We start from the raw sequence: 121,099 nt of genomic DNA, 5'->3' as shown, positions 1-121,099 counted from the left end.
GATAGATAGATGATAGATAGATAGATAGATAGATAGATAGATAGATAGATAGATAGATAGATAGACAGATTTCTTAACTGCTGGAAAAGCCTATGCAACCTTCTCTATTTTTTTAACAAATCAAACTTAATAATATAACTGGTTAACTACAGGAACTGAAGAATTAGAGTATAGCAGAGTTGCCAATAGATGCTCTCTGTCTAGACTTCTTTTAAGATACATGAGAACTTACATAAATAGCCTTAGTTCTTACTTTTCAGCTCTAAACCAATGCAGTCTGATCACACTTTTGGTTTCTCTCCTTGGATACCTATAAGATGGTCTATCGCATTCTTACAGCAAAACCCCTTACTAGCTTGAGGGTGTTTCTGGTTGGGGTAACCAGTCCCTGAGTGAAAAAGAAGAGCACATTTTTACTGCAAGGATGTACCTGCTATTATTACCATTCAAAGAGCAAGAATGATTGTTTGGAATCATGGAATGAAAAGGTTGAATAAGACCTCAGAAGTCATAACCTCGCTTGTTGGAGAAAGGTTGTATAAGTTTGTCTGATTTCTTGCACATAGCTAGAGGCAGATCTGGGCCCTCAAATTTCCTGAATTTTGATTTACCAGTCCAAAGTCCACTGACTTCTTGGTAACATAAATCTGGGCTGCTAGAGGGACTATTTATTTATCACCATAGAAAGAGCAACAGGATAACAAATTTCTGCTTCTTGTTATAGTCTGATTTATGCTAATGCTGACCATATTTCCTATTGGAAAATACTTTTGAAAAGCAGTTTACACTGAAAGATGTATTACATCATAGTGAGAGGCATACCACCCAACAGTATATCAGTAATTAACTGATATTATTAGCCATAATATCAATTAATTGTCAACTCTGTGATTTAACTGATAAGGAAGCATGCCATGTTCTCCAGATGAATGAAGTACCCAAGATAGAGCATCTACTTTAATTTAAAGTACCCCAAAGAAGACGCTGAACCCTTGGATAGCAATGGAATATCCCCCCTTATTATTCAAAGAACAGAAATAAGCAAAAACATGAAATAAAACAAAAAGACCCAAAATATCAAAGTAGCTACTCAAAATGTCAAAACTAGCATTTTGGTGTGAATCCTTCTGGGTTTTCCTCCTGTTTTGGTGTATGAACTTAATAAGGCAGCATGAAAATTGCTCCACTAAAGAATGCAACAGTAGGTTTATATTGGACAGTTGCATAGCTTGGATGTATCAGAGTTTATTTTACCAATAATTTGTGAAAATGGACTTTTGAATGTGGTTCCCAAGTCATGTCAGTGTAGGATAGGTGTTTGTGACACAAATAACTTTCCTTCATTATTGAATACTAAAGACCATAAAAAATGTTGCCATAAGAGAGTGCAAAGCATAGGCTGGGCGCAGTGGCTCACACCTGTAATCCCAGCACTTTGGGAGGCTGAGGCGGGTGGATCACAAGGTCAGATCGAGACCATCCTGGCTAACATGGTGAAACCCCGTCTCTACCAAAAATACAAAAGATTAGGCGTGGTGGCGGGCGCCTGTAGTCCCACCTACTTGGGAGGCTGAGGCAGGAGAATCTCTTGAGCCAGGGAGGTGGAGATTGCAGTGAGCCAAGATCACGCTATTGTACTCCAGCCTAGGTGACAGAGCGAGACTCAGTCTCAAAAAAAAAAAAAAAAGAGTGTAAGCCATAAAGGTTTTCTATATTTTGTCTAATGAACATGTGTTACTTTTATAACTATCAGATACTACAAAAATATTATCAGACAGGTATATATATAGAATGTAGTTTGATTTAAAGACATTTAGACATGCTAATTTGAAAACTATTCCCTTGATCATATGTGTTTTCATCTGGGTCCTCAGAGAAGCAAATGCCAAAACAGAATTAAATGTGCAAAACGCCTGTGAGAGAGAATGGGGAGGGATCTGGGTAGGGCTGGGAGAGCTGTCAGAGCACAATGGATGTCCACCCTGAGTGAAGGAGAGAGGGAAGAGAGAAGAAAGGTTGGGTAGAAGCATTCCAGACTGCTGTAAAGTCTAAGGAAAGTTTGGCAAGGTTACTTGGGAGTCTTGAGCCAGTCATCTGTCAAAGGAGTCCCTCTTCTCCCAGGGATAGCTCTAAGTATCCTGTTGTGCTCAGTCACTGACTGGGAGCAACCCATAGGTAGTGTGGTCTTGCTGCAAAGGTGACAGTGAATTTCAGGGTGCAGAGCTAGAACCCTTGTCAATATGGCCCCTGCAATTGGAGGTTGTGATTCACATTCTCATACTCATCACACTATGACAATCATAAAAATATTAAAGTTTGACCACCATACTTTTCCAGCACAAACTATAAAGTAGTGTCAAGCAACAGAATGTCTCTGTCAATTTCTGTAACTGGCAGCCATACACTATTTAATCCCTAAGCCTTCGACTTTTGTCTTCATGCTTTTTCATGTCTTTTTCTTTTCGAATTTATTAAAGAAAGAATATGTTGATCACCACTACAGAACTTACAGTATTTATTTGCTTTGCTACCTGAGAGAAATTTCTGTCTACTGGAATGTAAGAAAATATTTGTAAAGAGGTAATTAATGTCAAGAACAAAGCCATGGTGTGTAATTTTGCCTTTACAGCCTAAGTCTAATATATTTAGTTGTGATATTTGTATGAGAAAAATTTTATAACTAAAACATGCAGCTGCAGTATCTCAATGAGAACAACTTTCTAATGGCCAGTATGGCTCACTTAAATGACATATTATGAAAAGGGAAAACAATTAAATTGTTTATTAACAATTATATTCAGCTAACAGGGAGGGCATATAATCAGAGGACTATTCCTAAATCTCATAACATTATAAGAACTTGAATAATATAACAAGGTGCAAAGAACTGAAGTTAAGCAAAAAAAATGGTATTATGAATAAAATTTCGCCATGGTACCAAAATAAATCTAAAATAATGTTGTTGATTCAAACTGATGGACTTTTAAAATTCACTAACATTTTAAGAATAATTATAATCATTTAAAATATTCATTATGTCATTGAAATAGTTCAGCAGCTGAAAATTAGGCAGACAATTGCTGAGTCAACTTTCTCCCTTTTTGGAATGCATAAAATGTTTGGCTTTGGAGGTCATCCAAAGTAGCTTCCAATGGTTGAGCAGGTTCAGACACAGTTCAGATAGGCATCAGTGTCAGGAATCCCTTTCAGTGTCCAGAAGGGGCACTAAGACAGTCCAGCTAGAGGGCCACAAATAGAGGACAGCATATTTTACGAAATCTGTCCATCTTCCACAGGGCATCCAAAGAAGGTACTGGAGAGCATTAGGCTCAAATCAAGAATGCTTTGGGTGTCCTGTCATGGAACTGGGCTGGATGGACTGGGTGTAGCCATCAGAGAGACTCTGGCTTTAGGGTCAAGGTGCATGACTGAGCCAGTACTAGAGAATGGGGACTGTTCTGTCTGGGGGAATTCATGTAGACACTGACCTCATCCCAGCGAAGTCATCCTCATGTATTTGGCTGATGGGATAGAGGCAGTTTCTGCACAGGTGTCCCATTGCCTACTTACTGAGCCTGTCCCTGAATTCAGACCCACATCCCCACCCTCCTGGGTATCTCATCAGCTGACAGTTCTCAGCCTCAAGCTCCAACTTTTCCTGCTGATTTTTCAGGCCTTACTTGTCTCAGCCACAGTGGTCCAGGCCATGCTTTTACTACCTAAAGTCCAGCCGAAATTCAAGACCAGCCCATTTAGCAGAAGCCCTGGTGACTTTCTAGCCTTTTAAAATCTTTCTCCCCCAGAGGCAAGAAGATATTTCCAAGTACTGCTAACCCCAGTCCTTACATGCCTACCTCTTGCTGCTGTGTTCCACCCACTAAATACAATCCCCTCGAGACCAAGACGAACTCAACTTAAAGCTTAATTGGATAGATCTCTTTAGACATTGATTATTAGATTTCTAGCTACTTCAATTAGAAAGAAATGGCCTTTCTCTATGTCTTGTGTATGAAATCTTTGCACAACTTTAGTCACATATACACACAACTGAGTGTAGCTTGCCATCTGCTGGTGAAATACGATATCACTTTTAAGAGAGTTTTTTTTTTTTTTTCTTGTTCCCCCCTCCCCAATGCATTCGAAGGTCTGGATCATTCTTGAGGCAATAGCAGTGTGCCACTCAGCACAATCATATTATGAATATCCAGATACTATCAGGCCATGGAAAGCATCAGATAATACTATTCAACCTGCGGGAGCAGGGAAGGTGAAAGAAGCGAGGAAAGTGAAGGTATTGACTGTACTTATTTCTCTGCACAATCTAAAGGAAGCCGATAATCGATTTACCTTATTTTTTACTGCATTCTGGAGAAAGATTGAGAAATATCCTTACTGATAACTCCTATGTACATAATTAGATTTTGTATAATTTAACACTGTTCACAGGCATGCTTCTCAAACATTATGTTGGAATATGAAAGTATTGCAGTGAGTAATCTGTTACTAATGTGGAAGGATCAAAGCTTGTGAGCGTCTTACTTTTATTAATATTAGAGTTAAGAAATTAAATTGAAAAGTTAATCATTCAGCAACCTTATTCTCAATCATGTGCAATCTAATATTTCTCCTGAGTGAAAAAGAGGGTGTCACGGCTAACATGCTGGGAACCACACATTACTCTGGCTATGGGCTTAAGGGCATACCACTGCAGAAAATGTCATTCAGGGTACATCATGAGAGAGGAAAAGAAACAAAAACAAAATCGGCTTATTACCTTCTTGCATTATCTTACCATGAGGGAGTTAGGTACACTGCGTGGACTGTTGGACAGTACTATAGTTTGCAAACTATATAAATCTACATGTCATCCTTTTCCTCATTTTCTGCAAGAAAATTTAGAGTCAAAACTTTGACCAATTTTCAATATACATTAGGCAGTATGCATTTGTATTTAACTCCACTCCTGGCTTTATTTGATCTCTCCTACTCTCTTCTTCCCCACATTCCGTGTTCCTCCCTCAATTATCTTGTTGTAGATTGTGTGCATTTATATACCTTAAATCTTTTCCGGAAGATCAGTTAAAAATAAACATTAAGATTTGTTTGGGGAATACATTTTTATTGTTATTATGCATAGCCATTCATTTTTGTATCTTGAGTTTTCCTCCAAAGCATGTTTTTCTTATTATTCCTCCCAGGAAGCTGTGCCAAATGGTTGTATATTGACGTGAACATATGTATTATCTTCTCAAAGTTCTAGGAAAAGAAAGAATGCACTTAATAAAATAAATGACAGTGCTATACACTAATCTTTCAGCATTTATCAGTTTCCATATTGAAGTTTTGCACACAAATCACAGAGCTGGGAGATGGGCCTTAACCTTTACCTATAGACAGCCTGACTGAGCAAGTAAGCAGTCATCAAACATTTACAGAGCAATGAGTTAATGAACAAACATTTGTGACAGGGTTAAAAATATTAACTTGTGAGTAAGATTTCTACCCAACCCGTTCAAGGATTCAGAATTGCTGGTTAAACCAAAGGTTAGGAAGACAATAGGAAGAGGGTGAGAAAAATACCAGGACAGATTGTGCAGCTCCTTCTGAACACGATGGACAGGCTGGAGTGTAAAGGCGAGGGTTGTGGGGTGGCCTGGGGGAGCAGCTGGGGGTTCAGCAGGACTCTCAGGTCAGAGATGCCCAAGAAAGAGTTTAGGGAGTTTGTTGGTATTGTTACATTTTGTTTGAAACAAAATTTCCTTTATTTACTAACTGTTTAAGAACTTTATTAAAGGCCTACTTTTTTCTTCAACTTTATTTTAAGTTCAGGAGTATGTGTACAGGATGTGCAGGTTTGTTTCATAGGTAAATGTGTGCCATGGTAGTTTGCTGCACAGATCATCCCATCACCTAGGTATTAAGACCAGCATCCATTAGCTATTCTTCCTGATGCTCTCCCTCCCCCAGCCCCCACCGACAGGCTCTAGTGTGTGTTGTTCCCCCCATGTGTCCATGTGTTCTCATCATTCAGCTCCCACTTATAAGTGAGAACATGCGGTGTTTGGTTTTCTGTTCCTTCATTAGTTTGCTGAGGATAGTGGCTTCCAACTCTATGTCCCTGCAAAGGACACGATCTCATTCCCTTTTATGGCTGCATAGTATTCCATGCCATATATGTACCACATTTTCTTTATCCAGTCTATCATTGATGGGCATTTAGACTGATTCCATATCTTTGCTATTGTAAATAGTTCTGCCATGAATATATCCGTGCATGTATCTTTATAGAAGGATTTATATTCCTTTGGGTATATATCCAGTAATGGGATTTCTGGGTCAAATGGTATTTCTGGTTCCAGGTCTTCGAGGAATCAGCACACTGTCCTCCACAATGGTTGAACTAATTTACACTCCCAACATAAAGGCTTACTTTTAATTAAGGGTTTCTGTGTTAGGATTACATGAATTTTCTTTTAAAAATGTAACACTAACTTAATTTTGTATCATTTTGGAATGGGTTTTGAAGAGTTCTCTTGCAAGAGCTTTTTGTGCTTGTCTGAGAAATCATTCTTCCTTATTTCACTATTTTTGTTACTATTTTTTTTATCCTGGCAATATGTCAGGGGTTGTGTGTATTAAATTTGCCATTGCAACCATTTGAGTATACAAATCAATGTTATTAATGACATTTGCATGGTTTGCAATTATCACCACAAACAATTTCCAAAATATTTTGTCAACTTAAAGGAAAACTCTGCACCCATTAAGGAATAACTTACAATTTCACCCTTCCTTCAGCCCCAAGCTATAATTTACTTTTTCTCTCTATAATTGCTTGTTCTAGGTAACTCATATAAGTGGTAACATACAATATGTGTTCTTCTGTGTCTAACATTTCATTTAGCAAAATTTTTTTGAGATTCATCCATGTTGCAGTATGCATCAATACTTTATTCCTTTGAATGGCTAAATAATATTCCGTTGTATCTTTATACCACACTTTATTCATTGTTTTGTTAATGGACACTTGGGTAGTTTCTTCCTTTTGGCTATTGTGAATCATTTTTCTATAAACATTACTGTACAAGTATATGTTTGAGTCCCTGTTTTCAGTTCTTTTGGGAATACACCTAGGAATAGAACTGATGGGTTAAATAATGATTCTATGTTTAACCTTTTAAGAAACTGCCAAATGATTATCCAGAAGATGCACCATTTTATATTCCCACCAGCCCAAGGTGACTGTGGGTTTTTCAATCACTGTACACTGTACAATCATTGTACACTGTACACTGAAACTTTGGCCATTCAGGCAATTACTAAAATGTCAGGAATAATAGATGCTGGTGAGGCTGTGGAGAAATAGTAACACTTTTACACTGTTGGTAGGAATGTAAATTAGTTCAATCATTGTGGAAGACAGTATGGTGATTCCTCAAGGATCTAGAACCAGAGATACCATTTGATCCAGTAATTTCATTACTAGGTTTATACCCAAAGGAATATAAATCATTCTACTATAAAGACACATGCACACATATGTTTATTGCAGCAATATTTACAATAGCAAAGACATGGCACCAACCCAAATGCCCATCAGCGATAGACTGGATAAAGAAAATGTGGTACATGGAATACTACGCAGCCATCAAAAGGATCATGTCCTTTGCAGGGACATAGATGAAACTGGAAGTCACCATCTTCAGCAAACTAACACCAGAACAGAAAACCAAACATTACATGTTCTCACTCATAAGTGGGAGTCGAACATTGAGAACACATGGACACAGAGAAGGGAACAACATACATCAGGGCCTGTTGGGGGGTGGGGGGTGAGGGGAAGGATCCTAAAGGACAGGTCAATAGGTGCAGTAAACCACCATGGCACACATATACCTATGCAACAAACCTGCACGTTCTGCGCATGCATCCTATTTTTTGTTTTGGTTTGGTTTGTTTTGTTTTGTTTTTGTTTAGAACAAATAAAGATAAAAAGAAAGAAACTTTGGCCATTCAAAGCAGAGAAGTGGAAAGGAGCTGAGTAGAGGGACTGCATGAGGCTTTTTATATCATGGTAGAAGACACCACAGCTCAAGACCAAGCTGTGTGAACCAATGGGTGCGTTGCTTGCCCTGTTGTCTCCATCCCTCCAGCCTGGATGCAGCATCCCCAGCCTGGTTACAAGCAACCAGAATCCCCACGGTCATCAGCATCTACAAGGTTCAGCTTTGAGGCTGTGTGGCTACTATGCAATAGAACAGTGTGTCTCACAGGAAATAAAGCTTGATTCAGGAATTTAGGAAAAGTTCTTCTCTTTTTAGGACAGGTTTGTCCTAGCCTCAGTCACTGCAACAAGCAAATAAAATAAAATAATAATTAAACAGGTACGTACTTCACAGTATATACTTTAGTTTTCCTCAGGATCCTCAAAGAGTCTATTAACAACCTCTTTTGCTTCATAGGCGTTAGATGCTCCATGGACAATGTTTTTCAATTTACTTATTCCAAACTGGGCTCGGATGGAGTCAGGGGAAAGTAATTTTGCTTCTTCTGGGTCTGTTGGGCCCATCAATCGTCTCCATTCTGCAACAGCATTCCACTTGGTCAGAATCATGACCATAGATGGACCCCTGCAAAGAACGGTGCTTTCAGAAGACCCAGCCTACTGAAAACTGTTGACACTGCAAACAAGGCTAAAGACAGAACACTGCAGCCTGAGCCAGGGAGCTCCTTTTTATTCTTTGTCCTTATCAGTGCAATCATGTACTTTCTTTTTTTCATTTCTCCCTCTTCTAATAGGTTTATATGCTAGGTGGGTGCTATAATTTAATTCTAGAGAATATTTGTCAATGAAGTCTTATTATTTTGCTACTTTGAGGTCTGTAAATAGAGACATTGTCATGGATTCAAGACTTGTTGCTTTATGGTTGTCCAGCAGCCTCTAACCGCTTCAGGGATTGCCTCAAGTTAAGATAGCCTTGCTCAGGCCATCCTCATTGCCAGGATGGCCTACTTCAAGTAACTGAGTGATGTGAGCATACAACAGCCTGGTCATCTCAGCCAATACTGGACAACTCTGATAGACCAATCTAGCTGTGGTTAGCAGAGGCTGTTGTCTGGTCTGCACTACATCTTGACTTGCCGTCATCCCCATCCTGCTTCTTTGCCCTGTCTTCCTCATGGCATCATTACTCAATAGCCTGAACAAGAAACTTCCAGCTTCCCAGAAAATGCAACCTGCAATAAGTATGAAAGTTAGTTTTCTAAGCTGTCATGGTACAGTCCTAGGCTTCTGCTTATTATTTATATCTCAATAGCACATATATTCCATTAAATTTTGTTAACTTTATAAATTCTGCCTTCCTAAACTCATTGACAAATTGTCAGGAACTGAAAAAAGAGAAGACATGCAATTAAAGAGGTTTCTTATACGTATTTTATACACACGTGTGTGTGTGTGCATGTGTGTGTGTATGTACAGTCATGTACCTCTTAATAATGCAGATACTTTCTGAGAAATGTGACATTAGGTTATTTCATTGTAGTGCAAACATCCTAGAATATACTTACAGAAACCTAGATAGAATAGCCTCTTACACACCTAGGCTATCTGGTTCAGCCTATGGCTCCTGGGCTATAAACCTGTATAGCATGTTACTATACTGAATACTGTAGACAACTGTAATACAGTGTTATTTGTGTATCTAAACATATATGAACACAAATGGTAATGCATTGCATTACAATGATCACGATGTCACTAAGGCAATAGGAATTTTTCAGCTCCATGATAATCTTATGGGACTACTGCTGTACATGTGATTCATTATTGACTGAAATATTGTACTGCAAAGCATGACTGTATAGAAAATTTTTGATGTGTAATATATATAAAATAGAAAAGACATGTAACTCATAGTAAATCGATAATGATGTTCACATAATTATGAACTCTGTGTAAAAGAGAGTTTTGGAAAGCAGCAGTTAAAAGCAGAGACTCCCTGGGTTCAGGACCCAGCGAAACACTAGTTTTGTGACTGCGGACAACTTCTAGCCCTGGTCCTATGTTCTCTCAAAATCAAAGTGGAAATTCTAGTAAAACTACTTCACAGAGTTATTATTATAAGAGTCAAATGAAATAAAGTGTGTACAGCTCATCACAAGGCCTGGAATTAAGGAAACAATAAATGTTAGCCTGTAATTTCTATGTGGTGGTTATAAAAGTATGTGTTGTCAGGAACAGATGCATCATGTAGAAAGAAGTTTTAAAAGAGTGTATTTCTTATCGTAATATTTATGTTATTATGTATACATAGTTTGACAAGGTATCAACACATGTAAAAAAAGATGTGAATAATCATAGCTAACATTTATCAAGTGTTTAATATCTGTCATGCACTGTTCTAGGTACTTTCAACACATCAATTATGTAGCCCTGCCAACAAGCCTATTAGATAGATACTATTATTATTCCCATTCAACAGATAAGGAAACTCAGGCAACAATTAAGTATGTTGGCGAAGCAGCGGTTTGAACTGAGGCAGCCTCTATATCTAATGTGAAGACCTAGAGAAACAGGAAGGAAGGAAGGAAAGGAAAGGAAAAGAAAGGAAAGGAAAGGGAAGGGAAGGGAAGGAAAGGGAGAAAGGAAAGTAGGAAGGAAGAAAGAATGAAAGAAAGGGAGCGAGGAGAGACAGAATGAGAGAGAGAAAAGAAGATAGGGAGGGAGGTAAGGAAATAGAAAAAAGATGAACCATGAATGTTAGCAGAATGTCTTTTCATGAATGAGATTAGATGAAATGTTTTAATTAATTTTTGCATTTTTCAAAGTTTCTATAATGAACATTTACCACTTTTATAATGCAAACAATTATGTATCAGAAACTTACACAGATAACATTTCCAATAAATCTTTATAAAAGTCTTTTCCTGTTACTTTTGGATAAATTTTCTCTATTTGCTCAGGAGTTAGGAACATTTTCTTCACCTGTGTCAGATCAAATCCAGCCTCCTTAACTATCTTCAGGATCTGCTCTAAGAAAAACAAATATTTGATAATATTGCAGATTGCTTCACTTTTCCTCCATACTCAAGTAGACTGAAATAACTAAGGAAAATGATAGTTTAATTTGCATATTGTGGTTTAACATGGCAAAACTCTGCCAAACGAAATTAAAATTCCAAAGCACCAAATTGACATTCAGAACTTCAGTATGTTAATGTAGATTTTCAGTCTCTGAGGCTCACCTTTCCAGAAACCACCTGAAACACCTAGTAGGCCACAAGAGTAGAAGGGGAAGGGACCTGCTCTCATGCTAAGAATAAAGATCTATTTTCACCTTCATACTACAAATGCCAAGGAATTTCTTGCTAGATATGGATTGAAGGATAAAGCCAATCTGAACTCTTCTCCCTGAAGAATCAGAGTACCATCGAGGGAATTAAACAAAGCAAATGTTGTCAAAATCTCACCAACAGCCTAAGTTTTGAGGGCTACATTCTAGAGACAAAGGTGAACCAACTGAGAAACTGGGAGCTTTCTGGTAAAACGGCCTCTTCTTTGCTCCAGATCAAAAGCACATAGAGTGGTCTGGGAGCTAAAGGCAATATGATTATAACCAACAGACAGCCTGGAGAAGGCTGGACCTCTCCTGCTGGAAGGGAGGTGGCCAGGATCTGCCCTAAGACAGGCACTGCAGAAATGAAAGGGAAGAAAACATAAACCTTTCCTCAGAGACTGTCTCAACAGAGAGCAAGGCCTATAAAGATATCATGAGAAAGTGATCATTATTATAGAGTAATATATAAGGTCCCCAGAACCACAGGTGAGAAAACAATTAACTTTCTCTGGAGAGGTCAGGGATGACTTCACAGAGACACTGACCTTTGTGTTAAGCATGGTAAAAATAAGGTGTGATCACCAAGTGGACAAGTAGGGAAAGGACATTGCAGGCAGAGTGAGTAATGTATGCCAAGTGCAGAGGGCAGGAAGAAGTGACTGGGTGAAAATATACTGGAGATGAAGTTGGCCAAGTAAGTAGAAGAAGGATTATCAAGAGCTATGCCCTGTGAAGAAATCTGGACTTTCCTCTAAAAACAACAAGGAACATTTAAAGCATTCTAAGCAAGAACATATTCAGATCTGTGCTCTAAAACGATAATTTCCTTTGCACCATGAAGAATGAATTAGGGTAGGAGTGGGTGATTGTGGCACTGCAAGCAAGGTATTTGAAGACTAATGCAGTTTTTGGAAAATCAATACTTCCTGGTAAAACGAGCCACCTTGGAAAAGAAAAGTCTCTTACAGTTCTTAGATAAAGACAGCAAGTGGCTCAGGTTAACGTTCAAGACAAACAGAGAGTACTGTAGGTAGTGAGACAGATTCACCCCCTGCAAAGGCCCTACCTATTAAGAAACTACCTAATTATATTAATACAAAACCAAGAGAAAATCTGAGCTGAGAAATGAAATGAGCTAACCCAAACCCTTATTAATCTTTACTGAGCCATTATAAAAATAAAATTAAAATTACTATGCTAATTAAAAAATTTATTCCCCTGTTAAAGAAATAAATAAAAGAAAGAGAAAGAGGAAGGGAGGTAGGAAGAAAGCAAGCCAGCAGAAGGATGACAAATACCCCCCCAAACTGTAACACGACACCCTAATGTGAATTAAGCAGTTTGAACATTAAAAAAATCATAAATCATAAATCAGAACTTCAAACTCAAAACCAGAAATGGCCAAGCAATAAGTAGATGTGAAATAAAAGCTGCACTCACGAAAGACAAAGATAAAATAACAGAAATAAACTAGGTGTCTAATGTAACTTAAAATACAGAGAAGGACATAGAGAACAGAAGTAAAAATAGCCAAGTAAAGGAAAGCAAAATAAAGAAAGAGAAGTCAATAGGGAAAGTGATAGATACAGAAGTTAGGCAAAGATAAGCATGTCTACACGTGTGTGTATGTAGGTGTGTGTGTGTACATATCTGTGTATATAATTAAATAATATATATTACTATATGTATTTAAGAAATTTGACTTCATCATACCAAAAGAGAATATTTTTAACTAAAAATTGAGTAAGTCAATCTAAATACTCAGAAACTTCAAAAGAATCCCCTGTTAGTTCCAGCTGGTGAAATCCCTAAGAAAAAAAAAAGAACAATGGAACAGAACTAATATTTAAAACTATAAGGCAGGAAAACCATCTTGAAATAAGAGAAGATAAGAATCTAGACAGTGAAAAAGAATAACATGTATCTAGAAAAAGAAATCAAGAGTGGTCAAATCTCAGACATATGTTAGTAAAACTACTAGACTTGAGAAACAAACAAAAATTAACACTTTCTTCTGGCAAAACACCATATTACTTACAATGAAACAAAAGTAAATATGGCACCAGGTTTCTTGAAAGAAATGCAGGAAACAAGAATAGAGATACTCTGTCAAGAAACTCCAAGAAAAAAAATGTGAGCCTAGGATTATTTCTATCCAGCATATATGTAAATAATATATTTTCTGACAAAGTACATTTAACATTTAACACAAGTTCAAAAAATAGGAGAATAGCTCAAGAAATAAGAAAGTAGATTAAGTACCTAACTGTCACAAAGGTAATAGGATATCATTTAAAGCAGAGAAAACAAATAATAGGCACTCAGTCAAGAAGAGTGAACTTTCAAGCCTATCCATCCCAACTTTTTTTGTTGTTGTGTTTTGTTTTAGGCTTTTAGCAGCCCAAAACCATGGTTTTTAGTTTCTGTCTCTAGTGATAAGCAGAAAAGAAGGATGAGGAAGGGGCTTTACTGGCCCAATCAGAAACAGAAACTAAGAACCCATGACTATATTCTTTCCCTTGGACAACTCTGATAGATATTGCAATAAAAATGGCTTACAGAACAAATAAATTTCTCAAACACAAAAGAAAATGTAAAAGACCACACAGAGAAGAACAACAGTAAATGAAAAATAACATGTAAAGTAAATATAACTTAAAATAATAAGATGTTTTAAACTAAACATATTATTAACATAAAATAAACATATTATGTGAGTTTATCTCATCTACTAAATTTTTTTCCTGTAAGACCTGAAACAACAAAACTACTAGAAGAAAATATAGGTGAAATGCTTCATAGCATTGGTCTCGGCAGTGATTTTTTTTGGTAAGACCTCAAAAGCACAGGCAACAAAAGCAAAACCAGACAAATGGGATTATATCAAACTAAATTCTGCATAGTGAAGAAAAAAATCAAGAGTGAAGAGACAACCTACAGAATTCAAGAAAATATTTTCAAGCTATGCATCTGACAAAAGGTTAATATACAGCATATATAAGGAACTAAACTCAATAGCAAACAAACAAAAACCCCAAAAAAGGATTCTGGTTTAAAAATGGGTAAAAACCTGAATGGACATTTCTCAGAAGATATCTATTGAACATACAATGACCAACAGATACATGAAAAAAGGCTCAACAGCTCTTAAAAAATTAAAAATAGAACTACCATATATGATCCAGCAATCCCACTATGGGTATATATCCAAAGGAAATAAAATCAGTACATTGAAGAAATATCTGTACTCACATGTTTATTGCAGCATTATCCACAACAGCCAAGATTTGGAATCAACCTAAATAAAATCAACCTATTTATTATCAACAAAAATTGATGGATGAATGGATAATGAAAGTGTGATGCATATACATAATGGAATATTATTCAGCTATAAAAAGTAATGAAATCCTGTCATTTGTGGCAACATAGAAGAACCTAGAGGACATTATCTTAAGTGAAATAAGTCAGGCACAGAAAAGACAAAATACTGCATGATCTCACTCATATGTGGAACCTAAAGAAGTTGATCTCCTAGAAGTAGAGAGCAGAATGGTGCTCACTAGAGGTGGGGAGGCTATGGGGCAGGGAGAAATAGGGAGAGATAAGTCTATGGGTATAACCTCTGGTGTTCTAATGCATAGTAGGGTAACTATAGTTAATAATATCGCATTGTATATTTCAAAATAGGTAGAAGAGGAGACTTTGAATGTTCTCACCACAAAGAAATGATAAAGTTATGAAGTAATGGGTATGCTATATACCCTGATTTGATTATTACATAATGTGTACATGTATCAAAACATCATAATGTACCCCATGAATATGGACAATTATGTTTCAATTTAAAAAATTAAAAATACGTGAGTTGTGTACTGTTTTATTACAGTGAATTTGGCTGTTTAACATATATTTTGAGAGAAAGCCATGAATACAAATCTGCCTTTATGGATTTTATGTGTGAGACAAGCCTAAAAAAAGTGATTCAAAAAGGCTAAAAATAAATAAATGGGCAAAAATGTACAAGGCAAATGCAAATAATAAGAAAGCAGGGTGTGTGGTCCTGATAGCAAACAATACAGAATTCAGGCCCCAAGGCATTAAATGAGACAAATAAGAACTTTGTGTAATGCTAAAAACTAAATTTACCATGAATAGTTTTAAATATCTATGTACCAAATAACATGGCCACCAACATTATAAATCAGAAAATACAGGAAATATAGCCAACAATATACTGAAAACAGGTGACTCATACCTCTAGTTTCTGACAGATCCCCCAAATTCAAGACAGATCAAGTTGGGGAAAAATAAATCAAGATGAATCAAACTGTAAGGCTGGTTTTATCTTATATTCAAACTTTTCACCATGACACTAGTGATAATATTTTTTCTCCTCATACATGTAGAATCTTCACAAAAGTTTGCCATATGGTAGTTCGGCAACACCACGATAATTTCAAAAAAATGCAAGCTTTTTCTTCTACCAGAATTTTAAAAAATCTCTTTAAAAATAATTTATTTGTTGAATAACTCAAAGGCCCAAGGGAAAATACAAACCAAAATTACAAAATTTCAATAATTAATTATCAATAATCAATAATGATAATGAAAACACGATGCATTAGAACCTGTGGGCTATAATTAAAGCAGTAATCAAAGGAAAATGTATAACCTTAAAAATTCTTATCAATAAAAATTAAAAGTTGAAAATAAATAAACTTAATATTCAACTCAAAAAGCTAGAAGAACATAAGAAAAAACTACTAGAAAATAGAAGAAAGAAAATCATGAAGATAAAACCAAAAATAGTAGTTAGAAAAGAGAAAAAAATAGAACTCATGAATAAATTAAATTTTTATTGTTTGAAAGAGAATGAAATAAGAAATGGTAAAGTAGAAATAATCACTGAAATGGAGGAAATATAATAATGATAAGAAATTACTTTACAAATTACATAGCTGGAATAGATAACTTCCTAGGAAAATATAATTTAACTATATTTACTCAAAGGGTGATAGAAAACTTTAATAGAGCAATTTCCATAAAAGAAACAGAGAAAGCAATCAAATAATTATCCCACAAAAAAACAACAGGCCCAGATATTTTCACAGGAAAATTTTACCAAACCTCCAAATACCAATCTCAGTGCTGCTTACACTCTTTTGGAGCACTGAAAAATATATTCACATTCCTTATGAAGTATTCCATTGATTTCTAAACCTGATAGATATCAAACCAAAAAAATGGAAAGCAGAGATCAATCTCACTTTTAAGTCTCAATACGAAAAAAAAAACCAAGTAAAATATAAGCAAATAGTATCCAATAGCGTATCTAAAAATGCATCATAACTAAGCAACATGTAAATAGGAATGGAAGGATATAATTCAATATTTGAAATATCATTAACATGATATTCCGTACTAATATATCCATGGAAAAAACAACTCATCATTTTCATAAATTCTGAAAAAGACTTCAGCAAAATTCAATATCATTTCTGATTAAGAGAAAGACAGAGAAGGATGAGGGAGGGAGAGGTGAGAGAGATAGCAAGACAAAGTATGACAAAGTTAATTGTTGAATCTAAATGAAGGATAGGAGTACTCATCGCAACTTTTCTTTTTTGGAATTTTCTGTTTCCTGTTTTGCTTTTCTGATTGTAAATTTTTTAAATGTTCACAAAATTTGGAGAAAATGTATACATTCACTTTTATTCTTAAATATTTACCTCTTTGTTCACTTGTTGCATGAGGTTTAATCAAGCCTAAAGTGCTTTGAAGAGGAAAGAAATGCTGTATTTCCCTTTCAGCGGTTTCTAATGAATCGCTGCCATACAACTGGTTGACCGGCAAACTGTCCATCGCAAACTGTGCACATAAACTTTGAAAAAGAAGTCAGGTTTAAAAGCTATTAGAACAGAACAGAATAATATAACACAATTTCTATAAGTTGTTCAAAAGTTATCAAATAACAGCAAATAATTCCAGATCTTGACACTGTGCAAAAGGAAGTAAGTACATGGCGGCTTAGGGCATGCTACTTCTTTTCAAGGATAACGGTCATTAGGAAGAAAGGATGTGATCATTTAAATCATCAAGGCGATGAATATTAACAGATAACTATGAAAGAGGAATGAATGCTGATATGGTTTGGCTTTGTTCCCACCCAATTCTCATGTTGAATTGTAATCCCCAAAATCCCCACAAATCATGGGCAGGACCTAGTGGGAGCTAACTGAATCATGGGGGCAGTTTCTCCCATGCTGTTCTTGTGCTAGTGAGTGAGTTCTCAGAAGATCTGATGGTTTTACAAGCACCTGGTATTACAAGCCCTGCTGGCACTCATTCTCTCTCCTGCCACCCTGTGAAGAGGTACCTTCTGCCATGATTATAAGTTTCCTGAGGCTTCCCCAGCCATGCGGAACTGTGAGCCAATTAAACCTCTTTTCTTTATAAATTACCCAGTCTCGGATATTTCTTCATAGCAGCATGAGAACAGACTGATATAGATGCCCTGTGCAGTGAAAAAGCTCAGAGGGTAGAATCCTTGTTGCACTACTTGCTAGCTGTGTGATATTAGGGAGCTGCTTAACTTCTTTGTGCTTTAGTTGTCTCAAATATAAATACAACAATAAAACCTGTTTCAGAAGGTGATTTTGCAGATGCAATCAGATGATGCCTTTGAAATATATGGTGTGTGTATTGAACTCTAAATAAATTTTCTTCTGTGGCTTTCACCATGTGATAATGCTTCACATTATCAAGCATTACATGGCATTTGACTCTAGACCAAAGATATAAAATTATAAACATTAAATCCAGAAGATACTGAAGGGAAACCTCCAGGTGAGCAACAACAGCAATAAAAGAGAAGTAGACAGGACAGCTTTGTGGGAAGAGGCAGGAGTGATGCTGATAATACCAGACCATCCACATTAGACAGTTTATTGTTATGCTTTCTTTCCTATAAATAAGCATGCATCTCTTGAATCAGTTGTTGCTCTTTGGTATTTTTTCAGTTGTCCTTTTTATCTGTTTTTCTATCTATCTATGCATATTTCAGTAGCAAATAATGCTCACTGCTCATTTCACTTTTTTCCCTTTAAACAGTCCAGGGCAATCAACCCAACAAATTCCAGCTGTGGTGAATAATGTTCCTTCCTGCTAACACTGATGTGGATTCTCCACATCACTGGAAACTTGGTTTTCTGTCCCCAGCTTCCAGATCCTCTTCTTTTCTCTCTAGTCTCAATGACTCATTCAGGGTTTTGTTTGTTTGTTTTTGTTTTTTTTTTGCCTTATCACCTTGACCTTTCCATTCTGCCCTTGGCTGTTCCCACACCTCTAATTTGGAGATACCTTCAGCCCTAGTCCCTTGGACTCTGTGATTGCCAGGGGTTAGGGATTTGGACAATGATTGAATGAAACAGCCTGAGTCATCCTGAGCACTTACTCTACTCAATGCAGAGCATTCTCCCAACCCCTGTTATGCTGTTAAACATGATTATTGGAAAATGTCCGGGGAGGAATTGTGGGATAGAGGGAGTAACAGGTAACAACGAGGGGTTGCTGTGCTTCTCTTCTATGCAAATTATCATATTTTGGGTAAAACAATGCCAGCATAGAATCTGATATTCAGGCACAGGAAAGGGGTGAAGTTCCATTTGAAGAGTTATTCCTAAAGCAACCGTAAGTGGTGGGTGGAGCCAAGGAAAGTGGAAAAGTGGGGATCAATTAGAAATAAAGATTAAGATTAATTGTGAACATGGGGCAATTTTCAGTATGATAGTGGGGTGGAGATGGGGCAGTAACTGAGAGCCTCCACACTTGGTGCCACAGTGTCTAGACCAGTGTGCCTACTGGCACAGGCCTTGTGTTGATAGCAATCCCTCTCTCTGGTAGCATGCATTGCACTCTATGCCACATTTTATTAAATGATTCCATGGCACTCTGCTCACACCACTTGCAGAGGTTCTATGCTTATTATCCTTCACAGTCATTGGCACATAAGCAAAGACATAATTGAGTAGGGCTAACTAAGGGGCAATACATGTTAATGCAACACAAGTCAGATTTAAGTGTATCCCACCCAAAAGAAAGCACTTCAGCTTTCATGTAAGTGAGGCTTCATAACTATTGTTATTTATTGTGTCAACATGTATGTCATGTTTGCAGTACCTTAAAGAGCATCTATATTCTTGCACACCTGAAGGGAGTATGAGGGGTGTCCTTTCTTCCTTTGAATTGAATCCTACCCTAAAATCAGCAAGAAGAATTCAAGGGAATTGAAATTCAATTTGTTTCCATCAGCTTCATGCCAAATATGGAGATGCGTGAGATACTATTTCTATCCTGCAGATGATACTAAGCCTAGCAGGTAAGCTCAGAAAATATTGAAAGAGTTCCCCCTATGTGCCAGGTAATATGCCAGGGGTCAAGTTGATTACAAAGTTTAGCTGACTTCTAAGATTAATCAGTAAGCTAAGTCAATAAATGTTCCCCCTGAATTGTAGAGTACATATTCAATTAGTCATCATTGTCTTAAAACTCATGATCAGTTAAAGAAGCTACAGCTGCCACCATAACCTTCTCAAAGGAATTTCTCCTAAATAGCGGGTAGGGTGGATATTTCTCCCAAGAGATGACCTGTTGACTGAAATATACACCTCTTAGCTCCCAGCCCCAAGCCTAGCACCTCACAGTGGTTTCTTGAAAATCTTTGGCCATCCTCAGGCTGTCACTGGGTTGGACCTCCAGTCATAAGCAGTCCACTCCGTCCCCAGGAAAGGTAGCTTTCCTGAGAAGCTCCCTTGGACTAGAGCTGTGGTTCCAATACTCTACATCTAAAAAGGTGTTTAAAATGGAGCCCACGAAAACAGATAGTGACCCATGGTATGAATCCTACCTCTCTGGAAAATATTCAATGGCTTCTTCAACAGTTCTTGGTCCCAGTAATTGTTTCCAGTATTGCAAGCCATTGTCTCTCAATAAAACAAGGGCTAGAGATGGACCACTATTAGAAAAGAAAACAAAGAAGAGGTAATAAGAAGTGTAGCTCAGTAGCTAATTATGTATAGGCAATACAAATGCATATTGTTAAATAGATCAAAAACATGTAACATGTAAAATAATCTTTTAACAGAGGTCTGTGATTTTTTTCCGTTGATATGTTTTCAAGAGCATATCTATAAAAGAATAGAAGCAGGGAAAGGAAGGGAAGGGGAGTGCCATGATTCTTGTAGATGTTTCTTTCATTGTTCCCATGGTCCTGCTGGTTTATATGCCCTTGCAGGATTTCAGCCTCAATTGCTATTTCAGTCATTCTTCTAGAAAGAAACCCAGCACATTTCTAGCAACTCATTCTTTCCTAGAACTAGTTAACTATAAGATTACAAAAGCTCTTGAGAGTCAGTCAGTTCTCTGCTTAAACTTCATAGTATTGTACACCCTGGACTTCTGGTGTTCAACTCAATGGGACTCCAGTAACTTCCTCTGAGACCTTCCTACTATTCCAGTAACATTCCAGGAAGACTAGAGAAGACAGGCAGGTGAGCAGAGGATTGGGATGGGAGCAGGACTGGTAGAGAAGTAAACTCAGAACATGTTTACAGACTTGAGGAGTTTGGCAGCTTAAATAGAAACCAGACTTAAGAGAAAGTTTACATGATTCAAAAATAAATCAGACTGAATTTTCTCAACCTGGATTCTACCTGGTCATGTTTTCTATAAGTTTATTAAAATAGTCTTCATTTTCATATTCCTTGCACAGTGCTTGTGCTTCTTTTTCCGATAATACTACTTGTCTTTGCTCCAGTATTTTGAAGTCTTCATCTTTAATAATACGCAAAACATCATCTAAATAAAAACAGTTACATAATAAGTTTTAAACTGGTAGATTACTGGTTATGTACACAATACATAATATACTATCATGAGGGCATACAATGCACTTTATTCTCATACGAAATTTTGAAAGTTTGCAGAAATACCTTCTTAGGTTTTAATTTAAGGTGAATAGTATCTCTTAACATCTCATTATGATGCTATTTCCAATTTTTCATCGTATAGGAATCATGCATGCACACACATACACATATACAACACACACACACAGGTATCTCATTAAATCTTTTTCTTGGGTGTATGCATGTGAATGTGAGTGATTGTGTGGGTGTGTGTGTGTGTGTGTGTGTGTAGACAGTAACCTAAATAATCAACCAACACAATTATGGAAGTCATTGCAAATAATTTTTATGTTCAATAACCATGATTTGATTTGTCCCATTTGGGGATAAACAAGGTGATTGAATACCTGAAGGTATTTCTCAACCTTCTTCTCTCTTGCCTACTTCCCACTACAGAAGCCTAGAAAATCCAATACTCACACCTCCATCCTTCCTTACAGAAAGTGTGGCAGTGTGATCCAGCTATGGTCAATGATATTTATAGGAAATACACTGGGGACTCTTCTGAGAGAGGCACTCGGGGAGAACCTCTGTCCTACACCATCTTCTGCTTCCTGCTTTTGAATGTTTGAGGGACATGATCTTTGGAGCTGTGCAGGTCATCTTGTGACAAAGAAGGATAAGTCAAAAGCACAAATATTGACTAAGATCTTGAACAGCCTTAAGCTCCTTATCGAGGCCAAAAAACAGGAAATAGAGTGAATAAAGTAGAACTAAGCAAACAATTGTAAGGAAAGAATAAAACAAAGTATCATGCATGTTAATACAGTTTAAGAAATAATTTGCTTCAGAACTACCTCACAGAAAAGAAAGGAAAACACAGGATATATAGCTCTTGAAAGTTGAAAAAGTGGAATCATATAAATTCTTAGAAGACACTGAAGTTTTTTTTAAATTACTAATTTTGTAAAAAGATTTCTCAAATGAGGGTACCTGATGACCACAGTTTAAAAAGTGACAACCAATCCCCAAGCAATTGCCATATAATGTTAACAGCTTCTTGAAATGACTCACGATAAAAGCTCAGGAAAAATATTCAGGGAAGGTAAATCTGCATAAAGCTAAAGAAAGTAGATTTAATGGGAGAGTAGGTCGATTGTCAATCCTTGAGAATCCTGGAGATTGCCTTCCCTAATTTGCACTCTCTCATTAGGTGATCACAAAGGAATTATAAACCAGGTGTAGAGAGGGTCCTCACCGTCCAACGGATAAATTGAAAAAATATTGGTGAGTATGCCTTATTTGCAAGACGGCATTGAGTTTCTTTGCTTCACTCTAAATTCCATGATGAATATAATAATAAATATTTTATTTTGCTTGCACTATGTCCATGAGAATTTTCAAACATCCTTTCAAGCATTCCAGTGACACTATCTGATGCCATATTTGGTGACAGGTATGAAGACACACAGAATTCCTGGTTCTAGATAAAGGTGTCTAGCAATTGCATAGAAGTTTCATGGAATAACCTGATGCATAAAAAAATCATACTTCAAAGCCCCGAACACCTTGTTGACCTTTCTTTCTTTCTTTCTCTTTCTTTCTTTCTCTTTCTTTCTTTCTTTCTTTCTTTCTTTCTCTCTCTCTCTCTCTCTTTCTTTCTTTCTTTCTTTCTTTCTTTCTTTCTTTCTTTCTTTCTTTCTTTCCCTTCCTCCCTCTCTCCCTCCTTCCTTCCTTCCTTTATTTCTTTTCTTTTTTTCTTTTTTTTGACAGGGTCTCACTCTGTCGCCCAGGCTGGGGTGCAGTAGCACCATCTCAGCTCACTGCAACCTCCACCTTCCAGGTTCAAGTGATTCTCCTGCCTCAGCCTCCCCAGCAGCTGGGACCACAGGCATGGGCCACCACGCCCGGCTACGTTTTCTATTTTTAGTAGAGATGAGGTTTCACCACGTTGTGCAAGCTGGTCTTGATCTCCTGGGCTCAAGCAATGCGGCTGCCTGGCCTCCCAAGGTGCTGGTACTACAGGCATGAACCACAGCACCTGGCCCACACCTTGATACCTTACTTCTCATCAATCACAGGCAAATTTCTAAGTAAGGTGCTTAATAGTTAAATAAATGTGTAAAGATCAGTTCATTCTTAGATATCTATACAATCTTGAAAAACAATTGAGCAAAAATAAAGGGAAAATATTTTGCAAGTATCTAAATAAATCAAGCCACAACCACCAACAACAAAAACTGAATTATCTACAAAGGAACAAAAACCAAGCTGACAGCAGACTTTTTCTCTGCAATACAACTTTGTGCTCACAAATTTGATAATTCAGATAAATTGACCCATTCCTTGAAATACACTGAATATTAAATACCAAAACTCACACAATGAGAGCTAGGTAATATGATTAGCCCTATATCTATTAGATAAATTGAATTAATTCTTAATAACATTCTGAAAAATACAGCACCAGGACTAGATTATTTTGCTAGTGAATTCTACAAAACGTTTAAGGAATAAATGACACCAATTCTCTGGAAACAATTTATTTTTTTCAGCAAATAGAAGCAGAGGGAACACTTTCTAACTCATTCCATGAGGCCAGACTTACCATAATATTCAAAAAGATATTACAAGGAAAGAAAACTAAAGACCAATAGCTCTCATGAACATAGGAGCAGAAATTCTTAACAAAATATTAACCATTCAAATTTAACAATGTATAAAAAAATTACAAACCATGACCAAGCTGGATTTATTCCAAGTATGCCAGGGTGGATCAACATTTGAAAGTCAATTAACATAATCGCCACTAATAGGATAAAGAAGAAAAGTCATATGATTATGTTAGTAGATGCAGAAAAATCATATGACAAATTTAATACCAATTCATGATAAAAATTATTACCAGAGGAGGAATAAAGGGAAACTTTCTCAACTTACTAGAGAACATCTTCAAAAATCCTACAGTTAACACTGTCCTTAATGGAAAGAAACTAGATGCTTTGCCTCTAAGATCGGAAAAAAAAGCAAAGCTACTCCCTCTCACTACTCCTCTTCAAATTCATACTGGAAATCTTAGCTAAAGAAATAACACAAGAAAAGGAAATAAAAGGTATACTGATTCAGAATGAGGAAATGAAACTATTGTTGTTCTTCACAGAGGGCATGACTGTCTATGTAGAAAATCCCAAAGAATCATCATCATCATTGTCAATAACAACAACACAAAACTTCGGGCACTGATAAGAGACTATTATAGCAAAGGTTCAGGTTATAATTAATATACAAAAGTCAATTTTTTTCTATATACCAGAAATGAGCAATTGGAATTTGAAATTTAAAGCAAAACAATTTATACTAGCACTAAAAAAGAAAATACATGGGCAAAAATCTATCAAAATATGTAAAGAATCTAAATGAAGAAAACTACAAAACTCTGGCGAAAAAAAATCAAAGATCTAAATAAATGGAGAGATATTCCATATTCATAGATAACAAGACTTAATATGAAGATGTCAGTTTTTCCCAACTTGGTCTGTAGATTAAACACAATCCCAACCAAAAGCCCAGCAAGTTATTTTGTGGATATGGAAATTGACAAACTGATCTCAAGTTTATATGAAAAGGCCAAAGATGTAACACAGTATTGAAGGAGAAGAACAAAGTTAGAGAAGTGATACTACCAGACCTAGCCACATTGATTAATGGAACAGAGCAGAGAGCCCAGAAAAAGACCCACACAAACATAGTCAATTGGTTTGTGATAAAGTTGCAAAGGCAATACAATGGAGGAAGGACAGTCTTGTCAACAAATGGTGCTGAAATAATTAGAAATACCCTCTCAAAACAGTAAGTCTAGACACAGACCTTATACTATTCATAAAAATAACTCAAAATGGATGATAGACCTATATGTAAAACACAAAACTATAAACTTTCTAGAGAATAACACAGAAGAAAATCTAGGTGACCTTGTGGTTAGCAATGAGTTTTTAGATACAACACTAAAACCGCAATCCAAAAAGAAATAACTAATAAGCTGGACTAAATTAAAAATAAAGACTTTTCTGTGAAAGCCACTTTTAAGAAACCAAGAACCAAAAACTTGGAGAAAATATTTGCAAACCACATACATGATAAAAGACTTGTATTCAAAATAAACAAACAAAAAAAACCTTTCTACTCAACAATGAGGAAAATGAACAACTCAATTAAGAAATGGGCAAAAAGTATAAAGAGACAACACATCATCAAAGAAGATACAGAGATGATTAGTAAGCATATGAAAAGAAGCTCTGCATAATATGTCATTAGGGAATTGTAAACAAGGACAACACTAAGGTAATATTATTTACCTATTAATGTAACTAAACTCCCAAAAACTGACAATACCAAATCCTGGCAAGGTTGTAGAGCAACAGGAACTCTGATTCATTTCTAACAAAAATGGAAAGTGGTACAGGTGCTTTGGAAGACATTTTGGCACTTTCTTACAAACTATACATACTTTTACAGCATGATCCTGTACTCATGCTCCTAGATATTTACCCAATTAAAATGAAAACTGACATCCACACAAAAACCTGCATATGAACACCTACAGCAATTTTCTTCATAATGGCTGAAAACTGGAAGCAACCAAGATGCCCTTCTATAGGTAACTACACAAATAAACTTAGTTGCATACATACAATGGAATATTATTCAGTGATAAAAAGAAATGAACAATCAAGTCACCAGAAGACATGGAGGAACACAAAATGCACATTGCTAAATGAAAGAAGTCAATCTGAAAAGGCTATCTACTGGCCGGGTGTGGTGGCTCACACCTGTAAATCCAGCACTTTGGGAGGCGAGGCAGGTGGATCACTTGAGGTCAGGAGTTTTAGACTACCCTGGCCAACATGGGGAAACCCCCTCTCTACTAAAAATACAAAAATTAGCCGGGCATGGTGGCACACCTGTAATCACAGCTACTTGGGAGACTGAGGCAGGAGAATCTCTTGAACCTGGGAGGCGGAGGTTGCAGGGATCTGAGGTCACCCCATTGCACTCCAGCCTGGGTGACAGAGCAAGACTCCATCTCAAAAAATAAAAATAAATAAAAACAAATATATATATATATAATGAAAAGGCTATATACTGTATGATATCAACTCTAAGACATCCCATAACATATCAAATAACAAAAGGATCAGTGGTTGCCAGGGGTTAGGAGAGAGAAAGAGATTAGTAGGTAAAACACAGGGGATTGTTAGGGTGGCAATTCTATTCTGTATGATACTGTAATGGGAATACCTGACATTATGCATTTGTCACAATCCATAGGATGAACAAAATAAAGAGTGAAACTTAATGTAAACTATGGACTTTAGTTAATGATATTTTAACAATATTGGTTAATTAACTGTAAAAGTGTATCACAGTAATACATGATGTTGATAGGAGAAGGTGGGAGGGAGCAGGTATATGGGAACTCTGTAGTATTTTTCTTAATTTTTCTCGAAGTCTACAATGGTTTAATATTTTGGCTTGATTTTTCTGTAAATCTAAAACTGTTCTGTAAAGTCTATTTATTTAAAAATAACATGTATTTGAAAATATTGTCTTTTTTAAATATTAAAAGACATTGAAAATGGCAAAAAGACAAAAATAAAACAAAATCTTCCAAAAAAGAGAACCCCATGTCTAAATCATTTTACTCACAAATTCCAGTAAACATTTAAGATATAACTCAAATTCTACACTATCTCGTCCATAAAATAGGAGTGACTGCTTCTCATCTCACTTTATGAACCTGCATTACTCTGACACCAAAACCAGATAAAAACATTACAAGAAAAGAAATCAACACATATCCCTCCTGAATATAGACACAAAAATTCTCAACAAAATATTAGCAAATCAAAACCTGCAGTGTGTAAAAAGGATAATACATGACAGCCAAGTGGGATTTTTCTGGAGAATGCAAGGCTGTTTCAACATCAATAATCAAAATAATCCACCATGTTATCAAAATGAAGGAAAAAACATAATCACATCAATAGATACAAAAAAATTGAGAAAAACACAACATCCTTTCCTGATAAAAATTCTCTCCAAACTAGGAAGAGGTGGTAATTTTCTTAATCTGATAAAGGACATACACAGCTAACATACTTAGTGGTAAAAGACCAAATGCTTTTGCTATAAGATCAGGTACAAGGCAAAGATGTCTCCTCTCATCACTCCAATTCAGCGTCATACAGGATGTGCTAGCTAGCTCAATGAGGAAAGAAAAAGAAATAAAAGGCATACAGATGGAAATGAAGAGGAACAAGTATCTCACTTTGCAAACCCTATTACTGTGTATATCAATGATTCTCAGCCGGAGAGATTTTGCCCTACAAAGGGCATTTGGCAACCTCCAGAGACATTTTTGACGTTGTCACAATTTGAGAGGTGGGGCAGAGGGGAAGGGGGGTATGATACTGACTTTTAGTGAGTAGAGGCCAAGGATGCTGCTACACATTTTACAATGCACATAACACAGTCAATCCTCCACCCTGGACAAAGAATGATCTGGCCCAAAATGTAAGCCGGTCTGAGGTTGAGAAATCCTGGTCTACATAGAAATGCCAAGGAAACTACGTCAAAGCTCCTAGAAAGCTCCTAGGTAGTTGGACAAGTCAGAGAATAAAAGGCCAATATATAAATATTAATGGTAATTATGTTTCCATATATTAGATATAAAAAAAGAATGAATAGTGTTAATTTATGACTTGTGTTCTTGTTCTGCCATATTCACTCTGCTATAAGAATATGGGATGAGATTAAAAAGAACTAACTCTTTATGTGCCAGGTACTTTATTTGTGTTTTCTCATTTTAATGTTCTGAATTTTACACGTGAAGAAATAAACTTGGTAAAATATCTTGTTCAAGTCACACTATCAGTTATGGTAGATCCAAGCTTTGAATTGGGGCATTTCAGACATAGAAGCTTTAAATCTTTATTATGTAATAATTCCTGCAATGTTAAAATCTACTCTAACAAATTCACAGATTAGAAAATACCTTGTAAACTCTTCAGCTACAAATATGTTTTATTCACTATTAAGATATTAGTAAGTTAATACATTAATTTCTTAAGGTGCGTTTTCTTCAATGTTAAATTTTAAAACAATGTCTTTAAATGCAATTATACTAGGGTTTATTCAAATCTCATCTATATAAAATACTTAAACAATTTATGCTTGATTCCCTACCTTTCCTTTCATGAAAGAGATTTGGTCGAAGTAATGCCAATGTCTTTTCTAATTTCATGCTTTTCATTTTTTTAAAATCGGGGAAGAAAGCATCCATGAACTTAGCAACATTAGCTGCATCCTCTTCAATGTCACAGAGCTGAGCTAAATGTTGTCTTTCCAGATATTCTTGTAAACTGTCAAAATCCAAAATATAATTTAAGATTATTATAAACTGAGGTTTATAACCATGCCAACAAATTAAATCTGATATGTTCAGAAATTACTAGAAGTTTAATAAAACAAAAATTAAATGTCATGTAAAGATAAATTGCATCTCCCTATTATATCCAAGAATATGATACTTAATTCAACTTTTTATTGAGCCCACTACAAAAATTACTTACATGATATTATCTATGTTTGACTTTATGAGAGAATAAACAAAGATCAAAATAAAATTTTGTGTTTTTAAGGAAAAATTTTTCTTTTCCCTATGTAGAACTTTCCAGATAGTTTTTAATTTTCTTTTTAATCTTGTCTTTGAACTAAGGGTTATCTAAAAGTGCATTTCATATTTTCAAATGAACATTTCCAATTACCTTTTTATTGTTTATTTCCAATTTTATTGGATTATAATCAGAAAAATATATGTGGTAAAATTTTGATTAAAAATTTGTTGAGGTATTCTTTGTGTAAAAGAAAAAATTATTTGTAATGTGTAAGGTTGTATATATGTTTATGTTTCATATATTATAGATAATTTATTATCTATCTATCTATCTATCTATCTATCTATATATATATATATAGTGTTTTTTTGAGATGGAGTCTCGCTCTGTCACCAGACTGGAGTGCAGTGGTGCAATCTTGGCTCACTGCTACCTCTGCCTCCCAAGTTCAAGCTATTCCCCTGCCTCGCCTCCCGAGTAGCTGGGACTACAGGCGCACACCCCCAGCCCAGCTAATATTTTTTTTGTATTTTCGTAGAGATGGAGTTTCACCATGTTGCCCAGGATGGTCTCGATCTCCTGACCTTGTGATCAGCCCGTCTCGGCCTCCCAAAGTGCTGGGATTATAGGCGTGAGCCACCGCGCCCAGTCAATTTATTATATATTATTTATGGAATATGTATTTTTAATTCCTCTCATCCTTACTTATTCTTGTCTGCTAGCAGGTATTTTTTCCAGTTCTCCTTACTTTTCCAGTAATTCCCTCCTTAGGTACTTAGCCGTTATGTTGGTGGGGCCACAATTTTTTCTTTTTTTGGGTGCCGTATTGTCATAAATGTTGCCTTCTACATCGTGTCTTTATCAAATTTAGCAATTTTAATGATCAGTGTTAATACTTTATTTTTCCTGGCTATTTTTTGGCCATCCCTTTATTTTCATCTTTTTTTTTTCTAAACAGAATATAGATGAGAAAAGTTGTTTAAATTTTTTATTTTGAAAAAAATTAAATTAATAGAAAAGTTGCAAGACTAGGACAAAGAACTCCCATTTACACCCTTCATCTAGGTTCACCAACTGTTAACACTGTCCCATATTTGTTCTCTCTGTCTCCTGCTTTCATCCCCCAATGTGTGTGGGGGCTATGGGGGGCTGTGTGGGTGTGTGTGTGTGTGTGTCTTGGCAGATCCATTTGAGAGTAAGCTGCAGATATTTTAACCAATCACCTCTAAATACTTCAGGAAATATTACATTAATACAAAATTATTACCTCATAAACAGTCCGTATTCAATTTTCACCAATTTTCTAATACCATCTTATCTGTAGTAATTTTTATATTAATCCAGGATTATATATTGCATGTAGTTGTCCCATCTCCTTAATTTGCTTTTATCTCCAACAGCGACTCAACCTCTTTTGTCTTTCATGATATTGATATGTTGAATAGTCCAGGACAGTTGTTTGTAGACTTCCCTTCATTTTGGATGGTTTCAAACTATTGGATGGCCCAGTACTTTCCTATTACATTCTGGTTATGAACCTTTGGCAGGAAAACTATCTTCATGAGCCTGCGTCCTTCTTGGTCCGTTACTTGCTCCATCACATAGGAGGTGTATGATGTCAGTTTTTCCCATTATTGGTGATATTAATGTAGTTGATATCCCCCCATTTTATCTACTGAAAAGCTACAATTTTCCCCTTATAATTAATAAGTAATCTCTAAGGACATTATATGAAACTGTGTATATATTTTTCACACAATATTTTTAAACCCAATGATGATTCTTGTGCACATCATTAATATGATGGTTTTTAAATTAGGTTTTTTTAACCTTTACCTAGTAATGTCTATATGTGACGGGAAAATTAACCTTTTCATAGTTAGCCTAATAGCCATATTCTTGACTTTATTTTTTTCATCTTACTTTATCTAGACTATTTATTTTAAATTGAGGTTTCTTCTTTTTTCCCCTTATTTTGCTGGTCTGAGCAAACTGCTCTTCATTCCATGTTTTTCCCTTGTTAATGTGGAAGTTTTACTATACTTATCCACTGCATTAATGTTTACTGTCTTTTTCCTGCCCCTGTTGTCAGATGCGTATGTCCCAAATATTTCTTGCATTCTGACACACTATCTCCCAACTTTAATACTCCATTTATGCCCTTTCTGCAAATAAGAACCTCAAAATACAACTGTCAAAATACTGCCTTCTTGATCTTTGAACCATTTTGCCACATACACCCACAAACCTCTAGGTTTTGTTGAGATAATTTAGAATCTAGAAGAATTTTCTTCTATTTCTAGAGTCCTTCATCAGCTGTTATATTATAAAACCCAGAATTATGGACTGTATGTGTCTGTGTGTGTGTTCAGAGATTCCAAGGTTCACTGTTAAGAACTGTTTTTCTTTTTTTTCCTCCCATATTTTTGATTTGGTTGAGTATATCCTCACTTATTTTCCACAGAAGGAGTATATAGGTGATATATTGCTAAGTATGTCCTTGAAGATCTTCATTTGCTCTACCAGGTAAATATCTTAGCTTTGTAAGAATGCAGGGGTTGCAGCCTTTTTCTTCCAGTAGTCCTAAAATGAGCCCTATGGCAGTCAAGTATTTTTCCCTTGTAAGTAACTTATTCTCAATTGCTGCCAAGTATGCAGTTGGTGGAAGGGATCCACCTAAAGTGCAAGTGCAATTTTAAATCAGTAATAAAACCAATTAAAAGTCTGGTTGCTTTTTATCAGCGCCATGTACCAGCACTCCTAATCAACATTAGTGATAATGCGCCTATGTACTCTTGGAGTTCACACATATTCATTACTTATCCTTTCATAAGTAGTGTGCTGTACATGGTGCTCTACATAGAATCAATCCAAAAACAACAAAGCTATTGGCATTATTGCAATTTCTGCAATGTACTGTAAAATGGGAATTTCACCTATCTTTTTCTATTAAACATAGAGTGGAGATCAATTTTGAGAACATCATGGACAAATCTTCAAAAATTAAAGCTTTCAAAAAGCAAAAACTACTTCATTTTCTGTGACAGATTAATATATACAGACATACATGTGTTTTATTGTTAAAAATATTAATTAAACAATTCATCTATCACTTGTTTCCTTTGGGACACTGTAACATTTATTTTTATTTTATACTCATATGTTTATATATTCAAAGGTACATAAAGACTATTTTCTTTTCTTTTTTTTTTTTTTTGAGACAGAGTCTCACTCAGTCGCCCAGGCTGGAGTGCAGTGGCGCAATTTTGGCTCACTGCAATCTCCGCCTCCTGGGTTCAAGCAATTCTCCTGCCTCAGCCTCCCAAGTAGCTGGGACTATAGGCATGGGCCACCACGCCTGGCCAATTTTTGCATGTTTAGTAGAGACGGGGTTTCACCATGTTGGCCAGGCTGGTCTTGAGCTCCTGACTTCAAATGCTGGGATTACAGGCACAAGCCACGGCATCTGGCCCATAAAAGACTATTTTCATTGTCTGTATTTTTATTCTAGCATAATTGTTTGCCTCATTCAGTAACTAGTACTTAAAAATAATTTCATCATACAGAGGAAGAGGCTGTTAAGATGATCTGCTCTGGGTTTCAAACATATGAAGTATACAAGTGCTTACTCTGTCTGTCTGGACACAGTGTGCAGTGTTTCTTCCCAGGATGTTCCTGTATTTGTGTGTGGGGTGGGGGTGTGGTGGCATCAGTTGAGGGTGGACTATTGTAAGCCCTTGCAATTGGCAGACAAATGCATTTATTCTGGGAAAAAAATTCCCCCATTATTTGTTGAGTTAGTTTGTCCATCTGTTCTTTCTCTGTGCAGAGTTTCTCATTAGCAATTGATCCCCTCAGCATATTATCCAGATTGCAGACTTCTGCTCTCATCCTGTCTAATTTTTTGTGTGTACTTTCAGATATTTCTTGCATCTGACTTTCCATGTCATTAATTTGAGTCTCAAATGATGATCATACCAATTCTCCACTGAACTTATAATTCAAATCACAATTTGTATAATTCAAGTTTGAAAGGCTTTTTAAATGTATACCTAGCAATTGAATCTCAAGTCCTTTTTTTATTGTTATTTTATTTAAGGGTTTTTCTGTCTCTAAGCAGTTCTTTTTCACTAGACTTGTGTTGTGATTTTTGTACAGGCCTTCCTTTCTCTGGCTGCCAGTCTCCCTTAGGCAGGTACTCATTTTTCCTTGATGGCTCACTGGGGCTTAGGTCTGATTTTTGATATGTGTTGGAAACCCTGTAGTTGGAAGGCAAGATGACCTCTACAAGCTTGTGCTTTAGAAGACAGTGGGTCATTATTCTTCTGCAGGGGCAATCAGGAAAAGCCCCCAGAGACCTAGCTAGGGCAAGGAATTCAATAATTCTACTCAGTTCTATCCTGGCCCTTTAGGAGTCAGGAAGTCTCAGTGAAGTCCACAAGTCTGTTATTCTCAGGGTCTGTGGTTGTCTGCAGGTCCTTGTTTTCTGGGGAGTTCAGGAGCTCCCCAAACTCTCGGTGGAGAAAACACCACACCACCCTCATCTTCTCCTGCCCTAGGGACCTGAACAGAGCTCCAGACCTCACTGACAGCCAGCTGCTTATCAGTTAAGCTTCCCTTTGACTATGGAGAGGAAAGAAAGCTTTGCAGATGGGAGTAGAGTCAGGGTATAGCATTCAGACTTCCCTGATCCCGGAAATACTTTTAAGGATTATTTTAGGAATTGTATCTATTATGTTTAATTTAAATGAGAATATCATAAAGGAAAAAATTAAGCTCCCTATAGCTATGACATGTATAGGGACAAATAGAGAGGCTACTGAGAAGAGAATAGATATTTTCTATGGACAGAGGAATACAATATAGTAGAGGTGGTTGGAAATGTCACCTTCACTCTGTCATAAAGACTTAAACTGAAAGTGAGCTCAGAGGTCATCATCTAATTCTTCCCCATCTTTGTATCTCTAGGATTTGGCATATAGTAGGTCTTTAATAAATACTAGATGAATGAATCAACACATAACAGAATAAGTGAATGAATGAGAAGACTCTGCCAGTTACTACCTGTGTGACTCTGAGCAATGTAGCTAATGGAACCACACCTTCCTGATCTGTAGAAAGACTGGAAAGCAAAGATAAATTACACTATCCTTTGATTTCTTAAAACAGGCTGATTAAAGAGACAGACATGTAAATAATGTAATAAAAAGCCATCATGAAAGAAGCTGGAATGTGAATGACAAACATGGGTACCTCTGCCCTGTTTCCCTGGCTCTTCCCCCACCCTTCTGCAGCCACTGGAGCAGGCAGACCATCGATGGCATGGAGAGAGTTTCCCCACAGCATGTGAATTCATAAGCTGTGAGTGTTTGTCTCCACAGGAATAACCAGCCAATAAAGCTCTGGGACTCCGCTGCTCTGTACGCAGAGGGGTCACCAATCACTCCCAGTTCAATTGCTCTGCTTTTAACTTCTCTCCTGTCTCACCCTCTCCATCCCCACCACCCAGAGAGGAGAGTGAGCAGGCTGGGAGATAGGGGAGAGGGGGCAATAAAGAGTGAAAGTGAACAACTGAATAAATTACGCATGAGAGTTTTTTGTCCTTATTCCTTTAGATTCTGGACCTACTTGAAAGATGTCACATGGAAGTGACAGTGCCTATCAGGCCCTCCCTCCAGAGCAAGAGCTGTGAAAATAAGAACAAGCATTATAGAAGTCAGGGGAAAGCTTCCCCTCTGTCCTCTCAAGTTTTACTGAAAAACCAACGGGCATCAACAGACAAAAAGTATATTAGTTGGAGAAAAAGCAGACAAATTTGATTAACATGTACACAGAGAGAACCACAGAGTGAGTACCCACCCTGCAATGAGGTTCAGAAGCCTATAGACCAAGCTTGTCCAACCTGCAGCCCACTGGCTGCATGAGGCCCAGGAAGGCTTTGAATGTGGCCCAACACAAATTGGTAAACTTTTTTTTTTTTTTTTTTTTGAGATGGAGTCTCACTCTGTCACCCAGGCTGGAGTGCAGTGGCTCGATCTTGACTCACTGCAATCTCTACCTCCCAGGTTCAAGCGATTCTCCTGTCTCAGTCTCCCAAGTAGCTGGAACTACAGGCATGCACCACCACACCCAGCTAATTTTTGTGTTTTTAGTCGAGACTGGGTTTCACCATGTTGATCAGGCTGGTCTCGATCTCCTGACCTCATGATCTGCCTGTCTCGGCCCTCCAAAGTGCTGGGATTACAAGCATGAGCCACCGCACCCGGCTCAAATTGGTAAACTTTTAAAAACATTATGATATATATTTTTTGCGAGTTCTTTTTTTTTTTTTAAGTTCATCAGCTATCATTAGTGTTAGTGTATTTTATGTGTGGCCCAAGACAATTCTTCTTCTTCCAGTGTGCCCCAGGGAAGCCAAAAGATTGGACACCCCTGTTATAGACCATCTGGCAAAACAGGTAATGGGAGCAGGGAGAAGAATTCTGTTGAAGGACAGTAAAGGATGACGAGGGAGAATGAATGGACCAACGCACAGAAATTAACTTGTACACTATCTCCGTTCAGATGTGGTTACATTCTTGGTCTTATAGGGAGAGGAAGAAAAATAATTGTTCCTGTCGGATCTGAGGATCTTAGGCAGATAAAAGAAATTCAGCTTCATCCTGTGCTTTGAGAGAGACTGCTGGCCGGGAGTGCTGGGGCAAGTCAGAGAGATTGTGAGGCTTTTTCAGTTCAGCATGTCAAAGCGCCATATTTTGAGTATCAGTTTCTGAGCCCGAGCACACCAAACAAGCATGCTCCACACTGTCCCATGCTGTCTGCTGTGGCCAGCTTGGGATAAACATGGGCCAAAGGCACATGGGGACTCTAAGTTTAGAAAGGAAATACTGTAGACTGTGCCAGAGCAAGGTGTACACATTTCATTTCACTCTGATCTGGCCCCTATAGTGCTTGCCCTTGTTCTGGAGGGAGAGCTGCTGGCATTTCCTTCTGACATGCCAATTAACATGCCTAAATTGTCCATGGTGTCATGCGAGTATTGGACAATTGGAGCTTCTCAAAGTTGGTTGTAATGGAGGTTTACTACCTAAACAATAGCCCCATGGAATGATGACTTCACTCGTCACATTAATGAGTGCTTCATAGAACGCTTTTTGTTTTTTGAATGGCTCAAAATTTCTAGGATAAAATCTGGTATCTTTTTAAACTTAACACACCCTACCCAACAAACCTTCCCTCAGCCCACTCATTATTATTTTCCCTTAAAACCCTGAAAGTAACTGCTACTGTTTAAAAAGCTCCTTGCCAGCAGGATTTACCTTATGAGTTCCTTTATCCTGCGTACAACTTGGAATTAATGATATTAGGATCTCCCACTTCCTAAAAATATGGCATCACTAGGAGCCAACAGAGGTAGGCACCCAAGAAAAGCCACTATGATTCATTAATAAGTCAAGAAGGACCAACAAGGGACATTCTGGATAGTCTCAGCCAGAAAATGCAATGGAGATGGGCTGCCAAGCACGGGGAGACACATCCCAGGAAGCCTCAAGGCTCAGATACTCTAAGTATGTTCTTGCTCACCTGACTTTCTTTCCGGTGCAGCCTGACAACTGCTTTGTTACACTCTCCATTCTCTGAGTCTTCAGAGGAATAACAGGCGCAAACAGCAGCGCATAAAACCAACATTCTACAAATTATTTATATCCATTTTCTAATATTTTAAAATCCATCAACAAAAAATATACAACCGTTTTGTTCTCAGTAATTTGTAACCACAAACCATCTAAAGTAAAAGTGCATGTTTCATGTTTTTAGGGCACCGGGAAGGTGGAAGGGGAAGGTGGGGAGATGGGAGAGGAGACTGAGTTGGCAGGGATTATACATGGTTCCAATACACCCTTCAAGCCCCAGCCCTTGTGGCCAGACTGGTATGCCCAGCTCTAGGAAGACAAACAGGGAAAAGGCCTCCCTTTCTAGTGTTCTTGACATAAACTTTCAGGGCAGTCACAGTGAGGGGAGCAAAGATCACCTGAGGGCCACCAAGCTGACTATCCAGAGGCAAAACTCCTTATCTGAGGAATTTAGAAGTAACTAGACTTCCCTATTATTTAAAGCTGGCATCTGGTACCAGGCTTAAAAAAAAAGTTATAAGTAACTAGAATTTCTATACATCTCCGGAATGCATGCATGTTCAAACTCATTGTGCAACCCTTGCTGACATCAAGGCACCAACATGTCTACAAGTGCAATTATTTATCATGACCTGTGTGGCTAATAAGGTCCAAATTACCCTTAAGCTCCAGCTTTAAGGTCCATAAATATCCCTAAACAAAAATCCACCATGGCGAGCTCAGTCCTCTCTCACTGAGGAGCCCCGCTGCACTCTTCTGCAGTGCTCTTTCTATCTAACAAAACTTTTCTTTCAAACCTACACTGTCATCTGTAAATTCTTACTACCCTACAACCCACAAGCCAACTACTTTTTCCAATGCCAGGTATCTGACACTTCACCTGGCACACAGCTCTTCTGAATATACAGTATGTTAGGTTGACTGGAAGAAATACTTATGCCTTTAACATAAAAACATTTGCCCTTAGGTACTGAGGTGCCTACACTACGCTTCATTACCCAATAACACATTGCAAGTAACACAATTCCTGGTCTTGAGCTATACCTGTCTTGTTTGTTCTTCATCATTCCAGGTGTAACCTGGGCTTCGACCTCAGGTTGATCCTCAGATCGTTCGTTAGGTTCGGTGTCAGTCTGTGGTTCGGTTTCTTCAGAGGGAGGATTGTGTTTACTTCCTTGAGATACAACTAGAATATAGCTTAAGCCACTTGTCATAAAAGAGACAAACTCTTCGAAGTCACACTACAAAATAAAATGATAAACTGTTTCCTTCAGGCTCCTGAAATGGATGGACTAAAATGGTGGTCACTACCCAAGTCAAATGAAATCTTCCCTCTCCATGGTCCCTGGGCAAAGGAATGTTACTCTTATAAATCTCCTGTTAACAATACATTTTTATTGTTTGGGGGTTTTTATTTTTGCTTTTTATTGAAAAATAATTGCATATATTCATGGGGGACATAGTGATGTTTCAATAAAGAAAATGTATAATAACCAGAGCAGGGTAAATTTGTATCCTTAGAAAAATAAATCTCTTGGACCCCAAAATCACTAAGCCAAAGGGAAAAGTCAAGCTGGGAACTCCATCAGGCAAACGTGCCTCTCATTTTATTCCTAAATAAGATTGCTACAAAGATTAAAAAAAAAAAAGCTACATACCTCCCTCATAATTTGTCCACAAGGAAATTCCTTGTGGGCCTCAAGATCTTTACCCTAAAACAGTTCTGTTGGATTTCACCCTGGCAATGTAAATTGATAATTGATAGCTTATCTTCACTGGTAGGGGACAGAGGACAGACAGAGCCAAAAGTCATCCCGCTGCTCACCAGACACAAATGCACATCTGATGGCTTCCTCTGCTCAGTTGTTTATGTAAAAACGCAGATTCACTAAGCAAGACTAAGGCATAAGTGACTATTCCTCTATGTCATCTCACATGTAAATCGTGTATTCAGTAAAAGCCTCATCAGAGACTCAGAAGAATGCTATTGATTGTCTCTTATCTACCTAAGACCTGGAAGCAACCCTGCTTCAAGTTGTCCCACCTCTCCAGGAAGAACCAATGTACGTATTACACATATTGATTGATGTCTCATGTCTCCCTAAAATGTATAAAATCAAGCTGTGCCCCGACCACCTTGGAAACATGTCATCAGGGCCTCCTGAGGCTGTGTCATGGGCGTGTCCTTAACCTTGGCAAAATAAACTTTCTAAATTGATTGCAACCTGTCTCAGATACTTTTGGTTCACATCTTTAACAAATCTCTCCCTATCCCTTCCCAGTCACTAGTCTCCTACATTTTTAAGTGGCAGAAGTTCAAAGCTAGTAGGAATTTATCTTAAAGGTAACCTAACAATATTCCCAAATTTAGGATGTTTCCAAGTCATCTACGGGGCTTGTTAAAACACATATTTCTGGAGCCCAATCCTACAGTTTCTGATTTAGTAAGTCTGAGGTGGGGCCCAGGAATTGGATTTTCTCAGAAGTTTACAGTTAATGCGAATACAGTTGGCATAACCCTTTCTTTCTACACACATGGAAGCCGGGACCAACAGAGATGGCATGAGTGGTGCAGTCAGTTCCACAAAGTGATGTCCAGTAGAATGGTATGTGATGACGTACATGCTCTTCTGCCCTTTCCAACACAGTAGCCACATGTGGATTTGAACACTTAAAATGTGGCTAGTGCAACTGAGACTTCACATTTTTAATGTAATTTAATCTTAATGAATTTAAATTCAAATGATCACATGTATCTAGTAGCTACCATATTGGACAGTTCATTTCTAGAAGTGAGGTCTCCTGACTCCCAAGCCAGTACACTTTCTAATACACAGCACTGCCTTTATTATATTATATCCCCAGACAAAAAAGAGTTGGTGGGGTAGGGAGGTGGCAGGAGTGGGGCAGTTGGGGTCGGGGCAGCCTGAGAGAAAGGCCCTTAGGTAAAGAAAAGATTAAAGCATTCTTGTGAAGCTGGTGACAGAGCCTTCAACCCAGAATAAAAATCAATAGAAAATGACTGGATATTCACTTCCAGAGGACTGATGCAGGGGCTCTTGGAGGGCCTGACATAAAGAGGTCTTCATGTCAACAAAACACAATCAGACCATCCAGTTTTGCTCGGTAGCCACTATTTCTACCGAAGATTTTTTTCAGAGCCACTATCATTGGCATCTCCATGATATGGACACCAACAGGGACACCAGGAGCTTATTTTAGTTGTTCAGACTTACTAATTTGCTTTTCTGTAATAAAGATTTAAAGCTTATGGAGGCCACTGTATTTAAACACATAGAGGATTTTTTCTTTTTAACTTTCATACCTGGTCTGCTATTCGACTATAGAAGTTGACAACTTGTTCTTCAGTGAGCACTGTCTTATGCTCTGCTTCTATAATAAATCCAGCTTTGGTAATCTTCAATTAGAGAGTAAGGTCAAATCCAGGTGTCGTGGGATCACATGTAAAACAAGTTAAGTTTGTTTTTTGGGCTTAACAAACCACCAGCTTTCAATACATTTTCTATAAGAACCTCAGCAAAATCTATAGGACACTTGGTTTGAAGTGGCTCAAAAATATACAAACTTTAAGATTTGACTGCTCTGCTGGATTTCAGACTTGCTTGGGGCCTGTAGCCCCTTCATTTTGGCCAATTTCTCCCACTTGGAATGGCTGTATTTACCCAATACCTGCACCCCTATTGTATCTAGGAAGTAACTAACTTGCTTTTGATCTAACTGGCTCATAGGCAGAAGGGACTTGCCTTGTCTCAGATGAGATGCTGAACTGTGAACTTTTGAGTTAATGCTGAAATGAGTTAAGACTTTGGGGGACTATTGAGAAACCATGATTCGTTTTTGAAATGTGAGAACATGACATTTGGTAGGGGCCAGGAGCAGAATGATATGGTTTGGCTCTGTCCCTATCGAAATCTCACCTTGAATTTTAAACTCCCACAATTCCCATGTGTTGTGGGAGGAATCCAGTGGGAGGTGATTGAATTATGGGGGCTAGTCTTTCCTGCACTGTTCTCATGATAGTGAATGAGTCTCATGAGATCTGATGGCTTTAAAAATGGAAGATTTCTTGCACAAGTTCTCTTTGCCTGCTGCCATCCACGTAAGATGTGACTTGCTCCTCCTTGCCTTCTGCCATGATTGTGATGCCTCCCCAGCCATGTGGAACTGTAAGTCCAATAAACCTCTCTCTTTTGTAAATTGCCCAGTCTCAGATACATCTTTATCAGCAGCATGAAGACAGACTAATATACAATCTAGTATAAGAACTATAATTTTTTAAAATTTACATAGGATGCTGGTAGAGTAGGATCATTTACAGAAGGATGCATGAATAGATCGAGCCTTGTAAAGACATAAAGTACTCAAAGCCTCTAGAGGTACCTAGCACCAGTAGTGCATTTTGTTCTATTTCACTCTAAATGGTACGCTTGTCTTTGAACTGACGATTAAGAGGTTGTTATTTTGCAATTAATTTAATCATAGTTGGAAAATATTACTTACTTTTCTTTTAATTTCTAGAACTTTTTTACTAATCACAGCATCCGGTTTGATAATAGCAATACTGTATAATTCCTCTGGAAAAAAATTTAGAAAAAGACAGAATTTCATTTTCTTGGCACGAAGTCTGGATAATGAAGGATCTGGCAATTAGCAATGTAAATTTCTAATGATCAGTTAATTGTTGCCCATTGATAGCTGTGTATCTTACTACGGCATTTCAACTACCAGAGGGTTCCTACTTAGAATCAAATGGCAGTTCCTATATTTGCATGCAGGGGAAACATTTACAAGAGTTTTTAATCCAGAGGAAACAAAAATTGAGTAGGTAGGCCCTGGTGGTTTGAATGCAATTCCCATGCGTAAGAATCACACACAGGATCCATCCAGCACAGTACTACCAGTAAGTGAAGTTTTAACTGTGAATCATGCAAGTAAACATCACCGACAGATTCATCTGTGAATGTATCGACATTCTTATAATGAGCTTTTAGTGCAAGATAACTCATTTGGTTATGGCTGTTTGCCTCTGCTCCCTCCAGAGTATGAACACATACACCCCACTACCCCAATGCAGATAATCTAGTGAAGGCGTGAAATTGTTAACTGCAAAGTAAACCAAGAGTATGGGTCATCAAGGAAGAAATTATCATCACAAATATTTGGAAGATGATGAAGGATGAAATAGGAAGCTGCTGTCCAGATAAGTCACAGGAGACAGGAATCCATTGTACAGGGTAACCTCTGAAAGGCTCCAGGCCCAGAACCAAAGGTAAGGCGAGTGAGGAAAAGAAGGTGCTTTTTAATAGCTGAGTCTTGCAAGGCCCAAATCATCATTTATCTGAATAATTCCTCCTTAATAAACATGGATTTGTTACCAGTGTTTTGCTGAAACAAGTGATGCTGTGATGACCGCCCACGTACAGAAAACCCTTGGATTACTTTGAAGTAAATTTACTTACGAACACTTTCACATGGTGATTCTTCACTAACTTCTGAATCTGAGTCTACTAATGGAATTTCAGGATACTATGAAAAAGAAATGCAATGCAAAGATAACACAGTTATGTTTTAATATGATAGTGAGTGGGTTTTTAGAAATTTTGTATCTAGTAAATATTTATAGTCTAAGAAATAGAAAGTAAAGTGGAAGAGTTCCTGAACTTATCTAACATTACTGTCTCCAGCTTTCCACTTAAATAAAATAAGGGATGTTTTAAAATGGAAGGGGCAGGAATAATGCATATGTGCAGTATGAAAAGGGTAGCAAACCTTAATTTTTTAAATTTTTTTTAAATTTTTTTTGAGTAGGAGTCTTGCTCTGTCACCCAGGCTGGAGTGCAGTGGTGCTATTTTGGCTCACTGCAATCTCTGCCTCCTGGGTTCAAGCGATTCTCCTGCCTCAGTCTCCCGAATAGCTGGGATTACAGGCACCTGCCACCATGCCCGGCTAATTTTTGTATTTTTAGTAGAGACGGTGTTTCACCATGTTGGCCAGGCTGGTCTCCATCTCCTGACCTCAAGTGATCTGCCCTCCTTGGCCTCCCGAAGTGCTGGGATTACAGGCGTGAGCTACCGCACCCAGCCAAACCTTAAAATTTAATAAGAGCATGGGAGATAAAATAAGAACAAAGCAGAAATTAATAAATAAGAAAACTGCAAACACATGATAATCATGTTAAATATCAAAAGGGCATTTGATAAGTGTGAAGATCTGTTCTTAACCATTACTCTCAGCAAATTTGGAACAAAACGATATTTCCTTAACTAAAAAAAAAATATTTCTCAAACCAATAATCAATATCCTATTAAAGAGCAAAGTACCAGATTTTTTAATTCATCCAAATAGCTTTTATGTTCTTACAAATTTCAAATAAATAATTGCTATATACTTACACTTATAAAGTCAATTTAAAAACAAAAAAAAAGAGCAAAGTACCAGAAGGACAAAGGTTCCTAACTTTCAGGGAAGCCATGAATATGCTTCTGTGATTCTGTGAACTATCCGAAAGGTTTCATTTTTATGTATATAAATATATATACACATGCATTGCCAAAATGCTTCCCAGAAAAGTTGCACCATTTACACACCTGGATAGTTACAAAATTAGGTTAAACAACTTAGGATAACATCAAATAAAAGGTAATGTACTTTTTTAAAATTAAAAGACATAAAGTACTCAAAGCCTTTAGAGGTACCTAGCACCAGTAGTGCATTTTGTTCTATTTCACTCTAAATGATAAGCTTGTCTTCAAACTGTTGTTAATCCAAAGTATTACCTGAGGTCGAGCCATTTCACCTGCTGCAATTTTTCTCTCCTCATCGATCAAATTAATAACTTTTTTATTAACAAGCGGTGCATTTGCACCCTGAATCTTTTCGATAATTTTGCCATTCTATAAGGGAAATGAAAACAGGAGGGGAACTTTCATTTGGAGAACACACCAAGAACTAACACTTAAACTGGACTAAGTCATCCCTCCCTTCTACCCTACTCTCATCCTCATGAATCCTCTTTTAGCTATGGTAATTAACGTTTTACAGTAAGGTCTTAATACTGTGAATGTTCTTGACTTGATAAACTCAGCTCTTTGAGTTCTACCTCCAATTTGCATGTCCTCCAGCACCTTGCAGCAAGTCATCCCCCTGCAGGAGCTCTCACCTGATGCAATCTCTCCTGAGGCATCCTTGCTTTAAAGTTGAACAATTCTGGATAGGCCTCCCAATGACATCCTCCCTAGTTATTTTTGACACCATGCCCCTTTCACTCACTCATCTTTTAACACCTGTTTACTAAGCATCTGTTTACTGGTGCCGTACCAGGCACAATGGTATAAAATAATGGATCTGGTACCTGACCTAATTAGGTTTTTTTTAAAAAGCCCTACATAAAAACACAAACATGTGAAACAGCAACCTTAGTAGGTGCTACCAAGAGTGGTGCAAAGCCCTTGGAGCTCCTATAAGAATGGGTTTTGGTCAAAGAGATCACGAAAGGTACTTCTCAATGTCAGGAAGTGATTCTTGGTTTAAAATATGAAAGACGGGTAAGAGCTAATTGGGCAAAAAGGAGAAGAAAGAGCAAAAGGAATAACAGACATAAGGGTTCTAAAGCTGGAAGGGAAGATGGCAAGTGACAAGGCCAGGTGACAAAGTGAGGGGGAGCCTGGTGTGAGTTGAAGCCCAGCAACCAGGAGAAGCCAAACTGTGCGCAGCCTGGTGGGCCAGGGATTCAGTCTTCATCCTAAGTGCAGTCAGAATGTTTAAGCAGAGGCCATGACCATGATTAAAATTGTTTGTAAAAATTATTTCACCTACTGTGTGGAAAAAATGCTGGGGGGAGCAAAAGAAAATATTCGCAGACAAGTTAGGAGCTATGCTAGAGGTGGAGGTGGAGAGATGACGGTGGTGGAGATGGAAAGGATGGAAAGAGGTAGATGAGTGTGACAGAGACCTGGGCAGTAAAATTTACAGGTCCAAGGTATGACTTGGATAGAATGTGATGTAAAGAGATGTCACAAGGTGACTCTTCTGTTTCTCACTTGAAAACTGGATAAATTATAAGTTATCATATTATATGCCAAATTCAGAGACAATAGAAGGGGACTGTGTTTTGTGGGGAGGAAGATCTGGTATTGAATGAGTTTGCTGTGAGATGCATTTTGAGAAAGCCAATAGGAGATGCCTAGACCCCAACTGGAAATGCTGCGAGTGGAAAGCATAGCATTCAGCTGAAGATGTAAACGTGATTTATTGATATACAGATGGTGGTGATTGAAACTGTGTGTAGAGGAAATTTTCTAAGGAGAGCGTACAGCCTGATAAAGTCAATATTTAATCGTGGAATAAAGAAGGGTGAATTTGCCAAAGGAACAGAGGGAAGTGGCATCCAGGAAGGTGAAAGGAAAACCAAGTCACATAAGCCAAAAGAAGCAAATATTTTAAAAAGGAGGGCATGGTCACCATATTCAAACCATTTAAGAGGTACAAATGATGAATACCTAACAATATCCATTATACTTAGTACAGGCTGGTACTTGGATACATTAGCAACAGCAATTTTGGTGGAATAATCAGAGCTCAGGTAGAATGGATTGAGGAGTTAATGGGATGAAAAGAAAAGAAGTAAAATTAAATATAAAAAGTCTTCTGACCAACTTAGCTGTGAGGTGAAGACAAGAAATGGATGGTGGCTAGAGAGGGATATGCTATCAGAAAGAAGTATTATATATTTTTTAAATTGAAAAGACTTAATCATATTCAAAAGCCAATGAGAAAGATACAGTTGAGTAAGGTTTAAATGAAACCTGAAACTCTAGTTACCATTTCCAACTAAAAAGTATCTTTCAACAATTCTGTGAATTATCTAATATCTCTTGAGGAAGGCTTCTGCTGAGACTAGCTGGAATGAATCTGTTGTCAGCTAAAAATGCTGACCCGTACAAAGGGACATTGAGGGAATATCTGAATAAAATGAGCATTGGACTTGATGGTGTTTTTGTGATCACAGAATTCTATTCTTAAATTAATGATTATGGATGTGGAGCAATGGGCAGTCTGAGACATGATTGCAGGAGTGATTCGATGAAGTTTATTGGAAGAAAAGTTTATTAGCAGCCAGGAGGTCAAGAATTGAAAGGCCAGGATATTGGGCGGGTTGTCAGTGTGGATACTAAAGTCCTCAAGGTGATGGCAGGACTCAGGATTGAGAGTAAGACTTTAAACCACACGCCAAAGACTTCAGTCATCAATAGACCTGATCTGAAGGTCGGTAAATGACAGGAGTGAGATGGGGGAATTGGAGATTTAGCCACGTGAAACAGACCTCTAGTAATAGCAAAGAAAAGAAAGTTATTGAAGAACTAAGAAGTAAAGCAAACACCAACTATACTTCACATTCTGAAATAAACAGTTATCACTTCTGGGCTGTGGAGAGAGTGTCCAAAGGAAGAAGGTAGAACTAAGGTAAGCCAAGGAAGCGAGACAAAAGCTCAGAGCCATGGTCAAAAATCTTAGGAAGTCATTTTAATTCCAGATGTCATAGAGTGGAAAGGTTTGGGAGATAGGGGAAGAGTTGGAGAACTGGGTGTGACAAAGAATAAGCATTAGAAGGATGGATGAAACATGGCTATGAGGAAGGGTGGACTTAAACTCTGGGCACTGATTGCAGGCATTAGAGAACATGGATTGGATGGTACACTTAAGGAGAGTGGGGCTGGGTCTACTGGTCAGACTGGACTAGCGGTCGGGGTGATGGCCCGATTAGTCTGTTTTGTGTTGTTATCAAGGAGTACACGAAGCTGGGAACTTCGTAAAGAAAAATTTATTTGGCTCAAACTTTTGCAGACTGTACAAACATGGCACCAGCATCTGCTTCTGGTGAGGCCTCAGGAAGCTTGTTCTCATGGAGGAAGGGAAAGGGAGACAGCATGTCATGTGGAGAGAGAAGGAGTGAGAGAAAGGTGAGACAGTGCCAAGCTCTTTAAGTAACTAGCTCCTGCATGAACTAATAGAGGGAGAACTCACTCATTACTGTAGGGAGGGCACCAAGCCATTTATGAGGCATCCGCCCCAATGACCCAAACACCTCCCACTAGGCCCCACCTCCAACACTGGAGGTCACATTTCTGCATGAGATTTGGAGGAAACAAATATCCAAACTATATTATCGACTATCCCAGAGCTCCAGCCTCTACAATGTGACCCACCTGCCCAATCTTTTCTCTCATTCCCATGCACCTACCCACTACGTGCAGCTAAAGCCTCCTCATTGTTCCATGAGCCCCCCAAGCCCATTCTGCCTCTGTGTTGTTATTCATTCTGGTCCCCTCATGAGTGTAATGACATCTAGTTTAGGAGTCAGCAAACCTCAACCCAGTCCAGAGACTGTATTTTAATCATGCTGAAATTATTCACTCCCTGGCCCTTTACAAAAAACAAAACAAAACAACAACAACAACAAAAACAACGTTAGCTGACCCCTCACCTAAATCGTTGAATTCTAAACATCCAACTTAGAGGAGATCTACAATGCATTTTTTACCATTCAATGCATTTTTTAATCATTAACCCAGCGATTCAACTCTTTGAAAGGGTTGCAAGAATATTGTTTAATAGCAGAAAAAAGTTATATCCAAGATGTGTTTTTAATGAGTATTTCTAATATCAAAAATAAATATCCACAGTGGAGGAACAGTCCAAGTCCTGTCTATCTCCTCCGTGAAGGCTTTCTTTCTTCTGTCTCAGTTCTCGAACTCTGTAGCAGCTATACCCTGTGTCACACAATTTAGCACTAACTGTACACTCTGCTTTTAGAAAATAGCACTATTTATGTCTTTCTAATTATTCATTTATATTTTATATTTATTTTATTATTACTTATTTTTGAAAATGGAGATGTGGTCTCCCTATGTTGGCCAGGTTGATCTTGAATTCCTGGCCTCAAGCAATCCTCCCACCTCAGCCTCCCAAAGTGCTGAGATTACAGGCGTTAGCCACTATGCCTGGCCTCTGTCTGATTATTAAAGTTGTGTGTTCCTCACAGAATATGTGGAAAATATAGAATAGTATGAATAATAAAACTTAAATTAGTCACCTGTTCCTCACACATAGAAAACTGCTATAACATTTTGGTGGATCCACTTGCTTTCTTCTTTATAAATATAGAGATAAGAGTAATGTGTATTACAAAAGACTGATCATACAGATGCTTTCTTGTATGGATATGCATGAATGTTTATAACCAGTTCTCTCTTGCTAGGTATCTATGAAATTTCCAAGGTTTTACTCCTGTAAAAAATTTATTGTGCAAATCTCCGATCATTTCCTTAGTAAAGATAAACGCCATCTTACTTTTCCTTTCCCTGATGAATCCAGTGTGTCATCATCTAATCCCTTCAATCCATAATAAGCTCCTAGCAGCCAAATTATAAAATTTATAAATAGTCAAGAAAAGATAAGGCAAACATTGTGTAATTACTGTCATTGGCAAACAATTTCATGGTAATTTTACAATGTTACTTGTTCTTAACTGCAAACTGGAATCTGATAATGCAATTGAGAAAGTAAATATACTTACAACACTAAAGAGAAAAACAGGTTCACATTTATCTCTAAATGGCTGCAAAGTCACAATGTTGTCAGCTTCTGCCTGGAAAAAGTAAACATTTCATATAATAATAAATAAAACTATATTCAAGTAATTTGATACACTATGTTGAAACAATGCAGAGATATATATAATTTTTAGGTTTACTGCAACATTCGGTATGCCTTAGTGGTTTTAGGGATCAAACTGCACATACTGGCGATTCAAGCCCTACGTCATTTGGCCTTAACCTTTCCGCACCGTTTCCCTTTACATTAACCAACCTTTAGCCAAACTTATTTACTCATCTTTTCCTCCCTGGTCCTGCCCTTCTTTTACTGTCCCTGTTCAACTATCCTTCCTCCAATTCTGTCTCACTTCCTTTTGCTGTAAATCATCTCTCGTTCTGCACAGCACGTTACTGCCCCTCTCCCAAGGCACCTATGTCCCTTTCAATATTCTACTACAGGCACGTGTGGGCCTGTTACACCTGCTCTGTTAGAAGGAGAGTTGTGTGCACAGAGATAGTATGTTTCCTATCCACGTTTGTATCTCATCTCCCTCTGTCAGTCATAGGGCCATACATTAAAAGAGGTTTACTAAACATTCCTTGAATAAATTAGTAGTCAACTTTTAAAGATTTTGAATTTTATGTCTGTAATTTTCTTAATATTTTCTCATAAATTTCAAGTTGTTCCAAATTAATTATGAACAACTATACATTCAATAATAGTGTCTTCTTCCATATTAACATAGTATCCATTGGTCCAGCTGCCAGAATGAGATCGTTTGGTAGGGTCTTCTGTAAGAGTTGGTGTCTTAGTCAGTTTGGGCTGCAATAGCAAATTGCTATTGACTGGGTGGCTGAACAACAATCATTTATTTCTCATAGTTCTGGAGGCTGGAAGTCTCAGATTAGGGTGCCAGCACAGTCTGGGTGCCAGAAGTGAAGGCCCTCTTCTCCACTAATGTCCTCACCTGGAAGAAATCATATGTCTCTTCCTTTATTTAAATAAAAGCTTTGATTTTACTCTAATTACCTTCTAAAGTCTCCATCTCCAAATATCACCACATTGGAGATTAGGATTTTAACGTATGAAATTTGATGGCAAACATTCAGTTTATAACAGTTGGTTTTTGTAATCTAAGGCAATGCTTTTCAAAGTGGAATTTTCATTGTGTTCAGTGCAATACCATAAACCTTGACTAACACCTTGAGATCCAGATAAAGTGCTACTAGGGATGTTGCAAGTGCTGCTAAAAAGCTGAGAAAAATCATGACATTACAAGAAAGAGCTGACTTGCCTGATAGGTACCCTAGATTGAGGTCTGCAGCTGAAGTTGCCCACCATTTCAAGATAAAAGAATCCAGTCTAAGAGTAATTGGGTTTTTTTTTTTAAAGGAAGTTCATTGAGCCATTGCTGCAGCTGTGCCAGCAGGCATATAGATCTTGCACTTTTTCTGAAATACCTTTTTATCTCACACTGAAAATGCAGCTTTTATGCAGGTGCAGGATTACTATAAGAAAGGCATGCCTATAGACTCTAATATGATTCCCAAAAAAGCAAAGTTATCATATGACAACTTAAAGCAAAAGTAAGCGAGGGATCTAAAGCTGGAGAATTTAATGCCTGCAAAGGATGGTTTGATAATTTTTGAAAAGGTTAAAAAATATTAACATATCAGGAGAAGCAGCTGCTGCTGACCAAGAGACAGCAGAAAAGTTTCCAGATGCCTTTAAGAAAATAATTAAGGAGAAAAGATGTCTACCTGAACAGGTTTTTAATGCAGATGAAAGTGCCCTAACTTGGGATTTGGTGGGGGGAGGGGAATGCCGCAAAGTTCGTTATTTAGTAAAGAAGAGAAGTGAGCACCAAGACTTAAGGAAGAAGAGATAGGCTAACTCAACCATTTTATGCATTGCAGTTGGGTTTATGATCAGGGCTATCTTTCTCAATAAAACTGCTAACCCCCAATCCTTGAAAGGAAAAGATAACACCAGCTGCCAGTCTTTCAGTTGTACAAGAAATCCTGGACAATGAGAACCTTTTATTCTGGATTGGTTCCATCAGTGCTTTGTCCCTGGTGTCAGGAAGTACCTTGCCAGTGAGAGACTGTTTTTAAAGTTCTTTGATATTGGAAAATGCCCCTGGTCACTGAGAATCCCATGAGGTCGACATCAAAGGTCTCAAAATGATCTACTTGTCTCCAAACACAACATCTATAATTCAGCCTCTAGATCAGGGGCTCATAAGGACCTGGAAGGCTCATTACACGTGGTACTCTATGGAAAAAATGTCAGTGCTATGGAAGAGAACCCTGATAGAACATCATTAAAGTCTGGGAGAATTGCACCATTGAAGATGCCATCATTGTTATAGAAAAAGCTGCAAAAGCTATCAAGCACAAATTAATAAATTCCTGCTGGAGAAAATTGTGTCCAGATGTTGTGCATGACTTCATGGGATTTATGACAGAGCCAATTAAGGAAGTCATAAAAGAGATTGTGTATGTGGCAAAAAGGTGGGGGGTGAAAGGTTTCAAGATATGGATGTTGGAGAAATCCAAGAGCTGAGAGACACCACACCAGAGGAATTAACAGAAGACAAATTGGTAGAGATGAGTGCCTCTAAAGCAGTGCCAGACGATGAGGGAGAAGATGTAGAAGAGCCAGTGCCAGAAAACAAACTGACATTAGAACATCTGGCAGAAGAATTCCAGTTATTCAAGACTGCTTTTGACTTCATTTATGACATGGACCCTTCTATGATATGGGCACTGAAACCAAAGCAAATGGTGGAAGAAGGATTGGTACCACATAGAAACATTTTTAGAGCAATGAAAAAGCAAAAACGTCAGACAGAAATTACCACGTATTTCCATAAAATTACATCCACTATGCCTGCTTCTCCTGCCTCCCCTTCCACTTCCTCCACCTCTTCTGCTTCTGCCACCCCTGAGACGTCAATACCAACTCCTCTTCCTTCGTCTCCTCCTCAACCTACTCAATGTTAAGATGATGAGGATGAAGAATTTTATGGTAATCCACTTCCACTTAATGCATAGTAAATATATTTTGTTTTCCTTATAATTTTCTTAATACTATTTTCTTTCCTCTAGCTTACTTTATTGCAAGAATATAGTATATAATACACATAACATACAGAATATGTATCAATCGACTGTTTATGTTACCCATAAGGTTTCCAGTCAACAGTAGGTTATTAGTAGTTAAGCTTTTGGTGGAGTCAAAAGTCATATATGAATTTTTTACTACGTGGGGGGTTAGCACCCCTAACTCCAGCATTGGTAAGGGTCAACTCTATTTAGAAGTAATTCAGGTATTATAATTATAATGTTTATATTATAATACATAAATTATTAAGGATTAAATAATTTAATAATAATATAACAGTAACTATAATAAACACTATTAACTAAATTTTTATATGCCTCTCTCTATATATATAAAATATTTAATGTTCCTCTTTTAAAAAGGCACACAGCAGAAAAAAATTGTATACTGACCATTCAGCTCAGGGCAATTTTAATAGGAAATAACCTCATACATTTTAATTTTGGACCTACATGTTCAAGTTCTTCCTTGATTAACAGCAGAAAACAATATGTCCGGCAGAGGGCATCCCTCCATTGCTGCTCACAATGGAGGTTTGGAGATATAATTTTCTTTCACCTTTATGGGCAGGTCACCAGAATCTGGAACCCCTAGTCTATGTGAACGTCTACTGCCACTTTCCTAATGCCAACTGCCAGGATTCACAAGAATTTCCTGATCCTCAATTCCCTGTGATCCATCTGTCAGCTGTTAGACACTTGTGATACTGTATTTTAACTTCTATCAACCCCTTTCCAACTGCATGTGGCAATCTCCTTTAGGCTCTATTCTCTGGTCTTCTAACTTGATTTTTCTTCTCTGTGAAGAATCAAGTCTAGAATAATTTCCTAGCTCCTTTCTGGTGGTTGTGATTCTCCAGAGTGAAACAGGTTGTTACAGAATCTCGTCTTTAAAAAAACTACAATGACAAGAGAATGAAAAAACCAGCCACAGACTGGGATAAACTATTTGCAAAAGTAATACCTGATAAAAGACTGTTATTCAAAATACACAGAATACTTGAAACTCAACAATAAGAGAACAAACAACCCAATTAAAAAAATAAGCCAAAATCCTTAGCAGACACCTCCTCAAAGAAGATATACAGATGGCAAATAAGTATATATAAAGATGCTCCACCTCACATAATCTTGGGAAACGCAAACTAAAACTACAAAGTGATTCCACTACACACTTATTAGGATGACCAAAATCCAGAGAACAGATGCTGGTGAGAATGTGGACCAACAGAAACTCTCATTCATTGTTGGTAAGAATGCAAAATGGTACAGCTGCTTAGGAAGATTTGGTGGTTTCTTACAAAATAAAACATATCATTACCACATGATCCAGCAATCTTACTCCTTGGTATTTACCCAAATGAGTTGAAAGTGTAGTATGTTCATACAAAAACCTAAGCATGGATGCTTATAGCAGCCTTTTCCTAACTGCTAAAAGTTGGAAGCAACCAAGATGTTCTTCAGCAGGTGAATGGATAAATAAACCCTGGTATATCCAGATAATGAAGTATTATTTGACACTAAAAAGAAATGAGCTATCAAATCATTAAAAGACATGGCGCATATCACTAAGTAAAAGAAGCCAATCTGAAAAGGCTCCACACTATGTGATTCTAACTATATGACATTCTGGAAAAGGGAAAACTATGGAGGTAGTCAAAAGATTGGTGGTTGCCAGAGGTTATGAGGTAGGGAGAGATGAACAGATTACAGAGGATTTTGCTGGGAATGAAACTATACTATATGATGCCATAATATAGTAAGTACATGTCATTACACATTTGTTAAACTCCCTAAAATGTACAACACCGAGAATGAACTTTAATGTAAACTACGGCTTTTGGTAAATAATGATGTGCCAGTGTAGGCTAATCCGTTGTAACAATGTACCACTCTGATGTGGGATTTTGATGGTGGAAAAGGCTATGAGAGTGTGGGGATAGGGGATATATGAGAACTCTTTACTTCCTGGTAAATTTTGCTATGAGCCTAAAACTGCTCTAAAAATAACATCTATATAAAGACATTTTTTAAAAAATTAAAGGAATGAAAACCTTACAAAGTCCTTATTTCAGAAGACAAAAAAAAAAAGTCAATTCCTTCACCAGGACAACAGGATTTAACTACTGTAGACAGCCACTTACTCTCTTGAATAGAAAAATAATAAGAGGTGAGTGTCTAGGCTTTAAACTGCTTATTCATCATCTTGAACTAAGGAAAATAAGTCCTATGGAAAATGCATTTAAAGAAGGGGATGGATAGTGAAATACAAGGTCAGTAGGCAAACCCATTCCAATGTTTGGGTTGAAAGGGGCCATGAAAGACCTGTAACTGGGAGAACATGAGTGGGTTGTGGTTGCATGTCTGCATTAGGAACTATGTATTTCAGAGATAAGGAGTAAAGATCTGTTATCATCTGTTATCTGCTCCTGTATCTTAAGTCTAGTTGGTTTGGGAGCTTTTCTATATAATATAAATATATTATATAAGCCACACATATAAATTCTCCAGTAGGGACATTTAAAAACAAAAAAAGGTGAAAATAATGTGATAATAAATTTTACTTAACCCGATACATCCAAAATATTATCATTTCAACATGTAATCAATGTATAAAATTATTGATGGCATATTTCACTTTCTTTTTCCATATTAAATTTTTAAAATCTAATGTGTCTCTTACACTTGAGTATGTCTTAATTCATATGCTAAATGTTAATCAGAAATAATTAATCCTTAATTAGCTTTAATAACATTTACAGTTAAGTAGTAGATTCACATACTCAAGTTATCCCAGATTTTAAAAGTTTTACAATAACTCAATGGAGTATCAGTTTGAAAATCCAGATTTAAATTCATTAAAATTAAAAATTGAGCTCCTCAGTTGGACCAGCTACATTGCAAGAGCTCCATAGTCACTTATGCCTAGTAGCTACCATGTTGGACAACGAAATTCTAATTAGTTGATCATTTTATGTGAATAGATTGAAAAAACAGTACAATTCAGTAAAATGTGTTTGGCTATAATATTTTAATCCCTTATTGCAAGTAGGTAGCAAATAAATGAGGAAAAATCATTGCCACTGGAAAATATGGTAACTGGGTTAATGCCAGGGCACTACTCAATGATACCCAGTAAACAGCTTTTGTAGCCCTTATTCTAAAGGACACACACTGAACATGTGGTCAGGTGAAAGGAAACAGAACAATAGATGTGTCCATTATTACACTTTTCTGACTTTCACAGTCATGGTAAATAGCCTCGACGTTATAAGAATGGGATAAAAATCATATTCATTCTCAGATCTAGTAGAATTAAATATATAGTAAAACTGCCAAGTAAAGACTATCTATTTTGAAGAACTGACAGGTTGTTTAAATTAAGACAATACTTAAAGTATTAGAGGATACTTAAAAACTTAATATAATGTGAAAACAGTGGTTTAATGAAAACAAAATTCTTACGACAGCAAAATGCAGAATTTCGTCTTCGTTCAGTTCATTTTTCAATTTTCTGAATAAAGGTTGCATTGCTCTGCAAGGTCCACACCAGGCTTGGTAAACATCAATCACTAGAAGATGATGATATTTATGAAATAACAAAGTCTACCAATCTAGGATAGCAGTTATCCCAATCTGGAGCCATGGCCAGGGCAAAGGCACTGCAGGATTTCTTGGTCAAAGTGGGGACTCTAGAGGGACAGGGTGCCAGGAGGAGCTCCGGGTCAAACCCCAGGTGGCCAGACAGCCGGGGAGTCCTTATACCTGTTAAGCCTTTGTTCTGCAACATCTCATCCCACAGGCTTTGATTATTGATGACTGTCTGCAAAGTGGAAGGCACTGTAAAAGGTATTCAAGCACTAGTGCACCAGATAAAGAATTGTTGATATGTCAGACCCACCTGTAACTGGACTTCTCGTTTTTTGCTTGCCATTTATCTACTATCATAGGAAAAAGAAAGAAAAATTTTTAAGTAGGAAATTTAAATAACATTTTCTTTATGCATGCAAATAACATCTTTTAAAACAATTTTTAATTTTTGTGGGTACATAGTAGGTGTATATATTTATGTATCTCTGTATTTATGTACTTAAATATTTGTGTATTTAAATCTGAGATATTTTGATACAGGCATGCCATGCATAATAATCACATCAGGGTAAATGGGGTATCCATCACCTCAAGCATTTATCCTTTGTGTTACAAACAATCCAATTATACTCTTTTAGTTATTTTAAAATGTACAATTTAGATTTTTTGACTGCAGTCACCTGTTTGTGCTAGCAAATACTAGGTCTTATTCATTGTTCTTTTTTTTTTTTTTTTTTTTTGAGACATAGTCTCACTCTGTTGCCAGACTGGAGTGCAGTGGCACAATCTGGGCTCACTGCAACCTCCGTCTCCTGGGTTCAAGCGATTCTCCTGCCTCAGCCTCCAGAGTACCTGTGACTACAGGCACCCGCCACCACGGCGGGCTAATTTTTTTTGTATTTTTAGTAGATACAGAATTTCACCGTGTTAACCAGGATGGTCTCAACCTCCTGACCCGTGATCCTCCCACCTCAGCCTCCCAGAGTGCTGGGATTACAGTATTCATTCTTTCTAACTGCAAATAACATCTTAATGTACTAGTGAAAAATTTCCCCACTGTACATTGGATTATGCAGTGTCATCTTTGCTGGGGAGAGAGAAGCTAATGTCATGGAAGGACTATTGTATGCTAGGCTCTATGCTAAATGCTTATAGCTGCCACACTATCTTATCCTCCCAACAGTCCTGAAGCAAGGTAAGAATGTTAGGAGTTACACGTCGTCTGGTTTTTTTAAAGGTTTTGTTTTCCTGAAATATTAGAAAGTGTTTCCTATATTATCAATTGCAAACAAATGAACATGCCCGTGGATCTTTCTGGGGTCCCTCTTCAGATCTGGCTGCTCTAAGGATATTTAATCTTGAGAACAAGGCCACTAGTGTTTTCTGGGGCACGACATAAACTTCTCAAACTCCCTATTCAGTGGTATCAGGGGCGGTGTAGAACAGGGGTCAGTCAGCGTGCGGGCGATAGTGCACGCTAGCGTACAACAAAGGAAAAGCCACAAACAAGACTGTATTCCAGGAAAGGTGCTGGTTGCTCCGGCAAGCCTTACACAAAACAGGTCCTCCTCTAAGCTAGACTGGGACGTTTAAAGAAAAGGAAGGAACAGGCCCAGAGGATCTAAATCGGCTCCCTCGTTGTGGCCGTTTGAGCGGTGACCTCGGCGAAGTTCCATTCCAGTACCTAGGACCCTGGTAGGGCCCGAGGCTGAGGCTAGCAGGCCTCCTGCTGGGCTTTCTTCTCCAGCTGATTCAGCAAAAGGAAGAAGAGGGATTCCCTGCCTGTCTGGGAAGAAGAAGGGGGGCAATGTTTTGTCCAACCCATCTGCCCGTGAGACTTGAGCGGCGTCTCGAGGCCCCTGCTCCAGACAGCAGCTATACCTGGGCAGTGGGGACAAGACCAGGTGGCGCCTAAAATCCTCCACCTCTTCTGCCCACACAATGAAGGAACAACGAAGTCCTGGTTCCACCATCACAAGACTCTGTTCTTCAGCTGCCTCATCCCCAAACTCCCATCCCCCATCCTCCCATCCCTACGTTCCTCTATCCCCAGATGCGCACCAAGGTGCGCTTTCCCAAGTGCAGATTTGATCATATCTCTCCTCGCCTTTGAATCCTCCTGTGACTGGCCACGCTTTACAGCATAAAATGCATACACCTCAAATCGGAGCAGAAGGCTCTCTGCCAGCACCAGCCTTTTCTTTCTTTTTAACTTTGTCTTCATCTACCCTGGTTTGGTTCTTCTTGTTCTTCTTGTTCTTCTTCTTCTTCTTCTTCTTCTTCTTCTTCTTCTTCTTCTTCTTCTTCTTCTTCTTCTTCTTCTTGTTCTTCTTCTTCTTCTTCTTCTTCTTCTTCTTCTTCTTCCTTCTTCTTCTTCTTCTTCTTCTTCTTCTTCTTCTTCTTCTTCTTCTCTTCTTCTTCTTCTTCTTCTTCTTTCTTCTCTCTTCCTCTTCCTCTTCTTCTTCGTCTTCCTTCTTCTTTTCTTCTTCTTTTCTTCTTCTTCTTCTTTTCTTCTTCTTTTCTTCTTCTTCTTTCTTCTTCTTCCTTCTTCTTTTTCTTCTTCTTCTTTCTCTTCTTCTTCCTCTTCCTCTTCCTCTTCTTCCTCTCCCTCTTCCTCCTCCTCCTCCTCTTCCTCCTCTTCCTCCTCCTCCTCCTCCTCTTCTTCCTCCTCTTCCTCTTCTTCTTCTTCCTCTTCTTCTTCCTCTTCCTCTTCTTCCTCTTCCTCTTCCTCTTCTTTCTTCTTCTTCCTCTTCTTTCTTCTTCTTCTTCCTCTTCTTCTTCTTCTCCTTCTTTCTTCTTCTTCTTCCTCTTCCTCTTCTTCTCCTCCTCCTTCTCCTTCTCCTTCCTCTTCTCCTTCCTCTTCTCCTTCCACTTCTCCTTCCTCTTCTCCTTCCCCTTCCCCTCCTTCTCCTCCTCCTCCTCCGTCTCCTCCGTCTCCTCCATCTCCTTCATCTCCTTCTTCTTCTTCTTCTTCTCCTTCTCCTTCTCCTTCCTCTTCTCCTTCCTCTTCCCCTCCTTCTCCTCCTCCTCCGTCTCCTCCATCTCCTTCTCCTTCTCCTTCTTCTTTCTCCTTCTTCTTCTTCTTTCTTCTTCTTCTTTCTTCTTCTTCCTCTTCCTCTTCCTCTTCTTCTCCTCCTCCTCCTTCTCCTTCCTCTTCTCCTTCCACTTCTCCTTCCTCTTCTCCTTCCTCTTCTCCTTCCTCTTCCCCTCCTTCTCCTCCTCCTCCTCTGTCTCCTCTGTCTCCTCCGTCTCCTCCGTGTCCTTCGTCTCCTTCGTCTTCTTCTTCTTCTCCTTCTCCTTCCTCTTCTCCTTCCTCTTCTCCTTCCTCTTCCCCTCCTTCTCCTCCTCCTCCTCCGTCTCCTCCGTCTCCTCCGTCTCCTCCGTCTCCTTCTTCTTCTTCTTCTTCTTCTTCTTCTTCTTCTTCCTCTTCTTCTTCCTCTTCTTCTTCTTCCTCTTCTTTTTCTTTCTTTCTCTTTCGTTCTTTTTCTCTTTACTTTCCTTCCTCCCTCCCACTTGCAGCATCTGGAAATAATTTTTCACAATAGTTTCTGATTAATCCACAGGCTGAGATACAGAAAGCAACTGTAGAGTAGAGAGGGACACAATGAACCTTTTTGTAGGGATCCTCATCCCTGGAGTGGACCTAATAGATGAGCACGGCTACCTACAGAAGGATTTTTGACCAGGATCATATCCTATCAAGACAGGACATGTAGTACTCCTTCACTTCACCATCTGCAATTTTCTTTCCTTTTTTTTTTTTTATTATACTTTAAGTTCTGTGATACATGTGCAGAAAGTGCAGGTTTGTTACATAGATATACACATACCATGGTGGTTTGCTGCACCCATCAACCTGTCATCTACATTAGGTATTTCCCCTAATGCTATCCCTCCCCTAGCCCCCCACCCCCTGACAGGCCCCAGTGTGTGATGTTTCCCTCCCTATGCCCACGTGTTCTCATTGTTTAACTTCCACTTATGAGTGAGAACATGCGGTGTTTGGTTTTCTGTTCTTGTGTTAGTTTGCTGAGAATGATGGTTTCCAGCTTCATCCATGTCCCTGCAAAAAACATGAACTCGTCGTTTTTTATGGCTACATAGTATTCCATGGTATATATGTGCCACATTTTCTTTATCCAATCTATCGTTGATGGGCATTTGGGTTGGTTCCAAGTCTTTGCTATTGTGAATAGTGCTCCAATAAACATACATGTGCATGTGTCTTTATAATAGAATGATTTATAATCCTTTGGATATATACCCAGTACTGGGATTGCTGGGTCAAATGGTAACAAAAGCCAAAATTGACAAATGGGATCTAATTAAAGAGCCTCTGCACAGCCAAAGAAACTATCATCAGAGTAAACAGGCAACCTAGAGAATGGGGGAAAATTCTTGCAATCCATCTATCTGACAAAGGGCTAATATCCAGAATCTACAAGGAACTTAAACAAATTTACAAGAAAAAAACAAACAGCCCCATCCAAAAGTGGGCAAAGGATATGAACAGACACTTCTCAAAAGAAGATATTTGTGAGGCCAACAAACACATGAACAAAAGTTTTTCATCACTGGTCATTAGAGAAATGCAAATCGAAACCACAATGAGATACCATCTCACACTAGTTAGAATGGCGATCATTAAAAATAGTCAGGAAACAACAGATGCTGGAGAGGATGTGGAGAAATAGGAACGCTTTTACACGGTTGGTGGGAGTGTAATTATTTCAACCATTGTGGAAGACAGTGTGGCGATTCCTCAAGGGTCTAAAACCATCTGCTATTTTCAAAGAAGTTTTATGTATTTCCTATAATTGCTATTTCACCAGAGTCAGACTGTTAGTAAACTGACTTTTGATTCTTCTTTGATTCAACACAATAGTTCACATGGTGAAATGCTCATGCAAATATTTCAGGCAAATTCTTCATATAACACTTTGATGCAAGAAGTTTCAATGTATTCTCAAATTAGAACAAACATTTACCAGTGGCCAATACATGGAAGGAAGGTGTAATTAGTTTTTTTTGTTTTTTTGTTTTTTTACATCATTACTACTAATTGCAAAAACTTTGAATGTTGAGGCTTTAAAACATAAACCTGAAGAGCCTTTGACTTGGGTCTGCCCAGAATTGACTTTAAGGGCAAATTCTCTGAAAATGTTGGTTACAAGACAATGTATATTTTATTATAGGAGAGTGTAAGCTATAACTGCCAAAAAGCCTATGAGAGATGTTACTTTTGAAGGGACCTAATAGTTTGTTTTGCTCCTTAAATATATTTGACTTTATCTTTCAACATTCATTAAAGGTACTCTCTTATATTGACCTGCCTTTTCTTACCCTCACACAGCACTATGTATAGTGCTCAATTTGCTTTCCTTGGGGCACAAGTTTATTAGTGCCTAATTGTTTCATTTGTGTGTTCTCATGACTTCTAAATATATATGAAGACCCAGAAAATAAGAACTGGATTGTAGAATTGTTTTCGCTTTGCTCTCTTCCTCTTGAAATCCTCTCTGGCACCTAGCATCACCATTTTTGCATAAACACTTTAAAATTAGATAGCAAGCTAGTGCATTTGGAAATAGCAGATATTCTTGACACATTTATGTACTCTTTAATGAAGATAAACAAAATTCTTAATTTTTGAATCCAAGAAATCTGTCTGGTGATTTCTCAAAGAATTTAAAATGGAGAGAGCTACAATTTGACCCAGCAATCTTATTGGATATACACCCAAAGGAAAGTAAATTACTCTACCAAAAAGACAATGCATTCATATGTTCATCACTGAGCTATTCACAATAGCAAAGACATGGAATCAATCCAGGTGCTCATCAATGGTACACTGGATAAAGAAAATGTGTATATAAACATATACACCATGGAATACTACGCAGCCATTAAAAAGAATGAAATCATATCCTTTGCAGCAACATGGATGCAATTAGAGGTTATAGTCTTAAATGAATTAATGTGGGAACAGAAAACCAAATACTGCATGTTGTTCCTTGTAAGTGGAAGCTAAACACTGAGCACACATGGACATAAATATTGGAACAATAGACCTGCAGATTACTATAAGTGGGAGACAACGAGGGAGACGTGGGTTGAAAAACTACTTACCAAGTACTATGCTCATTACCTGAGTGATGGGATTTGTACCCAAAACCTCAGCATCATGCAATATTCTCATGCAATAAATCTGCACGTGTACCCCTCATTTCTAAAATAAAAGTTGAAAAATATTTTTAAAGTTTAATAAAATAAAGACACAATGCTTAAAAAAAGAAGAAATCTGGTCCAGGTAATTAAGTAGACTATAAAGAAAATAAATGGTATAGGGACTTACTTTAATTTTATCACTTCAGCTAGAGATAGAAGTAAGCTAGTCATCTATCCAGGAGAACTTTATATAACTTTTAAAAAATTTCTCCTATCTCCACTAGATCAAAATCACGGATTCTGAATTCCAATTTTAAAAGTCACCTGCATAATAATACTAAATTACATATTCTCTTTTCCCATTGTATATGAAATTAAGGCACTGAGAATAATAAAAACTCATAATAATAAAACAGAATGGGTGAACCTATTACAACTGCAACCTGTTGGGAACTGCAAGATTGATGGGTTTGGATTGAGATAAACATTTTGTGCAGTTTCTATATCCGAGCAAATCTGCCAGCCTGAAACTAATCAGAAAGAGGCTTTGGACCTCCCTGTCTGCTTTCTGGCTCAGAGACTCAGCGAGTTGCAATAAACCAAAACAGTAGCCATCCCTCTGCAGTCCAGGCACTGATTCATAATGCAATTTATGTACTATTTTCTACCTTTTACTACCTTTTTTGCTGTATTTATGGAAGATCACAGTTCTTTCTAAATAAGAAAAGCAAGGGTGAGAAAATGGAAAAATTAACTTGTGACATCCTGAGAGTCATAATCGGTGGTATGCTGGTAAATGTTAATAACCAGTTCTCTTGGAAAAAAATGTATACAACAAAGTATTACGAATTTAACTGTTAAAATGATGTTTCACATTTTTAATATATATTATAAAATATACAGTACTCTTTACTGCAAATCCCATATAGTCAATTGATTTTTACAAAAGTGTTTTTGTTTAATTTTTGCCAAACTCATGTTTCCATAGCTAATTCACAGTTGCAATTTGTTCAGAAGATGAATAAATGCTTGTTTACTATATGATTCAGCAAAGAAATTATTCATGTCATCAATGAATGTGTGTAGGTCCAGTAAGAATGTTGGTCAACATTTCAATATACATTAATGAGTTGGACAAAGTGAAACAATGAAGATATAAGTTAGAATTTCACCGATTCATCAATGACATAAACGACTTCTTGCTGAATATGGTAATAGTTTGCAAATACTGGAAGATTATTTCTCAAATATTGGGTGCTTTTTAGAATGTAACAACTACAGATGCAACACACTTTAACTTTTAATCTGCATTAATGATCAACAAATCAATAAAGTGCTAATTTGTAGCATTTGCAGATTTCCATGGTGTAAATATCCCCACCATGTTCACTTTCAAGTTACCAGCATGATGCCATGGGACACAAAAGATATGCACTAACACTTCATTATATGGTTGGTGTTTTTACCTAAAGATACAATATATATAAGTAATTTTAAGAGCACAGAAAATAGTAAAATGTGATAAAGTGATAAGGAAGTAATAAGTTTGAGAAATTTATTACTTATATTTTAAATATAAATAATTTGTTACTTTATATATTTTTTGTAATGGTTGTGATTAATGATCATCTCACATAATTCCTGAAACCTAACAATTTGTTCTCATTAACTAGCATAAGGTGGTTCCACGACTCTGCTGGATAATAATTTTAAATGATGGCTTACACGGGGACAGCGATAGGAAAAGAAGGAATGGAAATGTAGGATGAGTATGGTATATGCGTTCAGAATATTAGAGAAGAGGAGACGATCTGACTTCTGACAAGAAGAGCAGCACCAGATGTCTGCCATTTCACTAGATCTAGTTTTCAAAGTGCATTCAATCACCAACTATGTGTAGGTGAGTAAAACCAAGAAAACCTGGCACCTTGTTATTAGGCATATGACAGATATTTATATGAGTGAAGATATATATTTCAATGAAAACGCTAATAACAGCAACAACAACAAAAGCAACATGAGGCTTATGAACAAAGTAATAAAAATTAGTTAACATAATCTTCAAAATTAAAGGGTTCTTCACTAACATAAAATGTTTAAGGTATAAAGTTTGAAGAACTGACTTATTAATTGCATCCTATAAATTTCGACATGTTGTGTTTTTAAAATCACCATTCATTTATAAATATTTTCTAATTTACTTTTTTTTTTCTTTTACTTATGGGTTGGTTATTTACATATTAGTTGTCTGATTTCCAGATAGGACTTTTCTAGGTGTTTTATCATTGCTGATTTCCTTAATTCTGTTGTGGTCAGAGAACATATTCTGTAAGATTCCAGGCTTTTGAAATCTGCTAAGATTTGTTTAATGGCCCAGCTTATAGTCTAGCCTGTTAAGCCTTACATATGCATTTGAAAATAGGCTGGGTGCTGTGGCGCACGCCTGTAATCCCAACGCTTTGGGAGGCCAAGGTGCGCGGATCATGAGGTCAAGAGATCCAGACCATCCTGGCCAACATGGTGAAACCCCGTCTCTACTAAAAATACAAAAATTAGCTGGGCATGGTGGTGCGTGCCTGTAATCCCAGCTACTTGGGAGGCTGAGGCAGGAGAATTGCTTGAATCCGGGAGGTAGAGGGTGCAGTGAGCTGAGATTGTGCCACTGCACTCCAGCTTGGTGACAGAGCGAAACTCCACCTCAAAAAAAAAAAAAAACAAAAAAACAATGTGTATTATGGAGTAGTTGGAGGCAGTGTTCTACAAATGTCATTTGAGTTAAAGCCACTGACTTTGTCATTCAGATTCTTAAGGACCTTTTTTTTGGTGTAGTTGTTCTAACAATTACTTAAAAAGTCTGATAGACCACAATGAGATACCATCTCACACCAGTTAGAATGACGATCATTAAAAAGTCAGGAAACAACAGATGCTGGAGAGGATGTGGAGAAATAGGTACGCTTTTACACTGTTGGTGGGAGCGTAAACTAGTTCAACCATTGAACTAGTGTGGCGATTCCTCAAGGTTCTAGAACTAGAAATACCATTTGACCCAGCGATCCCATTACTGGGTATATACCCAAAGGATTGTAAATCATGCTACTATAAAGAGACATGCACTCATATGTTTATTGCAGCACTATTCACAATAGCAAAGACTTGGAACCAAACCAAATGTCCATCAATGATAGACTGGATTAAGCAAATGTGGCACATATACACCATGGAATACTATGCATCCATAAAAAAGGATGAGTTCATGTCCTTTGCAGGGACATGGAAGAAGCTGGAAACCATCATTCTGAGCAAACTGTCTCAAGAACTATCGCATGTTCTCACTCACAGGTGGGAATTGAACAATGAGAACACTTGGACACAAGGTGGGGAACATCAAACACTAGGGCCTGTCCTGGGGTGGGAGAGTGTGGGAGGGATAGCATTAGGAGAAATACCTAATGTAAATGACGAGTTAATGGGTGCAGCAAACCAACTTGGCACATGTATAACTATGTAACAAACCTGCACGTTGTGCACATGTACCCTAGAACTTAAAGTATAAAAAAAAAAACACCTAGGGGCAATTATTCTCAGTAAGAAATCAAAGCTATTTTATTAATTCCCAAACTCATCAAACATTTACAGAGCCCCTATTACATATGGCAAAGATAAAAATTATTATTATTATAAAAACAATCCCTTTCATTCATTTATTATTTAATTGTTTGAAAATTCATTTGTCTCTTCTAGAGTCAGGCACTGCTATTAGCTAAAAATTCAAGATTAATAAGATATAGTGCTGCACTCCAAGAACACACACTCCAGAGATTTACATCCTGAATTATTATTAGCTTACCAATGCCCAAAGAAAGAGGGAGGAGAATGTGATAGAAAGGCGGGACGTCAGCTGTATTTGTAATGTTTTATTCCTTTATAAAACCTGATAAATAAAAAGAATATTAACATTTGGAAAATCTACATGGCAAAAAGAAAGTCTGATAGAGTCTCCAATTATGACTGTGGGAATTGTGCATGACTTCCTTTAGTTCTGTCAGTTTCCTGTATATATTTTGAAGTTCATTTATTAGGCTCATATGTTTGCAGTTGTTATGTCTTCTTTTGAACTGTCTCTTTATCATTACAAAATGTCCCTCCGTCTCTAGTATCTTTGTCTTGAATTTCATGTTGGCTGATATTAGTATGGCTACTCCACTTTATTATGTTTACTGTTTTCCATCCTTTTATTTTCAATTTATTTGTGTTTTTATATTTAAAGTGCATTATTTTGTGGATGGCATATTGATGGTTCTTACTTTTTTACACAGTTTGAAAAATCTTGATTGCTGCCTTTTTATTGGAGTATCTAGTCCATATACATTTAATGTAATTACTGATATGGTTGTACTGAGGTGTCCCATTTTTCTATTTGTCTTATTTGTTTTTGTCATTTGTTCCTTAGATGCCTTATTTTAATTGAACATTTTTAAGCATTCCACTTTAATGCCTTTTTTAGTTTTCTAACTATATGTTTTGAAATTATTTTTAACTTATTGCTTTAGAGCGTAAAATATACACCTATAACTTAGCCTTACCTACTTGGAATTAGTATTGATTTTTTTTTAGGTGAAATATAGAAAACTTGCAACAGTATATTTCTAGTCATCTCTCCCCCATCCTTAATGTTATTATCATTTTAGGCATTATATTTATATATCTTGTAAACTCATCAATAAAGTGCTATAATTTTTGTTAAAATGTCATGTTTTTTAGAAAATACAGATACACACATATGTGGTGAGGGGAGGGAGAGAGAGAGAGAGAGAGAAGAGTTCTTAACTTACTAACTCACATACTTACCATCATTTTTGGTTGTCTTCATTTCTTCTAGGCATCAGAATTGCCATCTCGTTTCATCGCTCTTCAGTCTGCAGAACACTATAGGATTACTTGTAATGTAAGTCTTCTAGTGACAAACGCTCTCAGTTCTGTTTATCTGAAAATGTATTAATTTTTCCTTCATTTTTAAAAATGTTTTATGGATACAGAGTTCTTGCTTGACATGTTTTTTATTCCCTCTCTTCAGTGCTTTGAATGTATCTTTCTAAAGTATGATGGCTTCCATAGTTTCTGATGAGACATCAGTATTTAACATTATCATTGTTCTGCAGTATGCAATATGTCATTATTCTCTGCCTATCAAGATTTTCTCCTTAATTTGGCTTTCAACAAAATGACTATGATATGCTTAGTGGTGGTTTTCTTTGCATTTATTCTGCGTGTGTTTTGTGAGTTTCTCAGACTCCTACGTTAATATTTTCCATCGAATTTCAAGTTTTTGATCATATTCCTTCTAACATTTTCTTGCCTTCTTTCTCTATTCTCAATCTCGTATTCCAATTACACATATGTGAGAGTGTGATGTTGCCCCACAGGTCTCTGTAACTCTGTTTAGTTTTATTCTCTTAATTCATTCTTTGGGTGCAGATAACATATGTTGATTTATTTTCAAGTTTATACATTTTTTGTCATTTATTATTTGTTGAGCTCATCTAGTGAATCTTTTTTATTTCAGTTATTGTACTTTCCACCTTTAGAATTTACATTTTGCATAGTTTGCATTTGTCTGTTGGGATTTTCTGTCTAGTCTATTAATTAACATTATATTTTATTTAATTATTGAACTTTTTTGAATTTATTCAACATATTTTTAACAACTGCTTTGAAATCTGTGTCTACTAATTATAACATTTGGGCCCATTCAGTCAATTTCTATTGATTGCCCTTTTTTGAGTATAGGTCATACTTTTCCATCTTTTTACATATCTGGTAAATTTTAGTAATAAAACTGGACATTGTAGATAATAAAGCCAGCCTTGTAACAATTTTGAGTTCTGTTGTGTTATTTTAAACATTTCTATTTTATTATTCTAGTAGGCAATTGACATACATTTCTATACTCAAAATGCAAAATTAGAATACCCATGATATATAGCATCTGGCAAAAGGACATGCTTTTTCAATTAAAGATATATATGAGTTGAAAGTCAAAAATGGAAAAAATATAATGTAAAAAGTAAGAATGCCGACATGACCATGTTAATGTCAGACAAAGTAGATTTCAGTACAAGGAATATTTTCACAGACAAATATTTCCTGATGATAAAAGGGTTTATTAGGGAGACATAAGTATTTTAAATGTGTGTATATTTAAGAACAGAGATTCAAAATATATGAAACAAAAATTTCCTGAATTAAATGAAAAACAGATAACTCATTACATCTCAATAATTGATATAAATATATAAAATCAGTAAGATTACGGAAGATCTGAACAACCCTGTCAATCATCTGGACTAAATTGACACTTACTGAATAACTGCAGAATATACTTTCTTTTGAAATGCACATTGAATATTTAATGAATCATAAGCCAGATAATAAAATCACAATAAACTTCAAATATTTACATATTTCACTATATTGTCTCTGATCACAATAGAAATAAGTTAGAAATTAAGAACAATACAATAATGGTAAAGTCTGAAATACCTGAAAGTTAACAATATACTACCAAATAATCCATGAGTTAAACAAGAAATCAAAAGGGAAATTAGAACATATTTTATTTATGTATTTATTTATTTATTTATTTTTGAGACAGGATCCCATTCTGTTGCCTAGGCTGGAGTGCAGTGGTGTTCTCTCTGCTCACTGCAACCTCTGCCTCCCAGGTTCAAGCTATTCTTGTGCCTTAGCTTCCCATGTAGCTGGAATTACAGGCGTGAGCCACTAACACCCAGCTAATTTTGTATTTTTTTGTAGAGACACGATTTTGCCATGGTGCCCAGGCTGGTCTCAAACTCCTGAGCTCAAAACGATCCACCCCCTCAGCCTCCTAAAGTGCTGGAATTACAGGGATGAGCCACCAAGCCCAGCCTAGAAAATATTTTAAATTGAATGATAATTAAAACATACCATATCAAAGTTTGTTGGATGTTGCTAATGCAGTTCTTAGTGGGAAACTATAAATGCTTATATTAGAGAATACAACATGTTCAGAATAAGGATGTAAGTTACAACTTATGAGCTGAAATAAATGACTTATTTTTCAAAGTGAATTGAGAGAAGAAACTAACAAAAGTTAGAAAATTAATTAAATAGAAAACAAAAAAATGGAAGCTGACAAACATACAAGGTTTTTTTAATAAAGATAGAAAAAGACAAACCCAAAGCTAGACTACATAAGAAAAATAGGCTATATACAAATTTTCAGTATTGTAAATGAAAGAGGGCATATCACTAAAGACCTCATAGCAATGAAGTTACACAATGATGGAATATTACAACAACTTTATGCCATAAGCTTTTAAAACTTAGATTAAATAAAAATTACTTGAAAAATACAATTTAGCAAAGGGTAACAAGAAACTGAATTACCATGTATCTGTTACTTAAACTGAGTATATAATTAAAATATTTGTATAAAGGAAATTTTATGCCCAAATAAGAAAAATAATTTAATACTATATGAACTATTTTACAAAATAGAGAAAGAGGAATATATCCTGACATGTGTCTGCTTCCAGGCCAGCATAACCCTTATCGACCAATATACCTCATGAACATAGATGTAAATATATGTAACATATTAACAGACTGATTCTAATAATACATGAAAAAGATCACGTGTCATGACCAAATGAGGTTTATCTATCAATGCAAGCTTGAAAATGAAGCATTTATTCACCATATTAGCATAATACAAGAGAAAAACTATATCATGATATAAATAAATGAAGAAAATAATGTGATAAGCTTTATATTCATTCGTGATAAACACACACACAGAATCTCTTAGCAAACTGCTCCAATTTGATATAGTGTATCTATAAAACACCTCTGGCTAACATTATATGTAATGGTCAATTATTAAAAACTTTCCCATAATACCTTTAACAAGTCAAGAATGTCTGCTTCCCCCAATTCTACTAAATGTTATATTGAAGTGCTAGCTAGTGCAATACAAGGGGAATATAAATAATAGGTATAAAGATTGAAAAAAATATATACATACAGGCAAAGGCACGATTTTGTATCCTAAGGAATCTTGGGGAAAAATCAACCTACTAGAACTAATAGATGATTAAGCAAAGTTGCAAAATACAAGGTAAATATAAAAAATTGATTGTATACCATAAACTAGCATCGAAGGTTTGGAAAATAAAATTAACTTTAAAATTTACAATACCATCAAAGAAGATAAAAATATGTCATAAATTTAAAAAGAGAAATATATCTTATTGCTGAAAACAACAAAGTATTGCTGAAAAAAATTAAAGAAACCAAAAAAGTGTATCATATTCATTAATTAGAAGACTAATTGTTAAGATGTCACTTTTTTTGGTTTATTTGAGACAGAGTCTCGCTGTGTCACCCAGGCTGCAGTGCAGTGGTGCAATGCGATCTTGGCTCACTGCAACCTCCACCTCCCAGGTTCAAACGAATCTCCTGCCTCAGCCTTCCATGTAGCTGGGACTACAGGCACCTGCCACCATGCCCGGCTATTTTTTTTTTTTTTTTTGTATTTTTAGCAGTGGTGGGGTTTCACTATGTTGGCCAGGCTGGTCTTGAACTCTTGACCTTGTGATCTGCCCACCTTGGCCTCCCGAAGTGCTGGGATTACAGGTGCGAGCCACTGCACCCGGCCCAAGATGTCACTTTTAATCGAAATTATTCTATAGATTCAATGCAATCATAATAAAAATCCCAACCATTTTTTGTTGCACTTGACAATCTGATTCTAAAATTGATTTGGAAATGTCAAGTACCCAGAAGAGTCAGAAAGAAAAAAGGTAGAAAACGTGCACTTTACTATTAAACTACAGCAATTAAAATGGTGTGGTAATGCCATGTATAGATCAATGAAAAAAATACAGAGTTCAGAAAGAGTCCCACACATACTGTCAATTTATTTTCTCCAAAGACATCAAGGTAGTTCAACAGGGAAAGGAAATTCTTTCAAATAAATGATGCTGGAAAAATTTAAACTCCATATGGAAAATAATGAACCTTCACCTTCATAAAATATGCAATGTAGTTCAGATGGATCACAGACTTACACATAAAAGTTTACAACTATAAAGCTTTTCCAAAAGTATAGAATATTTTTACAATCTTGGGATGGTAATCAAATATTTCTTAGAACACAAAGAGTCATCATAAAATTTTAAAAGTAATAACTGGACTTAATCAAAGTTAAAAACCAAGTCTATGCCAAAAATGATTAACTTTCATTAATAATAATTTTAGAAAGCTCTGAACAAACTAAGAGTTGAGAAATAATTCCGTCTGAAACTTACAGCTAACATTGTATGTAAAATCAAAACATTAGAAACATTCTAATTAGGCTAAAACCATACAAGAATATTCACAAAATCCCATGTTCATGGATTGGAAGACTTAATATTGTTGAAATAATCATATTCTTCAAAGTGATCTGCAGTTTAAATGCAATTTCTATCAAAATCCCAATGGCATTTTTTACGGACATAGTAAAAACAATCCTAAGATTCATATTAAACTATAAAAGATCCAGAAGAACCAAAACAATCTCTAGAAAAAAAAAGAAAGCTGGAGGCATCATAGTTCCTGATTTCAAAATATATTACAAAGCTACTGCAATTAAAACTGTATTGTATTGGCTTAAAGATAAACACATAAATCAATGGAATAGAATGGAGAGTGCAGAAATAAACACACACACATATGATTAATTGATCTTTGACAAAGATGCTAAGAATACACAGTAGTTTCTTCAACAAATGTTAGGAAAACTGGATATTCACATGTGTATATTACACCACACACAACATTCAACTCAAAATAGATTAATGACTTACATGTAAGACCTGGCCAGGGTTGGAGGCTCACACCTGTAATCCCAGCACTTTAGGAGGGCAAGGTGGAAGGATCACTTGAGTTCAAGAGTTCGAAATCAGCCCAGGAAACACAGAGAAACCCTGTCTCCACAAAAAATAGCCTGGTGTGGTAGTGCACACTTGTAGTTACCTGCAGTTACTTGGGAGGCTGAGATGGGAGGATCACTTGAGCCCAGGAGGTTGGGGCTGCAGTGAGCTTTGATTGTGCCACTGCACTGCAGCTGAGTGACAGAACAATATCTTGTCTTTAAATAAATAAATAAATGTAATACCCCAACTATAAAACTTCTAGAAGAAATCATAGGGAGAAAGCTTCATGATAATGATCTTGGCAGTGATTTCTTGAATACAACACCAAAAGCACAGTCAACAAAAGTAAAAAATAGACAAGTGGGACTACATAAAATTAAAAAGTTTCTGTACAACCAAGGAAATAATCAATAGAGTGAAAAAACGTATAAAATCAGATAAAATATTTGTCAACCATATTTATGACAAGCCGAAACATATAAGGAATTCCCACAACTCAGTAGCAGAAAAACACTAAAATGCTAAAATAGCTGAGAATTTCATCTTAATCCTGTTATTTAATTTCATCAGTGAAATCGAAATCAACTCTTCATTTGAATATATTCTGTCTGAAGTCCTCATATGAATTTTCATTGCAAATGTTTATAAAAACTACCCCTGACATTATTTATTACATTTGAATTTTATTTAATATAATTAATAACGTGTAAGTGTAACTTCTCAAGACGTCCATAAGGTGGCAGTGTGCACTTCCGTAGTGGCGGTTGAGCAGCAGCGCAACAGAAAATCAGATAAACATCTACGCGACCACGTTCTGCTGCCAAGGCTCTGAAGCCCCCCTGCCCTAGACCATTTGGAGCATCAAACATGTAAAGAGTTCTGAGCTCATACCCGGGGGCTCGGCGTTGTCTTTTCTGTTGCTCATCATCTTACGCCCCAGTTCTAAAATGACACCCCCATTTGGAAATGCATGAACCTCTGTAATTCACACGTACCCAGGTGGTCCTGCAGCCTAGTTTCCAGTTTTAGGTCTCAGTTCCGAGTGGAAAGCATTTCCTAGCAGCCTGACAATACAGCCAGAAAGCATGTTATGGGGTAAGGTGATAAATATTTGCCATATGAGCCGTCCCCCACCCTCCCACTTTTGTAGCAGACGTTACTAATCAATCATGATAGTTCGTGCTACTCAGCCTCCCCCTTTCTCAGCAGAACCCCAAAAGCTCCGACACAGGAGAGTCCCTGTCTTTAGAAGTGGGAGCCGATGCCCAGAAATCCCTAGGATTCCAACACAAGTATGGAGGTGTCGTCACACATCAACCATGAACAGCAAGAATAACCCCTCAAGACTAGACCCCGCACAAAGCAGGGACTACCCCACTCCTTCTCTCATTAATCCTACCACACTCTCTACCATGGCCCCTGAGGACCTAAACTGTATTTTGCATTTTCAACCAAATTGATATTATTTTTATTAGCATAATCAATTTTTCTTCTCTCCTGAATTACTTTCCATTAGCATTTTAATCTCTGATGGCACAGTATTTTTTTAATTCTCTTGTATATCAAAATTTTAACTTTCCCCAGAAGCAAATGTAGGATTTGATATAAGTCTGGATCCCAAAACGGAACTCCCAGAAGACCTCGATTACAACCAAAGACCTGGATTATAGTTCCATCTTGAAAGTTATTTCTAGAAGATGGATCTGCCATCCAGAACGGGGAAATGAGGCTGGGCAGAATAGCCCTAAAAAGGAGTAGGGAGATGAGAGAAAGGAAGAAAAATTGCTGGTTCATGGCCATCGACATTATGCTTTCTTCAAGTGAAGATCTATGATTTGATTAAGTTCCTGATTCTAGAATGGCATCTAGGCCTAGGACAAACATCCCCAACTGGGGAAACTGGTCTGGGAAAAATATCCTCAACCTTGTCTTGGGGCAGAGGTGCAGGTGATGATGATGGCAGTGTCAGCAAGTACATCCAGGGACCAGATGGTGCCAGGGTCACTGCAGTGGCAGCATCAGAGCTACCAGGAGAAGCCGTGGGGTGGCACCCCACGCCCACAGTGGGTGGAAGAGGAGAAGCGTGACTCCCCAGGAAGCCTCAGCTGTGATAAGGGCTGAGAAGGCAGCTGCCAAGTCCACCAGGCATTCTGCCAAGGAAGGGAGGCACCCGCATCTGGGAACTTAAAGAGCTGTCCTGGTGATAGAATCTGTCTGGGGAGGCTCAGCAAGATTCTGCTATTTTTTTTCCCATGTAACCCAAGAAATACTCCATTTGTTGTGAATTTAATATTACATAGAAGAATGTTTATACTATGTTCCTATGAATATTAAATATACTGTTCTTCACAATGAATGATGGTGACAACTCTACGTGAAAAAATGATAAAAACAGTGTCCCATACACATAAATAATTTCTAAATTCTGTTATATTTAATATATAAATCTTTAATATGATATACTACTGAGCTTTTTTTTTTAACCATCATATGTTGCAATTTTTGCTTACTCTGGTATATTTTCAAAATACTCTTAATTCTTGCAGCCCTTCTCAACTGGGTTTCTGTAAAAAAATTACTTGCGGGCATTCGTTTAACTTCACTAGAAAACTTTGTAATACTGATATTTTAAATGGATCAAAACCCATAAATCCAATTCCTATTCTTTTCAGTTCATATGCTTTAAGGACGGACATACTCAGACCAGGATACATAAAAATCTTGGAAATAATGAGCCTTATTATTGCAGTGATTCTATTTTTTTTTTTCTGATTTTCATCTTAGCTTAATCTTTTTATCCCCTTTGTGAACAAAAGCTCTCTGAAAAAGAATCTGGAGGAAAGAGATTTTATTCCAGAGAACTGTTTGCAAATCAGGCAGACATGCAGGCCGCTGTGTAAAATGAAGGTCCATTCCAGAGAATGAAGGGATGGCATGCCTGGGGTTTTATAGGAAAAGTCCCCACCCAGGTTCCCAACCAGGTCTATTTATGCAAACAAAGGGTTGAGTCTTGTTTGGTTTTGACTGGCTGACAGAGCTGAGTTCTGATTGGCCCAAACAGCTGAGCCTTAATTGGCTAGGGGAGGTGATCTCTGGTTGCTTCCCAAGCCCCAAACCAGCAGTCCCTGTCAGATGTTTCTTTCAAATGGCCAATGGGGCCTGGGGCTTGCGGCACTGGGAGGTGTGGGCAGGTGCTGTGCTTTTTGCAGCAGTTTATCTTGTAGCCCAACAACAGAACAGGAGCTGGTTCAGCTTGATTGTAGAATGGGAGGTCCTTTGATACTTTTACAACATCTTTCTGAGAGCGCAGAACATGTGACCATTCTGTCACCCAGCTATGGACACCTAGTTCTGTTTTAACTTTGAGCTCCTCAGTTAGCCACAGGGAGTCCATTTTGTCTGGGGGCATACTTTATCACCTTTCTTTTCCAAATCTTATATTATCTGATTGAACTGCACACTTTAGCACTTAATTATATCGGTATACAACGCTAGTTTATTTAGAATTGTTTTTTCGCTAGTTGTTTCAACTGCACGTGCCTTGCCTTCCTTAAGTGAGTGTGAACTCCTGTAGGCAGGAATTGCTGAACACACATTTGTTTTGTTGTCTATAATTTCTAAAAATTCACATTTCATTAAAATAGCCAAAGTTACCCCTACTAAACAACACTTAGAGGCAATTAGATTAGATTGCTTGTTGGGCTCAGTGAATCACTTCTTGTTAGTCATGGAACCATAGTTCTTTAAGCATTGGGTACTCACATCTCTGGTAGATGTGAATTAAGAAATTAATCCAGGATGCATTTTGGAATGTGTAATTATCATTCCTGAAGCCACACACAGTCACTGCTCTTAGAACTGGAAAGGACTTCTCTTCTTATAGATGCAGCATTTGAGACTCAGAGCTGATAAGAAAATAGCCTGATTAACAGACTTCAATGTTGAAGACATTTGAAATTCAAAGCGGAGCACTGCTTTTTCTCAGATTTAGAATTAAAAGGGAAAAAAGAAACAAGTGACTTTCACATTTGGTGCGAAGCTTGAAAACATACTCTTTTCTTTACTCACTGGCACATCTGAGCACACACATTAACCCTTCCTCACCTGAGACAAATTGTAAAGAATCTACATGCGCCTCCATATATGCGCACCTCTTCCCTCCCCTTCTACCCTCTGCCATTGCAGTCAGGGAAGACAGTGGCTAAGATGTGCAGTGTGTTACCTTTCCCATGAGTACTTGCATTTTTAAACTTCCATTTTCATTTTGGTAGAGACAATGCGTGCTTCCCTACATATGCTCTCATTTCCTTCTCGGTCATGCTGGTAAGTCTGCAATGCTAGTTCCTGACAGGCAAGGTCATGTGATGTAGTCTAGCCAGTGGCCTGTGACTAGAAATGGCACCTTCAGTTTCTAGCAGGGGGTCTGCCACCGCCACATTCTCTTTTCTTTACTACCCTTAATAATCACAAGACAGAAGGAGCCTGGATCTTTGAGTCACTGGCTCGAGCTAGCCCTAGTTAACCTGCATGGGCCTTTGTGTGACGGACAAATCAACCATCAGTGTGCTACGCCACTGGGATTTGGCAATTTATTTGTTCCTCAACATATTCTTATTAATTCCTTCTAATACATTTACATAAAGAAATATGTGTTCATCAGAGACAAATCAAAATAAGAAAAAAATCAGTACTTTGCTGTTCAATATATCCTCACACGTTTTTCTATAAGTGTATCCATACAAGTCAGAACCAATTGTATCCGTAATAATTCCATGTTGCTGCATGTTACACAAAACCCAAGTAAGAATGGTTTAAAAGCATAGTGGCTTAATTTTCTCTCGGTGAAAAGAAGTGTGAATGTAGGCAGTTTGAGAATGGAGTATCATCCACAAAATATCATCAAAATCCTGCCTGCTCAAGCATTTTCTCCTCAGGGTTGTGTGGCCTCAGTGACTTTACCTGTGATTAAGTATCCAGGAAAATAAAATCAGTATGGCATGGTATCACCTGGGGTAGGCATTGACAACAGCTGCTTGGAGTACCAAGGATCAGAATAGGCTTCCTGAAGAAAGTGGTGTTGAAATGACTCCCGTTGTGTTCCCCCACAGAGGGAGCCTGTGCGATGACCCTGTCGTGAGAGGGGCCAGCCCACTTTGGGAAGCTGTGAGGAGCTCGGTGTCGCTGCAGCTGGGTACAAGGTCAGCAGGAGGCAGATCTGGAGGAGCCTGGGAGAGGTATGAAGAACTGGGTATACAGCCTGAGGGCAAGCAAAACCACCGCAGCCTTCTACTGAGCAAAGTGACTGCTCATTTTTACATTTTAGAAACCCTACTCTGACTGGGACTGGAGAATGGGTTGAAGGAGAGAGGACAGGATGGAAAAACAGAAAAACTGGGGGAATCAAAGTGAGATGGGTGGTCTGCTGCAAGACTGAAGGAAAAACAGAAGAAAGTATATGGATCCACAAGAGGATTAGGAGGTACCTGACAACACATTTACACCAGTAAAACTATTTAAACCTGCACATCAAATTAGATATCTTTATGTCTTAATAGATTAAATATTTTTCCTATTACTCATCACTTCTGCATGTTATAATGCTTAAACAAAACCAAAAATGGGTCGAGTGTGGTAGCACACGCTTGTAATCCCAGCACTTTGGGTAGGCTGAGGTGGGTGGGTCACTTGAGCCCAGGAGCCAGGAGTTTAAGACCAGCCTGGGAAAAATAGTGAGACCCTGATTCTACCAAAAAAAAAAAAAAAAAAAAAAGTTAAAAAACAACAAAAACGTTAACTCAGATTATGATCTGATTAAATATATAAATATATGCTATTTTTTACTTGTTGCGTCTTATTTATTACGTACTAGTTCAGAACTTCATGGCTTTCTCCAAATATTAATGTTATTAATATTTAAATGCTTAAACAAATATTAATGTTATTAATATTTAGTGAGAAATGTAATTGAAATATGATTTCATTGTTTTTGAAATCTTGATTTAATATTGTGTGATGGAGTGATTCAAATGCCTGCTTCTAAGTTTTAAATTTATTTCAATGCTGAAAATACTTTCTCACAAGAAAATGCCATTTAAAACAAAAGATATTTATCTTTCAGTATCTTCCAAAAATTATGAAAAGACTTTTGTTACAATTACTCTGTAACTTTTCAACATCCTAAAAAATCTAAATTGCTTTTTCTACCAAATAAATGGGAGGGGTTTGCATTTGACAAATGACTTAAAAATGTAACTTTTGGGGAAATTTTTTAACACAATAGAAAATTTGTGATGCTAAGGTATTTTAAGGGTGTAATTGTGAGCGGGTTTATAAGTCATGCTCATTTTCACTATTAAGCCATGTTAATTATAGAAAAATTTCAAATATTGGTTTTCATACATTTCCACCTCCTCACCATGAGTTATTTCAAAAAGCAGTAATTTTTTCACTGTTTCAAAACATCACTTTAATCTTGGGGGAATAGATAATGATGATAATTTTTTCAAATATACCTCTTAGATAGCAAAATTTAGACAGCCACGTGTCCTCAAATTTAAAACATTTTATTTTTACAAAATAAAAATGAACTTTGCCATGAGATAACCAGTAAATAATATTCTGTAACCATTGGTTTGCGAGTTGTTTTGGAGTGGACATACCAGTTTATCAGCATTGCTCAGGAATAATAACTGGATTTAGACCTATACCACCTGGTTTTGCTGGAGCCCAGGGATAAGGAGGGAGAGGGAGCTTAATGGTCAAGGCTGACCAATAGCTGGGATGTTCCTATGTGACCAGCTCCTTGTAGGAGACACTCAACAAACCTTGAGCTTCCTGGTACCTTTGCATATGTGTGGTGGTTGAAAAACCAGAGACAAAGTGTGTCCGTGCGAACTGGAAACAGGAGGACGAAAAGCCATTGAGGACACTACTGATGATGCATATGATAACCATTAATAAATTAGCACTATCTTTTCTCATATTTCAGATAAGAAAATCAACAAAAATATACATGTATTTTTCTTTGTGTAGCCTCATAGGTTTATATTGCACACCCCAGGCAAGGCGTACACAACACATTGGAGACTACTGGATATGAAAGATACTTAGGAAATACCTGGGCTGGAGATATAGATGTGTTGATAATCAGCACATTAGGGGAATAGAAGCAGAGGAGATGGCCAAGAAATTTGTGTAGTTTGAGAAAGTGAGGGTCCAGGAGGATACGCTAGGAACATCAACTTTCAGGAACAGGTCATGAAAGTAAAGCTGATGAAGGAAAATGAGGAGGAACAGCCAAAAAGGCAGGAGAAGAACCAAGAAGTGATGTCATAAAAATCAAAGAATGAGATGCTGCTGAGGCAGCAATACTATTGCCAAGTGTTACAGAGTGGCCAAATAAAACAAGATCTGGCCAAATAAAATGTCACTCACGTGGACTGAGCAACAAAGATGCCAGTGGTGATCATAAGAGTGTCTTCAGTAGCGTGGTCTGGGAAAGTCCCTTGAGAGACTATAAAGACAGGAGGTGGAGACAGAATCAGCAACTATTTCCAGAAGCGTAAGGGTGAAGAAATGGAAACAGAGAAGAGACAGTTGCCCAAAAAATGTGAGTGCTGGAGGGCTCGTTTTTCTTTTTTAAACAAGGAGGAAGAAGTTTGACTATAATACTATATTTAAATGCTGATTTTTAACAGTCAGGAGAGTAGAAGTTGAAGAAATAGAAGATGGGAGGTGCAGGTGAAGAAAATACGTCAGATGAGAGGAGGGGCGCTTCCTCTAGCATGACCGAAAGAAAAAATACAGCCTTTCCATATATTGTTTTTCTCCATTTTATGTATTTAAATAGCTTATATTTTCAATAACTTTTCTAGCGTCTTTATGCAAATTATTTCTATTACAAGCATCTTTGAGGATCCCTGTGGTGCAAAAATGTTACCATTTTAAAAATCCATATCCATTGGCCGTGACTTTATCCAGTCAATCTGTAATCACAACTATTTAAAAATTTGTATGAAATGCAAGAAAAAATAACAAAGGATTAAAGCATCCAGTTTATGCTCATGTAAACAGTCCGCAGTAAAAGTAACACATCTCATTTGTAGTTGTTCACGCAAAATAATTTCAGGCTTCATTGGAGAGAAATCTACATATCACTGCCTGTTAAGCTCCTTTCTTATCGTATATATGTGTGCATGTGTGTATCTATAGATAGATATACACACACATGTATATACACACATACATGTATATGTAAGATATGTATATACATATATAAGATAAAAAAGACAGCTCTTATAATACACATGTATATAATATATATTCTGTGATGTTATACATGTTATATATTATGTATTTTTATCAGAGGTGACTTTATCAAACTTTCATTTTATGTTTATACTATTTCAATGGCAACACTAATGTCACTAGTAGAAAATGGTCAACTGGGATTGGTTCAGGTATGAGTTCAGATTTCAACCTTTTTTTCTGTTTTCTAAAGGGAAAAATGTTAGGAAATTGCTCAGCTTATTTCTTCATTCATTTATTCCCTGGCAAATATTTATTGAACAGCAAGGCATTATTCTAGAGCATGAGGACACAGAGAGAAGTATAATTTAGTTTTCTCTCTTTATGATTTCCCTGTCTGGTACTATGTCATAGCTTGCCAAATGACAGTCACTGCAATAGAGGCACAGGTAAGATGACAGGGGAGTTGGTTAAGAGGAGTCTCATAATCAGTCTGGAGATAGAAAAGGAGCATCCTGAAATCCTGGCATATGAGTTCTTGCAACAGATGCATAGGAGTAATTAATCACTCCCGCCACTGTCCATAAAGGACTAGAGGTAAGACTAGAACACAATAAGGTGGAGCTGAGCATGGAGCATAGAGGGAGGAAGATGGAGATAAAGGGATTTTGGGGGAAGGGACTTCAAGGTGCAGCAGGAAGTAAGTGTAGTCACAGGGATGGGAGAGCCAGATGTATGGAGGTGCCTGTGGATTTGATGCTTTACCTGATGTGAGGAATTCATGTGAGGGCATGACAAGCCTGGAAAGGCAAGCTTGGCTGCAGCATAGGGAGTGCAATAAGCCTGATAATAAATTTGGGCCTTATACAAAAACAGTATGAAGCTTCTCAAAGTTTTAAGTGGGAAGACTTATGATAGATGAATGACAGGAAAAGGTTTCAAGTCTAGAAAAACCACTGTGGCATCACTGTGGCAATTGTAGTAAATGTGGGTGGGAAGTGAAACAAGAGATAAGGAGATATGGGCCTGTTGGTGCAACCCAGAGGAGCTCGGCCAAGGGCCTAAACTAAGGCAGAGACTGTGAGTAAGGAGCAAAAGAGACTGACTCGAGAGATATTTGGGGTTTAGCATCAAGGGGACTTGCGGACTTACTCTGTGGAGGGGTGAGGGAGGGGGAGAACCACAGAAATCTCCTAAGTTTCAGGTTTGGGTGAGGGAATGATGCCTTTCATATTGACAAAGACTCTCTCTCCTTTGACCAAATTTTAATCAGGCTCTTCTGAGCCCTCTGCTCAACTGGGCCCAAGCTTCAGCTTCCCTCTCTATTCTTATAGAATCCAGTCTGAGCAAGAATCCTGCTAAGTCAGTTTAGTGAAAATTTCCCACCCTTAGTATCCAACCACTCTCCATTCTTATCACCTTGAGTTGTCTTCAACAAGAATTCTGTTGAGTCTGTCTAGCAAGAATCCCCCTAACCCTTGATATTTCTTCCTAGTAATTTTTCATCCATTGACTCCCACTCTGCTCCTTGGCTATAAATCTCCACTTTTCCTTGGAGTTGAATTCAGACCCAATCTCTCTTCTCCTATTGACGTGGTTCCTACACTCATCACCATAATCCCCTTTCTTAGTAGAACCTTCTTTACCATCTTTAATAAGTGTCAAAGAATAATGTTTCTTTAACAAAGTTAATGAGAAACGTAAAAGGAAGATCAGATCTGAAGGGTAGATCATGAATTCAGGACTTTTAGAATGACAAGATGGAAGAAGACTCACTACCACTATTGACAGTTAAACCAGGATTATTATGATCCACACATATGATGATTACCAAGGAAACAATGAATAAGACAAAAGTCCATTTTCACAATAGCATTAGGTTTGGGCCAACATTGTTCTATGCAATCAGTAATTTGAAAATAAATAAAGCATATTACATTAGGGCTTTTCCTAGCTAATTAGCTCCCCACACATAAACATATACACTTTTTTGGGGGTAAAATCTCCATACAGCAATATTGGGTAGTGGTGGTCTTTGTGACCTTGGGTAAGTTTCTTAACCTCCCTGAACCCCAATATCTTTGCTGGAGATTATAAACTAACTTATCAAATGGTTTCTGTGAGGATTCAATGATTTTAAATATGTAAAAGGCTTAGAAAAATCTCTAACTTATGGTGAGCATTCAATAATTATTATTTACTGTCATGCAGAGATATAACTTTAATATATTTTCATTACTATATCCGTATAAAATTTTACTCTACCTGAACTTTGAGAAAATGTATTTTCACAAACTAATTTCTATCACTATTAAGTTAGAATAGAATGGAGATGCAGAAGAAGGAATGCCAAGGGACAGATATGGGGATGGGGAAGGGGGAAGAATTACATGACTAAAATGTTTTAAGATGTTAGATACTGATGTCTGTTCAGACAAATGACTCATTGATTGATTGCTAAATCAGAAAAACAAAATTTGATTACAGCATCTGTATTTAGGTCATCTTAACATTATATCATCTGAGACAAATTGCTCAGCCCACAGAATATGAAAGAAGGTCATGAATACCTATGGCTTGTTGTTACATATGAAATTCCTGTGGTTCTGGCCAAGACGTAGTAAGACAGACCAGATTTGCCCTACTCCCCGAAAAAGTTAAAAACTGGCAAATCCCTATAACAATAGTTTTCAATACATTGGGCATCAAGCAAAGAATGACAGTGATCAATGACAGATGAAAGACAAATGAGATGAGCCCTGTGATCAACTTACTGCCTTGTGAAAGTTTCTACTTTGCAACCTAAGGGGGAAACTGGCAGAATGAGAAGCCATCCCTGGGATCTGAGGAGGCCAAACTGAAAATTCAAGCAGCTAGAATTTGCAGAGCAGGGTAACAGAAAGAAGAAAGGAGACAGCAAAACAGAGAGAACCACAGGCATTTACAGAGTCCCTATCCTCCTCCCTGAGCTCAAGTGTTCCGCTGAATACTGATCAGTCTGGAGAAAGAAGAATATGAAAGAATTAGTAGGGGCAGTGTCCAGTGTTTACATAGCTCTGAGAATGGTAGATGTTACCACCAGGTACATTGAAGAATATAATTTATGGAACACTGAATACGGTACTCAAGAAGATCTTGCCTACATAGTGGGAAATGCATAGCCTGAGATTGAGCACTGATCTGGATTCACCTAACTCATCTTAAAAGCAACACCTGAAATGATCAAACTGCATTCCAGAAGAAAGCACACTCATATTTATAAAAACATAAAAATACTCAACATCCAATCAGATGAAATTTACAATGAAGGACATCCCCAATTAAAAATTGTCAGACATGTGAAGAAGCGGGTAAATATGACCCAAAATGAGGAGAAAAATCAGAAAATCAATAAAGCTGCCAGATTCTAGAATTAACAGATAAGGATATTAAAACAGTAATCATAATCATGTTCTATATGTTCAAAAAGTAGAGAAGAGATATCAAACACATAAAAATGATTCATATCAAAATAATACAGATAAATATTCTGGCTGATATGAAAAACACAGGATGAGACTACTGGCAGCTTAGACATCACAGAAATAAAAAATTAGCATAGTTGAAGACAAAACAAAGATACTCCCCAAAAATCAAACACACAGTGAAAAATTAACTTTTAAAAATCAAGAGTGCATCATTGCAGGGAAGAGAGTGTTCAGGGGGAAATTTATAGCTGTAAACACAATTGAAAAGAAAAAAGATCTAAAATTAACAACCTGAGTTTACATCTTGAGGAACTAGAAAAAGAAGAGCAAACTAAAACCAACACTAGTAGAAGAAAGGAAATAATAAAGATTATAGTGAACATAAATGAAGTAGAGAATTGAAAAATAATAAAAAGAAGCAATGAAACAAAAAGCTTGTTCTTAGAAAAGAAATTTTCAAATTGGCAAACCTTTAGCTAGACTGACAAAGAAAATAAAAGATCTTAATTTTGTGCACCAAAAGACATTATTAGGATAGTAAAAGGCAACTACGGAATGGGAAAAAAATTTACAAATCATATATCTAATAAGAGTTTAATATTCAAAATAAATAATGGACAACTAAAACTAAACAAAAAGACAGAAAACTCAATTTAAAAATGGACAAAAGACATAAATAAGACATTTCTCAAAAGATATACAAATGGCCAATAAGTTCATAAAAAGATGTTTAACATCACTAGTCACTGGGGAAATGTAAATCAAAACCAGAATGAGATACCGTTTCACACTTAACAAGAATGGCTTAAAAACATACGAACAAAAAACCTAACATAGAAAATCACAAGTGTTGACAAGGATGTGGAGAAGCTGGAACTCTCATACATTGCTAGTGAGAATGTAAAATGGTGCAGCCTCTGTAAAAATCAGTTCAGCAGTCCCTCAAAAAGCTAAACAAAGAATTTAAAAAAAAATTCTTTAACAATGTTTTTAAAATTCTATTTTTTTTCCCCAATAAAGCTCTTAGTCCCAGTTTGGTAGTTGAGGAGGAGTCTAAGAAAACAAGCCCTTCCTCAATATCCCTGGGAAAGAAGGGTTGAGAGAACACAGATCCACCAGGCCCTAGGTGACTGCATTGCTGGGGTCATGCAGGGCTTAGCACTCCACCAAGGGAAAGTGCTGATTTTCCTTGTCATTGTCCTGGCCTTGCTCCCATGCTGTCTTCCACTTTTCAGAAGTTGCCCAGTTCCAAGAATGGCTCCTTCCTTTAGTTCACTAACATTTTCACTTAGTGAAGACTGCTTACCCTTCTCTTGCTTTACCTGTCATGGTGTCAGGGTGCCAGACGAGTTGTTCTCCTGCAGAATGGTGAGGGACAATCTCCCTAGTATCTTGCCATTTGGCTTCCATCTATTGCACATAGAACCTGAAGATCTGGGAGTCTCAGGGTCTCTCAAGGGCTTGTTGGAGCTCTGGCTGGCTACAAGGGTTTCTGTGGGCTGTCTTGCTTCCTCCTTGAGAAACACCTGTTTGGCATGAAACTCAATCTGGTTCCAAGACTACTGAGTTATGTTGTGTGTGTGTGTGTATATATATATATATATAACCACAACTTAAAAGAAACTTAAAGTATAATAATAATAAAATTTAAAAAAAATAAAAAATAAAAAAAGAGAATATATAATTCAAAGTTAAAAAAAAGAAAAAAGAAAATAAAAGCATATCAGTAAACTGGGGAAAAAAATTCCATAAGCACAGTATATATGTAACTGGAGTCCTCAAAAAAGAGGGTAAACATCAGAAAAATTATTTGAAGAAATGGTGGCTTAATTTTTCCAAATGTGATGAAAGGTATAAAACCACAGATCCAAAAAGCTCAAAAAACCCCGAACACAAGAAATATGAAGAAAACTACACCAATTTATATCATAATCAAATTTCTCAAAACCAGAGATAAAGGTAAAATCTTAAAAGTAGTTACAAGAAAGCAAGAGATATTATATACAGAAGATCAACGTTAAAGCTGCCAAAAGATTGCTCATCAGAAACAATTTAAGTGAGAAGATAGTGGAACATGTTTACTGTACTGAAATGAAAGAACTGTCAACCCAGATTCCTTTTATTTTTGGTTTTCGTCATTATTTATAAAATAAATTTTAAAGTTTGAGGTTTACAACATGATGTTATAGAATACATACATATACTAAAATTGTTACTATACTGAAGAAGAGTAACATGTATTTACTTCATCTCACATAGTTACTTTTTGATAGTGACAAGAACAGCTAAAATTTACTTATTTAACAAAAATCTCTAATACAATACAATTTTACTAACTATAATCCTTATGTTGTATCTGAAATAATAACTTCTTAGAGGATAACAATACATATGTTGAATCTCCTTTTCTGTGTTCAACAATTATCATTTTCTTGTTAATTCTTTTTGTTTTAAAAAATTTTCATATAATTATTTTTGCTTTTAATAATTCCGATTTCTGAGTCCTTTGTTATGTTTTCAGCAATTTCAATTCTGTATTATGAAGTTTTCAGCATGGCCTTGATTTCTAAATTTCTGTTTTGTTTATTCTTTGAGATATGCCAGCTTATATTTTATTGCCTTTTATTTTCTTACTATGGCTGACAAGTTTTACCTCTGCTTTTTGCTTTGGTTTTGGAGGCAGTTGTTTTAATAAGAAACTCTTTTTTTAAAGGGGCTTTGTCAACACTTTTCTCCATAGTTGTCTACCCTGCTCCACCCAGAGAAGCTGATCTATGTGAACTACATCAACAGGCTCTCTTGCCTTCTGGCTTCTGGTGAATTCAGCCCCAACAACAAAAGATTTGAGGGATGGAGAAGAATAAGATTGTGATAAGTATTCCACCGGTTGATGCTCTGTGGTGTTGCCTTGAGATGGTTGCGTTTCTGAACCTAAGATCAGAGCGTCTTTCAAAGCAGCTCTCTCCACATTATTCCCTCTTTCCACCTTTGATAAACACTCACTCCCTTTGCCATTCAGGCCTAGGAATATTGATAGCACTGCTGTTAGTAGTAGTGTGGTACTTCACTATTGTTTGTGGTTTCTCTATGCTGTCTCCACACTTTTGTAACTAGCCTCTTATCCTTGAATTATTTTGATTTGTGAGGATCATCTGTTTCCTAATGGGCCCTTGACTAAATAAAGGCTGGGAGTTTTTGATCCAGCTGGCATCCCCTTTCTAAGCCTGAAGATTATAGATTTGGTATTAATAAAGTAGATAAAGAGTTTATCCTCCTTGTAGTTCCTTGTGAATGGAGCATCTGATAGTGAACTTTTATGCACACAATTTTATTAAAGATTTATTTGCTATAAAGTGAAAACATACCTGGTGAAGGCGGAAAATATCAGAGAATAGTAAATCAGTGAATCAAAAGATCTGTATTTGATCCAGATAATGTCTGAGATCTGTTCTGCTCTCCAATTTGATAACGTTCACTCTGAAGTATCAATGTTTATCATCATCTAGATTGAGAGGTGTTTGCACAATCTCACATCTGCCCAGGTTGTGAGATCATTGGCTATTCTCTGTTATGTTAGCAGCTTCCATCCTAGGCAGAGTCTCATAAACAGATAAATGATACTTGAGGACAGAATATTAGATTTCACAGATTCAAGCTCTCATTCTTTGCTTAAAGAAAGTTTTGATTTATAGGTAAACATACACAATCAGATGACACTGATTTTTTGCTCTCAAATATTTGGTGAAATGGGCAGTGGCATATCTGACAGAGAATTCCATAGAGACAAATTATTATGTAACAAGGGCAACGATAGATGTCTCTACAAATATGTTTGCCAAGTATCTGTTGGCAATTTTCCTACTGTATCTTGATGCTCATTTTGTTTTTAATTTTATTGTTTGCTAAAGGCTTGGAATGAAAATATTAAAAGGGAAATACCAAAGGAATTAATGCAAAAATAGGATGGAGCCCCAGATAGTGTATGAGAGTGGTGATGGAGGCCTTGGGAAAAGAAGGAAGGGTTAACTGAGCTAAGGAAGCCTGCATATGCACAAGAGCTAACAATAAGTAATTATCCAGAGTCTAAAATAATTCCTGTTTTTAACTCACTCTGAAGTGTACTGATAAGTTACCAGTATGCAGTGCCAACTATTCTTTGGACTTGAGAAACTTGAGGAGCTCATTCGGTGTGTACCTACATCCTTTGTCTCAGGGTACGCTTTCAGTGGTTGCTGCCCTGAATCCGGGCTTTAAATGTAGCTGATAAAGTGCCAGCACTTAATAAGCTTTAGCCTGAATAGGGAGAGTAAGGGGAATAGAAGAAAAAGCAGTAAGAGAGCCTTCAACGGAAACAAACTATGAAGGAAAATCTCTAAGAAGTTGCAGTGAGGCCCAGATACAGGCAACTGAATCCTTACAATGCATTCCAGCTAAGGTGAATAAGAAAAGCTACAGAGTAAATTTTTACAGCATACCAAGCCAGTATTTTTCCTCCTTGAGTGTTGTCATCACCGTTGTTATCATCATTGTCATCATGTATTTAGTGTGGAACCTGGTGATGTACAAGTACTCTAGCATTCTGAGGTCACTCTTATTTCACAACCAAATAAAATGATTCAAACCATTGCAGAAAACTGTACAGCCTGTGGTGATTCACTGACTTCTCAAATATTTCCAAAAATTCTCCAAAATTTAGAATTTCCTGGACACTTTATGCTCTCATTTCCAAGAGTCAGCAGAATTCTCATTTTGTGTCCTATGGCTCCTGTTGTCTCTCTATTCCACTTTATTGTATTCATTCACCCAAAGCACCAATAACCTAAGTGTTAGGCTACTTAGGTTAATTTTCACATAGAAAATTCCAAACATATAATTTTCTATGTGGGTGGCATGTTTTGCTGTGGTAAGAGCATGGAGTGTAATCTCTCTCCCCAGAAGAATGTTATAACACCTTATCAGACCACATATGCGAGTTATTGGCCTCAACTACTCCAAAACACATATAAACCCAAGACTTTGACAGACATTAAGAGCTTAGAGTGTGGCAGGGTACTTTCTGCCAGCCTTTGAGCTACTCTCTACAGCTTTGCCCACCAACACCAGCACTATTTGAAAGCACTGAAGGAGCTTACATATCATTGTGTTCATCAAACGTCTCTTTCAAGAACCTCTTGTAGAAAGGTTAAGTGTTAAAAGAAAAGCTTCAGCAGAATTAAATTTAAAGGCGTTTAATTGAGCAATGAATGATTCATGAATTGGGCAGCCTTCAGAATCACAGCAGAATCAGAGACACTCCAGGGATGCCTCATGGTCAGAACAAATTTATAGTCCAAAAAAAGGGAAGTGACATACAGAAATCAGAAGTGAGGCACAGAAACAGCTGGATTGGTTGCAGGTTGGCGTTTGCCTTATTTGAACACAGTTTGAACACTTAGCAGCCTATGAGTGGTTTAAGTATGACCCCTGGGGTTGGCCAAGACTCAGCTATTGTTACAGGCGCATACCCTTAAGTTAGATTTTCAATTTTGTCTGCCAATTAAGCTAGGTTACAAGTTCATCCACAAGGACTCAAATATAGAATTACAGAGTCCTTCTCAGGCCATATTTAGTTTGCTTTAACATAAGCCTCAAACCTCCATTAGACTTTACATTCACAGATGCCTGCTTCCATCCTAATTGAGCAGCTAGACTTTAATAATTGAACTCTAAACAAAATTGGAATTCACTCACTATGTGCTTAATGTACCTTGTCTATTAAGTGTGTTCTCTGTGAGGTTTATTCTCCTTATTCTCCCTCTCTTTGAGTGTGGTGGAAAAAGCAGAGCATTTTTATGTGGCAATAAACTGTATGATTGTGATGAATAAAATCATACTTTGATCATCTCCTTATTTTAACCATACAAAACACCAAGGCTGTTGTGTAAGAATGCTGTAGAGAAGTTTTAATATCAATAAAGAGGCAAACACAACACAACATGGTACAGAAAATAGCTCAAAATAAAATATATGAGCTGTTTCCACATGCAAGGAGATTGGGTGTTGCCTCTCCAACCTGACAACAAGTAAAAATCTGAGCAAAATGAAAAAAATTAACAATTCTTCTTAGATCTCTAAGAGAAGTGAAGTCATAGCACAAACTGCTGCTCCCCAAATTGGAGAGACAGACAAAGAGGCACAAGGCATTACAACTTTTCTCAAGCAGAAATTCATAGAAATCTCCACAGGAGATTTTCACAGTAAATATGAGACAAAAATTCCTTTGGGGTTCCAACAGTAAATTTCAGAGAAAAACCTCACATTTTTAGCAGGGGGAGGGTAAAACGGACATTTTTAAATATACCACAGCATTCTGTTCTTAACAAAAACTGTTCTCAGGAGAAACTGAAGAGCCTAACCTGCTGGGATGGTATCAAGCCTAACTAACCTTGGGGAATGGAAATACCCAACTCCAGCTCACTCTAGCTAGATAGAGTAAGCTCATAAGTTATCTTCATCCTGTCTCACCAAAGGAGAGAAAAAAATAAAACCTGAGAATCATGTGTAAAGTTCATAGTCCGGAGGCACAGGCTCACTACGAGACTGACACCTAATCATAAGACTAAGAATGTATTTCCTCCCCCAACACCTTAACCACTACATTACTAAAGGCCTATTTATGGCCATTTCTTTTACCCAGCACATCATGTCTACCTAGATAGCAAGAAAAATTACAAGACATACTAACTGGCAAAATACACAGTTTGAAGAGGCAGAGCAAACATCCCAACCAGACCCAGATATAGCAAGGATATTGAAATGATCAGACCCAGCATTTAAACAACTATTCATATGCTAAGAGCTGTAATGGAGAAAGTAGACAGCAGGCAAGAACAGATGGGCAATGTAAGCAGACAGATGGAAATCCTAAGAAAGTCCCCAAAAGGAATGCAAACCAAAAACACTAACAGAAATGAAGAATGCCTTTGATGGGCTTATTGGTAGGCTGGACATAGCTGAGGAAACAATCTCTGAGCTTCACAATGTCTCCAAGAAATCTCCAAAATTGAAAGGCCAATAGAAAAAAATTCATAAAAATGTAGCAGAATATCTCAGTACTGTGGAACAACTACAAAAGTAGTAATATATGAGGAGGGAGAATACCAGAAGAGAAAAAAGAATAGAAGAAATATTTGAAACAATATTAACTGAGAATTTTCCCAAATTGATGTCTGAAATCCCCACCAACCTAAAATTCTGTAATCTGCAAAGCTACCCTTCAAAAATGAAGAAGAAATAAAGATTTTTCTCAGGCAAACAAAAACTCCGAAAATTTGTTGCTAGTATGCCTGCCTTGCAAAAAATGTTAAGAGGAGTTCTTTAGAGAGAAGAAAAGTGACATAGCTCAGAAACTTGGATCTACATAAAGAAAGAAAACACATCTGGCCAGGTGCAGTGACTCACACCTGTAACCCCAGCACTTTGGAAGGCTGAGACAGGTGGATCACTTGAGGCCCGGAGTTCGAGACCAGCCTGGCCAACCTGGTGAAACCTGTCTCTACTAAGTATACCAAAAAAAAAAAAAAAAAATGAGTGGGGCATGGTGGTGTCCCCTTTTCTCTGCATCCTTACCAGCATCTGTTATTTTTTGACATTTTAATAATAGCCATTCTCGGGAGGCTGAGGCAGGAGCTTGAACCCAGGATGCAGAGGCTGCAGTGAGCCGAGATTGCACCACTGCACTCCAGCCTGGGCAACAAAGCAAGACTCTGTCTCAAAAATAAATAAATAAATAAAAATAAAAATCAATCAATCAATAAATAGAAGGAATAAGAGGATGAAATAACTTTTATTGTTACTATTCTTTTTTAAAATAAAACCCTTGATTTTATTTTATTCATTTATTTTTCTTTCCAACTTTTATTTTAGGTTCGAGGGCACACGTGCAGGTTTGCTACATGGGTAAATTGCATGTTGCAGGGGTTTGGTATACAGATAATTTTGTCACCCAGGTAATCAGCATAGTATTCAATAGGTAATATTTCAAACCTCACTCTCTACCCTCAAATAGGCCCTGGTGTCTACTGTTTGTTTCTTTGTGGTATCCATGTGTACTCACTATTTAGTTCCCACTTATAAGTGAGAATATGAAGTATTTGGTTTTGTGTTCCTGCATTAGTTCACTTAGGATAATGGCCTTCAGCTCCATCCATGTTGCTACAAAGAACATGATTTTCTTCTTTTTTTATGTCTGAGTAGTATTCCATGGTGTATATGTACCGCATTTTCTTTATCCAGTCCACTCTTGATGGGCATTTATGTGATTCCATGTCTTTGTTATTGTGAATAGTGCTGTGATGAACATGTGCATGCATGTATCTTTATGGTAGAGCAATTCATATTTCTTTGGGTATAAACCCAATAAAGGTATTGCTGGGTTGAATGGTAGTTCCATTTTAAGTTATTTGAGAAATCTCCAAATTGCTTCCCACAGTGGCTGAACTAATTTGCATTCCCACCAGGAATGTATAAGCGTTCCTTTTTCTCTGCATCTTTACCAGCATCTGTTATTTTTGACATTTTAATAATAGCCATTCTGACTTGTGTACAGCATCTCATTGTGGTTTTGATTTGCATTTCTCTAATAATTAGTGATAGTGAGCATTTGTATATGCTTGCTGGCCATGTGTATGTCTTCCTTTTCAGAAGTGTCTGTTCATGTCCTTTGTCTATTTTTTAACGGGTTTGTTTGTTTTTTGCTTGTTGATTTGCTTAAGATTTATTAAGATTCTGGTATTAGTCCTCCGTTGGATGTGACTTGCAGTTTGCAATATTTTCTCCCATTCTATAGGTTGTCTATTTACTCTGTTGATAGTTTCTTTTGCTGTGCAGAAGCTCTTTAATTAGGTCCCAGTGTCAGTTTTTGTTTTTGTTGCAATTGTTTTGGAGTCTATGTGATGAAATCTTTGCCAGGGCCTATGTCCATAATGGTATTTCCTAGGTTTTCTTCTAGGGTTTCTATAGTTTTAGCCTTTACATTTAAGCCTAATACATTTTGAGTTGATTTGTTTTTTTGGTTTTTTTTTTGAGACAGAGTCTTGCTCTGTTGCCCAGGCTGGAGTGCAGTGGTGCGATCTCGGCTCACTGCAAACTCCGCCTCCCAGATTCACACCATTCTCCTGCCTCAGCCTCCCGAGTAGCTGGGACTACAGGTTCCCGCCACCATGCCCAGCTAATTTTTTGTATTTTTAGTAGACATGGGGTTTCACTGTGTTAGCCAGGATGGTCTCGATCTCCTGACCCCATGATCCACCCACCTCAGCCTCCTAAAGCGCTGGGATTACAGGCGTGAGCCACTGTGACTGGTCACATTTTGAGTTGATTTTTTTAATATGGTAAAGGGAAAAGGTCCAGTTTCAATCTTCTCCATATAGCCAGCCAATAATCCCAGTATCACTTATTGAAAAGGGAATCATTTTCACATTACTTGTTATTGTCAGCTTTGTTGAAGATCAGATGGTTACATGTGTGGCTTAATTTCTGGGTTCTCTAAACTCTTCTATTGGTGTATGTGACTGTGTTTGTACCAATACCATGCTGCTTCAGTTACTGTAGCCTTGTAGTATAGTTTGGGGTCAGGTAATGTGATGCCTCCAGCTTTATTCTTTTTGCTTAGGATTGCTGTGCTTATTCTGGCTCTTTTTTGGTTTCAATTGAATTTTAGAATAGTATTTTTTAAATTTTGTGAAGAATGTTGATAGTTTAATAGGAATAACATTGAACCTATAAATTGCTTTGGGCATTATGGGCATTTTTACAATATTGATTATTCCTATCCATGAGCACAGAATAGTCTTCCATTTGTTCATATTATCTCTGATATCTTTCAGCAGTGTTGTGTCATTCTTATTGTAGAAATCTTTGACTTCCCTAGTTAGCTGTATTCCTAGGTATGTTATTCTTTTAGTGCCTATTGTGAATGGGATTGTGTTCTTAATTTGGCTCTCAGCTTGGGACATTATTAACATATAGAAATGTGACTGATTTTTGTACATTGATTTTGTATCCTAAAATTTTGCTGAAGTTGTTTATAGAACTAGGAGCCTTTGGGCAGAGACTATGGGATTTTCTAGGTATAGAATATATCATCTGTGAAGAGAGATAGTTTGACTTTCTCTCTTCCTATTTGTCTGCCTTTTATGTTTTTCTCTTGCCTGACTGCTCTGGATAGAAGTTCCAGTACTGTGTTGAATAGGAGTGGTGAGAGTGGGCATCCTTGTCTTGTTCCAGTTTTCAAGGGAAATGATTCTAGCTTTTGCCCATTCAGTATGATGTTGGCTGTGGGTTTGTCATAGACAGCTCTTACTATTTTGAGGTATGTTCCTTTGATGTCTAGTTTATTGAGGGTTTTTACATGAAAGGATGTTGAATTTTACCAAAAGCCTTTTCTGCATCTATTGAGATTATCTTGTGGTTTTTGTTTTTGGTTCTGCTTATGTGATGAATCACATTTATTGATTTGCATATGTTGAAGCATTCTTGCCTCCTAGGAATAAAGCTTACTTGATCATGGTGGATTAGCATTTTGATATGCTGCTGGATTTGGTTTGCTAGCATTTCGTTGAGGATTTGTGTGTCTATGTTTATCAGAGATATTGCCCTGAAATTTTCTTTTTCTGTTGTGTCTCTGCCAGGTTTTGATATCAGAATGATGCTGGCCTCATAGAATGAGTAAGGGAGGAGTCCCTTCTCCTCAATTTTTTGGAATAGTTTCAGTGGGAGTGGTACCAGCTCTTCTTTATATGTCTGGTAGAATTTGGCTGTGAAACTCTCTGGTCCAGGGCTTTTTCTGCTTGGTAGGATTTTTATTACTGATTTAATTTCTGAACTCATTATTGGTCTGCTCAGAGTTTCAATTTCTTCCTGGTTCAATCTTGAGAGGTTCTTTCCAGGAATCTATCCATTTGTTCTCTGTTTTCAAGTTTGTGTGCATACAGGTATTTGTAATAGTCCCTGAGGGTTTTTTGTATTTCTGTGGACTCAGTGGTTATGTCCCCTTTGTCATTTCTTGTTGTGTTTATTTGGATCTTCTCTCTTCTTTTCTTTACTAGTCTGGCTAGTGGTCTACAAGTCTTATTTACTTTTTCCAAAAAAACAATGTTTGATTTTGTTGATCTTTTGTATGGTTTTCTCTTACCTCTATTTCATTCAGTTCAGCTTTGATTTTAGTTATTTCTTTTCTTCTGCTAGCTTTGGGGTTGGGTTGCTCTTATTTTTCCAGTTCCTCTAGGGGTGACATTAAGTTGTTTATTAAAGTTTTTCTAAATTTGATGTGGCCATTTAGTGCTGTAGACTTTCCTCTTAACAATGATTTTGCTGTTTCCCAGAGATTCTGGTGTGTGGTATCTTTGTTTTCATTTATTTCAAAGAATTTATTGATTTCTGCTATAATTTCATTGTTTACCCCAAATTACTCAAGAACCAATTGTTTAATTTCCATGTAATTGTATGGTTTTAAGAGATGTTCTTGATGTGGATTTTAGTTTTTACTGTGTCGTGTTCTTTTTTTTTTTTTTCTTTTAAGACGGAGTCTTGCTCTGTCACCCAGGCTAGAGTGCAGTGGCATGATCTCAGCTCACTGCAACCTCTGCCTCCCGGGTTCACGCCATTCTCCTGCCTCAGCCTCCCCAGCAGCTGGGACTATAGGCACCCGCCACCACGACTGGCTAACTTTTTTGTATTTTTAGTAGAGACGGGATTTCACCGCATTAGCCAGGATGGATTGTGTTGTGTTCTGAGTGTGTGGTTGGTATGAGTTGTTTTTTAATTTGTTGATAATTGCTTTGTGGCCAAGTGTGTGATCAGTTTTGGAGTATGTGCCATGTGCATAGGAGAGGAATGTATATTTTATTCTTGGGTGAAGTGTTCTATAAGAGGATTTTAGGTCCATTTAGCCAAGTGTCAAGTTTAGGTCTCAAGTATCTTTTTTAATATTCTGCCTTGATTATCTGTTGAATACTGTCGTGGAGTGTTGAAGTTTCCCACTATTATTGTATGGTAATCTAAGTGTCTTTGTAAGTCCTTTAAGATCTTGTTTCATGAATCTGGGTGCCACAATGTTGGGTGCATATGTATTTTGGATAGTTAAGTCTTCTTGCTCAATGAAACCCTTTATTATTATGCAATGCCCTCCTTTGGTCTTTTTGATCATTGCTGGTTTAAAGTCTGTTTTCTTGGAGATAAAAATAGGAACCCCTGCTCTTTTTTGTTTTCCATTTGTTTGATACATCTTTCTCCATCTATTTACTTTGAGCTTATGTGTGTACTTGCATGCGAGATGGGTTTCTTGAAGTCAGCATATAGTTGAGTCCTGTTTCTTTTTTTTTCCTCTCCCAGTAATTTAATTTCCATTAATGGTATATTAAACATTATATTTTCAATCATTTTCAGGTTTAGTCAGCTACTTAAAAATAGGCTTTTTTCCACATAAATAAATTGTATACCATTTAACATGTTTTATTTCAACAGACTAATAGATCTTTTAATACTTCTTAGTCCTCAAAATAAATTATTAAAAACTTTGTATTTCATGTCATATTATATAAGGAAATAGAATTTTGAAGAATAATTCATGCTGTTTTAAATTTTTACATTGTACATTTTAATAGCTAATCAACTCTTTTTTTAATATTCTTTTTTTTTTTACTTTTTTTTATTATTATACTTTAAGTTTTAGGGTACATGTGCACAATGTGCAGGTTAGTTACGTATGTACACATGTGACATGCTGGTGCGCTGCACCCACTAACTCGTCATCTAGCATTAGGTATATCTCCCAATGCTATCCCTCCCCCCTCTCCCCACCCCACAACAGTCCCCAGAGTGTGATGTTCCCCTTCCTGTGTCCATGTGTTCTCATTGTTCAATTCCCACCTATGAGTGAGAATATGCGGTGTTCAGTTTTTTGTTCTTGCGATAGTTTACTGAGAATGATTTCCAATTTCATCCATGTCCCTACAAAGGACATGAACTCATCATTTTTTATGGCTGCATAGTATTCCATGGTGTATATGTGCCACATTTTCTTAATCCAGTCTATCATTGTTGGACATTTGGCTTGGTTCCAAGTCTTTGCTATTGTGAATAGTGCCGCAATAAACATACGTGTGCATGTGTCTTTATAGCAGCATGATTTATAGTCCTTTGGGTATATACCCAGTAATGGGATGGCTGGGTCAAATGGTATTTCCAGTTCTAGATCCCTGAGGAATTGCCACACTGACTTCCACAGTGGTTGAACTAGTTTACAGTCCCACCAACAGTGTAAAAGTGTTCCTATTTCTCCACATCCTCTCCAGCACCTGTTGTTTCCTGACTTTTTAATGATTGCCATTCTAACTGGTGTGAGATGATCTCTCATTGTGGTTTTGATTTGCATTTCTCTGATGGCCAGTGACGGTGAGCATTTTTTCATGTGTTTTTTGGCTGCATAAATATCTTCTTTTAAGAAGTGTCTGTTCATGTCCTTCGCCCACTTTTTGATGGGGTTGTTTGTTTTTTTCTTATAAATTTGTTTGAGTTCATTGTAGATTCTGGATATTAGCCCTTTGTCAGATAAGTAGGTTGCGAAAATTTTCTCCCATTTTGTAGGTTGCCTGTTCACTCTGATTGTAGTTTCTTTTGCTGTGCAGAAGCTCTTTAGTTTAATTAGATCCCATTTGTCAATTTTGGCTTTTGTTGCCATTGCTTTTGGTGTTTTAGACATGAAGTCCTTGCCCATGCCTATGTCCTGAATAGTAATGCCTAGGTTTTTTCTAGGGTTTTTATGATTTTAGGTCTAACATTTAAGTCTTTAATCCATCTTGAATTGATTTTTGTATAAGGTGTAAGGAAGGGATCCAGTTTCAGCTTTCTACATATGGCTAGCCAGTTTTCCCAGCACCATTTATTAAATAGGGAATCCTTTCCCCATTGCTTGTTTTTCTCAGGTTTGTCAAAGATCAGATAGTTGTAGATATGCGGCGTTATTTCTGAGGGCTCTGTTCTGTTCCATTGATCTATATCTCTGTTTTGGTACCAGTACCATGCTGTTTTGGTTACTGTAGCCTTGTAGTATAGTTTGAAGTCAGGTAGCGTGATGCCTCCAGCTTTGATCTTTTGGCTTAGGATTGACTTGGCAATGCAGGCTCTTTTTTGGTTCCATATGAACTTTAAAGTAGTTTTTTCCAATTCTGTGAAGAAAGTCATTGGTAGTTTGATGGGGATGGCATTGAATCTATAAATTACCTTGGGCAGTATGGCCATTTTCACGATATTGATTCTTCCTACCCATGAGCATGGAATGTTCTTCCATTTGTTTGTATCCTCTTTTATTTCCTTGAGCAGTGGTTTGTAGTTCTCCTTGAAGAGGTCCTTCATGTCCCTTGTAAGTTGGATTCCTAGGTATTTTATTCTCTTTGAAGCAATTGTGAATGGGTGTTCACTCATGATTTGGCTCTCTGTTTGTCGTTATTGGTGTGTAAGAATGCTTGTGATTTTTGTACATTGATTTTGTATCCTGAGACTTTGCTGAAGTTGCTTATCAGCTTAAGGAGATTTTGGGCTGAGACAATGGGGTTTTCTAGATATACAATCATGTCGTCTGCAAACAGGGACAATTTGACTTCCTCTTTTCCTAATTGAATACCCTTTATTTCCTTCTCCTGCCTGATTGCCCTGGCCAGAACTTCCAACACTATGTTGAATAGTAGTGGTGAGAGAGGGCATCCCTGTCTTGTGCCAGTTTTCAAAGGGAATGCTTCCAGTTTTTGCCCATTCAGTATGATATTGGAAAGTCAACAAGGATACCCAGGAATTGAACTCAGCTCTGCACCAAGCGGACCTAATAGACATCTACAGAACTCTCCACCCCAAATCAACAGAATATACATTTTTTTCAGCACCACACCACACCTATTCCAAAATTGACCACATAGTTGGAAGTAAAGCTCTCCTCAGCAAATGTAAAAGAACAGAAATTATAACAAACTATCTCTCAGACCACAGTGCAATCAAACTAGAACTCAGGATTAAGAAACTCACTCAAAACCGCTCAACTACATGGAAACTGAACAACCTGCTCCTGAATGACTACTGGGTACATAATGAAATGAAGGCAGAAATAAAGATGTTCTTTGAAACCAATGAGAACAAAGACACAACATACCAGAATCTCTGGGACACATTCAAAGCAGTGTGTAGAGGGAAATTTATAGCACTAAATGCCCACAAGAGAAAGCAGGAAAGATCCAAAATTGACACCCTAACATCACAATTAAAAGAACTAGAAAAGCAAGAGCAAACACATTCAAAAGCTTGCAGAAGGCAAGAAATAACTAAAATCAGAGCAGAACTGAAGGAAATAGATGCAAAAAACCCTTCAAAAAATTAATGAATCCAGGAGCTGTTTTTTTGAAAGGATCAACAAAATTGATAGACCGCTAGCAAGACTAATAAAGAAAAAAAGAGAGAAGAATCAAATAGACGCAGTAAAAAATGATAAAGGGGATATCACCACCAATCCCACAGAAATACAAACTACCATCAGAGAATACTACAAACACCTCCATGCAAATAAACTGGAAAATCTAGAAGAAATGGATAAATTCCTAGACAAATACACTCTCCCAAGACTAAACCAGGAAGAAGTTGAATCTCTGAATAGGCCAATAACAGGAGCTGAAATTGTGGCAATAATCAATAGCTTACCAACGAAAAAGAGTCCAGGACCAGATGGATTCACAGCCGAATTCTACCAGAGGTACAAGGAGGAACTGGTACCTTCCTTCTGAAACTATTCCAATCAATAGAAAAAGAGGGAATCCTCCCTAACTCATTTTATGAGGCCAGCATCATCCTGATACCAAAGCCGGGCAGAGACAGAACTGAAAAAGAGAATTTTAAACCAATATCCTTGATGAACATTGATGCAAAAATCCTCAATAAAATACTGGCAAACCGAATCCAGCAGCACATCAAAAAGCTTATCCACCATGATCAAGTGGGCTTCATCCCTGGGATGCAAGGCTGGTTCAATATACGCAAATCAATAAATGTAATCCAGCATATAAACAGAACCAAAGACAAAAACCACATGATTATCTCAATAGATGCAGAAAAGGCCTTTGACAATATTCAACAACCCCTCATGCTAAAAACTCTCAATAAATTAGGTATTGATGGGACGTATCTCAAAATAATAAGAGCTATCTATGAGTCCTGTTTCTTTATCCAATTTGCCAGTCTGCCTTTGAAGTGAGGTGTTTAGCCTGTTTACATTCAAGGTTAATATTGATGTGTGCTGATTTGATCCTGTCATCATGTTCTTGGTTGTTAGGTAGACTTGATTGTGTAGTTGCTTTACAGTGTAAATAGTCTATGTACTTAAGTATGTTTTTGTGGTGGCCATTAGTGGTCTTTCACTTCCATATTTAGCACTCCCTTAAGCAACTCTTGTAAGGCGGGTCTAGTGGTAACTAATTCCCTTAGCATTTGCTTATCTGAAAAAGATTTTATTTCTCGTTCACTTATGAAGCTTAGTTTGGCTGGATATGAAATTCTTGCTTGGAATTTCTTTTCTTTAAGAATGCTGAATATAGGCCCCCAATCTCTTCTGACTTGTAGGGTTTCTGCTGAAAGGTCTATTGTTAATGTTGTGGGGTTCCCTTTATAGTTAACCTGCCCCTTCTTTCTAGCTGCCTTAACATAATTTCTTTTGCATTGACCTTGAAGAATCTGATGACTATGTGTCTTGGGGATGTTTGTCTTGTAAAGTAGCTCACAGAGGTTCTCTGAATTTCCTGAATTTGAATGTTGACTTATCTAGTGAGGTTGGAGACATTTTTGTGGATAATATCCTCAAATTTGTTTTCTATGTTGCTTGGTCTCTCTCTCTCTCTCTTTCAGGGGTGCCAATGTGTTGTAGGTTTGGTCTCTATACACAGTCCCACATTCCTCAAAGGTTTTGTTCATTTTAAAAATTCTTTGTTGTTTTATTTTTGTCTGACTAAAATAGTTTGAAATTAAAATAATTTGAAGAACTGTGCTTTGAGCTCTGAGATTCATTTCTCAGCTTGGTCTATTCCACTGTTAATACTTCTGATTGTGTCATGAAATTCTTTTAGTGAGTTTCTCAGCCCTATCAGATCAGTTTTGTTCTTTCTTAAAATACCTATTTTGCCTTTCACCTCTTGAATCACTTTACTGGATTTCTTAGATTCCTTGGATTGAGTTTCAATTTTCTCCTGAATCTCAATGATCTTCAATGCTATCCAGATTCTTAATTCTATGTCTGTCATTTTAGCCATTTCATTCTGGTTGAGAACCATCACTGGTGAAGCGGCATCATTGTCTGGGGTAAATAACCAAGGTTCATCATCTCATGCCAAGGAAATCAAGTATGCATATGCAAGAGGTAGGTTTAGGGGCGGAGGTTTAACAGGCAAAAGAAAGAAAAAGGAGAACACTTCTCTCTCCTGCTTTAGAGAGGGGTGCCCAAATGGGACTTCTGGCCCACAGTGGAGTGCTCAGGATTTTATAAAAAAGCTTGAGGAGGCGGTGTCTGATTTACATAGGACCCAAAGATTGATTAGACTAGGGTGACATTTACATAGCATGTGAGGAAGCTGGCTTCCCCACCCTAATCTTATTATGCAAATGGGATATTTGCCCTGTCAGCGCCATGTTGTCTTCGCCTTACTGTACATATGGTTTGGCAAAGAAAAGGAAAGAAGGAGCTGACATTTTGAACATGCCTAGTCCCCAGGTAGCTCCTTTCCTACTGGCATAGCTGCCATCACTTCCCCGTGCAAACTTCTAGCTTGCCTTTCTATGTCTGCAGCTCGATTTTACAGGTTGCTCTTTGTTAGAAAAGAAAATGATTTGGGGGCTGCTTTTCATTAAAAGGAAAACCTTACTAAAGACTTTCTTACCTCACTGTCTGCCTAAGTAATTTCTTTTTAACTCCTACATCATTGAGGAGCTAGTGTGGTCATTTGGGAATAAGAAAACACTCTGGCTTTTAGAGTTCCCTGCGTTTTTGCTCATCTGTGTGGGCTGATGTGCCTTTAACTGTGGTGTAATTTGAGTACAGTCAGTTGAATTTGTTTCTGGATGTTTTCAGAGGGCTGATGCTTTGTGCAGGGTCTTTATTTGTGGCTGAATTCTTGTCCTTAATTTTATGGGGAGGTATGTTAGCAATGTATTTTTGGTGTTAAAGTTTGGGCTTCCATCCAGTAGATGGCACTTAACCGTAATGGCTGGTAGATAGGCTCTTACCCAGCCACATGGTTCCTCTGTATTTCCTCAATTGCAGCTATGCTCTCTCTCAGTGCTCTGAGAGTGTGGGCCCCTCTCCCACTCAAGTGTTGGCCATATATCTCAGCTTGGCACTCCCAGGCTGTGCACTGTAGCCCCTTTGTGAACTCAAGCTTTTTGTTCTCTCCCTAGCTTGGGGGTGGCAGGGGTGGGGACCTTGACAGTGGCAATGGCAGAGGGCCTTTCACTTGTCTTTGAAGGATTCACCCCAGAGAAGCACAGAGCTGCTACCAATCAAAATGATCAGCTGGGGGTGGGGCAGCTGCATTGTGGGCCTCAAGCCAGGCGGCCCTTCCCGGTGAAGAGCTGGAGGATTGGAGGCTTGCTGTAAAATCAGTCTGGCCTCTTCTCCATAGAGCAGCTGTGGCATGGAGGTGTGAATAAAGCACTCGGGCTCTTTGTTCCTTGCCCAGTCTGGTGGCAGCAAGGGTGGGCATCCACTGCAGTGGCAGTTATAGGGGGCTGTCAGTTGCCTCGGGGAACTCCACCCCAGAAAGACATGGAGCTGCTGCCAATGAGAACATTCAGGTGGAAGTAGGATGGCTGTGCTGCAGGTCCAAGCCAGGGGATGAAGAGCAGAGAGGTCAGGGGCTCACCAGGAAGACAGACTGGACTCCTTTGAATATGGTGGCTTCAGTGTGCTGGAGGTACAAGCAAAACAATCAGTGTCTTCATTCACTCCACAGCACAGTTTGTTTAAAATAATAATAGCAACTATGCATTCAATTATGTATACTTATGTGTATATCTTATGCATATATGTCTATCTGTGCTTATATATGCTTACATACAAGTAAAATGAATGACAGCAGTGATACAAGGGATAGAAGGGAGGAGTTTGAATTATTTTGTTATTATAAGGTACCTGCACTAGCTGTGAAATAGTACAGTGTTTTTGGAAGTTGCCTTGAAATAGTTATACATGTATATTGCAAACTCTAAGGCAACCACTAAAATAAGTGAAAAAAGGCATAACTGATATGCTAAGAGAGGAGAGAATATGGAAACATATAAAGTGTTCAATTAAAACCACAAAAGGCAGAGAAAGAGTGAAAGACAAAATAAGAACAAAGAACCAAAAACAACAAATAGAAAACACTAAATATGGTAAATATTAATTCAACTATATCAATAATCACTTTCAATGTCAATGGTATAAAATAACCAGTTGAAAGACAGAGATTGGCAGAGTGGATGAAAAAAAAATGACACAACTACATGTTGTCTACAAGAAACCCACTTTAAATATAATGACACATAGATTAAAAGTAGATGGATGGGCCAGGTGTGGTGGCTCACACCAGTAATCCCAGCACTTTTGGAGGCCAAGACAGGGGGACTGCTTGAGTTCAGGAGTTCGAGACCAGCCTGGGCAACATAGTGAGACCTTGTCTCCATTAAAAAAAAAAAAAAACAAAAAAAACCTGCATGTGGTGGGATGTGCCTGTAGTCCCAGCTACTTAAAAGGCTGAGGCAGGAGAATCACTTGAGCCCAGGAGGTTGAGGCTGCAGTGAGCCATGATCACTCCAGCTTGGGTAACAGAGCAAAAACTTGCCAAAAAAAAAAAAAAAAAGAGAGAGAGAGAGAAAGAAAGGGAAGGGATGGAAAGGAAAGGGAAGCGAAGGGAAGGGAAGGGAAAAGGAGAAATATGCCATACTAACACTAATGAAAACAAAGCAGGAATCACTGTATTAATTTCAGGCACAATGGACTTCAAAACAAGGAAAGTTAGGAAGGGTAAAGAAGGACATTACTTAATAATAAAGAAATCAATTACCCAAAAAGACAGAACAATCCTTAACATGTATGTGCCTAACAGAGTAAAAATACATGAGGCAAAAACTAATTATGCTGGAAGGAGAAATAGGTTAATCTACCATTATGGAGGAAGATTTCAGTACCTCCTATCAGAAATGAACAGATCCAGCAGGCACAAAATCAGCAAGGACATAGTTTTACTCAACAGCAACATCAATCATCTGGACATCTGTAACTCTCTACAACAACAGCCGAATATACTTTCTTCTCAAGCTCATGTGAAATATTAACCAAAATAGACCACATTCTTGGCCATAAAGCACATTTTAAGAGATCAAAGATAATAGAAATGTCATGTAATATCTGGTGTATATCACAGTGAAATTAAACTAGAAATCAATAACAGAAAGATAATTGGAAAATCCTAAACTACATGGAAATCAAACAAAATTAAATAACACATGAGTCAAAAGAGAAATTTCAAAAGAAATTTAAAAATTTTTGAACTAAATTGAAATGAAAACACAACTTATAAATGTTTGAGGGGTGCAGGAGAAGCAGTTCTTAAAGGGAAATTTATAGCATTGAATGCATATATTAGAAAAGAAGGGAGATCTAATATCAATCATCTAAGCTTCTATCTTAGGAAACTAGAAAAGGAAGAGCAAATTAAATTCAAGGTAATCAGAAAAAAAGAAATAATGAAAATTACAACATAAATCAACACAGTTGAAGATAGGAAATTAACAGGAAAAAATCAATGAAACCCAATGCTCGTTCTCTGAAAAGACCTAGAAAATAGGTAAGATTCTAGCTAGGTCAATCAAAAAAAAAAATTCTTCATATCAGAAGTGAAAGAGGAGACATCACTGGAGATCCCATAGACAATAAAAGGATAATCAAGAAATATTATAATCAACTGCATGAACACAAATTTGATAAGGTAGACGAAAGGGACCAAGTCCTTGAAAGACACAATCTGACAAAGCAAGAAGAAAGAGGCAATCTAAATAGGACTATATCTATTAAAGAAATTGAATCAATAATTAATAATATTTCAAAACAGAGAGCACCAGGCCCAGATGGGTTCACTGTTAAATTTTACCATACATTTAAGGAAGAAATTATACCAATCCTCTACAATCTCTTCCAGAATATAGAAACAGAGGGAATACTTCCTAACTCATTGTATGAGGTCAACATCACCATAATAGTCAAACCAGACAAAGGCACTGCAAGAAAACAGAACTACAGACCAATATCTCTTATGATCATAGACGCAAAAGTCCTCAGCAGAATATTAACAAATCAAATCCAGCAATGAATAACAAGAATTATATATCACACCCATAGTGAGATTTATCCCTGGTGGGCAACTGGTTCGACATTCAAAAATTAATTAATGTAATTCATCACATCAGCAATCTAAAGAAGAAAAATCACATGATGATATCAATGGATACATAAAAATCATTATAAATTTCAAGATGCTTTCACAATAAAGCTGTCAGTAAACTAGGAATAGAGGACACTAGATAAGGAATATTGAAGGGTGACATAACACGCCACCTCAAAATATGCCACTTTGACATAGTATTACTTCAGACTAAAGGCACTTAAAAAACATCATTTGCAAGAAGGCATTCTAATCTTCCCCTTTTCTTCCTGAAAACAGAAGAGAAAAACTCATAGGGAAGATGCCCCCTCTATAGCAGGAGAAAAGAAACATCCTTCAATAGAGAATCATATCCAGAGAATTCTGGGCAAACAAATCCTGTTAAAATAATTCTACCTTTTCTACCTTCCATTAGCCTCCCCATATAATTTAGTTACTTTTCCATGACTACCTCTCTTTGTTCAACCTAATATAAAAGCATACAAACTCGCCACTTCTTTGGATCATCATTTCCTTATGAGGACTCCATATCATGTAAAATTTAAATTCAATTTGTATGCTTCTCTCCCATTACTCTCTTAAGTCAATTTAATTCTCAGGCTTAACTGGGACTTTACAAGGGTAGAGGTAAAATTTTGCCTCCCCTACAATATTTATCAAAAAACTGACAGCTAACATTACACGTAACGATAAGAAATGAGAAACTTTCCCACTAAGATTGTGAACACGGCAAGGATGGTCTTCTTACCACTTCTTTTCAGTATCATACTGGAAGTCCTAGCTAACCAAATAAACGAAGTTTTTTTTTAAAGCATACTGACGGGCAAGGAGAAATAAAAACCATCTTTGTTCACAAATGACAGTCATCTATGTAGAAAGTCAGAAAGAACAAACCAGATAATAAAACCTCCTAAAACTAATAAGCACAGCAAGGCTGCAGGATGCATGGGTATTATACAAAAGTCAATCTGTTTTCTATATACCAGTAATGAAAGGTGGAATTTTAAATTAAAAACGCAATAACATTTACATTTGTGCCCCCCAAAATGATACACTTTTGTGTAAATCTAACAAAATATGTGCAAGATCTACATGAGGAAAGCTGATGAAAGAAATCAAAGAGGAGCCCAGTAAATGAAGAGATATTCTGTGTTTACGGAGAGGCAGACTCAATATTGTCAGGACATCAGTTCTTCCTAACTTGATTTATAGGATCAACACAATCCCAATTAAAATTCCAGCAAGTTATTTTGTGGATATCAACAAAGTTATTCTAAGATTTATGTGGAAAGGCAAAAGACCCAGAATAGCCAGCACAATGAAGGAGAAGCACAAAATTGGAGGATGAAGAGTGCCTGACTTTAAGACATATTACAAAGCTATAGTAATTAAGTTTGTGTGGTACTGGCAAAAGTATAGGCAAACAGATCAATGAAAAAGAGAGGCCAGAAATAGACCCACATAAATAGAGTCAATTGATCTTTGACAAAGAAGAAAATGCAATGCAATGAAGAAATGCTAGCCTTTTCAACAAATGTTGCTGAAACAATTGGACATCCACATGCAAAAAATATGAATCTAGATTCAGATTTCACACCCTTCGCAAAAGCTAATTCAAAATGGATCACATACGTAAATGTAAAACACAAAAGTTTAAAACTACCAGAAGATAACATAGGAAAAAATCTACATTACCCTGGGTTTGGTGACTACTTTTTAAAGACAGCACCAAAGTCAGAATCCATAAAAGAAAGAAAGCTAGAATAGATAAATAGAAAGAAAAGTAGATGATTGATAGCTAGCTAGATATAATGGGTTAAACAAATTATATTATTATTATTGTGGATTTTGCCTCTTCCTTTTAAAATTTTTAATATGGTAAGTAGAAAATTTTAAATAATACATGTGGCAATTATCTATTTTTATGTAACAAATAATCCTAGAATCTAGTGGTTTAAAGCAACGATTTCTCTCATAATTGTGTGGATCAGGAATTTAGGCAGTATTGAGTGGGCAATTCTTCTGCGCCATGTTGTGTGGGCTGAGGTCAGATAGTGGTATTCCCATGGCAGATAGGTTGTTCTGGAGGGCCCAAGACAGCTTCTTCGTTTACGTGCCTGGTGCCTTCACTGGAAGTCTGGCTATATCTGGGCACATCTCCATGTATCTCCATGTAATCTCAGGCATCTCTAGATGTTCTGCAGCATGCAAGTCAGACTTCTTTCATGGAGTTCAGGCTCCAAGAACCCATGCTTCAAGAGACAGGAAGCGGAGGTTGCTAGTTTCTTAAAACCTGCAGCTGAGAATTGGCACAGCACCACTTTCCTTGTGTTCTATTGGTTGAAGCAATAACAAATTCCACCCATAGTAAATTATAGGAGATATAAATTCCACCTCTCAATTGGAGCAGTTTCAAAGAATTTGTGCCCATTTTCAATTTATCAACTTAATCCAGTGCAGTGGTTCTCAGATTTTAGCCTGCATCAAAATCACCTGGAGGGCTTGTTGAACCTCTAACCCACACCCAGAATTTCTGAATCAGTGGGTCTCAGGTGGAGCTCCACTGATTTTTCCTTCTTAGAATTTTCACTTCTAACAAGGTCATAGGTGCTACTGCTGCTGGTAGTGATGGTCCAGGGCCACATATGGAGAACCAATGGTCCAGATTTCAACATGACTAACAGAGCAATTCTTACCCACTCTTCAACTGACCCCCTTGCAATCTTTACTCTAAATGAGCCCAGTGTATCTCCATGTACATTATATGCTCATACCCCTACTTTTCAGGCATAGAAGTAAAACTTCTAATACAGTACCAGGCACAGTTCTTATTGACTCAAACAACAGGCAAGGATATATTTTTATCATCAGCAACTGGAATAAGCAGAGACTAAGAAGCAGGTTGTAAATGTCAGACACTAGTGTCTTATGTGGCAGCATTCTATAGGTGTAAATAACTTACTATATTCGTTATCTATTGCTGCATAATACGTTACTCCAAGACATGAGGACTTAAAACAACAAGTTTCAAGTCAGGAATCTAGCAGCAGCTTAGCGGAGTGGTTCTGGCTTAGGGTCTATCATGAAGCACCAATCAATTCCCAGCCAGGCTGCCAACATCTCAAGGTTCAAATGGGAGAGGTGGGAGAGGATCTGCTTCTGAGCTTGCTCCACAGCTATTGGTAGGTCTCAGAAGATCCACTTCTAAGCTCACTCGCATGGCTAGTAGAAGGCCTCAATTATTTGCCACATGGGCTTCTCCATAGGGCTGCCTTATGACCTGGTTTCCTCCAGAGTGAAGCAATCCAAGAAAGACAGAAAGAGTGCTCGAGATGGAAGCCACAGCTTTTTTGTAACCTAACCTTGGAAATGACATTCCATCACTCTGCCTTGTTCTATTAATAAGAAGTCAGTAAAAGGGGAGGAGATTCCACATGGTCATTATACAGGAAATATTAGGAGGCAGGAATCGTTGGAGCTCCTCTTAGAGGCTGCCTACCATATTAAAAACGAACTTGTGAAACCTAATGAATTAGTAAGTTGAGTACTGACAATAATGAATACTGTCTATCTTGAGAAGACTGACTTAAAACACACCATGTGCCCTAAGAAAATTGATTAAATATAATTTGAGTGCACTGCCATTTATCCTGTTATGTGGTAGCAAAATTATAAAGTGGGTCTACTATAGCATTTTCAAATATAATTAATAATTATAGTAACAATAATAATGGCAAGTTATTATGCCTAGTCATTCCTGAAAGAGTTTTCTCTCTGTTGACTTCCTATCCGAGCTAATGTTTTCCTCCAAATACCAAAGACAGTAACTGAAGCTTTACTGACAATCAGTAGTTTTCAAGAAGCAGCTATGTCAACTTAAGTATTCTCTAGAGCCCAGTTTATACTGTTCCTATTTCCAGGTTCTCTGGATCTTAAAAAATTGATAGGTGGAGATGGAGGGAAAGAATGTTCTAGGGTCAGAACTCAAAGAGAGAGCAAATGTCACAACTTTTGCTCACAATGTAATTTGAGTACACTGACATTTATCTTGTTCTGTGAAATCTGTGAGCAAATTTCCCTGGAGAGTACAGGGAAACCAATTGTTGTGCTTAGCTCAAGTTAAGTACTGCATGAAGGTAGTTAAGTCTGGAAAAAATGATGCAGTCAGCTTATATAGAGCTAAGAGATTGAACATATTGTATGGTAAATATAGAACTGGTAATGGTTCTCTAAAGAGAGGGGAGCAATCAATCCTCATTACCTTTTTGGGAAAAAAAACAATTCTGATGATGATTAAGATGAAAAATTTTGAAATCACAGTAACACTCATTCAGTTAAAGCATTTTATCACAAAGGTGGGAAAATACTGTGAAGGAAGAGACATAGGAATGCTTAATGTATAACCCCACTTAAGAAACACAGCATATCCAGGCAACAGACAGTCGTTAAAGCAACATAAATTTCATTATAAAGAACTAAGTTAGAAGCTTTTCTCTCTGAATTATTTTGAATAAAGTGTACCCAGAATGCATGGTGGGGTACAAAACAGACAACTATTACTAGAAGGAAGAAGAAACTCTTGATTTGGGGTCTATACTCTTGATGGGTCCACATGTCAGGTCAAAGAGCTTTTATCAGTTGAATGATGACAGCTGTCTGTATCAGGAAGAGGATCACAACCATTGTCATCCGTAGTGACAATCACAGAGTAGTTCATGATAATGAATTCTCTGTGGTTAAGATCTTTGCAGAATTCAAAGCATCGTTGTTCTGAGTAACTTGGATCTATGCCATACTGTAAAAAAAAAAAAAAAATTGACAAAAATGAGGCAACCCACCATCCAAATAATAATGCTTAAAACTACTACATGGTAGTTTTGTAACTGTTGCATTTGGAGTTTCTTAACATAAATGAGTAATCAGAGTATGACAATGGCCACACAGAAAACAAAAGTAAAGTACATATGCCCATATATGATGCTAACCACTCGGCAGGTAAAGAAATCCAAGCTCCCAGATGACTAAGACATAATAGCTGAGGTGGAACGGAAGGCTGACCAGGAGGATGGAGTGCAGCACTATGATATTGAAGATGATTGTACCGATCATTGATTGGCTATTTGTTTTGAAGATCATACGTAACATCATAACCATTCCTGCAGTGCCACTAAGTACAACCACACTGTAGAGTGTCATGAGGATTATCCTACAATGCATGTCACAGTGATCTAAGTCTATGTTTGAGGAGTCTGACAGGGTGGATGTATTGATCATCTACATGTTTTGCCATGCAGAGCTTGGACAAACCCCTAAGTGAAAAGTTTTACAAAATTATGATAAACATATTGAAGCTAAACAACTGTGTATTAATATTATTGAATTTGGCAACCCCAGATAATTATTTAAAAACCAAACCTATATACCAAAAAAAAATTGTCAGAGATTCCACCCAATTACCAAACATATTTAAGAGACAGAAGTTGGTGAAATAAATTAACAACAAAAGTTTGTTTGAATATAAAATTCAGAGCTGTGCACCTAGGTATTCTACAGACAAGTTTAAGCACACATATCAGGGTCAGGGCTAGTATGAGACATATTAGCTTCAGGGGTAAAATTTAGGGAAGGGCCAAAAAACACAGGAAACAAAATAAATAATATTTTGAAGCAACATTTTTAAAATAAAAATTAATGCAAAATATCATGAAAAAAATAACAAAATTTTAAGTAAATGCAGGATCAGTATACATCCAGTCCACACTTAGGTCAGATATATAAAGGTCGTTCTCCTATTGTCATGCGATCCAACTGGGGAAAACGTAGAGAAAAAGACACTAATCATGTGTATTTATTGTAAGACAGTATATCAGACAACATTTTAGAATATTTTCTGTGGGATCTATTGAGCAGAAAGTAGCATATAATATATATATTTCCTACAGTCCTTTCTTTTTAGACCTGAATCTCTTCTTGCACTGATGTGTTACATTTTGGTGAAATGTTGGGGATTGAAGATAGTTCTTTTTAGTTTTTATTTAAGTGAGAGTTTAAGGGGCAGTGATCACGCAGCAGAAGGACAGAGCATTGTCGATCTGCCACCCTGCAAATAAGTGCCAACTCTGTCATTTAGTTACTGTGGGCCTGCCGTGAGTTACTTGGCTTCTCAGAGCTTCAGCTGTGAAGCGAGAAAGGTTGTACTGCCTGACTTAAAGGGCTATTCAAAAATTAAGTAAATTGGCAGGGTGTGGTGGCTCACACCTGTAATCCCAGCACTTTGGGAGGCCGAGGCTGGTGGATCACGAGGTCAGGAGTTCGAGACCAGCCTTGCCAATATGGTGAAACCCTGTCTCTACTAAAAAAAAAAAAAAAAAAAAAAAAAAAAAAAAAATTAGCTGGGCGTGGTGGCGCGCTCCTGTAGCCCCAGCTACTCGGGAGGCTGAGGCAGAAGGATTGCTCGAACCCCGGAGGCAGAGGTTACAGTGAGCCGAGATCACGCCACTGCACTCCAGCTTGGGTGTCAGAGTGAGACTCCATCTCAAAAAAAAAAAAAAAAAAAAGCCATATAAATGTTATGGTTCTTATGGCAAAACAACAACCACAAGATGACATTATTTGCCTCTTCCTCTCTACTGTAAGTAGGGGCAGAAACATAGTTACGATCCATAAAATTATGGTTGCATCAATAGCTATTTAGTAAATATCTAACTGTTTAAAAACAAACAATAACTTTTCCAGACTTTTTTCTGACAGTATGAGAAACCCAGGCACCAACAGCTCAAAATATTCTCTCTGGGAAGACCTGTGTCATTTTCTTCATGTATCTCCTGCCTACCTGGCCAGATTGGAGTTTGATTCTATCAGAGTGAAAAGTTATTCCACAGTGAAAGTCTAAATATCTTAGAGCTTTTCCTCTGCTACTACAGAATCTTCCTAGAATAAGTAATCTTTTTGTTTGTGATAGATTATATTGGACTTGGCATATTTACTACCCTCAATAAGATTTTATGGCAACTTAAAAACATAATTACAACTGACATAGTGATCTAAGTTTTATGTGTTAAAATATGCATTTTTAGAAGTATATATATATATAAAATGTAATGCTTATAAGCTTTTGGGTAAAATAGAGTAGGTTTATATGACTTAACAAGCAATAAATATGATACTGATTTAGTTTTAAAATATTGGTCATCCTTAAGTCTAAGCATACAGGATCTTTTAAAATAATTTCAAGAGAATGAAAAACCTAAATTATTTATCACTTCCATGGTTTATATGAACATATCTCCTAAGGCAGTGTGATGTTTGGAAACAGACAGGTAGTGCCACACCTTACTACCTGGTGAATCATGAGACAGATATTTAACTCTGTAGCTGTTTCTTCAGCTATAAAAATGAGAATGATAATGCCTATTTTGTAAGATTTTTGTAGGTAGGAAGTTAGATCACATCTGCAAAGAACCTAACAGACTCTCTGACATATTATAGGTTATTGAAGTGTCAACGTCATGTGTCCTTCTATAATGGACATAAAGATATTTCACAAACACAACGTGCAAAAGCCCATTCTGCTTAAATTGCCTCTCAGAAACCTACAAATATTTAAATTCATAAGGACAAATTCAGAAGGAGGGGATAAGTTACACAATCACTTTTCATATCCCTCAAGACCCTATCCTATGACTGCACAACCACTCGTAACATTATCTTTCAAAAACCCTTAATTTCTGGGATGGTACTTGCTTATTAAAACCAAGTAAAGACATTTTTGGATCTGTATTATACTCAGAAACAAATGGCTATACAAACTATTTACTTGTTCTTTTCCTGTTACAATGTGCTTAATAGCACAGTGGGTATATAACCTGTAATATTATTTGCAATATCATCGTAGGGGAATATTACCCCTAATATCATAGTGGGTGTACACCTGCTGTGTACACACTGTGATATTATTCATAATAACTTGGGGGATATTACTTCTAATATCACTCTGGGTGTACACCCTGTGATATTATTCATAATATCTTCGGGGGATATTACTCCTAATATCACAGTGGGTATACACCCTGTCATATTATTTGTAATACCTTAGGGGGATATTACTGCTAATATCATAGTGAATGTACACACTATGATATTATTCATAATATGTTGGGGGGGTTGACTCCTAATATCACAGTGGGTGTACACCCTGTGATATTATTTGCAATATCTCAGGGAAATATTACTGGAAATATCACAGTGAGAGTAGACCCTGTGATATTATTCGTAATCTCTTAGGGGGATATTACTCCTAATACCACAGTATGTGGACACCCTGTGATGTTATTCATAATATCTTAGGGGGATATTCCACCTAATATAATAGTGGGTGTACACCAGGTGTGTACACTTAGTGATATTATTCGTAATATCTTAGGGGTGTAGTCATCCTAGTATCACAGTGGGTGTACATGCGTTGTGTACACCCTGTGATATTATTTATAGTATCTTAGAAGGATATTCATCCTAACATCACAGTGCGTGTACACCCGGGGTGTAGACCCTATGATATTATTCATAATATCTTAGAAGGATATTCTTCCTCCTCTCACAGTCGTTGTACACCCAGTGTGTCCACATTATTCCTAATATCTTAGGGGGATATTCCTCCCAATATCACAGTGGGTGTACACCCGGGGTTTACACCATTTGATATTCTTCGTAATATCTTAGGAGGATGTTCCTCTTCATATCACAGTGGGTATACACCCACTGATATTATTTGTAATATCTTAGAGGAATATTACTGCTAATATCACAGTGGGTGTACACCTGGTGATATTAGGAGTAATATCTCAGGGGGCTATTACTTTTGGTATCACAGTGGATGTACACACAGTGTTATCAGGAGTCATATCTCAGAAGGCTATGACTCCTAATATCACCATGGGTGTACACCCGGTGATATTATTCATAGTATCTTAGGAGGATATTACTCCTAATATCACAGTGGGTGTACACCCGGTGATACTATTCATAATACCTTAGGGGGATATTACTCCTAATGTCACAGTGGGTGTACACACGTGATATTATTCACAATATTTCAGGGGGATATTACTCCTAATTTCACTGTGGGTGTACACCAGTGATATTATTGGTAATATCTCAGGGGGATATTACTTCTAATATCACAGTGGATATACACCTGGTGATATTATTCATAATATCTTATGGGGATATTCTTCCTAACATCACAGTGGGTGTACACCCTGTAATATCTTCAGGGATTCCCCTCCTGATATCACAGTGAGTGTACACCCTGTAATATTATTCATAATATCTTAAAATAATATTCTTTATAATATCACAGTGGGTGTACACCATGTGATATTATAAGGAATATCTTAGGGGGATATTCCTCCTCATATCACAGTGGCTGTACACCCTGTGATATTATTCATAATGTCTTACGGGGAAATTTCTCCTAATATCATAGTGGGTATACACCCTGTCGTATTATTTGTAATATCTTTGGGAGATATTTATCCTAATATCACAGTGGGTGTACACCCTGTGATATTATACGTAATACTTTAGGGGGATATTCTGCCTGTCATTACAATAGGTGTACACCCTGTATTATTATTCATATTATATTAGGAGGATATTCCTTCTAGTATCACAGTGGGTGTATATCCTGTAATATTATTTATAATATATTAGGGGGGTATTCCTGCTAATATCACAGTGGTGTGCACCCTTTGATATTATTTGTAATATCTTAGGGGGATATTTCTCCTAATATCACAGTGGGTATATACCCTGTGAAATTATTCATAATATCTTTCAGGGATATTCCCCCTAATATCACATTGGGTGTACACACTGATATTATTCATAATGTCTTAGGGGGATATTTTTCCTAATATCATAGTGGGTGTACATCCTGTGATATTCATAATATCTTAGGGAGATATCTCTTCTAATATGACAGTGGGTGTACAACCTGTGATATTATTTGTAATATCTTAGGGGGATATTCCTCCTAATATCGCAGCGATATTATTCGCTGTGTACACCCTGTGATATTATTAGTAATATCTTAGGAAGGCATTTCTTATATCACAATAGGTGTAAACCCTGTGATATTATTTGTAATATCTTAGGGGGGATTCCTCTTAATATCACAATGGGTGTACACCCTGTGATATTATTCGTAATGTATTAGTGGGATATTTTTCCCAATATCACAGTGAGTGTACACCATGCAATATTATTTGTAATATCTTAGGGCAATATTCCTCCTAATATCACAGTGGGTGTACACCTGGTGATATTATTTGTAATATCTTAGAGAGGTATTCCTCCTAATATTATTGGAGGGGGGAACCCAATGATGGTTTTCAAAATATCTTAGAGGAATATTCCTCCTAATATCACAGTGTGTGGACAACCTATGATATTATTTGTAATATCTTAGGGGGTATTACTCCTAATATCTCAGTAGGTGTACGACCAGTGTGTACACCCGGTGATATTATTTGTAATGCCTTAGGGGGCTATTAATCCTAATATCACAGTGGGTGTACACTCAGTGATGATATTCATAATATCTTAGGGAAATATTACTTTTAATATCACAGTGGGTGTACAACTGGTACACCCTGATATTAGGAGTAGTATCTTAGAAAGATATTTGTACCCACCCAGTGTGTACAACCAGTGATATTATTCACAATATCTTAGAGTGGCATTACTCCTAATATCACAGTGAATATTCACCCGATGCGTACACCCAGTGATATTAGGAGTAATATATTTGAAAAATATTACTTCTAATATCAAAGTGGGTGTATACTCCCGGTGATATTAGGAGTAATATCTCAGGGGATATTACTCTTAACATCACAGTGGGTGTACCCCCGGTTATATCACAGTGGGTGTACACCTGGTGTTTACACCTGGTGATATTATTTGTAATATCTTAGATGGATATTCCTTATAATACCACAGTGGGTGTAAACCTTGTGTTATTATTCATAACATCTTCAGGGAATATTTCTCCTAATATTACAGTGAGCGTACCCCCTGAGATATTATTCGGAATATCTTAGGAAGATATTCCTCCTAATATCACTGTGAATGTACATACACCCTGTGATATTATTCGTAATATCTTAGGGGGATATTCCTCCTAATATCACTGTGGGTGTACACCCTGTGATACTATTCGTATTATCTTAGGGGGATATTTTTCCTAATATCACAGTGGATGTATACCTGGTGATATTATTCGTAGTATATCAGGAGGCTATTTCTCCTGATATCGCAGTGAATGTACACCTGCTCATATTATTCGTAATATCTTACAGGGATATTACTCCTAATACCACAGTGGGTGTACAGTGGTATTAAAAGTAATTTATAATATCAGGAGGATAGTGCTCCTAATATCACAGTGGGTGTACACCCAGTGATAGTATTTGTAATATATCAGGGGGATTTTACTTTTAATATAGAAGCGTGTATACACACGGTGATATTATTCTTAATATCTCAGAAGGATATTACTCCTAATATCATACTGGGTGTACAGCCGGTGATATTATTCATAATATCTCAGATGGATAATACACCTAATATCACAGTGGGTGTACACCCAGTGATATTATTTCTAATATCTTAGGGGGAAATTACTCCTAATATCACAGTGTGTGTACACCTGCGGTGTACATGCTGCAGTATTATTTGTAATATTTTGGGAGATATTTCTTCTAATATCACAGTGTGTGTACAATCTGTGAAATTATAAGTAATATCTGAAAGGGATATTTCTACTAATATCACAGCGGTTGTACACACTGTGATATTATTCGTAATATCATAGGAGGATATTCCTCCTAATATTAGAGTGGGTGTACACCCTGTGATATTATTCATAATATGTTAGAAGGATATTCCTCCTAATATCACAGTGAGTGTACACTCTGTGTATTATTTGTAATATCTTAGGAGGATATTCCTTCTAATATAACAGTGGGTGTACACTCTGTGATATTATTCTTATTATCTTAGGGGAATATTTTCCTAATATCACAATGTGTGTACACCTTGTGATATTACTCATAATATCTTACAGGAATATTCCTCCTAATATCACAACGACTATACAGCCTGTGATATTATTCTTAATATCTTAGGGAGATATTCCTCCTAATATCACAATGGGTTTACACCCTGTAATATTATTCATAATATCTTAGGAAAATATTCCTCCTAATATCACAATGGGTGTACACCCTGTGATATTATTTGTAATATCTTAGGGGGATATTTTTCCTAACATCACAGAGGGTGTACACTCTATGATATTATTCCTAATATCTTTGGAGGATATTCTTCCTAATATCACAGTGGGTATACATCCTGTGATATTATTCATAATATCTTCGGGGGATATTCCTTCTAATATCACAGTGGCTGTACACTCAGTGATATTATTCGTAATACCTTAGGGGGATATTCCTGGTATCACAGCGGGTGTACACCCTGTGATATTATTTCTAATATTTTGGGAGTATATTCCTCCTAATATCACAGTTGGTGTACACCTGGTGATGTTATTCGTAATATCTTAGAAGGGTATTCCTCCTAATATTACAGTGGGTTTACACCAGGTGATATTATTTGTAATATCTTAGGGGGATATTCCTCCTAATATCACAGTGTGTGTATACCTTTTGATATTATTCCTAATATCTTAAGGGACATTACTCCTAATATCACAGTGGGTGTACACCTGGTGTGTACACCCGTTGGTATTATTCATAATATCTTAGAAGGCTATTACTCCTAATATCACAGTAAATGTACACCAGCGTGTATATCTGGTGATATTATTCATAATATCTTAGGAAGATATTTTTTATAATATCACAGTGGAGGTACACCCTGTTATATTATTCTTAATATCTTTGGGGAATGTTCTTCCTAATATCACAGTGGATGTACACCCTGTCATATTATTCGTAATATCTTAGGGGGACATTACTACGAATACCTCACGGTGTGTACACCCTGTAATATTATTCATAATATCTTAGGGAGATATTACTCCTAATATCACAGTGGGTGCACACTCTGTGAAATCATTCATAATATCTTAGAAGGATGTTACTCCTAATATTAAAGTGGGTGTACACCCTGTGTTATTATTCATAATATCTTAGGGGGATATTATTCCTAATAATACAGTTTGTGTACAACTTGTGTGTATGCCCTGTGATATTATTTGTAATGTATTAGTTGCTTATTACTCCTAATATCACAGTGGGTGTACACCTTGTGATATTATTTGTAATATCTTAGTGAGATATTACTCCTAATATCACCAATGTTGTACACCCTGTGTCATTATTCGTAATATATTAGGGGAATATTACTCCTAATATTCCAGTGGGTGTACACTCGGTTTGTACACCATGTGACATTATTTGTAATATCTTATGGGGATATTACTCCTAATATCATAGTGGATGTACACCTGTTGTGTACATCCTGTGACATTATTTGGAATATCTTATGGGGATATTGCTCCTAATATCACAGTGGGTGTGATATTATACCCTGTGATATTATTCATAATATCCTAGGGGGAATTTACTCCTAATATCACAGTGGATGTACACCGTGTGATATTTTTCATAGTATTTCAGGGGAATATTACTCCTAATATTATCTTTTATAAGGATATAATTTACCATAGTCATTTGCTAATCATGATCAGGGCAGGCAATGAGAGCAGTTTACTGGAACCAAGACTTCGCTAACCTCAACAGTCTTTAAAACCATGTGAAAAATGAGGAAGCGAGAGAATAGCTTTAGACTGAAGGCTCACAAGGAGGAACAGTGAAAATGAAGAGCCCAGATGAGCCATCCCAGCCACAAAGGAATGTTTATCTCTACAGTTAGTGGTGAAACACATTCGAGAATATTCTCATAAGTAAATGCTTCATTTTCACTCTCAATGTCTTATTTTCAGAAATATTTCTTATTAAAATGAAACACTTAAAAGGTATTTTTCAATGCTGTTTCTCATTGTACTTTTATGTATTGCCCCAAATGTTTCACATTCAGAATGAAAACGACCTGTGGCATGACTTCCTGTGAGACTTTTGTATTCTCAGCAGTAAGCGTCCAATATTTATAACTATAATTTTCCATTTTCAAAGGTCCCTTCTCTCATCAACTGCCATTTGGACATATGGTTTTCTTTGAAGTCCAATCCTCTGGTGATGTAACTTCAACAATGAGGGTTGTTTTCCTCAAAAGTTTTTAATTTTCATATGTCAACCTTCTCACTTTCTGCCCTAACTTCACAGTCATCTGTAGCTGTGCTAAGACATCAAGGCATACTTTTGAGGAAGTATTGGGTGACTACACCCTAAAGATGGAAGGAACTAGCAGTTACAGGAAAACTCAGCACCAAATCATATTATTGCTCAGCTACAGGAATTCAAAAGGACAAAAATGCATAATGCAAGTGCGTTATGGCCTACGTTTAGGTAACAACTGATAAAGTTCTCATTTGCTTTGGAAAAGAGTAAGTATTGTCCCCACCTGTGCCATCTGCTCCACAATCATCCAACAGTGCTTGTGGCCACAGAGATGTAAAACAACAGAATCCAAATGTTATGGAGCCATATGCTTAATTATTTCAAAAAAAGCTCTCAATAAAAGATAAGATTTTAATTCTTATTATCAAAATCAAATATGTACCAATTCAACTCAGCTGGAAAATTTCACATGAAACCAATTTTTCAACTAATTTTAAACAACTCTACTTAAATGAAATTAATTCAAAAATATAAAACCTGGGTTATAGTCCTGAATTTGGACGTATTATCTGACAGTTCCTTATTTTTCAGATAAAACGTGTTCCTGGAATCTTCAGGAGAATGTATGTTCCCATAGAAACCGTGCTATATTTAGGGATTGCTTGTCTAACAAAGGACAAACTAAGAAATAAGTTAGATGTGACCAAGAGTGGAGTATAAAAATAAAAATCAGCTACAATTTGGAACTATGACCAACACAAACTTTAATTGTTCACATTGATGATATTACGATTTCAAAGTACTAAAATCTGTACATATTGCATTTGCAACACAGCTAGAAGAATGCAGGTGTTTCATATATTTTCTTACTATACTCAGAATTCAGCACTTTTTTCTTGGGTAGTGCCAAGATTTTAAAGAAAACTAACAATTCCTTAATACGAGAGCTCAGAAATAATTTACTCCAGAATAATATAATTCTCTTATTTAAGAGATGAAGCCACCCCAATTCGGAGTTTAGGAATTTACCACAAGGCCACAGGGCTACTTAGGGAGAAGATAAAGATGAAAACCAGGGTTTGTGTTCCAAGTCTTTATTTCCACTGCCCCATGATGTACACATGGCAAGGAATTTGAGATAGTCTCTGGCAGACACATTAACTATCTATGGCTTCATTTTCCACCTTCTTTTTGCTATCTGGAATCTTATTTTTGAGTTGGAACTTAACCTTTAAGTAGAAGTTTATTTTTAAATCCTAGAGAATTAAAATTCTTTAAACATAATTATTTTCCCCCTCTAAACTGTTAAATTAAAACATTAACATAAATGATTAGCCTAATTTCATTTTCAGAAGACAAAGTCAATCTGTCCTCGGCTGAGGCAAGTCCAAAGCAAATGCTGCTGGAGATGCCACCAACTTGCTCACTTCTCCTTTTCCATGGAAGTGCCATTTGAAATGGCCATTGCTGGGCAATCTCTGCTCCTGAAAGAATGGGTGGAGGTCACTTTTCTTCTCTAGAGTCCTTAAATTGCCACTCTGAAGTATTTTTAGGAAAGTGGTAACAAAATCTGCAACTGCCAATTTCCAAACCTGTTTACACTCAAAAGTCATTAGCCAAAAACTTGAGATGCCAGGCTTGGTGCCCTGTTTGATCTAAAAAATCCCAGAGTCTTAGCCAACCTAGAAACTAGGAGTAGTGTGTAGGCTCTTCACACTAGGCACCTACATTCATAAAGTATCTCTCTTTATTCATCTTTCCTTCTCTGCGTATGTGCATGTCTCACTCTGTCTCACTCTTGATTGAATGTATCCATGCTCTGGGATGCTTCCAAAGTGTTAAGATACACAGTGCCCTAAAAAGGCCATCTTTGGAATTTGGAGAACCCTCCAGCTGTAGTGGATTTGAGATGGTCACGTTGGGTGGCAGAGCTGGTTAAGAAAGGAGGATAAACTGAGAATCTCAGAGCCAGGGCATTTCAGTGCTTTCCACTCAGGCTGACTCTCTGGGTTCTGTTGCTAAAGTATTTTACAGGGAAGAAACAGAACCCAGAGAGGTAGCCTGAGGAGAAACCACAAAACGGAGATTTCCCAGCAATGGTACAATAGACCTTTCTTCCATTGAGACATGAGATTTCAAATGAGAAGTGTCCAGATAGGTTATCCCATCCCTGTCTTCCACTTTGCAGATGAGAGATGAAGGCCCACAAAGGACATTCTGTCTCTCTCACTCCTCCCCCAGAGGAAGGTGATCCAAGGCAGCATTTCTGAGCATCCATAGGACCAAGAAAACAAGCATGTTAAAAAAAAAATTATTATCTGGCATTTATTTTCTAGTCTAGATATAGTCTCAAATAATGAAATCATAGTTGGCACACAAAAGTCTTGGATGGTTGAAAGCTGTGGATATTAGTCTTCAAATATTTATAAATGCATACCCTGCCCTATAAGAGTGCTCTCTACATCTAACAAAATGATAAATGATTTTAAGTGCAGCAAGAGAGTTGAGATTAGCCACTAGAAGGGATCTCTAATGAATACAGAGAGAGATTTATGC

At 37.2% G+C, this 121,099-nt stretch overlaps 1 protein-coding gene and 2 pseudogenes across 1 annotated transcript, besides 2 other annotated features; all 3 read right to left on the bottom strand.

Moving 5' to 3' along the window:
* NME8 (NME/NM23 family member 8) lies at positions 5,103-56,903 on the bottom strand. The gene is made up of 18 exons (NM_016616.5): positions 56,772-56,903; positions 56,444-56,676; positions 55,201-55,240; positions 55,065-55,122; positions 54,765-54,871; positions 48,155-48,226; positions 43,356-43,472; positions 42,038-42,104; positions 41,079-41,152; positions 39,883-39,975; positions 37,602-37,798; positions 28,493-28,668; positions 21,053-21,197; positions 20,248-20,355; positions 17,072-17,223; positions 10,890-11,034; positions 8,393-8,630; positions 5,103-5,256 (listed from the first exon to the last, which is right to left on the bottom strand). Exons 3-17 carry the CDS (start codon positions 55,231-55,233, stop codon positions 8,408-8,410), a joined length of 1,767 nt encoding a protein of 588 aa, NP_057700.3. The 5' UTR covers positions 55,234-55,240; positions 56,444-56,676; positions 56,772-56,903; the 3' UTR covers positions 5,103-5,256; positions 8,393-8,407.
* Positions 72,912-73,011: an enhancer, noted in NCBI's record as "active region_25863". NCBI's record gives its function as "activates an Ori minimal core promoter by ATAC-STARR-seq in GM12878 lymphoblastoid cells {active_cell/tissue: GM12878}" and the evidence as "EXISTENCE:reporter gene assay evidence [ECO:0000049][PMID:35858748]".
* CDCA3P1 (CDCA3 pseudogene 1) lies at positions 83,890-84,290 on the bottom strand (annotated as a pseudogene).
* Positions 101,390-101,890: an enhancer, noted in NCBI's record as "H3K27ac hESC enhancer chr7:37843212-37843712 (GRCh37/hg19 assembly coordinates)". NCBI's record gives its function as "activates a minimal SCP1, AML or CMV promoter by ChIP-STARR-seq in naive H9 embryonic stem cells {active_cell/tissue: H9 hESC(naive)}" and the evidence as "EXISTENCE:reporter gene assay evidence [ECO:0000049][PMID:30033119]".
* GPR141BP (G protein-coupled receptor 141B, pseudogene) lies at positions 108,624-109,307 on the bottom strand (annotated as a pseudogene).

Source organism: Homo sapiens, chromosome 7 (assembly GCF_000001405.40).
Source record: "Homo sapiens chromosome 7, GRCh38.p14 Primary Assembly".
Lineage (NCBI taxonomy): Eukaryota > Metazoa > Chordata > Mammalia > Primates > Hominidae > Homo > Homo sapiens.
The sequence above is the reverse complement of the archived record's forward strand: the minus strand, read 5'-3'. Positions and strand labels throughout refer to the sequence as shown.

What these genes read in the sequence shown, in the direction of transcription:
- NME8 (NM_016616.5), bottom strand. Translation starts at nt 55,233, where the DNA reads ATGGCAAGCAAAAAACGAGAAGTCCAGTTACAG. An exon ending in TTCTAGAAATTAAAAGAAAA is followed by an intron (nt 39,976 to 41,078) that starts GTAAGTAATATT and finishes CTCTAATTGAAG; the next exon opens with ATTACCAAAGCTGGATTTAT. An exon ending in ATGAAGAACAAACAAGACAG is followed by an intron (nt 28,669 to 37,601) that starts GTATAGCTCAAG and finishes GGATTTTGACAG; the next exon opens with TTTACAAGAATATCTGGAAA.